Source organism: Zootoca vivipara, chromosome 1 (assembly GCF_963506605.1).
Source record: "Zootoca vivipara chromosome 1, rZooViv1.1, whole genome shotgun sequence".
In the NCBI taxonomy this organism is placed as follows: domain Eukaryota; kingdom Metazoa; phylum Chordata; class Lepidosauria; order Squamata; family Lacertidae; genus Zootoca; species Zootoca vivipara.
The window spans coordinates 115732134-115875892 of record NC_083276.1 but is presented as its reverse complement, the minus strand read 5'-3'; the positions used below and the strand labels follow the sequence as shown (position 1 = coordinate 115875892).

At 44.2% G+C, this 143759-nt stretch overlaps 4 protein-coding genes across 13 annotated transcripts in view; 1 reads left to right on the top strand and 3 right to left on the bottom strand.

Moving 5' to 3' along the window:
- Positions 1 to 11687, top strand: part of SCRN3 (secernin 3) — a 15036-nt gene extending 3349 nt beyond the window's left edge. For 2 of the 3 annotated variants that reach the window (XM_035135063.2, XM_035135086.2), the window contains exons 4-8: positions 782 to 981; positions 2361 to 2573; positions 6147 to 6309; positions 7459 to 7639; positions 9442 to 11687. In XM_035135063.2, the coding sequence (XP_034990954.2) occupies positions 782 to 981; positions 2361 to 2573; positions 6147 to 6309; positions 7459 to 7639; positions 9442 to 9597 (913 nt within the window). In that variant the 3' untranslated portion in view covers positions 9598 to 11687. The remainder of the gene's footprint in view (positions 1 to 781; positions 982 to 2360; positions 2574 to 6146; positions 6310 to 7458; positions 7640 to 9441) is intronic. The other variant, XM_035135070.2, reaches the window with a different exon arrangement.
- On the bottom strand, positions 11094 to 49965 carry GPR155 (G protein-coupled receptor 155). Of its 5 annotated transcripts, none has more exons than XM_035135019.2 (16): positions 49750 to 49962; positions 44019 to 44526; positions 32998 to 33397; positions 32080 to 32245; positions 28831 to 28986; positions 27486 to 27569; positions 26140 to 26260; positions 25162 to 25246; positions 24978 to 25068; positions 23309 to 23522; positions 22878 to 22985; positions 20027 to 20160; positions 18804 to 18899; positions 18144 to 18208; positions 16865 to 16999; positions 11094 to 12912 (listed from the first exon to the last, which is right to left on the bottom strand). In XM_035135019.2, the coding sequence occupies exons 2-16, from the start codon at positions 44488 to 44490 to the stop codon at positions 12672 to 12674; spliced, it is 2568 nt and encodes an 855-aa protein (XP_034990910.2). In that variant the 5' UTR covers positions 44491 to 44526; positions 49750 to 49962; the 3' UTR covers positions 11094 to 12671. The 5 variants fall into 5 exon arrangements, with proteins under 5 accessions (XP_034990910.2, XP_060137012.1, XP_034990917.2 ...); XM_060281029.1 differs by lacking the exon at positions 49750 to 49962 and adding an exon at positions 49392 to 49634; XM_035135026.2 differs by lacking the exon at positions 49750 to 49962 and adding an exon at positions 48823 to 48943.
- A 4438-nt stretch (positions 49966 to 54403) lies between these two features.
- WIPF1 (WAS/WASL interacting protein family member 1) lies at positions 54404 to 111878 on the bottom strand. Of its 3 annotated transcripts, XM_060281008.1 has the most exons (9): positions 111604 to 111878; positions 104691 to 110475; positions 72724 to 72811; positions 69260 to 69389; positions 67716 to 67880; positions 64373 to 65140; positions 61058 to 61279; positions 58418 to 58531; positions 54404 to 57385 (listed from the first exon to the last, which is right to left on the bottom strand). In XM_060281008.1, exons 3-9 carry the CDS (start codon positions 72772 to 72774, stop codon positions 57330 to 57332), a joined length of 1506 nt encoding a protein of 501 aa, XP_060136991.1. In that variant the 5' UTR covers positions 72775 to 72811; positions 104691 to 110475; positions 111604 to 111878; the 3' UTR covers positions 54404 to 57329. The 3 variants fall into 3 exon arrangements, with proteins under 3 accessions (XP_060136991.1, XP_034990871.1, XP_034990897.1); XM_035134980.2 differs by lacking the exon at positions 104691 to 110475; XM_035135006.2 differs by lacking the exons at positions 104691 to 110475; positions 111604 to 111878 and adding an exon at positions 91066 to 92101.
- A 9852-nt stretch (positions 111879 to 121730) lies between these two features.
- On the bottom strand, positions 121731 to 136687 carry CHRNA1 (cholinergic receptor nicotinic alpha 1 subunit). 2 transcript variants are annotated; one of them, XM_060281000.1, is made up of 9 exons: positions 136468 to 136687; positions 134457 to 134536; positions 133374 to 133418; positions 132489 to 132598; positions 131214 to 131409; positions 129197 to 129434; positions 127570 to 127793; positions 124578 to 124817; positions 121731 to 122902 (listed from the first exon to the last, which is right to left on the bottom strand). In XM_060281000.1, exons 1-9 carry the CDS (start codon positions 136508 to 136510, stop codon positions 122771 to 122773), a joined length of 1308 nt encoding a protein of 435 aa, XP_060136983.1. In that variant the 5' UTR covers positions 136511 to 136687; the 3' UTR covers positions 121731 to 122770. The 2 variants fall into 2 exon arrangements, with proteins under 2 accessions (XP_060136983.1, XP_034990859.1); XM_035134968.2 differs by having other exon boundaries at positions 134391 to 134536; positions 136468 to 136685.
- Between the last annotated feature and the right edge of the window lie 7072 nt (positions 136688 to 143759).

Sequence of the window (143759 nt, the reverse complement as noted above, 5' to 3'; positions counted from 1 at the left end):
GCTAGGTCTTATTCTGTTGCTAGACGGGAAAACAAATGTGTTACCCGATCATGGAACAGATTCTTTTTGCTTAGTGTAGATACTATGAAGACTACTAGCTTCTTAGAAAGACACCCTGCTGATATCAATAAGCAATAGAAAAATATTGCTGGAGAAATCCTGCTTAATATTAAAATTAGTAAGACAGACATATAATTTTTGGTGATCTAATCATATGTGTTGGCATCTATGTAGTAGCAGCATAACACCCTGTTTTGTGATGCTGCTCTCTGGAAGTAGGCCCCTCATTCTAAGTGTTTATTTACATACCTCTCCCCTCAACGGAGGACCCATAGTCTAACTAGCTGTATATCTGTCACCATTGGTTTTCATTCTGCCAGTCTAGTCAGTCACAACTTATGGCTGAGTGTAAGAAACATCTGCTTTGATGCAACAGTAACTCGATAACACCCTGCAGAAAAGCAGTCAGGACTGAGCTGCCTCACTTGCTTTCCTAACCTGTTCTAAACCATCTTTTTATGCTTAGGCTTTTTGGGGGGTATGGAGTGGCATACATACTAGGTGGCATATATTTATGGGCAATAACAGTTCTGTGGGTGCTAGCAGGCTCTTTGTGGGAATAAGTCTTTTCATCATCACATTGGCACCCACTGTAATAAGCCTTATCCAGGACATGCGATACATGTGCAACTTTCTAACTCGCTGAGGAAATGTGCAATAATATGCAAATTCAGCATTTATAAGAATTTCCCCAAAAGGTAACACTTCCGTATGGTTTTAGGCTTGGACTGGAAAGAGCTAATACCGCAGAAAAAGCTGTTGGTGTCATTGTCGACTTGCTGGACAAGTATGGTCAAGGTGGAAACTGTATGGAGAGTCATATGGCATTTACATACCATAATAGTTTTCTGATAGCAGACAGAAAGGAAGCTTGGATACTGGAAACCTCTGGAAAGTATTGGGCTGCAGAGAAAGTAGACGGTATGGACAATCATCTTCACTTAATTAAATTATTCTCAGATTATAAGTGTATATAACCTGTTTGTGCTCCTTGAACATAGAAAAAATTGGTGATAAAAGTGGTATAACGGGTGCTAGTGTGTTTCCATAGAAAGGCAGCTTAGTTCCTCATTCAAATGAAGTTGTTTCGCTCACATATGATGCAGTCATATGTCGTCCCCTTCTCCTAGTGCCCTCAATATTTCCCAACATCAGGGTCTTTTCCAAGGAGTCTTCTCTTCTCATGAGGTGGCCAAAGTATTGGAGCCTCAGCTTCACGGTCTGTCCTTCCAGTGAGCACTCAGGGCTGATTTCCTTCAGAATGGATAGGTTTATACATCTATAGCAGGGGTGGCCAACTTCCAAGAGACTGCGATCTACTCACAGAGTTAAAAACTGGCAGTGATCTCCCCCCCTTTTTGGGGGGTTCAGGTCAAAGTTGTTGTGCTTCTTTAGGGAAGAGGAAAGCAACATTGAACTTTTTTTAGGAAGGAAAGCCCTGTTTTTGGTGGTTCAGGTCATTTTTAGGGGTTAAGGGCAAAGATGTTGAGCTTTTTTAGGGGAGCCAAAGCTTTTTAGCTTCTTTGGGGGGAGCCACTGATCTACCGGTGATCTACCACAGACGTCCAGTGATCTACCGGTAGATCACAATCTACCTGTTGGGCATGCCTGATCTATAGCAAACTATTGCTAAAGAGCCAGCACAAAAACAATACTACAGCACCATCGACAACTCCTTATAACATTAACCACTAAAGGCCACAATAAAAAAGATGGGTATTTAGGCCTGTTTTGAAACTAACTAGGGATGAGCCTAGCCTGATCCCACATGAAACTGAACCCCATATTTGCAGAGCCAACACTAGGGAAGGGAGATAAATTCGATTCAGTTCGCATTCAAAGCAAAATCAAATTTGCACTTTCTGAAACTCTGTGAGAACTTAAACATAGCCATCCCATGAAATTTCTATTTATTCAAATTTTACCATTCAGTTCTCCAACCAAACAATGGAGACAAAATGCATATATTAAGAGAATGTGTGTTGTAAAGGTGAAGGGACCCCTGACCATTAGGTCCAGTCACGGACGACTCTGGGGTTGCGGTGCTCAAATAACCACGAGAGCTGGGGGATGAGGGGCAGGGACAACTGTTTCCTATGAGCATGTTATTGACCCTAAACCCAAATGCCTACCAGTTTGGGGAGGCCTTTTGGGTCATACTATGGGGCCTCTTGGGTAATAAGGTTAACAGTACAATCCTATGCATGAAAAAAGTCCCACTATACTTCAGCAGGCCTCACTCCCTAGTACGTAGGTTTATTATTGCAGTCTAAGACACTGTTTTTCACACTTTTCAACAGAAGGAGTGAGGAATATTTCCAATCAGCTATCAATAACAACCAAGATTGAGCGTGAGCATCCGGAAATAAAGAATTATGCTATAAGCAAAGGCTGGTGGGATGGAAAAAAAGAATTTGATTTTGCTGCTACCTATTCATATGTGAATACTGCCAGGATGACTACTACCAGAGGCAGATACTGTGAAGGCTATAAACTGCTGAAGAAACATGAAGGTACCTTTGTTGAGTCATGAGTGACTTTAAATGCTTATAGAGAACAGATTAAAACATATCCTTGTAATAAAGCACATCATTTGATGATGGAGATGCTTAATTTTATGAGATTTCAGATGAACAGGTCTTCATAATACTAGATCTGTTAACTTCTTTTTACTTGAAGTGAAAGGAGAAAAAACACATTTCAAGGCTTTTATTTTACAAGGAATATTTTTTCTGTTTTTCTGCGCTAAAGGCACTTAAGACGTTAACTTTTTTTAGATTGAGGTTGCAGTTTTAAGTCCAGTTTGTAACAGTAGGTCCATCACCCACAATATCTGTCTAGATCAGTTCTTCTTTTTCTCCTTAGTATTATTACTATTATTTTATTTTATATACTGCTTATGTGCCAAAAATGGCTTATAAGCAGTTTACAACTATAAAATAAATTATTAAATAAATACATAACTAAAATACACAAAAATTCTATCAGGCATTACAATATCCCTAATTAACACATACAATAGAACAAGCCAGTTTTATTGTATGATGATTAAAAACAGTAAGATCAGAAATCATTTCAGGGGAATGCTTCCCTAAACAGCCAGAAGCACCTCATCCATATCCTGAGGCATCAATAGCTGGGACGCATTGGACGTCTCACTAGAGACTATCTTAGCAGCAGCAGCAGCAGCAGCAGCAACAGCAGCAAAATCAGTGTGAAAATGAATTATTTTGTCCTCAAAGTGCCTAGCAAGCAGCAGGCCTTTTGATAGCTCAAATGCACCATTGGCTGGAGCAAGTAGTATCAATCTTATCACCACTCAGAAGAGCTCTGCTGGGTGGCTACTTGAGGACATGATGGAAGCAGTAATCTGGGCCTTTTCCACTGCCAGAATCAGTATGCGATAGTTAGGGTTGTGCATTCTGACCAGTTTTCACACCGAGTCTTTGTGTCGGCTTCATTGCTTAGAGCTCTGAAGAGAACCAAGGAACTCAAGGAGACCTGGAGTATCAGACAGAGCACTCTGGGGCATTAGCCCTTCTCACCTTGATGTTCCACAGTGGGGCAATGGCCTCAACAGAATCACCAACGTTTGACCTTTATGGTCTCTCCTTCTCTCTCTCGCCAGAAGATGTTTGTGATCCAAGAACCACATGGAATATTTACAGTGATTCTACTAGGATAGAATAGCATTTGCACCATCTCGCCACGTACCCACAAAGAACAGGGTAAAAAAGTTTGTCGGTTTGAACAGGATTCTGTAGTTGGCTTCTTGGCTCAGCCAAGGCCCATACAACAGCTGAGCAATTTAGGCAATACTTTCCCCTAGCTCAGGGGCAGGGAACTCATCTTTTCAAGAATGGATCATCTCATGCTTTGAGGACTCTAGCTTCTGAAAAATGAATATAATAATACAGGGTTCTAGAAGAGCACATTTCAACATCCCCTGACTTTTGTGATCCTTATAACAGCCATCACTTGGTATTGTTTGCTTATTACACGTGTATCAAAATTTCATGTATAGTCATGTGTTGAAAAAATAATAACGTAAGCCCAAATAAAATTGCACTCCTCTGTTTCAATATTCATTCTGCTGAGCCCTGCCGCCCCCAATTGCAGCAGTTATTCTGTGCTTCCTAGTGGATTACTTGAAGCTATAATACCCCTGTGATCATGCAAATCCTACAATCATTTGGGGAATTGTAGGTTCTGAATACTGAACATGTTTAATACCTGTCTAATGTGATGGCCTTGTTGAGGTTCTATCAATGCCTTCATTCTAAATCCCCATTTTTCAGATACTTACCTCAGCCATTTTTAAGTCACACCAGGTGTTCAAGTTATCAGTCTGCAGTTTAAGCTGTTTCTTTTTTACAAACCTTGAATGAATCATTATTGTAACACACTAGTCTCTTAAAATTTTCAATACTTTCAGGTGGTTTTTTTTATTAAAAAAAAGATTTTCCAAAATTGGTGCAGAGGATTTATTTTTAATATTGAGATTGTTATTGTAAAATAGCCACTGGGTATTCCGAACTACCAGGTGGGCAACGATGGAAATCTAAAGTGGAAAAGTATTTTTATGTAAATAGCATAAAACAGAGATAGATACATTCATACAGATCAAAGAGGCTGGTAGCCAAGTATTTGGCTGCTTATTTCTAGTGAATAGATAAATTCCAGCCTTTCTCACCTTTTCAATGCTTGGCCATGTGTAGCTCTCCTCTAGCCCAATTTTCTCTCTCTGTTTTCATTCGCCTGTTAGACTTGTCCTCCCTCTTTCCATCAAAACCTTTTATTCTTCTGGAGCAGTGTTTCTCAACCAGTGTGCCTCCAGATGTTTTGGGACTACAACTCCCATCATCCCTAGCTAGCAAGACCAGTGGTCAGGAATGATGGGAGTTGTAGTCCCAAAACATCTGGAGGCACACTGGTTGAGAAACACTGTTCTGGAGCACTCCTTTCCCCAATCTTACTTTCTAATGCTCCTGCTTATTCTGCCCCATTTCTCCTGGGACAGCAGCCAGAAGACCTTCTGACTTTTGACTTCTGGTAAGCAGCTAATCCAAACATTGCTAGAGACCTCATTGAAATACAACCCTTGCAATACAGATAATAGAAACTTCATGGTTTTGAGAGTTAACAGTAAGTACCCTGAAAGAGAAGAGCATGGATGGATCTCTTCCCACACACTTCACTCCCTGCCAAAAGAGATGTGCAAGCTCCTTTTCCGCTCAGTACTTCTTCATGCTTTATTGCTATTATCTTTAAAATGCATTGTATCTAATTTTCTATTTTAAACACACTGCTTCACATCTGTGTGCTTAATTCCAACTAGAATTTGAATTTGGTTATTATTATTTTTAAAAATATTCAACGTAGCACCATGCAACTTGTTCAATCAGCAAAAGGATTTCTTCTTGTACAGTGGAATGTTCTTCCTCTCTCCTCCCTAAACCTGTTGTGGGGTTTCTCCCAACTCTTGGGAGCAGATTTGGGGACAGCAGGGAGAGGAGAGAGAGGAAGTCCTGTTGCACTAGTTCTAACCCTTGCACTAGCTTAATTGTTTAATTGGTTATCACCTTACATTTCTATCCTTCACCAGAGCACTGAGAAAAGTTTTTCACATTTAGGGAAACTTTGTTTCCTTGCAGAGTGGTAGTTCCCCAACAAATTTAGTATGGTTCTCTTCATTTTTATTTGCAAACCCCATTTAAACTATTCACTGCTGCAGATATGATAGCCATTCATGTCTTATTTTGTCAGCTTTTGAGAGGCTGATTTTCCACTAATGGAAACAGGATGCTAGGCATACAGAAGGGCGCTTAATGTAGAAAGAACTGATTTCTCTCTGGAACATTTCTGGAAAATCTTGTGAGGCTTGAAACTGGATGACTATTTAATTTTTTGTACCCATGGGAGAGAATTTTTTGGGACACTGTAATGGTGGAGCCCTCTTTGATTCTGCCATTCATGTTTCACTTAGTTTGAAACAGACATGCATGTGGTTTTCGAATTGGTGCTATTAAGTAAACTACAGTATGCTAAATATGCATTTGAAACGAATGATGTTTTGTCTTGCATAGGCACAGTAACAGCTGAGACAATGATGGCAATCCTTCGGGATAAAGAGAGCGGCATTAATATGGAAGGAGGCTTTATGACCACTGGAAGCATGGTTTCCATACTTCCTCAGGAAACAAGCCTCCCTTGCATTCATTTCTTCACAGGAACTCCAGACCCTGACAGGTGACTCATAACAATTTATCATAAAGACTAAATTCCTAGCCCTGTTAACTCTCCTTTGAGCAACGTACTCATGATCGACCTTTAACAATGTTAAACATAAAGTTCCAAATTTCATTGAAGTCCAAAATGTAATCCATAATGGATGAAACTATTTCACAGAGAGACAGGACCGAGAAGAGCCATAAAAAACCCAAGCACAAAAGAACGGCTGGAGATTAAGGCCTTGTTTTGTCATAACACTAAGCCAAACCATGGCTTAGTAAGAATGGGCAAGCGTACAGGTACCCAAGGAGAAAATTGTGGCCATTTCCCTCCTCTATTCAGAGCTGGTTTGGTTTAATATTGCATGCAAAAACAGCCCCCAGACAAACCACAAAGGGTAAGCCAAGAACAAACTTTGGTTACAGCTCGTTGCTTGTTGGGAGACAAACTATGACCCTGGGTTCACGTGTAACACGATACCATAGTTTAGCTCTGGGTAATGCAGCAGTTGCAGTAGGACCAGAGGAGTAGCGAAGCAGCCACAATTTTCTCCCTGGGTACCCATATTCTTGCTCATTCTTACCAAGCCATACCTTGGGCTTAAGTGTTACATGTGAACTGTCATATTTATTATTTAGTCAAATTGCATCCCACCCTTCTTCCTGAAGAAGCTGAATGCATTTTGAAATATGTAAGACTTCAGCAATTAGGAAACATGAAATATTTCCCTTGAGAAAAGGTTGCCTTGAAACATGCTAGAATCTCCATTCTTTGTTCTAGGCCAGGCATCCCCAAACTGCGGCCCTCCAGATGTTTTGGCCTACAACTCCCATGATCCCTAGCTAACAGGACCAGTGGTCAGGGATGATGGGAATTGTAGTGCAAAACATCTGGAGGGCCGAAGTTTGGGGATGCCTGTTCTAGGCACTGCAACCATTAGTGGACAGTGCCTCCTGTCTGATTTTAATAGAAATACTCCTGAGTACATCTGATTAAAACCAGTAGCTTGAGGAACTCCCACTTGTAGACTGTGTGGAGTAAACAGGTAAGATATTGTAATGGCTGTGTGCTAGGAAATAGTTTAACCTTAACGTCAGTGGTGGAAAGCAGCATTCATTGTGCATTTGCTAATTTTCTTTTCACTTGGTGTTTCAATTTATTCTCTAGGTCTGTCTTTAAACCTTTCATTTTTGTGCCAAATATTACGCAGTTGCTAAAAACCAGCTCCCCAGTGTTTGGTCCCGATGATCCAGTTAAAAAGCAACCACGATTTCAGACAAAGCCAGACAGAAGACATGAACTCTACAGAAAACATGAAAGTGCAGCTCTAGTGATGGAGTCTTCTAAGGTGTGTTAATTTAAGTTAAATCTCTGGGGGTATGAGGGGTGTGGACTTTAAAATAAAAAAAATCAGTGTAAGGATTTATGTAAGCTGTTCCATTGCAATAATGCTGGTGTAATTTAATACTTCAGTCTCCGGATGGAGAGAGACTGCTCTGTCATCTAACCTTTCAGTCACAGGGCCAAAACATAGTTCTTGAAAGGTCAAGAGGATATTAGCATATGCTACTTGATCTTGTTTCCTATGCTCAAGCAAAGCCAGCTAAACTCAAATACTCTGTGAAAGTGTGCTCCCAGGGATGGAGGGAGGGAAGAGAGTCTTGATGCTTGCCAGGTCATCCCACTATCTTTATATGGTAGGTTGTGGGTGGACGATGCAGCTGTGTGACTTACACCAGTCTTGCAACAAAATAACAGTCGTACCTCAGTTCTGGAACACCCCAGAACTCATACTTTTCAGTTCCTGAACAATCGAAAATCGGAAGTGAGTGTTCTGGTTTTCTAATGTTCTTTTGGAAGTCAAATGTCCGGCGGGGCTTCCACAGCTTCTGATTGGCTGCAGGAGCTTCCTGCAGCAAATCAGAAGCCGTGCTTTGGAAGTCGAACATTTCGGAATTCGAACAGACTTCTGGAACGGATTCTGTTTGACTTCCAAGGTACGACTGTACACTGTTTTATTGCAGATAAAAGTGGAACTAAAAATTTTCCCCCATCAGGGATGGGGAATCTTTTCCACTTAGCAGGCCAAATCTTTATCTGTTTCCTCTCCTGCAGGCTAACTTGACAGGTAGGTGGGACAATCACCTGATGTCATTATGGGGTCAGATGATGGGCAGGTGAGTTGTCCCTCCAACCTGCCAGTCCCTTGTGCAGTACTTCCCTACAGCCAACTTGGGAAATGCTACTTTTAAACAGGCTGTCCACAAGCTAATAGGCCCATGAGCTAATAGGCAGTGGGAGCACAACTTGCTTCACTGGCGTGAAGTGCTTTGTACTGAAACTGCCACTAACACAGGAAGGAGAGAGCTCCATTTTGGCAGCTGTTTCAATGCAAACCACTTCAAGGTTATCAGAGCAAGATGCACGGAGTGGTGGGAGATCACTTTAACCCCCCAATTATTCCTTTGTAGCTATGTCGGCACCCAATGCAACAGATGACATCAGGTATGGGTCAGGTGGGTGAGGTTTGTGAGGAACAGCATTGTGGGCCAAATTGGGAGCCCTGCCAGGCCAAATTTGGCCCGTAAGTCAGAGCTGCCTATTTTGCAGCAACTAGAAGTTATGTAGACAGTCTTGAGTCTAGCAGCTGTCTTATACCAAGCGCAGTTGCGCCCCGTAATTTTGAACCCATCAGTTAAAAAACAAACTGGAAGAGAAGCAGGGAGGAAATTAACCTGCTTGAACTCCTACAACAGCAGATTATAATATCCTAGGGAAAGAGATTAGTTTAGGGGGTAGGGAGCAAGAAATGTGTGCTCGAAGGCTAATAAAATTCCCCTCCCCCCCCAAAGAAGCAGCAATAAAGCACTTAGCTGCCCACCCTTAACCTAGTCCTTTAACTCTAACATAGTGGGGAAAACAAGAAAGTTATTCCCTATGATTTCCAGACAGCAATAGGCTGCTTCCTAGTCTGCTGGAAGCCTGTGAACAGAAGCAGCACTTCAGTTAGGGAATGTACTGCTACATTTTGTGTAGGTCCTCACCAGATATGGGTAGACTGATAAGAACCTCTTAATGGTGGATGAAATAACTTTTAGAAGAGTTCATATGTCCAAGCATTACATTGTTAGTTTATTTATTTTTAAATAGGAAAAGGGGGACATGATATTGGAACGGATCCGAAAGTTGGAGAAAGAGAAGATTAAGGAAATGGAGCATATTCTACAGAACAGAGGCCTTGATGTTGATCAAGCAGTTAATCTTTTCTCAAACTGCACAGAAGATGAAATCCAGGCATATGCGTAAGATAATACTGGCAGTTAGGTTTCTGGGTAATTTGTTTTACTTCTCAAAGTGGTTTTGTTTTTTGCACATCCCCAGCTCTAGCCAAATAGCATATTATAATATGGATATAGTCAGAATAGAAAGCAAGGGAATTTTGAATTAGGTTTCAGGAGTGTAACTGACCAACCTCCAAATACTGGCCTTTAATGATGGAGATATTTCCTCTTCATATATTCTGCACTGAAACTGGTGTGCATTTCTCCCCATCATAGCACTATCACCACCTTCTGCCCAGGCTGGTAGGGTTGTGAATATGGGGTGGGACGTCTGCCAGAATTTTCTTCCATCCCCCATTGGACTGCTTTACTATAAGAATACATGCACTGTGAAATTTCAAGGGGGCAGCAAGTGTAAAACTTCCCAGCTGAACCAATGCAGTTGTGATTTCTCAGTATTTAAATGCGGAAGGGCCTATTCTAGCATGGCTTTCTTCTCTTAACTCAGGGTAATGTGAAAAATACTAGTTTCACTTTATAGTGTGATATTACATTAATATATTGACCCTCAAGATGCTTTCTAGTGCAGTCTGCTTACTTGAAATTAGAAGTCCTGCCACTTCAAGTAGGAGACTTTAAAAAGAAACACCCCAGAATGTAATTGTGGATGGTTAATTTATAAAATTGACTTGCTAGGGAAGAACAAGTCCTACAAAAGTTAACTGCACTGAGTCCCATTGAAAACAACAAGCTTTAGTAATGGTGACTAAAGTTTCATTGCTTTTGTTAGATCTTTGCTATGGCTGAAATTTGGCTGTGGTGGATACAGATTTTAAGTGCCCTTATGTAGCCACGTGTGTTGAACTTAGGCTAAGAATAATGGTAGAATCCTAAATGAACCAACAGAAAATTATGAAATAAATTCTTAGTTATTTCAGGTGAAGGCCACTAAGGTTCTGTAAATGAGGATTGTTTTAGACACCCTCACTTGAACGAGGGGCCAGTTTACTGTTTCTATAAGATGACTGGGCGTATAAGACGACCCCCAACTTTTCCAGTTAAAATACAGAGTTTGGGATACACTCGCCGTATAAGAAATACGACCCGGCGTATAAGACGACCCCCGACTCTTGAGAAGATTTTCCTGGGTTAAAAAGTAGTCTTATGCGCAGGAATATACAGTACGCAATACAGCTAAAATTATGCAACATAAATTCAAAATAATGGAAAGATGCTACTTTTTCAGTTTATATATACAGGAAATGGCACTGCTATGTTAAAACACAAATGCTTCTACTGCCAAAAAATAAATTGCAAATTCTGTGTAGAGAACCAAGAGTGCTCTGTAATTGGTTGGGTTTTAATGTTTTGCTTTGGTTCACCTTTGTGAGAAAACTCCCCCTCCTCTGGAAATAACTACTGGGTGAGTGTGCAAAATAGCAAGTACATAATTATGTTGGACTTAATTCTGTAGGCAGCAACTTTATTCAACTTTGAAAAGGAATGTACAGAAGACCAAGGTTAAACATCTGGATTTATTGAGAAACTGGAGTACAGAATGCAGAAATGCCAACTACTTCCAAAACACATTTTTCCATAATTCCTCCCAAACTAGACAAAAGCATGATTGGCCACAGAAATGTAATGCATTCCTGTCGTTTCAACTGCAGATCAGATTAAAACCACACTTTATAACAAACACAGTTTTCTACATTGTGGAAGATAGTGTTTCTTCTGTAACATATACAAACAGGCCTGTCAGTTCATGTGTAAGGTTGACATAAAATAGATTACATGTTTGACAGCAACAGGAAGTGGTTTATTCGTACATTTCGCATGCACATTCATGCAGTTGTGGCTACTGAAATGATGACTAAGCTGCTAGCCCCAACTCCCTATTATCGGAGGCTAATGGCCACAAGTCCAAGAATACTCTTTCAATCCATACCTCTATAAAAATAAAGCACACACACCACTCATCTGGCAAAAAAGGGTTAGGCAACATAACAGATCTCATGACTGTAGGTGAAGAAACAAAAGTCACACGGCAAATTGTTCCTTCCAGTGAATTAAGTTATTATAAAATGGTCGATAAAATGACCACTCTGGTATATACTTAAAAAAACAAAGGGCATCATTTAAAATACAGTGTTCCTTTATGTAGACAAGAAAGAACAACCATAAAAAATAGAGAAACTGTAATGAGAGGGTTTATTGGCATTTAAGAGAGCATCACCCATTAAGGGGCCTTGTGAAGACGAGAGTGTCCTTCAAATCAAAACTTATTTAAGTTGCATATTGAAAGTAGTACCCAAATCTAATTCAAGTATTTGGTCTTTATAGGCTATTGGTCTAATTTAGAAGTGCAAAGTAACCACAACCTCACAGACATCAGAATCTGTTTATTACTTTAAGGTTTGTAAAAAAACAAATGGCTCAATGTTCAGAAGTTATAAGCCAACCTCTCATTTCAGAGCAATTTATGAGGCTAGAAAAACAAATCATGCTTAGGCTGCAAGTGCTGCACAGAGGCTGCTTTAAAATCCCACTGATTTCAATTGAATTTGAGCAGCTTGATGGTACACAGGATTGCAGTCTACTTTTTCATTCTTTAAAATGATTGGCTTGTTCACCCAAGAACTGCTAATGGCAAAAATCTGCTTATTTCCCAATTCTAATCCTCAGACACCACAACAATCTTCACAGTCTCATTATGTCAGCACAAATAGAGGATTTTATGTTCAAAAGGGAGTAACAGACTGGCCAAAATGTGTTGAATAACTATCCCTTGCTGTTTGCCAGTGCATCACAATTCAAAAACAGAATTAACTGGAGAAACATCACACTTTCCTCAAGTACAGACTTTTGCAGAGTACTGTTTGCACAGACAAGGAAACTATTCATAGTTCAAAAATCAAAAATATTTTAAATAATTCCCTGAAATGACTCATTAGTCAGTATTCAACACATGAGACGCTACGTAAATTATCTTTGGGTAGGACACAAACAGAACCATATTGTCACTTAAGAGAACATCACAGAAGAGCGTGAGAACTAGGGGCCAGGAAAGAGTTGGGGCAACTCTTTTTTTGGCTAGCTTCAAAGTGCATCCTCATTTCCATGGCTTTCTACTGCCACACATCTCCTAGGCACAAAGCGATAGTACAACTGCTCGTCCCGGAACTCAAATTCATCGGCAATGTGCTGGATGATGCCTCCTTTCACCAGTCTTTCTCCATACACCACAGCTCCCCCACGGTCTAAGGCAAGGCCAACTTCCATGAGCCAGTTCACCAGGTCACAGCCACAGAAGACCCCGGCCACAGTCTTTGTGCCACACCTGTATGTCAAAGGAAGGATTCACCCACATGCTCTGTAAATCTCGTACCACCACTGTTTGATGGGTGAAGACAAAGGGGGGAAAATAGGGGGAAAGACAGCATGACAGTTAAAAGAATGTTAAAAAGGAGGTCATGTGTATAGTAAAGCATGGTGGTGGTTGTTGTTTTTGCAAACCTGGATTACCTTTTTTCTAAGTCACAATCAACATGCATGCACAAGTCATTTGAAGCCAGCATATGCATAAAATAACACTATGTGGGTTAGTATAGCATGAACTACCACTGGTTCAACATTCATAGTGATACCAACTAAGATCTCCACTCAATGTCCAAAAAAAAAGGACAAAAAGAGTAGGGGAAATCCCATCTATCTCCACATTTCAATCAGTCCGAATGCTACCGGTACCTAGTTCACACAATATGCAGCAGAAGTGGCAGTAAACCTGTTCTTGGACTGTACCCTTTCAGACTGCAGGGGGAGGGTTGTGTGCCTGCATTTAAAAAATGGAGAACAAGCTGTCAGAGAGGAGCATTCAAAGTTGCCTTAGACCAAGTCAGGGTCCATCTAGGCCATGACTGTGGACACTGATTCTCCAGGGTTTCCCCACCCTACCTGGAGATGCTGGGGACTGAACGTGGGAAATATAATTATGCTATCTTTACATGCTAGCAATGTATTTCTTTTTTTAAATAATTGTTTCCATTTGATTGTGTATTTTTGATGTGTGTTTTTTTATTGCTTATGACTTTTGTTAGGTTTGTAATTGTGTAAATCTTGCCACATTGTAAGGCGGCATGCAAATAAGATGATGACAATGATGATGATGATTCACACAGGCGATCAATCCCCCCCCTTACAGTCAGAAGGAGGAACCATTCAGGGACTGTTTTGCCACCTTTCAAACATTCACTAGCAACAACATCTGGAGCAGCATTCTCTTCCGACTGAGAGCCATTTAAACTTGATGGCCCCTAAGTCAAGGTTACCAAATCAGCAGGAGTCCATTGAAAAGCCCTCTAGCTTAGTTGCTGGTGCAGTTGCGCACACCACTTGCCTGCAATATGCATCTGTCTGGCAGGGTGATGCCAATCCTGCACACACAACTGCGGTAATTCATACAGCAAGGAGCTTTGAAACAGGTGAAGTGCTCCCTTGGGGGACTGTACGGCGACTTGGCTGCCTTTTAATGCAGTTATGTAACTTGCTTTTCAAACTTAAATTGAGAATTCTCTATTACTGTATAAGAACAGTAATTGAACTTTTTAAATTCCCCTAAATTGTCGTGAATATGCAAGATACTGAGAACGACATTTGGAAGGGGGGGGGAGATCAAGTTCTACAGTGGTACCTCGACTTACGAACGAGTTGACAACCGAATTTTTAGACTTACGAATGGGGGTAATGGCCGCGCACTTACGAATGTCTCGACATCCAGAAAAAACCGCGGCAGTTTTAGATAGGGTTGCTTCGACTTACGATTTTTTTCGTTTCCAATGCATTGCTATGGGAAATCGCGTTTCCAATGGTGTTTTTCGACTTACAAATTTTTCAACTTACGAAGGTGCCTTTGGAACGGATTAAATTCGTAAGTCGAGGCACCACTGTATTTCCAATAACACAGTGAGAGAAAAACTACCCACGGTTGACTTGTGATAGTGAATGTTTCTGCTTATCTTGTAAGGAAGCATGTGTTAGAGAGTTAGAGTAAGCCAAGATGACCAACTACACAAGGCAGCAAACCAACGTAAAGAAGGAACCCCTCAGCATTTTTATTAAAACGAAGAGCAAAATTTAATTTGGATTAGTGAAGTGAAGCAGAGCCAACACACAAAAGTATGGAAGAAGAAGAAACAGAAGAGGGCTGATGCAGGACATTCAACTGAGGAGAGAGAGAGAAAACATTAGAAGAAAAACACATACATGAGAAAGGATCGAGAGAATGCACATATTTCATTACGGTATGGGAATAAGGGCACTCTACAAATGTACATACTCAAAACAAAACAAAAATAGCATTTCGTTTCAGAACTTAAAAAATAAAATAAAATTCAGCAGAATTGTCTTAAGTTGTTCACTCAAGCCATCTTAGGCATTCCCAAGTACTGTTCTAAAATTCCTTTTCAGTATATATACCTCTTATCCCAAAAGACAAAACTTTTTTGGAAATATGTAATCCTGAACAGGAAACCTTACTGTTGATATCTGAAAACACAGTGACAAACACAGCTTTCATTTGGGACAGGGGTGGGAAACTTTCTTTCAGGCCAAGGGCTCCAACACCCTGATGAAAAGCTGTCATGGGGGCTGCATTCTCATAGTGGGCAAGGCCACATAAGATATAATCATACACCCCTAACACCACCCACACACCCACCCACACAGCTATTGCCCCATGGACACAAGATCCTATTTTCTCCAACACCCTTTCTCAGTCCTGACTGTGCAGGTGTGCATTCTTAAGAAATGTAAATTCCTTTCTGCTGAGATACCCCCCAGGCCCCTCTACTTTGGTTTCCTTGCAGCTGATCTTGCAGAGTTAGAAGCCACAATTACACACTTTGGGACACATCCAAGTCCCCTTCCGCTAATTTGCTGCTTCTTGAATGAATCCCCACTCGACCTGGGACTTAAGGTACATAATAGGTTTGCTTTCTAAAGTGATTAAAAAATACACCACCAAGTCTTCCAAGAGTAGCATCAGTAAGAACTCCATCTGATGGGAGTTTTAGGCCCAACATTTCTTGGTTTCGTGCACTACTACGTGGAAGACAACAGGTTAGAAAACAGTAGCTTCTTCCACCGATACTTTTGAGCTCTTGCCATTAAATGTTTGTAGTTCAAATGTTTTAAATAGACTTTCTAATGGTTGCAGCTTCTCTATTGATTGCACAAAATGGAAAGGGTTTGGATTGTTTGCAGTTGCCTGCTTGAAATCAAAAGGTTTGGAAAAGCTGATTCAACAGTTAAAAACACTGACTAGGCGACAAATGGAAAACGACCTTGTAGAAATAGGACATGCCTTTATAACATACATATCAGAAACCGATTCCAACATGCAACCTCTGCCAATGCATGCCAAACTGTGGTGGGATATATCTGGCTGAACTCTTTACTTTGTTCTCAGGAGGGGAGGGGTTATATTTATTATATGGGGATTTTGGGGGGGGTTATACTGGAAAATTAAATAAAAACATTTATTAAAATGTATTTTAAGGAGATGTAAATTGTTTTTGATCAGCATGTAAAATGATTGGCTATAATTTGAGCCTACTAGCATGATCTACTATATATTTTGGAAAGAAGTTTGTTCTCTAGAAATATAGACGATCTTTTAAGATATCATAAGCAAATGTTGTATGATGGTTCCTGAGACGAAGGAGCAGATTCTTGTCCAGGTTTCAGGATACAAAAGGATGCCATTTTGAATCAAGAAGACGCACCAAACCTTTCAAGACAGCACTCACTTTAATCACTCATTTAAAACAGTGTTTCCCAACCAGTGTGCCTCCAGATGTTTTGGGACTACAACTCCCATCATTCCTGACCACTGGTCTTGCTAGCTAGGGATGATGGGAGTTGTAGTCCCAAAACATCTGGAGGCACACTGGTTGGGAAACACCGATTTAAAAACTGCACTGAATTTTTGGTTCCTTAGAATCCCTCAGCAATGCCAGCCACTTTCTACTAGTCTTACACTATGTTAATTCAGAAAAAATAATCGTGAAAATGATTTCCTGTCATTTTGGTTTAAGACCAAGCATACCTTAGTCCAGGAATTAGAAAACAAAACACAAGTCTAGAGGCTTTCACATGCATATTTAGTGTTATTTGGAAGAGTCTCCAGCACAAAACACTCAGAGATTAGGACATCAGAACTGATTGCAAAGTGTACCCATCGTCCAAGTATAGAAATAGTTTGAATAAGTCTTTACATTGATATACAGCCCCACCTTCTGTCTTGGACAATGCTCCTTACGCACATCTCTTTGTGGTAATTAACAAATTGTTGGCACGTCATTCGGATTTCCTCAGGTACACTGGATTCCCTGCGCTCGGCTGTCCTGTTACCCCAGAGGAATTCAAACCTGGAGAGAGAAAAAGTCAATCTAAAACAAATCCACTGAAATACTACAGCAAATAAAAAGAAATACCAAATAGGAACGCCTTATTATAAATATTTACGTACATTATCTTTCTATTATGTACAGATGAGTTATCACATCAGGTCTTTCAAAAAAAAATAGTTTCAAGGGAGAAGCAGTATGGTAATTTTTGTTTTGTTTGTGCATGGAATAGAAAACGGGATGAACAGGTGTGAATTTCTGCTCCTGAATTCAAGTACAGTCGTACCTCGGAAGTCAAACGTCTTGCGAGACGCACATTTTGGCTCCTGAACACCACGAAACCGGAAGTGAGTGTTCCAGTTTGCGAGTGTTATTTGGAACCTGAACATCCGCCACGACTTCTGATTGGCTGCAGGAGCTTCCTGCAGCCAATCGGAAGCCATGCCTTTGTTCCCGAACATTTTGGAAGTCAAACAGATTTCTGGAACAGATTCCGTTTTACTTCCAATGTATGATTGTACCCTTTGGGCTGATTTATACATACTTGTTCATCATTTGGGGACTATAGCTTGGATCCTAAGCTGCTCTGTTCGTGTAAGGAGGACAGCAGCAATTTGTAAACTCCACCCCTGCCCATCGTATTAATATCTTCTACCATCCTCAAGGCCCCCCCCCCCAAAAAAAATCCCATAGAGCGGATTCACAGGAGTAGAGGGCCACACAGAGAATGAGTTGAAGAGAAAGCCCCATTCCATGTACAGTGGTACCTCGACTTACGAACGACTCGACAACCGAATTTTTCGACTAACAAATGGGGGTAATGGCTGCGCGCTTACGAATGTCTCGACATCCGAAAGGAAACCGTGGCGGTTTTAGATAGGGATTTTTCGACTTATGAATTTTTCCGTTTCCAATGCATTCCTATGGAAAATCGTGTTTCCAATGGCATTTTTCGACTTACGAATTTTTCGACCTACGGAGGTGCCTTCGTAACAGATTAAATTTGTAAGTTGAGGCACCACTGTATGTGAATGTTGCTTTGTGAATGGTACAAAAGTTAAGAGGTGCACGGAGGAGGAGAAGGCAGAAATAACATTAGTTGGAGGTTAAATCTGAAAGACAGTTGGCATTATTAACACATTCATATACTTATTTGGAAAATTACCTCCGTTTGAATGGAAGAATAATAAGATGTTTGTCTAAACCAAAAATTCCAAAAGAAATGAATCCCTGAAAAAGAAAGGATTGTTATTATTTTGAAAAAGAAACATTGATAAGTAGACCATTAAAACCAAAGGAATTTGAAGGTATCACAAGACACTTTGTGGCTTTTATTTTACTTCAGGCTATACGCACACAGGCTATACACAAGTGTGTATGCGGTAACAGCAGCAGGAATTGCAATAAGTGCTAGTACAAATACCTAAGTTACAAGTTAATGACTACTTCAATAATGTGCAGTGATTGAAATCTACAAGCCTTGATGACAGTCACCTGATAATGCTGAAACATCCATCCATCCTCTGTCTTGGTGACAGATGCTAATCTGTCTATTGGAAATGAGTATTTTCCCCTCCCTTTAAAAACTGGTACAGCAGCCAAGAACCCGGTGCAACTTGTCAGAGCACATTGACAAAGTGAGTGCTTTCAACATAATTTTCATCAAGTTTATAATAAGCAAAGGAACAAAGAGGGGGCCCTCCCCCACCCTTCCTGGCAAACTCTTTTATCCCAGTCTTCTTATGCATGCTAACTGGGTTCAGTAAGATGTTGTCTCAATCAAGTGAACATAATATCAGAGATGTGATGTCAGAGTCAGTATTACCTGACCAAAATTAAATACAGCGCAAAAGAATTGTAGTTCCACATAGAGTCTTCCAGGTTCTTGGTTGAACAACCACCACAAACAGCTGGATAAATTCTGGGGGAAGACAAGAAGGACAAATATTTTTATAGCTTCACATTTGTGTGTGTGTGAATTTTCTTATTTTTATTGCCATCCACTTTAGGGCTTGCAACGAGGTGGAATGTACATCTGTTTAACAAAATGCTTTCCCAATGGAAAGCTCCTAGTCATTTGTCTCTGTACTAATATAGTAAAGCCATGGGTTGTATGTATTCAAAGTAGCGCTAAGGGGGAACTGTCCCATCAGCACAATGAATTGTCTCTGCGCAAGAGAATGTCCCCCCCCCATGCACCCTCTTAATCTGGAGCAGATTTGGATATGGTGGGGCACATAGGGGGAGCCCCACTGTCCAAGCACAACTCATTCAACTTACACAACTATTTGATCGAGTACCATGCCCCAAGAATTTAAAAAAATGTTCATTTCACTAAATACACAGCTGATGGAACAACCAGCCCATCTCTTTATCACTCCAATGCTACCTGTTGTTATACCAACAGTTGAAAGCATGATAGGAAAGCATGACTACAGGTGTGGTAGCCTGTTTCGGAGGTAGACAACAGGGTGTCCTTCAGAGGTTGTTAGACTCAACTCCCATTGGTCCCAGTCAGCAAAATCAATCAATGGTTAGGGACAATGTAGCCCAGAACATCTGAAAGGTGCCATGCTGGCGACTCTCTTGTGCAATACCTCTTCATTACACCTCAACAGATGGCTTATCGCTATTTAATGCAGGTCACTTCAGACATCATTCCATGAAAGGGGATTTATGCAATGTTCTTATATTAACACAACTAAGAAGGAGTAGATAGGAAACTGACTATACCACATCAGACCATTGGTCCACCTACTGTGAACTCTAACGCTGTGCATTGCTGAGGACCTCTAGAATTTCGATGCAAAGGCAAGTCACCTGCTTTACATGATTGTTGTGAGGATAAGATTGGGGGTGGAGGAGAATGATGCACTGAGCTCTTCAGAGGAAAGGTGGGATATAAATGCAGCAAATAAAAAATGCTGCATAAGTTATAATGGCATTGATAGCTCCCCTCCCTGTGCTGACTTCCCTAAACATTGGTGTGAATCAATGAACTAAAAACAGTTATCAGAAGAGGGAGAAAGAAAGAAAAAAGCAATTTACAGCAAAGAGGCCCACAATGAGAAGCAAGCACAGCAGCACATGTCTAGCCAACTGCTTGTCTCCAGTTTGCAGAAGCTGCTCTTCCTGGACCAAGGCACAGCTCTGAGAACTGCATGGACTTAAACACCGATTCGCTGAAAAACATTAAAGTGCGACATATGTTAGGTTTTTCATTGAACTGTTTTGCTCAATTGATATGTAAATACTGCATTGATTCCTTGCAGTATTCCCCCCCCACTAGAGAACATGAATCAGAAAAAGAAACTAGGTCCTTTCATTTCATTGCATTCCCCACCCATTATCGCCGCTGCCATTTGCTTGTGAAGGAATATATATGCTGCTTGCTTCAAGGACTTGAGTTTTGACCCAGAGAACAGCTACCCTATTTGTGTGATCTCACAAAGAAACACTTTACTACCCCAGCTCAAAGCTCAGGGGCAGTTACCACTTGAAAAGCTTAAAACAGCATAGCACTAAAGCGATTCTCTAGAACAGGCTTTTAATCCAACATTAAATTTCCTGGCCAGGTGTGGGGAGAAGAGAAACGAGAAAGGAAATACTGGGACTAAAATACCGACCCACGATGCTTTCTACATGGCGTAGCCTTACCAAGCTGAATATCAGCATGCTGGCATTTTCTTTCTTCAGCCCTACGTCAAATTCCATAGTGTAACATAACGTACAGTGGAACCTCTACTCACGTACGGAATCCGTTCTGGAGGTCTGTTCGTGAGTCGATCCAGGTCGCTGGTAGAAGCGCCATTCTGCGCGAGAGCATTCGGCAGCAGCGCCGTTCTGCGCATGTGCAGAAGGCAGAAGCCGCTTCTGTGCATGCGCGAATCGCGGCAAACCCGGCATTACTTCCGGGTTTGCCACAGTCGCAAGTCAAATTGTTCACAAGTAGGGGTGGTGGTAAGTTGAAGTTCTACTGTATTAGAATTTAGGGTGGGATTTGATGAAGTTGTATGCAGTGGGGCTCCCCCACAATCTGCTCTGGAGGGTTGTGCGAAACCCCTGAACAGGTTTACAGGGCACACGGGGGATAGGAGGCAGGAAAGTTTCACTGCACAAGTGACAAGGCTTCCCCCCCCCCCCGCAGGAACCCTGTTCCAGCACCATTGCTATTATAAGAGAACAAGGAAGGCGTTCATGGCGAGTTATGGCATCTCTTTTTCTAGAAAAATAGCACCAGCAAGTGGACCTCGTTTCTCATATGAATTCCACTTCTAAAGCTGAATTCGGCATATTTATAGAAAGCGTCAAAAGTTCTTGACCGCAAAAATCATTCCTGCCACCAGATGGCAGCAAGAGGTCAACAAATTCCCATACAGGGGACTTGCTGCAGTTGAACCCTGAATCCCTTTCTGCTGCCAATCTTAGCAGCAATAGTCCCTGCTAACATAGGCGAGTAGTTCAAGAGGCCTAGGCTCCTTTCCTCTTCCTTACTTGTTAACCAATGACACACACATCTCTCCAGTCAAGTCGTTCGCTGTGCCAAAGATTATGCTGCCCTTCTCAACAAACAGGTGAAATCGCACTTATTCCTGCTACTGCTTCATTTGTTGTGTGATCCTCTATAGACCCACAAAGAACGTAGGGAGTTGCTGTCCCCAAACATCCATCTATCCATCCCATATAAAGCCTCTTAGAATATTCTCTGAAGATTGTGGGAGATGGTGCAGAATTTTTTTTAAAAATGGCAAAAAGGTAAAGGACCCCTGGATGGTTAAGTCCAGTCAAAGGCAACTATGGGGTTGCAGCACTCATCTCACTTTCAGGCTGAGGGAGCCGGCATTTGTCCAGACAGCTTTCCAGGTCTTGTGGCCAGCATGACAAAACTGCTTCTGGTGCAATGGGACACCGTGACGGAAACCAGAGTGCACAGAAACGCCATTTACCTTCCCGCCACAGCAATACCTATTTATCTACTTGCCCTGGCGTGGTTTAGAACTGCTAGGTTGGCAGGAGCTGGGACAGAGCAACAGGATCTCACCCCGTTGTGGGGATTCGAACCGCCGACCTTCTGATCGGCAAGCCCAAGAGGCTCTGTGGTTTAGACCACAGCACCACCCATGTCCCTATATGCAGTGCCTGTATACTCACATGCAGAAAGTGCAAATGGATTAGTGGGATGATGCCTTGCTTTTCCAGCTGTCTCAAAAGCAAGCTACAGTTCCTCCCTGCCCCCATTCTAACCCTCACCCAAATTGTAACAGGAGGCAGTGAATGGCTTCCTGCACCCCTACTGTCAAAAGTCACTTTTGGGCTGATTTGTTTTTTCACTCACTGGAAATTAAGCTTGCTATCAGTTTGGCCAGTTATCATCAAATAATTTCCCGAGACCCGTGTGGCAGTACATGAATACAAAGTAGTGTCGTATGTAAACTTCGGGATGCACGCGCGGCAAACCCGGAAGTATATTTTACCAGGTTACGCCATGCGCGCATGCACAGAAGAGGAAGTTGCGTAAACCTCGGAATCTGACCGGACCTCCGGAACGGATCCCGTCCGCAACTGGAGGTACCACTGTACGCACATGATGCTCTGAAGAAAAAAAACACACAACAAGCAAACTCAACCTTAAGAGCTCCCCTTATGTATTAACTGTGCAGCTGGAAGTCCACGCATAGAAAAGGGCAACGGCCACTGACCCTCTCTGCCCTTCCTGTGCACAGACCCCCCCTTCACGGGACTGATATGTGAAAAGGTTTGTTACTTGAAATGTGGGTGATGTACTCTCGTCCCTGCACATGCAGGCCTCTTAATGAAAACATGTGCAATTTCACATGCTTCCGTTTAAAAATTTTGTAAACAGGCTTGAATGACACAGGATACTACAGTTGTGCTTCACCTGTCTCAATCGATGTAGTGCAGTTATCGCGGGCACTGCTACTACTGGATCCTGGCTCTCCTTCAGAACAGCATAACCTTCTATTCGGCTTTTGGCACTCACAGCACCCTAGAGGGAAAATGGCAGATTAGAAAGGTGTCTACTTTTCTAGAGGGTATTGTGACAGCAATACAAGGTTATGCTCTTTTAAATGGGCGTGCAATGGGTTTGCAATTCTACTGCAGTAGATTGAGGCACGCATTCAGACCTCACTGCCAAGGTGAGCAGGGGATCGCAAGTAGCAATGTCTACAAGTTTAAGTGTGGAACACGCATGCCTGGGTTGAAACAAAATGGAAAATAGCTCGCCTGGCAGAGGCCTTAATATCCTCTATTGCTGTCAAAGGTAACCAGTAAGGATTTAATACTTCTTCTACTAAGGATTTATCATACCTCTTTCCATTGAAGGGTCCTCCAATGAACGAGAAGAAGTGTCTGGAGATCTACTGCACTCGTTAAATTCCCTTTCTGTTTCCTCTGTTTGACTGTGTTGGGAATCCTGGGTCAACACCTCATAGCTGGCTTCCATTCCAGATCTGTTCATACACATGAGTGATACACCCGATATCAATATGCTGATGGATACGATTACTGCTGTGATAATCATCTGCAAAAACGGGGGAGGGGGAGAGAGAGGCAGGAGTTCAGTAGGTCCCTTGTCATTTGAAAGAACCTATGCGACCTATGGACACGGGTGGCGCTGTGGTCTAAACCACTGAGCCTAGGGCTTGCCGATCGGAAGTTCGGTGGTTTGAATCCCTGCAACGGGGTGAGCTCCCATTGCTCGGCCCCAGCTCCTGCCAACCTAGCGGTTCGAAAGCACATCAAAGTGCAAGTAGATAAATAGGTACCGCTCCGGCGGGAAGGTAAACGGTGTTTCTGTGCGCTGCTCTGGTTTCGCCAGAAGCGGCTTAGTCATGCTGGCCACATGACCTGCAAAAACTGTCTGCGGACAAACGTCAGCTCCCTCGGCCAGTAAAGCGAGATGAGCGCCACAATCCCAGAGTCGTTCGCGACTGGACTTAACTGTCAGGGGTCCTTTACCTTTACGCGACCTATGTGAAATTCAGCATCACTGTGTCTCTAGAATACTGAATAAATCAAATGTTATTTGCTTATTCGAGGTTTTTAAAGTCAAAGGCTGGGAACAGATGTTTGTACTACAGTACAAGTCGCTTTTTGAGGGGGCGGGAAGGGAACCAAAAATACTCACAATAGTAACATTCTGTTTGCCACACACCTATCTCAGCTTTATTTAGAACTTCCTGCTGAAACCTGTGCCTCCTCTGGTTCATACTGTACACCAGATGTCAAGTTTAATGTCGGCTTCGCAACTTCTCAAGCAAAATAATCTGATCCTCAGTACTTTGCCAACATCCCCTTTCTCTAAACCAGCACCACACATATAATTATGTCAAGCATATAGAAATCTCGGTTGCTAAAATCTCTCCTCAGTTATTGCTTTAAAGGGATGCAGTCAATTGTACATCTTGTTTCTTGGAAGTTGTGTCCCCCCCCCCCCCCCGGGAAAAGTGAATCCAAGATTATAAAGACAGAAAGTGTATAGTAGCGGTGGGAAAGCCTAAGGATGAGGGGCTGAACAAGGCCCTCCAGGTCAGGCTTCCTCAACCTCGGCCCTCCAGATGTTTTGAGGCTACAGTTCCCATCATCCCTGACTGCTGGTCCTGCTAGCTAGGGATCATGGGAGTTGTAGGCCAAAAACACATGGCGGGCCGAGGTTGAGGAAGCCTGCTCCAGGTCTTCCAAGCAGTCACTGTGATTCTCCTCAGGCCATACATCTCTGCCCTTGTTTCAATACTGCTTGAAAAGCTACTTGCTTGCCTGGGTAGAGTTTTGTGCCGTCTGGCTGGAACGTAGCTTATTGTACAAAAAGGTAAGAACTACATCAGTTACGGCACCAACTTTTGCCTTATGGCCCTCTGTAAGGTTGCCCACAAGGCACCTGGGCTGAAAAGACATCCCTCCCCTGGAAGGCAGAATTCACAAACACTGACTATGGAAGGTCAACTATTAAAAGACAGGAGCGGAAGAACATCTATACCTGATCTTTTCCATAAAAGAATGCAGAATCAATGATGTTATCCGAGCGTTCACCAGCGATTAACAGGATTCCCACAATAACAGACGGGATGCTGCAATGAACAAAAAACCAAGATGAACCACACAGGTCATTAGCTTCTGGCTTCCTACATGTTTTCTCAGTAAAGAGCCTCTGCACAACATACCCCCAGCCAGCTATAATGATAAATCCAACAGGGATCCTTATGGCTTCTCTTCTTTTCAAAAGCAGCAGAGAGAAAGATAAGAAACCTGATAACGACAAAGTTTGAAACTCGGTTTATTTCTTTTTAAGGAAGCAGCGTTCCCCTCCCCACCCAAAGTGGGATGCCTCATCCCCTAATAACCACCGAAGGTATTAAAAAATAGGAAGCAGGAACATAGGAAGATGCCGCACACAAAGTAGACCACCTCGACAGCTCTGTTGGTAGAGCATGAGACTCTCAACCTCAGGGCCAGGGGTTCGAGCCCCACAATGGGCAAAAAATAAATAAATCCCTGCATTGCAAGGGGTTGGACTAGATGACCCTCGTGGTCCCTCCCAACTCTACAATTCTAAGATTCTATGAAAGGCAGACCAACTCTCTTTAGACAGGAGTCTTCTCATCATCTCTATCTAGAGATGCAGAGGTCAGAGCCCCAGGATGCAAAGCATGTGCTATGGCTCTTTTACTGGTCTAGCACAGACTTCTAACATATGCAACAATCCAGCTGGCTGGATAATCCAAACTAGGAAGTAAGCTAGCGACTAACAGAAACAAGATGCAATCCAGATAAATTCCCAGCTCAGCCACGGACTCAACTTAGGTGGGTTTGAGGCAAGCCACTTTCCTACTCAACATCCAATCTGCAGCATAAAAGTTAATACTGGCCCTTCCTTACAGGGATGTTGTGAATATTATGATTCTAATATGTGTGATGTAATTTGCACACTGAAAGCGCTATATGAATGCAAAGCAGGAGTGACAGGGGTGAGGCTGGACACACCAGGGGGGAAAAAAGATTGGCTCGCCTTGGAAGAAAGAAATCGTACAGACCAATATCGCAAAGGCGCTATTAATTAAGAGGGGAAATAACTTGCAAGATCACCGTAATGCACGTGGAGTTGCGTTATGGATACCCCGTATTACTGCTTTTTAGCTTACCTGTCCACAAATAAGAACTGTAAAGTGAACTGTACAGGAAGATGAACACAAGGATTTGCAGAGTGATGCTTCTCTCTTTAATAGTGAAATTCCACATCACCATTCCGACGCAGGCTACAAACTGAAAAGGTAAAAATCAGGTTTATTTTTAATTCACTTTAGGGTTGCCATGCAATGGAAGACATCTCAGAAATTAAAATTCACGTAATTAATGAACTGATTGATTAACAGGCTAATTGTAGCTTTCCCTTTGCCCTGTTACTTTGGGGTGGGAAGGGGAAGAGGTGGAGCGGTTTATTTCCCTTCCATGGCCTATAATAGAGATAGTATGACAAAAGAGCATTATTTTATTTTAGATTATACCATGCTTGTGCCGGAGAACACATAATTTTGGAAGAGGCATGCTTGCCCCCTGTTGTCAGAAGGAGTAATGCCCCTAAGACAGGGTGGGGTATCTCTCTGTTGGGTATCCCAGCAGGCCAATCTTGGCTTTCAAGGCCATTTCCCCCAAATGACATTCATCCGCCCATCAGCTGACATTACTTGCAATGGGTGCCAGGACAGGGTTTTGTCCTGCACTGGCTACATGCACTGTTTCTAGCAGACGAGCACAGAAATTTGCACATTCAGCTTGCAATATTGTGAAAGAATCAAGTTTGCACATACAGTGGCACCTTGGTTTACGAACTTAATCTGTTCCGGAAGTCTGTTCTTAAACCAAAGCGTTCTTAAACCAAGGCATGCTTTCCCATAGCAGTGGGAGACTCAGCTTACAAATGGAACACACTCAACAGGAAGCGGAACATGTTCTGCTTCCAAGGCAAAGTTCACAAACCAAAACACCTACTTCCGGGTTTGCAGAGTTCTTAATCCAAGTTGTTCATAAACTAAGCTGTTCTTAAAGCAACGTAATGTAATGCTTGGTTGGGGCAAGGGGAATTTCCCCAACCCCTCCTTTTCATTGCAGGTGCCTCTGAAAGATTTCCCCAAGTTTTTCTCCCCAGAGTCTCCTATTCTACCCAACTCTCAGGGAAAACTTTTGTTGGGGTACGCAGAAAGCTGCAGTGGAGAATTCTCCATGCAGAAGCAAGTGAATGTATCGATTTATCTATCATCATTTATATTCTTCCATCATGAACACAAAGCAACATGCACCGGATTTTCAGGTTATCTCATATGAATACATTACATTAGCCAGGCCTACTTGGTTTCACTAAGATGGCTGTCAGTGGCACACACCTTCAGAGCTTCAGCAGAAAACAAAACACCTCCTACTTATTACTACTTTCAAAACCATCACTTTTACAAGAAATGTTCCAGATGTTTATAGTGTACATTATACTGACCTGAGCAATGAGTAAGTTAGTTGTAAGCATATGAGGAAGCTGCTTGTATTTTTTACTTAGAAGAATAACACCAAGGGACCAGATCTGAAATACAGGTAAGAGATTCAAATTTCAGTTTCCTTACAAAGAATGCATGCATGTGTTTGGTCAAAACCTGTGCCTTGTGAGGGTCAGCATTCCGATTTTTACAAGCGAGTTAATTATCAAGCCCCTTAAAAATGTTCCGTTTGCTTAACAGGCAGAAACCACCACCAACTCCCGACATGCTTAGCAACCCGGTCTTGTCCAATCAAGAGATCAAGATTTTCGTTTTCGTTTCAAGCACAGAAGACTTCAGTCTGAAATATCAAATACCCCGAAAACAAGGATTCTGTAGATAGAGCTAGGTGTTATGCAGTTTCAATGCAGCTTTTGCAGCCTTTACCAAAGGTGCCATGGGCTTTGAAGACACTCGAACTCAGGACGCAAAGAAGAAACGTGGTAAGAGGAAGGCACGCTAGGCAAATCCACACTGCGATCAACTCCCGCCCGGAAACCAATGTCCCCACTGTGGAAGGACTCGTGGATCCAGAATTGGCCTCCACAGTCACTTATGGACTCATTGTTGAAACTGCGTTCATGGAAGACACTCTTACTCGGCTACGAGTGATCGCCAAAGAAGAAGACCCCCTTCCCCCACACGGAAATATTCATGTAGTTTTCACCCACAGGGTATAAACACATGGGCTGTATTCAACGTAACACCAAGGAGATTCCTCTTTTGAGCAAGCAGAAATTCTTGCACTGGCAGACCTGTCTCTCCCCACTGCAGGATACTCTGTAGAGTTCTCCTGACCCTCCTGAGCAAGACTTGGGGAGAGCACAGGGGGAAGTCTAGCAGGAATCCTTGGCACTAGCTTCTGCTGGCACAAGTTAGTTGGACAGAGGCCACCCCACCCCCCCAAATACAGACATATATATGAAAATGTAATTTGTGAAACAGTCCTCAGTCTGGAACAGCAGAACACAAGAAGTGCTTGGTGTCTTATTCACAAAACCGGAACATCCATAGATATGCCTGTAAATAGGGCTGCCTGTAAAAAAATCACCCCATCAATTTCAAGACTGTTTGCCATTATCACAAGCTTGTTAACGTTACAGGTAACAAGAAGGGTTACAATTTCACATACCCCAAATTGTCAGCTTCTATTAACCTGCAAGTCTTCCAGCAACTGGCTATGGTAGAAACTGAAAACCCAACACCGTGCATGTTTACACTGTGTCAGGCTTACATGTTTGCACATGCAGGCTTACGTGCTTCATTTCCCACCCACCCCCTTTCACAATTCAAAAATGTAAAACTCACCAAAGAGACAAGACTGACGATACTAATATCAAAGCTAACAGTTTGGATTGCAGACGCCAGTCTAGTGGGATCCATAGATGGGATGGTCAACAGCCAGGCAGAAACATACATGATGGGAGCAGAGACAAAAGTGCTGATCACCATACCAGAAGTTATCTGCAATCAGAAATTAAGGTGACAACAAGAACATATGACTTCAACTGCAGATCAGGAGAAGAATATAAATGGGTGAAAACGCAACTTTAATGATGTGTGAGCTTCGTGGATCAACATGATCTGATGTGATTTATAAAAGGAAAGTATTTAGCAAGTAAAAGCCTGCAACACCATTTAATAACTAATAATCAAAATCTTAGTAATATCAAATTTGTACTAAAGGTTTCCAAGGGAAATATGCCATATTAAAATACACAGCTTAGTACAAGAACCATAAAACAAACAATATACAGTGGAACTTCTGTTTTTGAGCATCTCAGAAGCCGAACAATTCGGAAGCTGAACACCCGGAAGTACAGCCATACCTCATGATACGTCCGCTTCATGTTGCGTCTTTTCAGGTTACAGACGCGCCAAACCCAGAAGTCCTGGAACGGGTTACTTCCGGGTTCGGCGTGTCCGTAACCTGTGCGTATGCGCAGAAGTGCTAAATTGCGCTTTGCGCATGCGCAGAAGCGCCACATTGCATCGCGCGCATGCGGAGATGTGGCGCTTCATGTTGCGGCCTTTTCATCTTGCGAACAGACCGCCGGAATGGATCCTGTTCGCAACATGACGTACCACTGTAACTGCTTCCAGTTTTGAACGCGCCTCGGAAGTCGAACGGCTTCCGGGGTGCGTTTTTCATCTTTCCCCCATTGACTTTGCAGCCAGTCCACTGATCCTCGGTTTTGGAAGGTTTCGGAAGTTAAACGGTCTTCTGGAACGGATTACGTTCAGAAACAGAGGTTCCACTGTACAAAACATCAAGGAAGGAGAAATTTAGACAACCCAGCCATAACCTCTTGCTTCAACCAAATCCAATGCAATCCATAATGCATAATCCAAAAATGGGTTAAAGATGAAAAGGTTGACAACCACCAGTACCCCTTATTGTCAAAAAAATACCCCACACCTTTACCTTTGCAAAAAGGTAAAACAGTAAAATCGAGAAAAATTCACAACCGTGCTTTAAAATGTACAAGAGTTAAAATACTAAAACAGATTAAAATTATCTCAACTTGTTAAGCTTCTGTGTAAGCTTTTCTAAGCAAGGATGTTTTTAGCAGGTGCCGAAAAGAGTCCAATGAAGGCGCCTGACTTGATCTCAATGGGCAGGGAGTTCCAAAGGGCAGGTGCTGCCACACTGAATGGTGGAGTTCTTACAAATGCAGAACGGGGATTAGGAGGCACCTGTATTAGTGCAAATTCCCACTGATCGAAGCGGCCGAGTGGGCACATGTGGGGAAAGGAAATCTCACAGATAAACTGGTCCAAAGTTGCTAAGGGCTTTATATGCCAATAGTAACACCCTGAACGTATTTTTAAGGTGTTTCAAACCGTTTATATTGATAATTTCAATATTTCATGTTTTACTACAATCAAGTGGTATTTAAAGTTTGTTAAATAAATAATAATAAAACCGAACCAGTTAAGCGACCCTTGAACATCTGCAATAAGCCTCAAGAAGTAGAAATAACCAGTAATGTTTCATTATTATGAACAATACAGATTACTGTGTATGCGAGCCAAAATCTGACACATAACTAAATGTTCTTAGGCACAGTGAAATCAATAGGCACAAGTGTATTTAGCACTGTTATTAATTGTGACCCTTAATCTCTGAGCATGGTTAAGAAGCCAGGAATGCTTGCATAAGAAAAAACTGTTGGGAGTAACTGGACACGAGAAGGTGTTAATTTTCTTCATGAGCATAAACCACCCCATGAATGAGCTAATTGCGGGTGCAGAGTCAGCCAAGCCAGTTGCCATGTTAACAGCCCAGTGCCCTGACTCTGTGATTAATACATATCAGCTCAGCACTGTGTCTCTGTGAGTCAGTTAGCTGGTTGTCACTTGTCCAATGCTATGTCTTGAATTTCTGAACTTATATAGAGCAACTGAGATACAGATGTTTACAGATACACGCAAGTACAAAGCAGAAGCCTAGAGGCTGTATCTATATCTATATCCCTATCTATATCTAATAATAATAATAATAATAATAATAATAATAATAATAATAATAATAATATATTATTTACCCCGCCCATCTGGCTGGGCCTCCCCAGCCACTCTGGGCGGCTTCCAGCAGAAATATCGAAATACAATAATTTATTAAACATTAAAAGCTTCCCTAAACAGGGCTGCCTTCAGATGTCCTCTAAAAGTCTGGTAGTTGTTTTTCTCTTTGACATCTGGTGGGAGGGCGTTCCACAGGGCGGGTGCCACTACCGAGAAGGCCCTCTGCCTCGTTCCCTGTAACTTGGCTTCTCGCAGCGAGGGAACCGCCAGAAGGCCCTCGGCACTGGACCTCAGTGTCCGGGCAGAACGATGGAGGTGGAGACGCTCCTTCAGGTATACTGGACCGAGGCCGTTTAGGGCTTTAAAGGTCAGCACCAACACTTTGAATTATGCTCGGAAACGTACTGGGAGCCAATGTAGGTCTTTCAAGACCGGTGTTATGTGGTCTTGGCGGCTGCTCCCCGTCACCAGTCTAGCTGCCGCATTCTGGATTAATTGTAGTTTCCGGGTCACCTTCAAAGGTAGCCCCACGTAGAGCGCATTGCAGTAGTCCAAGCGAGAGATAACTAGAGCATGCACCCCTCTGGCGAGACAGTCTGCAGGCAGGTAGGGTCTCAGCCTGCGTACCAGATGGAGCTGATAAGCAGCTGCCCTGGATACAGAATTAACCTGCCCGCCTCCATGGACAGCTGTGAGTCCAAAATGACTCCCAGGCTGCGCACCTGGTCCTTCAGGGGCACAGTTACCCCATTCAGGACCAGGGAGTCCTCCACACCTGCCCGCCTCCTGTGCCCCACAAACAGTACTTCTGTCTTGTCAGGATTCAACCTCAATCTACATCCAGAACGGTTTTACTGAGCCTTATCTTCTGCAACAGTAACCTATCTAAACCTTTCTCAGCTTCTGTGTGGTGGCTGGCACTGGGAGCAACCACCACTGTGTGGATATCTCACCTGAGATTCCCAACAAAATCAATTTTTAGGTCTGCCCTAAGTTTACATTTGTTCACTAATTGTTCAGGAGACATACAATTTCGACTTCCATGTTGAACTGAGTTGCAAATATAGCTACACCAGGAGCTGATGGAAAGACGCCATACAGAAATGCATAGTTTGATAAACTGGTGTGGTTGACCGTGCTGTCGCTCTTGTCGAACAGTTCCACCATTTCCCTGCATAGAAGCGGCATCAACAGCCTACAACAAAGAAGGGGGAAAGGAAACACAAATTACCCAGCGCCAATCTTAATTCTTTTCTAACCTCAAAATGCAGCCGTAAGGAATACTGGAATGGAACAGCAGGAAAGGACAAAGAGATCTTTTGAACACACTACTCGCCACAATTCAATGCAAAGTTTTTAAACACCCTTAACACCCATTGAGACTTAAAAAGTGTCATGCTGGAGGAATTCCGCTTTAAATTTTGCCTGTGTGTTTTAAGTAGCTATGCTTGTGAAAATATTAGTTAATCAGATGATTCATCAGCTGCAGCTTTAGCTTAAGATGTAGATCTTGAGTCACCTACAGAGTGATCCCCTTAATTACAGTTTACGGATGCTTGATGAATTAAATCAAGCCACTTCCTCCTTTTCCTTTACAACCTTCACTAGCACCTCCACTGCTCCAGAAGGTTGGCCAAGAAATCACTCTCTCCACCTTTCCTTCCACCTTTCCTTCCTTTGATCCCTCTCTACTGGATCAAAAGCTCTCTCTGTGGATGGAAGGAATCTTTTCTTTAGCAGAAGGCAAAGTATAGATACAACCCAATGGGTACAAGAATTGTCCCCCAAACAGCCTAATATGTACTCCCAAAATGCTAACAGTTAACAGGAAAAAACAAATGTTGCGAGACCATTCCTGCACCAATTTCATACCGCTTCTATCTTATGAGAGAAGCTATGAACCCAATACCGAAAGTAATAGAAACATTGAAAGGGAATCAAACTTACAGTTTAGCTGTGATGAGAAGAATCAGTGCAACAAAAGTACCCTTCGTCAGCTTCTTTATTTGGCCCACCATTGTGAGGCCCAGATAAAAAAGTGCCGAGCCGGAAAATGAGCTGCCAAGTCCATCAAAGAAGTTTTCCAAATATTCGGGAATTTTTTGCTTAAGAATGAAGTTTGAGCCAATTCCTATGAAGACCATGAATACAATTGGGTTCTGCAGCACTCGAAGAAGCCCAAGTCCCACAATCTTGATTTTGCTGTGAGAGAGGTTGTGATTGTCTCGCGATTTCTGGATTTCACAGAAGATAAATCCTAAGGGATTTAGCATCATAAGAGATATTGGTGCAACTAGGTAAATGTACTGGAGATACTCTGGATATGTGGTTTGATATAAAGCTTCAACTACAAGAGAGAGATATGGAAAAAAGAGTTACTGACAATGATTTTAATGGAAATGTTTACACCCACACACATCACTCTATTCTCAAATATATGCAGTTTTTGAAAGTCACATGGGCAGAGATCCAAAGATTTTCACCCACAATCTACTGTTCATGCAGGAGAGCTCTCTTAGGCAAGCAAGCAATCATATTATACGTGTGTTGTGTGTGTGTGTGTGTGTGTGTGTGTGTGTGTGAGAGAGAGAGAGAGAGAGAGAGAGAGAGAGAGAGAGAGAGAGAGAGAGAGAGAGAGAGAGAGAAAGAAAGAAAGAAAGAAAGAAAGAAAGAAAATGAAGTGGGTGGTTTTATCTCACACAGCAACTTCAAAAAGTCATTTCGACTGCGCGATTAAAGAAATCAGTTGACTAAAATTGACACAATTAACCAACTGAGTCAAATGTGCATTAGTAAAATAGTTCTGAAACAAAAGAAACACAGAATTTATTTTTAGGTGCAGGAAAAAAAGTGTCGACAACATTGAATGGCTTAAAATCTTTCCATGCTAGATTGCTCTTCAGGCAAACTGATGCACTCTCTTTGCTCAGATCCTGAAGATTGTATGCAACTAAGCCTAGTGTTAGAAATCCCCCAGGCACCAGGCGAGTTTTGCGACTGGTGTGGGTCTAATTCTGACCACATGGAGCTCTCTAGATGCAGATGCCAGGTTGGCAAGTGCCATCTCTATCTGGCTGGCCCCTCCAGCTTTCTGAAGCAGGCAAGCAGAAGAGCCCATTGATTGCATTTCTATCCCTTCCTTTTCTACATAATTCACACACACACACCTGGCTTGATTAATCCATACAACAACCCTGTGAGGTAGGTAGAGAGGCCGCTGTGCCTGGCCCAAGGTCGCCCAGTGAGCTCCATGGTTTAGAGGGGATTTGAACTCTTGATCTCCCAGGTCCGAGTCCAACAGTCTAACAACTGCACTACCCTGGCTTCCTAGAGTACTTCTGCTTATGGGGCAGCTATATGAATTAAGCAGGTGAATAAATACGGGGAAAGCAAAATGTCACTTAAGAGAAGGATCTGAAATATTTGCCTTGAAGCTTGAATTTGTTTTATTCTGGATTATATTAATGTGTTGTAAACCACTTTGAGATTTTTCCCCCTTTATAATAATAATAACAACCACTTTCATTGGGGGGGGGTGCCTAGACATTCCGTTATGGCGACCATAACTCTGGTTTAAGGGGGCCATTTGTCAATTTGCTTATACAGTGTGAGTCCTTTAGAGCAGTGTTCCTCAACCTTGGGCCTCCAGCTGTTTTGGGACTACAACTCCCATCACCCCCAGCCACTGGTCCTGCTAGCTCAGGATGATGGGAGTTGTAGTCCCAAAACAGCTGGAGGCCCAAGGTTGAGGAACACTGCTTTAGAGTTCCACGGGGCCTCTTTTAAAAGACTCACCCTGCCCCATTTTTCAGCGACTCCCCGATCCTCTGGTGAGCTCTAATAAGAGTCCCGGAGAGAAAGGGTTGCAGTCGCGGGGGCCATTTTGGAGAACAGCGTTACCTCAGCGAAGTGAAGCTTCGAGTCCGGTGGTGGTGAGCGGCAGATTCTTCTAAATTTTTGATTTGGAAAAACCCGTGAGTAAAGTTTGAATATATAATATTGGACTGTAATTCGGTAACGGGAGCAAGGGGAAAAGAACGGAAGTCACCTTCTCCCACTGATTGATGCAAGAAGCAGTGCAATTGAAATGATGACCAGTCTCAGCGAAAAGCAGCTTATTATATGAACTCCTTCAGAGACTAAATGTAAAGAATTACCTCCGGTGGCAGGGTGAAGGAGAGAGACTTATTTTAAAGTTGATATTCCCTGCACCTTAGGAAAAGGAGAGCTTCTCCCTGCCCTGAAATCGGCAGCCCGGAGAGGACGGTAAGCTGACTGTGAAGATGGATGTCAATAAGGATTTGATACTTAAAAACCTTTTGATTGAATGTTTGAAACAATTTTAAAATCGAAGTTAGATACTACGGACAATATACAGTTTCCAGTTTGGATTTGCAATAATATATCTCTTTTGTAAACACCCCCTGGCTCTCAAGCCTCGCGCCATTCTCAGCAAGCTGGAACAATGGCAACAAAAGACTGCACATCTGCGTTCAAGGACAGAGTGATAAAACTCTTATGGGAACTTAGAATAGAAACGTACAAGACTCAGCAACAATTGTTGGAAATAAATCAAGATCTACAGGAGCTCAGAGAACGGGACTTACCAGAGGAAAAGGAGCAAGATTTGCAAAAAGAGGACTTGGTTAAAGAAGGAACACAAGAATTACAGGAAAAGGTTTCAACCGAAAAAAAGGCACAAGACGACGAGTGGCGGTATGAACTGAGCGATGGGAAAAAGGAAAACTTAAAGAACAAAGATGGATCACAGGAGTCAATAATGCAAGAGCTACAGGAGAGACAGAACACCCATGAGAAAAATGGCCAGCAAAGAAGAAAAGAAGACTCGGGATGGGGAGACAGAGGGGGTTGGTTTTTGAAACAGGTTAAAAAGGGGGTGGGTTGAAGGAAGATTGAATATCATTTTTGAGGACAGATAAAAAGGACTGACAACTGGACTGACGACTTTGGAACTTACTGGACTGGAAGGGAAAGGCCATGATCGGGGCGGGGAGGGGGAAAATTATGATTTTTAATCTGTGCAAATAAGAATAATAAAGAGAAGCTTTGGAGGATAAAAATAGGCAGGTCAAAAATAAAAGTAATGAGCAGATTTGTTTATGAAAAAGATTTAGAAAGATCAAGCTAGTTTGATTAAAGAGGATTTAAAAAGTGGGACAGTTTTTTATAATATAAGGTTAATTTTTTCTTGTAGAAATAGAATGGGAATAAGAATAAGAATACTGTTAACTAAGAATTGAAAATGGAAATCGGGATAGGGGGGAGGTTGGGGAAGTCATTTTTCTTTCATTTTTCCTTTTTTTTCCTTTTTTTTTGTCTTGCTTTTTTCAATTTGGAAATTGGCTGGATGGATGCCCTCCTCTTCGTTCCCTCTCTTGGAGTCTCCTGGTGGCAGGGGGGGATTCTGGGGGGGGAGGGAGGGGTGGGGGAGAAACCCAGCCATAAAAGGAAACACTGCCGGCTGCCTGCCTTTCGGGGGTCCCTCTGGTGGGAGAAGAGGGCCCTGGGAGGGTGGGTGGAAGCCAGTGGTAAACATGCAATGTTGTATCTTTTGTTTTTGTTTTTGTTTTGTAAAAAATCAATAAAATATAATTTAAAAAATAAAATAAAAGACTCACCCTGCATATCCGACTAAGTCCTACTCAGAGTGTTGGAAGGGACTACAAAGGTCATCCAGTCCAACCCCCTGCAATATCTTTTGCCCAACGTGGGGCTTGAAACCATGACCCTAAGTTTAGAGAGTCTACTACCTTTGGATACCGCCCCCTGTATTTTGATAAACAATCCAGCACTCCCATTAGGTCTGCCCTCATTCCATTGTTGAAACCGCATTCACATTGTGCTACACTCAGGATAACAACAACAACAACAACAACAACAATTTATTATTTATACCCTGCCCATCTGGCTGGGTTTCCCCAGCCACTCTGGGCGGCTCCCAACATAATATTAAAAACATGATAAAACATCAAATATTAAAAGCTTCCCTAAGCAGGGCTGCCTTCAGATGTCTTCTCAAAGTCAGATAGTTGCTTATTTCCTTGACATCTGATGGGAGGGTGTTCCACAGGACAGGCGCCACTACTGAGAAGGCCCTGTGCCTGGTTCCCTGTAACCTCATTTCTCGCAGTGAGAGAACCACTGGAAGGCCCTTGGCGCTGGACCTTAGCGTCCGGGCTGAACGATGGGGGTGGAGACGCTGCTTCAGGTATACTGGGGCCGAGACTGTTTAGGGCTTTAAAGGTCAGCACCAACACTTTGAATTGTGCTTGGAAACTTACTGGGAGCCAATGTAGGTCTTTCAGGACCGGTGTTATACGGTCTTGGCAGCCGGTACCAGTCACCAGTCTAGCTGCCACATTCTGGATTAGTTGCAGTTTCCGGGTCACCTTCAAAGGTAGCCCCATATAGAGCGCATTGCAATAGTCCAAGCGGGAATAAAATACCAAGCGTTGGACTGTATCCCTCCCATCTCCATGAACAAATGGTCACAATCTAATAGAATGCTTTCCGGTGCAAAATGCATTACCAGCATAGGCTTCCGCCTCCAGCATGTGTAAACGCCGTCTTTCAAATTTAGGTCCATACAAATCTGGGTCCATACAAATCAATGAGGCCCTGATCATTAAACCAGACGTCTGAAGCTACTACTTAAAGCTTCAAGGAGAAGGCCACTTGGCTTCTGTCCACCACATCTTCTTTATGCACTCATCTGTACATTCAAGAGTACTACCGGACTGTAAAGAGATTGGCAACTGAAAGTCCTAGAAATTTTGCTGCCTTAGCTAACTATTCACAACCCTGTTTAATCTACGGGCAGAGTTCAAGCGTTTGCTGCTGGCATATTAACCTGTGACTCTGTTGTACGTCCTTATCTGCAGGGATTATGTGGCGGCAATAAAATATCCCAGGCAGTTATGCTGGTGACATTAAGCGCTTGCAGGAAAGAGCAGATGCTTTGCAGAACGCCTGTTAAAACGCTACTGGTGCTATTCCAAAACACGGTTAACTGCAAAACAACAGAAGAAGAAGTAATATAAAAGACAGTATGAAGCACACACCAAAGTCTGTGAGAGGAAATGTGCCCTAGGGAGTCCAGTTACACAGCATGGAGTTTGGTGATAGGCTGTGGTATCAGCTGCTATTCAAACACACAAAGAGAAGTGGCAAAGCTTCACCTTGAACCAGTTGAGAGTAAGGGAAGTCTTGGGCTAAATAAATATAGCACTGCATATAGCCTGGCTCTTTAATTTGCCACCTTAGAAGCACAGGAGGTGAGGAAAAAGGGGCATCTATGGTAAAGAACATGCTAGCAAGCCACATTATGGCATGAAGATGACAAGTGTCAGCCCAGAAACCGAAAGCATTGACAGAAAGCAAAATGCACCCCCCTCTAGCCAAAACCCAAATAACATTTTTTATGGCAGGGGTCCACAGACTACGGCCCGCGGGCCAGATGCGTCCCAATTGGCCTCCCAATCCGGCCCGCGACGACCCCTGCTGCCCGCTCTTGTGGCGCGCTGCGCGGCGGCGCTATTCCAGATCTGAAAAAAACTGCCGAAAAACGTTTCTGCGCATGCGTATGGGCCTCTCCCGACCCAGAAGAGGTCATTTCCGGTGCACTTCCGGGTTGGGGGAGGTGCACTTCCGGGTCGGGGAGGCCCATACGCATGCGCACAAACAATTTTCGGTGATTTTTTTCGGCCTGGAAGCGCGCCAGCAAATGGGTGTGCACATGCGCACTGGCGCGCACTCCCCCGCCCTCTGGCCCGTCGCGCAATCGGCACGGCGGGCACCGGCCCAAAGTAAGTCTGGGGACCCCTGTTTTATGGTGTCACTGAACTGCAACCAAACACTCAATGTAGCTCGCAAAATATTTAAAGTAAACAATGCAAACATATTAAAACTGTACTTGGAGTGTGTGTGTGTCCAAAACTCCTCAAAGGAACAACAGATCCGCAGCATGCCTCCCTAAGCAGGAAGTAATTTACGTACACAAATGTGACACCACCACAGAGAAGGCTGTAACATAAACGCCAAGGCCACTCCCTTGAGCTGCCACTGTTTTATATGAGAGAGGGCATTTCTATAGGAGAGTCCTACAGAGACATAGAGCCTAGGGCTTGCCGATCAGAAGGTTGGCGGTTCGAATCCCCGCGACGGGGTGAGCTCCCGTTGCTCAGTCCCAGCTCCTGCCAACCTAGCAGTTCAAAAGCACGTCAAAGTGCGAGTAGATAAATAGGTACTGCTGCAAGTGGAAAGGTAAACGGTGTTTTCGTGTGCTGCTCTGGTTCTTTGTCATGCTGGCCACATGACCTGGAAGCTGTACGCCGGCTCCCTTGGCCAATAACGCGAGATGAGCGCCGCATCCCCAGCGTCGGTCACGACTGGACCTAATGGTCAGGGGTCCCTTTACCTATACTGTAGAGATATAAAGATTGTGCCTGAAAACAATTCTGGCAGTCCACGAAGCTTTTCTAGCTATCACAACAGCTCAGCATTCCTCTTTGCAAACATAGGGAGAGAAGCCCAGGTGCTCCCCTATTTGGTAGAAGAAATCCAGGAAATTAAGCCAAAGGGATTCAAACTGCACTTATCTTTGCAGCAACAGGTTTCATATCTTACAAGTCGTCTACATATTCTCAAACCTGACACAAACAACTTCACTGGGGATTTTTGGAGAAGAGGTCAGACCCTATATGCAAAAAAAAAAAAAAAAAAAACCCTCATATGTCTTGAAAAAACTCCCAGCTGCATTGGATTTCTAAAATGCTCAAAACTCCATTTTCCCTCAGAAAGTCACATGTTCCATTTTGTTTACAATTTCTCCGCTCAGCATAATTGGAATTACTCATGGTATGTGGTGCTTAAAGCATACCTAACTAATGTTTAACTATGTCCTGTTAAGTACCTTTTAATGATGGGAGTCAAAAACCACCAGGATTCGCAGAGCCAATATTTTCCTGCCACATTGCGCCATTCAGGGACTCTGAGCTTACCTCTCCCAGCTGAGAAGCATGATCTCTTCAAACAGATTAGCTGTTATATGCTCTTAAATCCGGGTGGGGAAGAGAGAGAACGTAACCTTAAGACAGGGGTCCCCAAACTAAGGCCCGGGGGCCGGATGCGGTCCAATCGCCTTCTATATCCAGCCCGCGGACAGTCCGGGAATCAGCATGTTTTCACATGTTTAAAATGTGTCCTTTTATTTAAAACTAGTGTAATTCAGCCCGTTCAATAAACGGGCGCTAGAACATCCCGGGGTTCAGACCTGTCCTTGCTGTCGGCAGCAGGGGGACAGGAATGAAGGAGGAGAAAGCAGCCCTTTCTCCTCCTTCGTTCCTCTCCCCCTGCCGCCGACAAGAAGGAGACTCCCGGGGTGCGGAGAAGCGCTTGCACAGCGCTTCTTCGAACCCCTCCACCTGTCCTTGCTGGACGCACACACACACGCCCCCCCCGCCAATGCTTAGTGCAGCCGGGAGCGGCGGTTGGCAGCCGCAGCGAAACAGTAGGTGGGAGGGTGGGGAGAGCGTGCGCGTGTGCGTCCAGTCTCTGCGTCCAATCCCTGTGTCCCTGGGGCACGTGCACAGTAGCGCAAACCCAGGGACACAGGGAATACTGGACGCAGAGACACTTGCATATTATTATATAGGATGCATCTCTGGGTTATTTGTGGGGTCTGCCTGGTGTTTTTATACGAGTAGAATGTGTCCTTTTATTTAAAATGCATCTCTGGGTTATTTGCAGGGCATAGGAATTCATTCATTTCCCCCCCCAAAATATAGTCCGGCCCCCCACAAGGTCTGAGGGACAGTGGACCGGCCCCCTGCTGAAAAAGTTTGCTGACCCCTGCCTTAAGAGAACCGGTCCTAAAACATTTCTCCCCCCCTGCATGGACCACTTGAAAACTGCAGAGGGATATTAGTAGACCACTGAATGAGCTACTTTTCTTCTTCAGCACTGCCTTTGTCAAAACCAGCACCATGTTATGAGAGTCACAGGCGGGCCTCGTTCTCAGTTGCCAGAGAAAATAAGTGGAGAGCCACACAGATTCTTGAGTGTTCCATCAGTGCTCCAGAGATTACCAGAGTGATCACCAGAGTGGAGCATGTGGATCACTATGTGATGGTCTGTCTCAGAACACAGAGGAACTGTGCTGTTGGCATTTGTCAGTTTCGAGAAACAACGGATTGCACTTCCAGGAGTTAAGGCAAACTGCTGCATCAGCAGCATCGAAGTGACCTCCCTGGGGTACAAGCCTGGGCAGTGAGTAGGGTGGTCTTGGGCTGGCTAGATGACAAGGCCTTGCTAATGTGGTCCAAAGGAAAGCAGAGCAATGTGTTCGGCACCATTGTGGCTTTAGGAGTTGCCGGGAGGAGCCAACCAACCGTCTTAGGAGCTCTATTTTGGATTTGTGTAGGGTTTCCTCCTTAGCCTTTTCTTGTCCCGAAGATATTCCACAAGGCAGCGGAATACCAGCCATCTAAATCAGGATAGTCTTAGCAAGATTGGTCAATGTTAAGAAGAAAACTCAGTAGTCTCTTCTGAAGTGTATGCAACACACACACACACACACACACACACACACTGAACTAAACTAAACTAAACTAAACTCAAGGCTGTAGACTACAATTCTGCACACATGCAGAAATGCCACTGCATACAGAATTCTATTGAACTCTGCTTTTTAAGTATAAAGCTTCAATCGCATTAAAAAAAAATCACTCTCTCTCCCCATCACTAGCAGATGCAGGAACAAATTAGGCATACTGACTTCATACTGATTTCTAAAATTCCCTATCATTCTGTCTCACTGATGACCACTCCGCTGAAGTGATTTAATCACATTCACTTAAACTTAAGCACTAATGGCAACTAATCCAACTAGCTGAAGGGGAAAACAAACAAACAAAATCCAAAAAAGAAAAAAGAAAAAAAGAATGACTTGGAATGAACTTCAAGCTTCTTTGATCAAAACAGTCAAGGCTCCACACATCCTGGGTCAATCCACTTTGCAAGCTTTGTTTTTGTTCTGTTTTCTAAAAGTAGAACACAGCTGGTAAGATCTGGGCACAAGCAGAAACATTCACCTGCTCACCAAGACAAAAGCCTCTCAACCTACAGTTCTATAGGCAGGCATGCTGCCAAAATTGCATCGAAGTCAAAAGGGATCGATCAATTTAACTGTGTCAAGGCCATTCACAAAAAGCAGTCATCATCTGAACAGGCCCCAAGACAGAAAGGCGCCTCTTTCTGCTGGATCAAGTGAATATTGCCAACAACGCTAAAAGCCCAATCCTGAGTTATCCCCTAACAAGTGTTTTCAGTGAGGCACAATGACTTCTCCAACAGTATACAGCACCATAGGAGCATGCATGAGTTGTATCCAAAGGTGCGCAGGAATTTTTGCTGACGGAAAGTTGCTGTACACCTTGTTCTAGAATACAGTGGTACCTCGGTTTAAGTACACAATTGGTTCCGGAAGTCTGTACTTAACCTGAAGCGAACTTTCCCATTGAAAGTAATGGAAAGTGGATTAATCCATTGCAGACGGGTCCGCGGAGTACTTAAACTGAAGTGTACTTAACCTGAAGCGAACTTTCCCATTGAAAGTAATGGAAAGTGGATTAATCCGTTCCAGACGGGTCCGCGGAGTACTTAAACTGAAAGTACTCAAACCAAAGTGTACTTAAACCGAGGTATGACTGTATTGCACAACAAAAATGAAACTAAATCCCAATATATTAATCCACTTGTACAGCAAGTTGTACAGGCTGGGCAACTTCTTGCCCAACCAAAAGCATGAGAACAGTTATAGGACCTTCCTATTATATCACCAGATAAGCCTTTGTGTACACATTTGCAGAACAGTGCCAATGGCCACTTCCCTCGCTTGTGGTTTTTTCTTTTTCTTTTTTGCCGGGGGGGGGGGGCATCCAACCAATTCTCTGCGACAGGGAGCCAAACATTCTCAATCTTTGTGTGTGAAGACCTTAGACGTAAGTAAGCAAGCATCACAGCTAGTTAAAGTAACTGCTGCGTACAAAATAATTGCCTGAACTAAATTACTAAAGAGTGATCCTGGATACAGACTCTAAAAGAAAGAACTCTTCCCATTTTAGCCACGTTAACATAGATTTGGATGGAACACCGCTTGTGGAAGAGGACAGACGGCAGTTTCAGCTTCCCTTCTTTCTGCAGACCACTCTGCCACCTAAAAACAGAGGGTCCTCTGGAATGGCGTGGGGGGAAAAAATCACCAAAAACTACTTCTCCTTCTGTTAGCTGAAGCTTCCAGAGAATGCAAACTCTTTCCATGAATGGAGGGGGTTCTCCTAGTCATTCCCACTGGGAATGTTTAGTCTGTCTACCTACCCATGGACCATTATTGCCATTCACCCCAGAAAATCAACACAAGAACTGGAAAAATAAGAAGTATTCAACTGGATCAATTTTTTTGGTGGCAAAGAAATGAAAAAGTTATAGGGCTGCCAAGAACACCTTACATTGAAAACATGCCTTCTCACTGAACAATTCTGAGTGAAACTGACAGACAACAACAACAACTATTTGGGTAGGTTGCACACATTTCAGCCTTCAGAAACCCCCAATGAAATTTAAAAACAACAACACTGCAGAACATGTCTTTGCTTATTAGAGTGGCTGGGGTAACCCAACCAGACGGGTGGAGTATAAATAATGAAATTATTATTATTATTATTATTATTATTATTATTATTATTATTTCATCAGTTCTGCTTCATGTGACTCATAGTGCAGCAGAATGTGCTTTTTCTCAAATTCAAATGCACAAATTGGCAGCTGTAACAACAGTCTGTTGTTACACTGTGTACATTAATTCAAACAAGTCACTATGCATTCCTAGGGCACAAAGCGTTATGAAACAATCTCATTACAAACAAGTTATACGTAAATTTGTTTCTTACCTATAGGATAGCCCAGTGCAAAGTCATTGCTCTGAGTAGCAAAAATAGGAAACAGTCCAGCTCTGCTAAACCGCCTTTCAGGAGTAGCTATCAAGAGTGTTAAAATGCAGACCAAGGAGAACACTGATGCTTTGGCAACCAGGATGCTGTATAAGAAGGACCAATTCACATTGGAAAAATTCAGTAGAACCATGTTTTTGAACAATAAAGCTGGGAGTGCAAAGCAGGAGACAAAGTTTCCGAGTCCTTTGGCCTGAGTTGATGTGATTATGTTAACTCTTCCAGCTATATATCCACAAAGGATTATTCCAAAGCATTGTAACAAGGCTGGGAAAAGCTTGCTTATTGACATAGAAGGAGAATTGCTGGTGAAGTTCAGCTGGTACCCAAATCTGCCTGAAAGCAGATTGGACATATTGGCTGAAGAAGAGGGGTTCTTTGTGCTGACATACGTGTAAATATCCATATTCATTCAGCGCTTCTGAAAACGTAGCATGTGGATTCTGATCTGTAAAACAAGGAAGGCAGCGTCCGTTATTGTATTGCAGTGAGATTGAGAAAGCCCCTCACATTGCAGTAAAATGGAACGAAAACAGGAACCCTAAAAGGGAACTGGAAGTAGGCGTCAAGGTCAATAGGGAGCCGAAATAAATATTATTCCATTGAAAGAAAAGATAAGATAGCACACCTAAAGAACTGTTATCCTTAAGATAACACAACTTCTCCATAAGAAAAGAAATGTTTGTCTAGATTTTATTTATGTTAAAATACCAAAACATGATTTTCAGAAGTTTATTTTTTCTTCTGTTTTCCTATAATCAAACTATTTCAGCAAGTTTTATGATTTCAATCATTTCAATCAGGTCACCGAAGCATGCCATATTGAAGAATCAAAATTGGGGGGGGGGGGGAAGGATTCTGGGCTGCATCAGTAGCGGAAGCCATAATACAATAATTTGTCATGCAATCAGTGTAGAGACAAGACCGTTTATCACATCATAAAGGGAACATTGTACATGTTCAGCCACACATGCATCTCCAGGGCAAACAAGAAGATGCCCTGGTCATCCAGTTCCAATGGAGTCGCGGTATCAGCAAGATCTTCCCTCACAGAAAACGCATGAAACTTGCCATTCCCATGATGCACCTGGCTAGCTAGCTGCTATTATAAGCTGCTGCAGATGGGCAAATTGTGCTTCTCTCAGCCTAACTGCCATGTCACTGTTGTATGGGCAGTTCATTTATTATACAGTGGCATGCTGGTGATCCAGAGGAGCAAAATAATATCACACAAGCCACAGAATGTTGCGAGTCAGGATTACCCTCAAAGATAAAAAGGGTGGAGAGAGCGAAGTGGCCTGCTTGAGCCCCACATGTCTGGGTGGCACCAAGAACAGGAATCTTCTTGTTAGGGTGTTAGGATGCTGTGCAACTTTTGATTTTGATTTTGTTATTTACAGGTCACCATTGCCAATACAGGTGGTAGAATGCCTATGAGTTAGAAGGCAAAACATAGCCCGCTCAAATTAAGATAGTGGTGTCTATATATTTAGGACACTCCTTGCATACATACATAAAGTTGTACATAATAAACAAACAAACAAACAAACAAACAAACAGCTCGGCAAAGGCCAAGCATGCCGAGTGGATTCTAGGAGCCATGGAATGTTAGAATGTTGGACGACAGCATTCATGGGTCTAGCCAGGATTTTTGTTAGGGAGGGGGCAGGACTTTTGTTGGGCAGGGCAGAATTGACATGATTGCTCAGTTAGTTAAGTATTTCTATTGTTTTACTTAATCGGGGGGGGGGGGGGCAACTGCCCTCCTTTAGCTAAACCATGTCAGCATTATAGGCTGGAATCCTGAAGAACAACATTCTTCTTAAGAGGTATGGCTGTACCCCAAAATGTTGTAGCTGGTTCAGCTTGTATTCCCTATACAGTATAGGCCAGGCATAGGCAACCTTGGCTCTCCAGATGTTTTGGAACTACAACTCTCATGATCCCTAGCTAACAGGGCCAGTGGTCAGGGATCATGGGAGTTGTAGTTCCAAAACATCTGGAGAGCCAAGGTTGCCTATGCCTGGTATAGGCGAATACAGTCGTACCTTGGTTTTCAAACAGCTTAGCTCTCGAATGTTTTGGCTCCTGAAGGCCGCAAACCCGGAAGTGACTGTTCTGGTTTGCGAACTATTTTTGGAAGCCGAATGTCCAACAGGGCTTCCGATTGGCTGCAGGAGCTTCCTGCAGCCAATCAGAAGCCGATTGGCTGCAGGAGCTTCCTGCAGCCAATCAGAAGCCGCGCTTTGGTTTCTGTATTTTTTGGAAGTCAAACCGACTTCCAGAATGGATTCCGTTCGACTTCAATGGTACGACTATACTCAGGAATATGCAGATCAACTGCGCTTTGGAAGGATTCATGATTATGGGCAAAGCAGAGATTCTTGTGTAAACTGTAGGTACAGCACCAAAAATCTGTCTGTATTTAGTTTCCATTGTGAATAAAAAGCTGTGGTTTTATATGCATACTCACAAATAGTAATATATTGGGGGGTGGGGCTGATTGTTACAGAAAGGTGATCATTCCAGTCTCATTCACATTTAAGATGTCTGTTAGGCCTTAATTTGGGTAACTTTGGGCAAGTATCAAACTGAAACAAGATGCCCTAAAGTGTTATCGTAAGACAAGTGTACGAAATGTCAAAGAGGACAACGTTTCTACAACAAAAGAATCTTTGTAGATTATCTACAAAGCATAACAATCATAAAAATATTATTCTCCCCAGATGGCAACAACCATCTTTAGACCCCTGGCTTGTATACTAATAGCACAGTCAAATGTTACGGAAGTCACACCTTTCACATAAAATTGTGTATTATCATATGAATTAAGTTCTCAGAAAGGCTCCTAACATTTGCACCCTAGATGTGAAGGGTCAACATTAATCTCTTATACAAATAGGAGGCCTGAGTAAACATCAGGTTTCCTTACTAATTCTGTTGACAAAGCAAAGGTCTGACCTGTCCATTTTCATTCATTATGCCCTTATGAATCTAAGGTCCCAGTCGTCACTTAAGTCTTGCCAAAGGACAGGTGTGACAGTAGACTGCTGCCAAGTTCTCCTACTGAATCTTCTTTCCTCCATGGTGGGGCAAGCCTCTCAAAGTCATGTTTTGTCCAAGAGACTGCTGGCCACCAAGGTCAAATACAGTATATCAAGAATGCTACTGTAGATGGCAACCTATCTTTTTTCTTTCATTGTGGTGTCATCTTTTTAGCAGGAGTGAGGAAGACAGCTTTTAACCTTCGCCCAACAGCAGCCAGGGACCAAACCGCACAGCATTACGTAACTTCACCCCACCCCACCCCGGTTACCTTTTCTAGCAGTAAGGTAAAGGTACCCCTGACCATTAGGTCCAGTCGCGGACGACTCTGGTATCTCGCTCTATAGGACGAGGGAGCTGACGTTTGTCCGCAGTTTTTCCAGGTCATGTTGCCAGCATGACTAAGCCGCTTCTGGCGAACCAGAGCAGCGCACGGAAACGCCGTTTACCTTCCCGCCGGAGTGGTACCTATTTATTTACTTGCACTTGATGTGCTTTCGAACTGCTAGGTGGGCAGGAGCTGGGACCGAACAACGGGAGCTCACCCCATCGTGGGGATTCGAACCGCCGACCTTCTGACTGGCAAGCCCTGGGCTCTGTGGTTTAGACCACAGCGAAAATAGGACCACAATAAGTCATCAGTGCCAAAAGGCCTAGTTGGTCAGACTACGACCAAATTCACATCTTCAATGGCCATTAAAAAGAGAGTGTTCGGTCAGTCACACTCTCATAGAATATTCTGCTTTACAAACCTAGCACAAGGATGATGACGATGACGATAATAATAATAATAATAATAATACTGGATGGAAATTCCTGTTTCTGCTTTGCCACTTGAGAACATAGGCTGAACTGAACTGGGCTGACAAAAACAACCATCCTAGAGATTTGCCAGTTCTATGCACTGTATTCAAACAGTGCCAATGGACCAGATGGTGATATGCTGTGATATTCACAAACAGCCCTGTTTATGATCAAGCATGCAAGTCTCACTGAAATCATGCCATATTAATAAATAATCATGCCATATTAATAAATAATAAAAAATAAAAACACCACCTAAATACCTGGAGTATAATATCAAAACCCTATAAATATTATTTGTAGGGCTGCTGCCCATAGCTGCCAAGTTATCCCTTTTTTTAAGGGATTTTCCCTTATGCTGAATAGGCTTCCTCGCGAGAAAAGGGAAAACTTGGCAGCTATGCTGCTGCCTAGTTAAGAAAGAATGGTTGATTGATTATATGAACTTTAATTGGCTGCCCAATTAAATCCAGATATGTAAACAAAAGAGGGTTCTAAAGAAATATATGCTTGCTTCATTTTTAGATGACACACACATGTACCACTTCAAGCATATTGCCTCACATATAGGAAGGAATGCTTGTCAAGGTTGTACATTGTTATATATGGTTTACGTAGCATCGAAAGCAGTCAAACATTTTAAAGTCCAAGACACTACCCTAAGACCAAGTAACTGCAACTTGGAAGAAGAACATAACAAAATATTTTACTGCACGTGAACACCAGTTATGACTAAATGCTGCAGTTACACCCCCAAAGTGGTGGAAAATACCTACTCAACCCACAAAAAAATAAATCTGCTGATTTAAATAGGAACAGGATGCACCTAACTTTCTGCCGACTTTAAGAAAACTCATGATTCCCCTCATCTGTAAAAGGGGGAACTGATATTCACCATGACCTTATGGAACCAGATACCCAGCTGTTCTCTTCTTGAAGAAGAAAAAGGAACACCTCTTCGGTTGGTTTCAAGTGGTGCAGATAGGGCGATTTAAAGGGAAACCACACAAATGCTTTGTAAATTGCCCCCCCCCCCCCGACTTCGCTTATCCGGTTTGCAACGCGCGAAAAGGCGGGCCGAGATGCAAACCGCAGCAAGGCTGCGATTACTGTATACTTGATTTAAAGGGAAAGGGGTCGCCGCCGCCGCCGCCGCCAATCCGCCCGCGGCAAACGGCGTCGGAAGCGCCTTGAACCCACCCCGAAAGACGCGCCGCAACCAATGGGATCCTGTTTACGAGCGAGAGCGATTTGCTGGTGGAGAGTTTGAGCTGACGCGGCGGCCCTCGCGCGCCGGCAGACAAACCCGAAGGGGAGAGAACCTTAAAAGCAGACGCAACACGCGTTTTCAACCACATGGCAACCTTAACCAGAGGGCAGGAGTCGCCCCCACAACTGCACCGACACCAATAAAAGCCGTACACAGACACGGGGTACCCAGAAACCCCGTAAATGCAAAGTCACCTGGCAAATGCAAAGTCATACAGTCCCAAGCCTTCGCGCGCTGGCCCTTTCGGGGGTGGCTTCACTTTGGGGCGGCCCCGCTGGGTCCTATTATGATTATTATGGTCCTACGTGTTTGCAGGGGGCTCTGCTTCCAGCCTCCTCCTCCCCTAGCGCGCGCTCTCTCTCTCTGTCTCCCATTTGCCCTCACAGTTGTAGCTGCCGTCCAAGGTGAACCTGGCGCGGCGCGTGGAGAGGCGAGCGGGGTTTTCCCGCTGCTGCTGCTGCTGCTGTTTGGGAGTGGAGGCGCGGGCGAGCAGCGGGGGTTATGGAAGCAAGAAAGGAAGGAAGGAAGGGGGTCCCCCTTTCCCTCGTTTACCTGCCCTCGCCCTACGGCGGCTGAAGCAACAACGGCAGGCAAAGCAAGGCGGGCATCTCCGGCCCTCGGCGCAGCTGTCGCCTCCTGGGCGCCCGGAGCAGCGCGCGTGGGACGGAGCAGGCGGCGCGCGAGCTCGGCGCAGAGGCGGGCTTGCCCTTCCCAAACCCGCCCCGCCGCGTTCGAGGCGCAAAAGGCTGCTTTTAAGATGGCGCCGGCAGCCGAGGCAGCAGTAGCAGCCACAGCTGTGTTTTTTTTGTTGAAACAAAATAAAATAAAAATTCATTCCAGTAGCACCTTAGAGACCAACTAAGTTTGTCATTGGTATGAGCTTTCGTGTGCATGTGGTTTTTTTGTTTTTGTTTTTTTGTTGCCAGGACTTGCAGCTGCAGTAAAAGCAAACCAGAGGCCTTGGAGATTCGTGTCGCGCAGCAGCCGCCTGCCCGCCTCCAGGGCACCTGGCGTCGCCAGCGCCCTCTTCTCACAAGACCTCTCTGGTTTAGCGGCCCAAAGGAAGGTGTTTTTCTCGGAGGGGAAAAAGTCCCGTTTTCTTTAGGTAACCCGCTTCTTGGGTAACGCCCGCAACCTCACGACAGCCCAGGGTTGTCGGAATGGTGGGGAGGAGGGGAGAAGCATATGTGCGCCACCCCCCAGCTCCTTCGAAGAAAAAGGCCTAGAAATATAATAAGTAAATAAAAGCACATGGACCAACTAAGTTTTTATTTTGGTATGAGCTTTCGTGTGCATGCACACTTATCTGATGAAGTGTGCATGCACACGAAAGCACATACCAAAATAAAAATTTAGTTGGTCTTTAAGGTGCTACTGAAGGAATTTTTTTATTTTGTTTCGACTCAGACCAACAAGGCTACCTACCTGTAACTAAAAGCACATGGCTTCCCTCCACTCACAAAGGATCCTGGGACCTGTAGTTTTTAGGTCTCTGGGAATTGTAGCTTTGTGAGGGGTCAGCGACTAGATTCTTGGTGTGAGCTGAGATCAGTGGTTCCCAACTTTTTGGGGGGCCACGCCCCACCCAAGCATCTCTAAAATCCTGATGCCTCCCCCCCCCATATAATTCTTATTATTCAAAAAGTCAACTCCTATTCACGCGGAGGAAGCCTAAAAGGCCCTTTACTGTTAATACTGTAATTCTCGAACTGCCCCTCTTAAAAATCAAATTGGCCCCCTGTGGGGTGTGTGCCTCACATCGGGAACCACAGCCTTAAATTAAATGAGCCAACAGCCTGTGTTCACCAGAAACCCCAAAATTTATGGGCCATGAGTCTTAAATCTTCACCCCTATTTTCAATGCTTTTTTTCTGGAGGTACTCAAGGTAGCTCTACTGGCACCTTTTTAAAATTAATATAATATAATATATAATACAATATAATACATAAGAAAAGCGCTGGTTAAAAGTGACAGTAGCAACCTCATGGTGCGTACCAACACCTTTGTCTGGAAGAAAAGCACTATTATTTTTATTTGGGGTGCCCTTTTAAGAATTCACATTCTTCTGCTAAACCGCTAGGATATTAGCTTTTTAGCATTTAGAAACGAAAAAGCTTTATAGGCAGAAGCACACAGGATGAAGGAAGTGGCAGCATCTGTCCACCACAGCATCCCATTGTGGATGGAAGGGAGATGGGCAGAGAACATCCCTCTCCCAACCAGATTGCTGCTACTAGTTAAGAAACAGGGTTGGGGGCCTTCCGACCCCTTGCTTACCATTCTCTGTCATCTGCAGATCCAATGTGGCAGCCCTTGTGTGGCGGGGTGAGAGGTGAGGAAAATCCCCCAGTTCTCCAGATCCGACTCTGGCCCTCATTCACCCTGCATACCATAGCCTGCATGATAAGCTATCTGTAGGCAAATGACTTTCTGTAAAATGCATTATGCAAAGCGCAACAAGGTTTGTTTGGTTTTTTTTTTTTTTTTAAAAAGCAAGGCGCTAATATTCTGATAGGTATTAGGAAGGCTGCTGTATGTGTGACATTAACAGAGATAAACTACTTAAATAAGGATCTGGGCAAAAATTGAGAGGAAGAGAGACTGAACAGGGCATTACATATGGAGGCGGTCGGTGGTTTCTGCAGTTGAATACCTGCATTTGGGTAGAATAAGGCAGTCTCCTCAGATTTAGTTAAATTCAATCTAGATTTAATTGAAATCATCCAGTAAATTTAATTTATTGTATTTTTAACCATGGGTGGATCCATTTGGCGTTGACAGCTCAATATCTAAACTGTCTTGGGTCTCTCTCTATCCTGCGGGTTTATATACAGTACATAGGCAAGTTGGTGATTTTGATGTCGTGGTTTGGATAAAAAGTGCCCTCTAGTGCTGTGCTGTCAACTTACAACTTTATTTACCCAAGTAAAGATTCAAGAGACATGCCAAGTTCGTCATGGCGGGAAGCCTCATATTCATCTTTAAACTCTGTGTATGATCTAAACCCCCTTTTATTTAAAAAAACACTGTTATTCATAATGCAGAAGAAATCCCTCCACAGGAGCTGACGGGAATTGTAGGATTCATCTACATGTATCTACAGGGACCATGATATACAGGATTTTGAGTAGGCCAGCCTACATGTTTAATTACAATCTACATGGCTGGCAGGCAACAGCAGTTTTGTCATTCACTTTAGTGCCGAGGTGCAATCAAGAGGAATTTCAGCATATTTAAGACCCCATTGAAAATAGTATTTGGACATTGCTAATATTTTTTTGAGATTGCACCTTTGCAGGATCAGTGTAAAATGATTCCAATGAAGAAGAGTCATCAGATCACGTTGAGTTAATTCTAAACACACACTCAGACACAGAACAAATACAGTTCCATCTGACAAATCAGTTGCTCCAATTTTATTTTTATTTTTGCTTTGGACAGACACGAGTTTATTTGTTACCTGGTTTCTCACAATTTGAGTCACAGTGATAACATATTTTAAGATATGCATGTTAATAACACAAAGCAAAGTCAAATAAAAAAAACAATCTTATTTACATTATGGGCATTGTTTTACTCTAATACACCTGTGCAATCTCATATATATAAAAAGTGGTGAGTATGTATTATATCAGAGGTTTCCAAACTTTTCATGTTGGTGACAACACTTTTTAGGCAGGCATCATTTCACAACACAGTAATTCAGTTTTACTAGTAAACAAGAGGTTAAATTAAAGAACCCCTTTCCAGCCCTGGGAGGAGCATGGGGAGCGTTTAGAAAGCTCTGTATTATATAATGGAACTTGCTCTGTAAGTTCACGATCCATTTGGTTCATTCTCTCACATATAAAAACATCCGTAGGGTTTAAAACTTTTGCTCATTTTAAGACCTCGGTCTTAAACTTAGACTTAAATTTATTTGGAAGTTACTTTGATCTATGTAACTTGCCTCAATATACATACCAAAAAAGAGTATTTTAACAAGTTTTACTGAAATCCAGAATATTTCTATACAGTGGGCTTCAGGGTTAGATGTTAAGACAACCAAGGGGAAAAGTGATGTGGCTCAAAGACTATACCATATATAAAGTACTATTTTATATTTGAAATTCTGGGGGCTGTGGGAACATGATCTAATTTTTGTTGTTGTTTTAAAAAAAGCAGTCATTTGGATATTTTAAAAGTGGCTTTTAAGTAGCAGTAAGGCACCACTGGGAAGAATATTTTGCTTTCTCTGTTTGATCATTGTACATAGTCAAATAAATATTTACTCTAAAATATCTATAATAAAACGATATGCTAAACTTCAAAATGCTGCTTCTATCAATGTATCTGGTGAAAGAAAAAGAAATATGCTTTACACCAAACAAGTCCTATTATTGTTTTTCCTTTGAAGTATTTCCAGACAATACTTAACAAATAAACACACCAAGGAAGATTCCTATTGGAGAGAAAGTGCTAAAATGTTATCCTCTGAGGAAGTGGGAAGCTCCAGGTTTTGCTTCTCTCTCTAAAAGGCCACGTTGCGTTCTAAATGCCAATGCTTTGGTTAGAATTTCAGATAATATTGCACGGGAATTAATTTGCCAGTGGTACAGACAATTGGCAGGATCAAATGAAATCACACCACAGAGTTTCTAAATACCATAATCCTGAGAGTTGTTTGTAAAATCACCAGGTTTTAACCACTGCATGCTTATTCCTTCATATGTCTGCCCTCTTGACACCTCGCTTTTCATTACATGGCTGTTCCTTGCTGTCCAGCTTTTTCATTGCAAAGATCCAGACTGACTAGCTGAAGAACACAGCTCCAGAACTTCACTCACTCAATGAATAATCCATTGGCAGCAACAAGGAGTAAATAATGCAATGTCAGCGCATTGGACTGATCTGTCAGTTTGCTTGTCTAGCATTACTACCTCCCTGGGTTCTATTGCCAGGATAGGAAGCAGCTGGGCCCCCTAACATCCACCCCTCCTGGACAATGGTCAGGAATGATTGGAGCTGCAGCCACAAACTGGAGGGCCACAAACACCATCTCCACTCTATTGCATAAGCAAATTTCTAACTTGAGCGATCAGTTGAAAGCACTATCGTCAATTTTTTCTCTGCCATCTTTAATCAACATATTCAAAGAGGGAATTTGCTCTTAATCAGCTTACACAAAATGTACAGCTTCCAGAGCATTTTTTTTAAAAAAATTAAAAAATCCCCACTGTAAAACTTTGTACTTCATTTGTTCTTCAGAAGGCTAAAGTGTTCCATTCCAGGAACAAAAATGTATGTAATAATTTAACATTTTACATCCTGCTTTTTTTTAAAAAAAATAAACACACAGAGAAATACTAATTGAGCTGAAACTGGAACTGTTAATTAATACTGCATATATGTAAAGGATTGTTAAGTGCATAGGAAAAGAGTTTGCTGAAAAATCCATTATTGTAGACTATGCTTGATCCCAAAAGGTATTGTAAGATGTTGCTGTGCTCATGGCTGAAAAAGGTCCTTCCAAGTTTGCAACGAGACCTGTGTGGGTGGAATCTTTGGGTCCCTGAAATATATTCAACTGCAAGGATTCCTTCACAAGAGTGGGCTCATGAAATGCACCTCAACATAAGACCTAAAGCTACCCAATAACTTTTTTTTCCATTTAATGAAAAAGAGTCATAAAAAAAGCTTTTACATACATATTTCTGTACACACATTGAAAATGCAAAGCAATGTTTCTCCATCCTAAAGCTCCAGCCTGCTTTATTTATCATCAATGGGAATGCACATAGTCTAAAGTAGTGGCTTCCTTTCTTCCCACAGATCACTTGATAATTGCTATGGGTCTTGGCAGACCTCTTGATTATTATTATTATTTGCCTGTTGTAGCCATTGTAACGAGCAATTACAATTGCAGTGTGAGCTTTAGTTGTATTTTTATGGCTTGTTTTATTTCTTATACTGTACTTTACTATTACAACCATTTGAATTCCATTAAATTCAAATTGTAAGTGTTCTTCACAGACATGCCACAGACCACCTGAATGAAGTTCATGGACCACCACAGTTTCGGAACCTCTGGTCTAAAGCAAAGTGCAACCTTGGCTGCACCATTGTGAATATTTCTGAGTTCCTTTTCAAATCTTCCCCAAAGATCTAAGTATACTTTTCATGTGCATCTCTAAGGAAATCTTGCTCCAACTGTCCCACCACAACTTAACTTTGGATATTATTATACAGTACTATAATACAAATCTTCCATCTTCCCACTTTTTCATTCATGACATCACCAGAAAAGTCATCCTTTTGTCTCCAATTTGCATAGTAATGTGTACAAGAGAGCCATCTTCAGAGCTTCCATAAATAGTCATTCCACTCTCAATCATGTTCCAATTAAGGACCACATTTCTCTCATGTGTGTAAAGATGAATCAGTTGTGAAAGAGTAAACACACTTATCAACTGTCAGAATGACAAGAAAATTCCTGCGAAAAGTAATGAAATTTTGCAACAAAACCATAACTTTAAAATGCTGTCCAGCTGTTTTGCACCTCGTGGAAAGAAAAGAGCTTGTAACAGGTCAATCAAATGTCTCCTGCTGACACTTTCTGCTTGCAGCTGGATGCTTGATTAACAGCTGCCACATCAAAGGAGAGGGGAGTGTCTTCAGCACACAGGAGCCAAATAAAATCTTTTCATAGCTAAGAACAGTTTCAATGGTACCATGAAAGAAATGGAAGCTCAGGGCAGAGGTGTTAGCCAAAAGCCACAGAAAGAGTCTTATTAGCATCTATTGTTGCTTATGTACACTAACTTTGAATATTTGCCTTGCATAGTTCAAAGGAGAGAGCTTTACAACGATTCATTTTGCAGAACCACCGATTCAGAAACCACGGGGCTAAAACTCACCCCAGAGGAAAAGCCCAACAGCATAACTGTTAGCAAAAGAAGAACTTAACTTCCAAGATGACAATGACACCTTGAATCTTGTTGTTTTGTAGCACCTGCAAGCCCCCAATACTTTTTTCTTCTTCTTCCAAAATATGAAACTCCACCAATCCAGCTGTTTGGCTAGAAGACACCGCAATTTCCAATGCTGAAAAGTCCACCTGCAAGATCTTAGCTCTTTTGCTTTTTTAAAAAATAAAGAAAATGGAGATCTCTGGGCACACTGTCCCTGCCTCTGGGACGGCAGGGAGGACCTGTGTACACAGTATTTGGTTGTAGACACCTCCCTCCCTCCAGCTAGATTTACATGCTTGGAAGCCTGCTTCCGTGTACGTACCACACCCTGAATTGCGGCATAGGCATTTTCGGTGGATTTGTTAAAAGTTGCTACTGATGCTATGGCAAACATAGAGCAACATTCTTTTGGTCTCTGAAGGGCTACAATTCATTAAAGGTGTAGCTGATTGCCTGAGAGAGAGTAAGAATGTTCACACACACAATGAATCCCAACTCTTTCCAGAGACGGAATGTATTAAAAGTTGTGCCATGTAGTTCTTTTCCCCTACCTCTAATCGTCAAACTAATTTGATCAATTTGATCAGTAATCTCAGACAAGACTGCAAATTGGGGGGAAAGGAAGTGCTACGAATCATATTTATCATGGAAAGAAATATGGAAGGTTGTCAAGGAAGCTATGTTTCAGGTTAATGTAACAGAGACTTGAATTTTGTAAAATGTTATTGTCCCGCACTACAAGACAAGCTAAAAGTCTTGGCTCTTTTTGATGGTACTGGAAAGACTTCGACCGAGCTCCAAAATGTGATCTATACAGTCCCCACTATGCCTTGCAAGACAGTTTTCAAGGTAAAACAAAAACAATAATAATATACCACTCCTCCAATACTAAGCACCTTATTGGAACCAAGTCTCCATTAATTTCAAAGTAACTTAAAATTCCCAAAAATGGGGATTTGGATTACTGTTCACAAAATCTTTGATTTGTAGAACCAAGGTGGAAATCGGCAGGAACAACCTGAGCAGGATTCTGACAGCTTGATCTGAAAATGATAACGAGAGTGGGATCCCCCCCCCCCAAAAAAAGTGCGGCATGAAAGGAAGCCTTTTGACAAGACTGCTGGGTTCAAGGGAAGTTTCAGAAAAGCAGTCACATCCCCAAAGAGGTCAGAAGCCCCACTTCACCTTGGAATAGGTGGAAGTGGTGGAGCACCTCTTTCCCTACGACTGGATCCACCTAAAAGGAAAAAGAAAAGAGATTTCACCTTATTTTTTATTCACTGAAGCTTATGCTCCAGATATTCAATTAAAACATCCCCGTTCAATTTTTTAAAACACTTCTGCTATTCATTGAACTAATATTGGATGGATGGATATGAACAATACAAAAATATTTTATGTCATAATTACATGTAGCTATTACAAATGTGTGGCTAGCTAGCCTACAACATTGTTCATATATACATGTGGGAGAGTTGTTTATTTCAAACTGATAATAGTATGGCACCCGTATCATTGCTCAAAGATGTAGGCATTCATTTTTAAAAGACACATTGCTCGTCAAATAGGTTTTGAAGGGTTTTCAAGCACCGAAAAAACTTGCAAAAGCAGGGGGGGGGAAATGGTAAAAAAGAGAGAACACCTGCACGACAATATTTTTTGGGGGGCGGTACTGTTTTCAAGTCTAAGAAAATCCACTATCTACTCCACCTAAATTTAATGAAAAATGTAAATTGCACATGGCCTGGCTCACACCACATGCTAAGCCACATGGCTTAGCAAGTCCATGCAAACTGGTGGGCTCCTGGAGAGGAGGAGCTCGCAGCCATTTTGGCCCTCCCCAGTCCTTTATGCTATCATGCTAAGATAAACCGTGGTTTGACTTAGCGTATTATCCAAACTGGGACTCATGTTTAAGGTTTCCTCTCACCACCACAAGCTAGTACAGATTTGGGATGGGGAGATGTTTTCAGAGGGAAAACTGGCTAAAGTTGTCCCGTTTCCCCTTCTGTTTATGGAAGCTTCTTCTAGATCAGAGAGCCTTCCATGGGTGGAATGACACAACTAAATACAGTCCAAAGCCATTAAATGCAGGGTCTAGAAGTACCCCTCTGTGATCACTTGTGCAATTTAGGTGTGTCATTTAATAACATTAGCAATCTTTCACATGTACGTAGTGATTTCTGAGTGTTCAAAGCACTTTTTATATAACCTCCGTGATCGCTCACCAAAAGCTCTGCTACCAAGCACCTCATGAAAGAATACTTACTTCTGTTGTCATTCCTTGCTAGCTTACTGGGGTAGCTTTTGTTCATTGGCACATATGGCTCTGGAGGTGGCAGGTCAGACATAGGATGGAAGGAAAATCTGCTCTCCCACTCATCTGGAGAAAACACAACAACAACAGGCTTTGTAGAACTCTCTGCAATGTCACATCATACATAAGGCAACTGCCAAAACCTGGGCATCGAGGCTCAGGGTTGAATCCAGCACACCTTAGCTGCGCACCTGTGTTTTCAGGGGAGTCTAATCCCAACCAGCACGGGGTTGAATCTCTATTTCCTGATCTGCGCCTTTTGACTGACCAGGAACACTTCTGTCTTGCTGGGATTAAGTTTTAATTTCATTCAATCTGTTACCGACACCAGACACTGAAATAGCACTGAAAAAAGCTTCCTCAGATTTAGATGGAAATGAGAGAGGGTGTCATACATATACTGGTGTCACTGAACCCCCAAATTCAGGACAACCTTTCTTAAAAGAGCGGTGGGGGTGGGGAGGGACAGGACAGAACCTTGAGGGACACTACAGGCCAACAGCCAAGCATTGAACCTGAGTCCACCACAATCACCACATTTTGAGCTTGCTCTCTAAGTAGGACCAGAGCCACTGTAAAGCAGGCCTGCAAATCTCATCCCAGTGCAGTGGCCCTGAAAGATACAGGCCTTTTCTGCAGTGGCTCCTCATTTGTGGAATGCTCTCTGCAGGGAGGTTTGCCTGGTGCCTTCATTATACATTTTTTGGTGCTAGGTGAAAATCCCCCTCTTCAACAAGACCTTTGGTTGACCCAATGCTCTTTTGAAATGCATTATTGGGATGTTTTTGTTTTTGTTTTGATTTTGTATTTTGTGTTATTATATTGCAATTTTATCCTGTGAACTGTTCTTAGACCTGCGGGTATAGGGTGGTAAACCACTGAGCCTAGGGCTTGCTGATCAGAAGGTCGGCGGTTCGAATCCCTGTGACGGGGTGAGCTCCCGTTGCTTGGTCCCAGCTCCTGCCAACCTAGCAGTTCGAAAGCACGTCAAAATGCAAGTAGATAAATAGGAACCACTACAGCGGGAAGGTAAACGGCGTTTCCATGTGCTGCTCTGGTTTGCCAGAAGCGGCTTTGTCATGCTGGCCACATGACCTGGAAGCTATACGCCGGCTCCCTCGGCCAATAATGCGAGATGAGCGCGCAACCCCAGATTCGGTCACGACTGGACCTAATGGTCAGGGGTCCCTTTACCTTTACCTTAATAATACACCAAATGAAAAGATAGGGGGGGAAAGCATTACTAACTAAAAGTGCTCATCTGCATTAACGTAAGAAGGACACACACACATTCTACCCCACCGAAGTAAAAGATGGAGTTCTTCAGGGGCCTCTGATTTGATTTGTGCTACCTCATACAAATCCCGCTTCACTTCTGACAAGCCAAAAATCTGTCCAAGACATCCCACTTGACCTCAGGATTCATCCAAATCTGATGCACACCCCTAGTATCATTCTACAATACCTGGGACCCAAACAATGTTCTTGCAGTGTTGGTGTTATTAAAATGTCATCGCTCGCAAGCGTGTGGAAGGGCTCCTTAAAATCCTTGCAGTTAACTAAGTCCTCTTCAAAAGGTAGTTACTTCAGTAAAAACAGCATTACAAATGGTCTATGATTTTTTTAACTAGCACAGGAACCGGTTTGCTCCATTTTAAGAATTTGTAGCCTGAGGGGGAAAAAATTAAGGACTACCTCAATTTTGGTAGCAAATTATAAAACATTTGCACTGAAGCATTAAACAGTTGTTGAGCTCCTCCCACCCCACCCCTGGCAAGAACATCCCAAAAAGTTGCTGAGCTTGTTTCTGGGAGATCATGGACATTTCCTTTAAAATGTAAAAATCTTGGGAGGTTGTATAGTTACAATGGAATGGACTCGGTGGTGGGGTTCCCCTCTTTTCTTCTTATTTATGTCTGATTATTACTTTGTCAAAATATAATAATAATAATAATAATAATAATAATAATAATAATAATTTAAAAAATGTAAAAATCCTCCCAAAGAGAGGACATGGGGGGCAGGCTTCTGCTAGGGGGAGGCATAACCTCAGTTACTTAAGTATTTTTAATGCTTTTTGAGGATTTGGGGGGGGGATCTGCTCCCCTGCCGCCCCCCGCCTACGCCCATGCCCACAATATTACAGTGTTTTTGCAGTTAATTCCTGGTAAATTAGGTAACTCCACTTTTTCTAAGTTTTTGAAAATAACTAGAAATGTAGGGGTTGGAAGAAGTTATTCTTTTCTGGGGATTCCACCAAATGTAAAAAGCGCGGCACTTGCTGCTAACAACTTCATGGTGAGTGCCTGCACCTCTTTTTCTTACCAAAAAAAAAAAAGCACTGCGAAAAAGCCTATCAAGAGGGCAGAAGAGCATGTACAGCAGTGGAGAGCTGTCTCCCACGTGACTAGAAGGAGTCTTTCCCTCTCTGAAGGAAACTCTGGGTTCCACCCACAGAGAGGAAAACCCTCCCCATGCACAACTGTACACGCAAGGATTCTTGCAGATGTTCTACTTAATTCACGGAAGTTGTTGGGCGCACGCATTCCCGCTCCGCACATTGGGACTGCAGGGCGATTGCCACACACATACCATCGCATGAAGAATCCTGGAAGCCATTTCGCATGGCGGATGAAGGTGGCGGTGGTGGGGGAGGCGCTCCAGAAGCAGGCCTGTCAGGAGGAAGTGGAGGAGGAAGTGGTCCGCCTCTGTGTTTATCAAGCCCGCCTCTGGAAGGAAGCTGCGGGGTAGCTGGCAATGCCCGTGAAGTGCTACCGTTTCTGCTTATTGGCGGGGGAGGTGGAGGAAGGGGTCCTGGATATAAAAGAACAAATTAATAATAATAATAATAATAATAATAATAATAATAATAATAATATATTTATACCCTTCCCATCTGCCTGGGTTTCCCCAGCCACTCTGGGCTGCTCCCAACAGAACATTAAAAATGCGATAAAACATCAAACATTAAAAAACTTCCCTAAACAGGGCTGCCTTCAGATGTCTTCTCAAAGTCAGATAGTTCTTTATCTCTTTGACATCTGGTGGGAGGGTGTTCTACAGGGCAGGTGCCACTACCGAGAAGGCCCTCTGCCTGGTTCCCTGTGACCTTACTTCTCGCAATGAGGGAACCGCCAGAGGGCCCTCAGATCTGGACCTCAATGTGAGGGCTGAACGATGGGGGTGGAGATGCTCCTTCAGGTATACTGGAAGTAATCAGCAGCGGCATTTTTTTCTTCAAATTTTGAAATAGGGCCCTTTGCGCCCCCCCCCCTTTGTTTTGAAAGGTACGACTCATACCATGGAACATCTCATACCAGAGACATACTCGAGAACATCCTACACAGAAGGAACAGTTTATCTGTAAGCAGAGAGAAGGGGATCTGCTGTCTTTCTGTATTAGCTTTCTAACTTCTCGCTTGAAGCAAAGAGTATCTTAACAGCATTTGGGAAGATCCGTGGAAAATTATTTGCACTGGATCTCTCCAGAGCCAGCAAATTCTCTACAGAGTGTACCACTTGGATGATTCCTCCACAAAAAAATGTTATTACAGTTAAGATCTATTTAAGAAAGAATTGTGCTTGGGCAGAAACACACCCGCAGTTAACGGGTTCGTGCCAAGGTAAAACTTCCCACACTTGATCTCAAATTTTAAAAAAGAAAACTATAGAGGAGTTCTGGCCTACAACTGCATTTTACTAACAATTAAATCTGTGTTATTTTCCCCTTCCATACATATATGCATATGGATATTTCATGTACACACAAAAGCTATTTTTTCATGCCACATCTGTTTTGGAATGAAAAAGTGCCCCATTCAGGTCATCAGCTTCCTATATGCAATGTGCTAGAATAAATGGTAATGTAACATATCTGAATCCACTACAAGAAATTTATACCCCACCCATCTGGCTGGGTTTTCCCCGCCTTTCTGGGTGGCTCCCAACAGAATATTAAAAACACGATAAAAGATCTAACATTTAAAACTTCCCTAAACAGGGCTGCTTTCAGATGTCTTCTAAAAGTCAGATAGTTGTTTATTTCCTTAACATCTGATGGGATGGCGTTCCACAGGGCAGGTGCCACTACCAAGAAGGCCCTTAACTACCTTGTCTCTTATGCAACCCACCAGATCACTTTGATCCTGTGGAGAAGTCCTCCTGATTGACCCAAAGTTATTTCATATTTGTTTTATTTCTATGCAAACTAGGCTTTTAGTGTAGTGGCATCAGTGATTTGGGAAACTGTTCTGATTGAAGTCAGAAAGGCACCTGCCATTCTGATATTTCATCACCTGCTGAAAACATTTTGGTTTCACCAAGTGCTTTTTAGAGAATTAATTTCATTCAGTGTTGCTTATTTGTTCAGCATATGGAACCATGGTGGATGGTACTGAAAGCTGCCGAGAGTTCCAGGAAAGATCCAGGAGGCCATCTTGGCTGCAAGTCCTGGCAGACCTGTTTTCTGCCTTGCAGGTCTTTTCTTACCTGGCCTGGGAGGGCTCTGACTGACTCCAGCTACAAAAACTGAGGTTGCTGAAAAGACTCTTGGGCTGAAGTGATTTTTTGGGGTGGGTGGGTGGGGGAATCTATTGCTGTTGTTGGGTTTGTTTGGTTTTTTGGTATCTTTGCTATAGACCTGCTTGTGATTTATGTGAGAATTGTTCAGTTAGGCTGTATATTTTTAAAGGTTTTATTTATTGTTCGTGACTACTTTTGTTATGTTGTAGTTTTTTGTTTTTGTTTTTCATGCTGTAAGCTGCCTTGAGCATGAACTGTGGAAAGGCAGCATATAAATAAAATTATGTATGTACTTGACCCTGATGCTGGGAAAGATGGAGGGCACAAGGAGAAGGGGACGACAGAGGACGAGATGGTTGGATAGTGTTCTTGAAGCTACCAACGTGAGTGACGAAACTGCGGGAGGCAGTGGAAGACAGGAGTGCCTGGCGTGCTCTGGTCCATGGGTTCACGAAGAGTCGGACACGACTAAACAACAACAACTGGATATTGTTCCCCCTGTCTATCCTTCAGCATAAGTCATCCAAGCAGGGCAACTGGAGCCACTGAGTTTAAATTTGGCTTTTTCTGAGGCAGCTTAACTGTTGCCTCCTTGAGGCTAAGAATTAAATACCTCCAAGATTCAGACACCCAATCCTGATCTTGCAGATCTCAGTAGGCTTCAGTGTTCCGAGATGGTGACAGGGCTAGGCGATATCTGTTTTTTAGCATTGTGATATATCACCAACTAAACATTGCGATATACTGATATATCACGATGTCTGAAATAAGGATGAAGCTGGCTGGCTTCACGGGTTTTCCTGCATCGTGATTTTTGCCGACGCCTGCTCTTGTGATTTGTTGCCCTCTGCAGGAAGCAGGGGAGAGCTGAGTCAACAGAGTTAACGGGTTGCAGGAATCAAGAGAAGCATTGGCTGGCTTCATGGCTCCCCCCACACTGTGATTTTTGCATAGCACACACACACACATCATAATTCACGACATATGGCCAGGTCAAAAATTATGAAACCAATATCATGATATGGACTTCAAACTGGTTTTGGACAATATATTGATATACCTCAATATATAGCCCTAGTTGGTGGCCCTCATTACTCGTGGGAGCACATTCCATAGTTTAACTACGTACTGCGTGAAAAAATACTTTTAAAAATGTTCAGTCTGCTCTGAATCTTCCGCCATTCTGCTTCACAGAATGCCCCCTGCATTCTAACATTATGCAAAGGGAAGAAAACCTCTCTCTAGCTAACACAACACACAAAATTTCATACACCGCCATGCTAAATTTTAGACACTGCTATTACGTCCCCCTCTCACTTCACCCCAATGTTTGCATGATGTATTATGGCATCCGCGTTGTCGTTGGGAGAATGCAAGGAGCCTCACCTGATCTGCTGGGCGGGTCTCTGACAGGAGGTGGCGGCCTCTCGCCTGGTGGCGGAGGGAGAGGTCCAGAGCGACAGGAACCAGGCAGGCTCGGCGGAGAAGGAGATGCTAGCGATATATTCCTCTGAGGAAGCCGCGGCATCTCATCATTTCCGCCGGACGTCGGTGGAACCAGAGGCGGGCCTGGCCTGCTTGGAGGTGGTGGAGGAGGGACCTGAGATCCAAAGGATGGCCGAGGCGTGGAAGGAACCGGAGGCCTGTTGTTTTGAGGTGGAGGAGGCGGTGGCAAGGAAGCTTCCCGGTTGAGAGGTGGCCTACTTCCTGCTGGGGGTGGCGGCGGTGGAGGCTTGTCTTCTGTCGGCCTGCCTGGGGCCGGAGGAAGAGGAGGCCTGTTTGCGAAAGGAGAAGGAAGACTCCCTTGCGACGACTGGCGGAGGGACCCTCCGAATCTGTTTCCTGGGAAAGGCGGAGGTGTGAGGCCTAAGCTGACTTGCCTGCTGGCTCCCGGCACAGGAGGGGGTCCTCGATTGTACAGCGTTGATGGGACAGGTCTTGGAGTATTTGGCACGGGAGGAGCACCCATATCGGCCCTGGAACCAGGGTCAGGTCTCGGTGGAGGCATTCGGCTCCTCTGTGGCTCCGGAACGGCAGTTCTTTGCCCAGAAGAAGGACCTGCAAACCTTCCTGCACCACCTGGGAGTGAAAAGGGCTTTGCAGATGTTGCTTTTCCTCCCGGTGGGAACACTGGAGCCCTGCTTCCTGGAGAATCTGAGAATGCAAAGAAAGCAGTTTGTCATACGGAACCGAAACCACACGGAAAAGGAATTTTTTTTTAGCCCCCCACGTATATGCAAACGTTTACTGCGACGTGAACGCTAGCACCCAAGGAAGGCTGAAGGACTATAGAGCTCTTCAAAAAATAAAAAGTCCAACAGAGGATGGAGTGTGCAAAGCATGCTCCATTTTCTTCATGCTCTTCAGTAAGCGATGGATCCTCTATGGTATATTCCCTACTTGACTGACGGCCCTGCAAAAAACAGCTCTGGCTCAATGCAATTTATATTTGGGGTGGCAGAAGGAATTTCTCTTCTGTCCGGTGACTTGCATTTGTCTAGAAGAGGCAGTCTCACAGAAAAACTCGGGCTCGTTAAGTGCCGTGAGATTAAGAGGAGAGCCATAAATAGCCTGTGACACAACAGATAATACCAGCTCTGTTGTATCAAACACAGGCTGAAAGACCTCCTTATGCACTTTTAACAGCACCACTACATCCAAGCCTTATGGGAGACTCCTGCAATCAGGAAAGGACAAGTCTGACCTGCCTCGGCCACTCCAGCTTATTCTCTGACCCATAAATGCAACCATGAATCAAGGAAACTTTATTTCACAGTGCAGAGTGCATACTGTTATTCCTTTTGGAAGCCTCTCTGCTCTGTAAGGTGACCTATTGTACATTTTTGCCGGCATCGTTTTGCAATTTGAATCTAATTGTAAGCCATCCTGGGGAAACTCTCTTTCCCCCATGAGGGTGGTATAGCAATGTTTTAAATAAATATAATAGAAATATTGCTACGCTAGATAAACCACCCGTACAAACAGACAAAATGGATGTATTTGATGCCAGTACAGTACTGCCAAACACATATTCTCCCTCTCTGTCACAGACATGGGTTAATAGCATGTTGCCGATAATACATAATATTCATAATCTATGCAAGTCAGTCTATACTGGAGAAGCAATTGGTCTAGTGGCTTACGTAATACTGAGGGAAGCAGAGTTTAAACCTCTGCTCGGTCATGCAACTTACTAGGTCAGGCACAGGCAAACTCCGGCCCTTCAGATGTTTGGGACTACAATTCCCACCATCCCTAGCTAACAGGACCAGCGGTCAGGGATGATGGGAATTGTAGTCCCAAACATCTGGAGGGCCAGAGTTTGCCTATGCCTGTACTAGGTGCATGGGCGTAGCCGGGGGGGAGGGAGGGGCAGCTGTCCCCCCATTAAGTAAATAAATAAAAGCACTTAACTAACTGACCAGTCACGTTGCATAAGGCTCAGTTCTGCCCCCCCCCCCACAAAAATATTGTCCCGCCAACAAAAATCCTGGCTACGCCCAGGACTGGGTGACCCCAAATGTTTTGGGGAGGGGGGATTATTGGGTTGTTTTTGTTTTTATTATGTACAGTATTTTGTGTTTTTCTATTGTGATTTTATCTTGTGAACTGCCCTGAGAGCTGTGGGTATAGGGTGGTAAAGGGACCCCTGACCGTTAGGTCCAGTCACGGACGACTCTGGGATTTCGGCGCTCATCTTGCTTTATTGGCTGAGGGAGCCGGCGTACAGCTTCCAGGTCATGTGGCCAGCATGACAAAGCCGCTTCTGGCGAACCAGAGCAGCACACAGAAACGCCATTTACCTCCCCGCTGTAGCAGTACCTATTTATCTACTTGCACTTTGACGTGCTTTCGAACTGCTAGGTTGGCAGGAGCAGGGACTGAGTGATGGGAGCTCACCCCGTCGCGGGGATTCGAACTGCCGACCTTCTGATCGGCAAGCCCTAGGCTCTGTGGTTTAGACCACAGTGCTACCCGCGTCCCTATAGGGTGGTATACCAATTTAATTAATAATAGTAAATCAGCCGAATCTACCTTCCCAGAATTGCTATGAGATTAAAATAAGGTGCCCTCACATCTAAACCCCCGAGCTGCACGAAGCAAGGGAAAGATGCAAATGTGATGAATAATAAAAACAGGCTAGAGCTGTAGGAGGGAGGGGGACACAAAGAGGCATTTGCCTGTGATACAGCTTTCAAGGTAGGGAGACAGACCATCGAGTAGGCGAGGTGAAAAAGAAGATCTGTTTGTGGGTCTTGGCATAAACGGCAGGTGCTCTGCAGCTTACTTGGCTGCTGGGTTCACGCTGGAAAGTGATGCTGCACGAAATTTCCATACTTATTTGGAGGGAAGGGGAGAGAAGAATGGAAAAGGTGGCAGACCGCAACGGGTGGAAAAGGGGGTTCAGGGGCAGTGAAGAGTGCCTGGATTTCAGGTGAGAAATGGTTCTATGCATCATGTAACAAGCAGCACTCATTCCTGCGCAGGCATGATCAAATGAAACCTCCATTCTGGGACGCTTGGCACCAAGAAAGCCAGTCAGTCAATAGCTCTGCTGTTCCAGTGTGTGTGTGTGTGTGTGTGTGTGTGTGTGTGAGAGAGAGAGAGAGAGAGAGAGAGAGAGAGAGAGAGAGAGAGAGAGAGAGAGAGAGAGAGAGGAAGCAGAGCCTTTCCTCTCTTAACGCGGGAGGTAAACAAGGATGCCAAGTGAATGTATCCCCCGGCTTACCATTATCCCTGTTTGCAGATCGGAGTTTGGGCATCCCCGCTTGGAACAGACCTCCTAAACCAGGGGGTCCTCCTCCACCATAGCTGCCGCCACTACCGCCACTACTGCCACCACCGCTGCTGCTACTGCTCGTGAAGCCACCTCCACCACCAGACCCTTTAGGTTCTGCAGAGACAGCATGGGAGGGAAGGGAGAGTATTTAAACACCATTATTATTATTATTATTATTATTATTATTATTATTAATTTACAATCAATGACCAACTGACATGCATACGAAGGGCCTGCGACTGTGCATGCGTGCACAGTGTTGGACCAGGAAGTGACCTGTAAATGGGTGGGGCACAGCGTAACAGGGCGGGGCACCCACCGACATGCGTGGCGGAGCCGGGAACGGAACCCCCATGTGAAATGGTTGACTGTACTACCCCTCCATACTACCCAATAACTTGGGGTGATTGGCAATCAAGGTTAAAACTGCAAAACAGATCCAATACCTAAAATCTAAAGCAGAATAAAGATGGTGCAGTTAAAACCTGGAATAGCAACAGAGGGTAAAAGCAGATTTAAAAGATACAAGGAACTTAAAAAAAAACACTTTGTAAAAAGTCTGGGAGAATGAAGAAAGGTCTTCACATCCTAACAGGATCTGTAGGTTATCGGTACCTGCTTTAAATAAAACAGTGACTGATCATGCCCCAAGGAGCAGCTGGGGCTGATGCGAGTTGGAGTCCCACAACATCTGGAGGGCCAGTGGTTCCCCACCCCTGGTCTAGGATAACTCAAGACCATTCAAGTTTTGGGCTGTGTACATAACAGAGTGGCACTGCACATGTGGATCACACGGACCTGGTTTTTCTGCATGCACTTTTGTGCATATATGAGTGCTTTCAATTGAACTCTGAATATTTCCCATCCACTCTACTGTGTGCTGTTGTCCACGCCCCCAAACTAGTACTTCCTCACCCACCCTGCATTCCAGAAACCTGAGGTCCATTGTGGGCATGCACACAGGTATTTATTTACCTGTACAATGTGGTCATTTTCTTAAAAACAAAAATTGAAACACATATTTTCCAATATCCCAGACTTGCAGAAAACAGCAGGGTGTTTGTATGTTTCTGGAGTGTTATGCCTGGTCCCAACAGCATCTAGCCAACAGAAGCAGACAATATTGTGATAGATGCTACCCCAGTAAAACAACTCCAGACATAACCCTGCTCACACCTTAGTACACCCATTTGAAATATTTGAATGGATTTTTCGCCCTCACATTATCCATGGATCAGAAAAACCAGGAAAGGAAGGGAAAGTGCAGACTACCACTTGGATGAGGACAATGTTGTATAGACAACGCGAGAAATATGCACACATGGGATGAACCAAATCCACTTTAAATTGCCAGGTGTATGCAGCCTATACATGCATACATTCAGAACCACAGAGGAAAACCCTATGCATTTCAGAGCTTCAATACGTCTGGCTAGTGGTGTAGAAAGCATTCTGCATGGATAACCCATTGAAAGACACACAAGTTTACTTACTTTCAAAGACTGGGGCACTCCTGTCGTTGGTAACAGCCTTCTTAAGTTTTTTCCCTTTGGTAATATCGGAGAGAAGAGCATTTCGCCCTGCTTGCTCTGATCTGTTTAAGCTAGGCTTTTCTGTATTTGCCTGCAAAGGAATGATACTAATTATGAAGTAGAACAAGGAAATAAATATGCATTTAAGTCACTATGATGCATGGTGTACGAATCGCCTTGGCGATTCAGAGCCAATAGTTACCCAACTATTTTTTTGCAAATCAGATAGATACCGTAGCTGTTTGAATACCGAATCAGACCACCAGCAGTGCCGGATTGGCTCTGCCAGTGCGTTTACACCAGGGGTCCCCAAACTAAGGCCCGGGGGCCGGATGCGGCCGAATCACCTTCTAAATCCGGCCCACGGACGGTCCGGGAATCAGCATGTTTTTACATGAGTAGAATGTGTCCTTTTATTTAAAATGCATCTCTGGGTTATTTGTGGGGCATAGGAATCTGTTCATAATTTTTTCCAAAATATAGTCCGGCCCCCCACAAGGTCTGAGGAACAGTGGACCGGCCCCCTGCTGAAAAAGTTTGCTGACCCCTGGTTTACAACATGCCAACCTCCCTCCTGGCCTGTCCCCTCTCTCTTCCTCCTCAGTACGCAACAGCCACCCACCTGTCAGGAAGGTAGCAGAGCAGCTCTGCCCCACCCCAACATTTATGGTGTTCACAATATCATATGGTGGGCATATGTTATATAGTTTAAATACAAAATGTCTATACAGGGCAGAAGATACAAAACCAATTGTTTGCAACATTATAGTTTTTTGTACTTCTTTCCACGTGGATGACTCCTTAAATGTTTGTGCAATGACCTTTCCCAACATGTCCCCTCCCCCTTAATTGACAGTTGTATGTCAGTCTGGTTCAGGAAGAAAGGTAGGGCATGATTATTAATCATTATTTTTTTAAGAAAAGAAAAGCAGTCATTTTCCTTCAGACACAGCATCCCTCCAGACCCAGTTGTGTTTCATTTTAATACTAACAGGAAGTGGCCTTATACAGAGCCACACCAGTCGGTACAGCATGGAAGGGACTCCAAGGGTCAACAAGTCCACCCCCACTCTCAATCTCAGGGTTGTGGGTTCGAGTCCCACATTGGGTAAAATATTCCTGCATTGCAGGGGGTTGGACTAGATGGCCCTCATGGTCCCTTCCAACTCTACAATGCTATGATTCATCTACTCTGATTGGCAGCTGCTCTCTAGGGCAACGAGATCCTAGGGACTGAAAGCAGATACTGTACGACTGAGCCACAAACCTTTCCCAAACATGGAGGCTGTTCTGCATACCATTGCTGATTCTGTGACAATTAGCTGGGACAGTCACTGTTGGACTTTACTACCCCAGCATAATGTTTGAGAATGGCTCTGGCCCAATGTCAGCACCTGGCAAAGGTGCAGCAAATGCCAAGGCGAAGGCGTGCAGTGGGACTGATGCCACTTTTCACCACCCCTTTCCCTTTGTCCCTCAGTGTTATTGGGCTGGCAGGCAGATGCTTCGAGGAGAGGCTGTGGCTGCCCACTCTCTTTATTCCCTTAGGATGCCTCCAGGTCCCTGAGCAATGCGAGTCTGATGTGCCAAAGAAAGAAAGAAAAGAGGATGCCCAACCCAGCTGCTCACCGCCACCACCTGAGATGTTTAATGTGGGGCACACCAGGGCGATGAAGGGAGCACCTCACGCAGCGTTCCCTTATGGTGTTTCCAGAACAGGCCACGTTGTCTCCCTGCAACAGGTGAGGAAGCCATAGGAACGACATAGTTGAACCTGTGCTTGGCTGCCATCCTATCCAAGTATGTTAAAAGGGAGAAATCACACGTTTCTTAGAAACAGGGGAGAGATGTGTGCCCACTTTCCTCACCTCCGTTATGCCTGTGTGGCACAGATGCTATTAAACATGTCTGCTGAAGCCCTTCATTGATGTTACGCTGCCTTTTCTGCAGTAAAAACACAAAGGCCCAGTTCGTACATAACACTAAGCCAAACCATAGCTTAGTGAGAGCAAGCAAATAGGTGGGTGATGAAAGAGAAGGTTGTGGTTTGGTTTGCATTACTTCCGAACCCAGGCTCATGGTTTTGTCTTCCCCAGACAAACTGCAAGCTGTAAGTCATGGAACAAATGTCAGCTACTACTTGTGGTTTGCCCAGCATAGCATAAACCATGGGCTCAGCCACAATGCTAAGCCAAACCATAGCTTCACTTACAGAAGCAAGGGGACCAAAGGAGGAACAGAGTAGCCACAACCTGTCTCCAACAAATTGTTTTGCACTAAACCATGGTTTAGCCAACCATTATGTATGAAACAGGTCAGTGTCTGAAGGGGGGTACCCGGGGTACCCCTAAACTTGTGTTAAGAACCAAGAGCCTGGGATTAACTGGATCTTTCAGACATACATCTGTGGATGCAAAGTGTATAGCAGCCCTGAATGTCCGCTTTGTTTTTTTTTTAAAAAAGCTTGTTCATAATTAAGTCAGTATTTAAGTCAGTAAAGAAGAGACACTTTAAGTTTGCTATCTTAGAAACAGACACACAGTTCATTTGCACAAACAGAGTCATTTTCCAAATAGAGGCTAACACTTCCAATAGCCAAACACAGGATTCCATGGGTTTATTTTGAAGGGAATAAAACAGTTTCTTATAATGCTTTTTATTAAAATCGCTTAAAGAATTCTGATCAAAGAGCCATTCCAATTTTACAGGCTCCATATTTAAAATCTGCCATGATTGCTATAAAGTTTTGAATTATCTTTTGTTAGCAGAAGCACACACATATTTTTTTTAAAAAAAGTTCAATAGAAAAAGAAAATATTTTGTATGAGCAACATGAAACAGCTTAAATTTCTCCAGATGTTCCAGAAGTTGACTCACGCCGCTTCAGAATTCCACTAAATAAGCATGTTTTCCCCAAGTGTAAAATCACGTGCAACATTCCTGCACTAGATCCCTACTCCTTTTCCTAAATGTTGTACACATCATAATAACTCCTGTGGATGCAGATTACAAGTAAGGAGTCAACCCATTAAAAATATTTTTAAAAATCAGTTCAATTCTCATTCGGGTTCATCAGTTTTTAGTTTTATGGTTTATAGTTCAGGTTCAGTCACCAAGGACGACTGAGGATTAGAACCCTGGGTCTCCTGAGTCTTAAGTCCAACTCTCTAACCCAGGCATCCCCAAACTTCGGCCCTCCAGATGTTTTGGACTACAATTCCCATCTTCCCTGACCACTGGTACTGCTAGCTAGGGATCATGGCAGTTGTAGGCCAAAACATCTGGAGGGCCGCAGTTTGGGGGTGCCTGCTCTAACCAGTACACCGCACTGGCTAAGACCTTGGCTTTGTTTTCATTGATCCATACAATAGATAGTGGTTGTTTATCACCATAAAAAAATTGTAAATAAAAAAGTTGAGACTTACCACAGCAAGTGTTGGGGGAGGGGGAGGAGCTGGAGGAGGGGGAACAGGCATGGTTTAAACCTAAAATGTTCTTCTATCACTGTGAAACCTGTCAAGGGAAAAAAAAACACCATTTTGTAACTTCTCAGAAATGCTCTACTGAGGGGCAGTCCCCTCCTTACACATCAGTAAATGTAGATAACGACAAATCTGAACCGCAACAACTGAAATAACAAAAACCTCAAAGAGTATTAAGCAACAGACACACCACCCTCTCGGGTGGTACATAGCTTTTCAAGAAAAGGCCCTTCCAAATAATTTAAATTATGATGCTATTATAGCTTTGGATCTCAGTAGAATGACTGAAAATCTGATATTTTGTCAAATCAAGCAAGTAGGGCGATAAGGAACGAGACGGAAGAACTTAAATAGAGAATGGAGATTCTTCATCTCAGGGTCGTGGGTTTGAGCCCCACATTGGACAAAAGCTTTCTGTATTGCAGGGGGTTGGAATAGATGACCTTAGGGGGGTCTTTCACAACTCTTATATTTCTATGATTCTGTCTCTCAGCCAAATGTATGCACCTGACAGTGTTGTCAGGAGACTAAAATTCGTGGAGAAGACCGCTGTGTATACCACCCTGAGTTCCTAAGAAGATGAGTGGGATAGAAAATGAATAAATTAATGAATAAACAAATGGGGGCTAAACAAAAAATAGGGGGGGGGGGTTATTGGTACTTAGCCTGCCAGAAGAATGGCAGAAAGTGAGGAAAGAACATTTGTGGAGAAAGTCACATCTTTTATTCAAAATATACAAGCAACCTCAGAAGCAGAAAGCCAGGAAGAATAAAGAAAACATGCTCTTGGTAATAGCAACTATGATCGCTCATAACTTTGGGGTGTGGCAGGGGAGGAGAAATTCAGTTCGGGGGGGGGGGGACTCAAATACCAATGTGTTTTTGCACTCAATTATTTTGGAAGGGTGGTACTGGAAACAACTGAATCACTTCTTCCCTGCTCTAACTAAAGATTTTGTGCTTCCTATACTGCTCCACCCCCACTCTGTGTCCAGAGGAATTTTAAGATCCCAAAATTTACTTCTCTTTAAGTAAATGCTTAAGAAGTTTTTTTTAGAGGTGGGGAGAGAACACAACATCACCTGTGGTCCCTTCCAGCTAATATAATTTCATATTATCTGTCCCAATAGCTTTGCCATCCATTCTCCCTCACTCTCACAATTACAGAAACACTTTAAAGATTGACTGCTACAACAATAGAAGAAGAAGAAAAAACCTGCTTGCAGGATTTAAAAACACTTTTTTAAACTACAGCTTCCAAAGGTTAATGACAATAATAATCTAAAAATATATACTTAAGTCACGTAACCATCGGCCGGATTTCCGAACACGGCAGAGTTGTACACGTTGCAATGCTCATCACTGCACCAAAACAGATACTATTCTCCCTGTGAGCATTTTACGCCTAAAGATCAGAATCTGTAGCACATTAAACTAAAATTCATTCAACTTCCTGTTAAAAAATGGTCAACAGGAAAATTAAGTTCTCACAGCAAACCACAATCATCCTGTTCAACAGCTTCTTCTTTTTCCACAGCTGCAGTGGCCTGTGGAGTTCTGTGTGATACAGCCAACCAGTTATTGCCTTAAAAATAAATTTTAAAAAACCTTAGCTATATTAGTTCTTTTCTCAGGCTTAACCATTTCAGTCAGAACGATAAGAGAACGATTTAATTGACAGAAGCAAATCGGGGTTAGGATTTTTGTGTGAATTTTTAGCAAGGCTGAACTTGATACAGAATGAAGTACCCACCAAATAGATTAACAAACAAACAAACAAATAATAATAATAATTTATTACTTATACCCCGCCCATCTGGCCGGGCCTCTCCAGCCACTCTGGGAGGCTTCCAACAGGATATTAAAAACACAATAAAACTTCAAACATTAAAAACTTCCCTAAACAGGGCTGCCTTCAGATGTCTTCTAAAAGTCAGATAGTTGTTTATTTCCTTGACCTCTGAAGGGAAGGTGTTCCACAGGGCGGGTGCCACAACCAAGAAGGCCCTCTGCCTGGTTCTCTGTGACCTCACTTCTCGCAGGGATGAAACCACCAGAAGGCCCTCAGAGCTGGACCTCAGTGTCCGGGCAGAATGATGGGGGTGGAGATGCTCCTTCAGGTATATTGTTTAAGGAAACATTTCGGGAGGGGGGAAAGTATTTTAAAGCTAAGGATGTATTGCCTCACCTCTAGGTTTTCAGAGATAAGTTTTCATGAAATAGGTATTATGATTATGACAAGAAAATTAGGCAGGCTCAAATCTCACCATAATCAGTAGATTGCTCTGATTTTTAAAAAATGGAGGATTCCCATATGGGACAGCTGTATATTCCTGCATTGCTGGGGGCTGGACTAGATGACACTCAGGGTCCCTTTCCTTCTCTACAATTTTATGAATGTTACAAGGGCCTTTGATGTTAAAAACTATGAGCCTGTGCTGAGTAAAGAGCTTAGAGGTGAGGCGGGGAATCTGTGACCCTCAGATGTTGCCGGTCAACAATTCCCATCATCCTTGACCATTAATTATTATACTTTCCTTGAAGGAAAAAGTATGATTAATTAATAAAGGGGAAGGCCTGCTTTCTTTTATGCTTCCCTCATACTTAATAATTTAAAAACATTTCAAAAACCTCAACTCCTAAATTATTAACATGCTTGTTAATCCCCTTGTGTTATATGCCAGTCGCTCTTTCACGTGGCAGCCTTGTAGACTTAAGACGACAGCATGTACCTAATCAGCCATTTTAAAGCAGCCATTCTAGAGACCCTTAAAATGTAGATGGACTGCAGTAGCAGACAGCTCTCAGAGGTTTTTTTACTCATTTCCTGCATGATTAATCTCCAAGCAGAGAAAAAGAGGAAGACTAAATGGCAGCTTTTAGGATTAACAAAAACAAAAAACCCATAAGGCTGATAGAACTTAGCGGGGGGGGGGGCGGTTAAGTCAAAAGTTTAAGAGTGGGCATTTTCCTGCCCAGTGTTTCTGCTCCCTAGCACTAAAAAAGCACTAAAAAGACTAGTTAAGTTGCTCTGTGTATATGCATGTACATACAGAGGAAAGGGGTCACGTGTTGATCAGATTCATCAACTCAAGTGTAGTAATGAAGAAGGAAGCCTGCGTCTATAAGCTATCCGTTCATAAGTTCATAAGCTATCCGTTCATAAGCTATCCGTTCATAAGTTCATAAAGTTCATAAGACTTTATACAGAATATAGTAGTTTATTGAAGACTGGAGGAGAGACCCTCTTTAAGAACATTAGGGGGGTGGGCAGAGAAAGGACTAGACCAGGCATCCCCAAACTGCGGCCCTCCAGATGTTTTGGCCTATAACTCCCATGATCCCTAGCTAACAGGACCAGTGGTCGGGGAAGATGGGAATTCTAGTCCAAAACATCTGGAGGGCCGAAGTTTGGGGATGCCTGGACTAGACCATGTGAAAAATGAACATGAATTTTAGCTGCGGTTCATTCGTTTTCAGCTTTGTGCTCTTGTTATAAAAAAGGTGCACCTAGGTTTAAGGTGCTATTTAGCTCCTAGCTTTATCTCTGTTTCTAACACTGCTGAAGTCTGCTCTAAATATGAGCTGCCTAAAAGCCATTTGTTCAAAGCACACTTAAAACATGTTCTACCCGCCTGCATCCAAAAGATTTAAGGTGCCATTTAGCTCCTAGCTTTCATATCTCAGTTTCTAACACTGGTTCCACTGTCTAATAGCTCTTACTGTCACAAATCAATCAATCAATAAACTTTATTTGCATAGCCAACAGCCATAGCAACAGAATACACGCAATATAGACTTAAAAACAACATGGGTAAAAGGATCATATGACTATGATTATCGTTTAAAAGGTAACCCTTAGTCTCATTGCACCCTCGATGAATCTGGCGACTTTTGTTGTTCTCAGGTCATTTTGATCTGATAGAAGAAAGAGCAACGTGGCCTCAGTTGGGCGGCCTGGGAAAGTTAGAAGTAGGGGTGTAATGAGATCGAGCCGCAAGTCTTTGTAGAGAGGGCATGACAGAAGGATGTGAGCCACTGTTTCTGTGTTGACGATTCCACAGGGACAGAGTCGTTTTCCCGCTGGAATCTTGTGATATCTGCCCTCGAGTACGGCGGAGGGCAGCACATCCAATCTGGCTAGTGTAAAAGCACGTCTGAATTTTGAGATGGTTAATTTATACAGATAGCGTGACAGGGGTTCCAGCTGGGAGGGGGGAAAGAAGGCAAACCAAGGGCAGGATTTCTTTATGACGGCAAGGTTGTTCTGCTCAAGGTCCTTTAGGCGCTGTCCAATTAGCCTTTTTGCATTGGTATGGCCCATCATAAGGAGCTGTTGTGGATGGAGTCCGCAGGAAAGGAGTTTTTGGTGCACTAGTTTGGATCACACACTTTTATGAGAGTCCTGTAGCACTAGAGGCAGTAGGCCGGGCGGATTTAAATTTAAGCGGAGCCAGTAATTCAGTGTTCTTTGCCAGGATCAGGTTTCTTCCTGATGATAAGTTGGAATCTGCTTTCTTGTTATGTTTTCTCCTTTCACTACAGTGGTGCCTTGACTTACGAATTTTATCCGTTCCGAAGGCACCTTCGTAAGTCGAAAAATTCATAAGTCGAAAAAAGCCACTGGAAACGTGATTTCCCCCAATTACATTGGAAACGGAAAAATTTGTAAGTCTAAGCAACCCTATCTAAAAAGTTGCAAGTCAAAAAATCCCTATCTAAAACCGCCGCGTTTTTTTCCGGATGTCGAGACATTCGTAAGCGTGCGGCCATTACCCCCATTCGTAAGTCGAAAAATTCGGTTGTCGAGTCGTTTGTAAGTCGAGGTACCACTGTATTATGTTTTCTGGTAGTTCCTTGACATTTTTCTCCCATGCTAGTTTCTGTAGGCGAACTTTCCTAACACAACAGTTTGCTTTCATAGAGGGCAAATTCCTTGCTACCTTTGGCCATGATTCTCACGACACCCTCCTCAAGAACAATTGGCTGGCTTGGATTTGCCATTGCACTGTGAACAGCTCCCTTCAGCTCCAGCCAGCACGGCCCAAAGGCAAAGGAGGATGGGAGTTGTAGTCCAGCCACACATATGGTCCCCATCTTTGGCCTGCGAGGCCACTTTCCAGCTCTCGCATGCCTGTGCAAATAGTGAGCTCGACAAGTCTACTGAAGTTTAACGCAGTGAAAAATTGGCATTTGTCGGACTGTTAAAGGATGAGTCGGCACATGCCGAGTGCTAGTAAACAACATAACTACCCATTTGCATGCACAATTAAAAGCTCCAGCAGATATGATGGCAGGGCAATAGCCTTAAAAGCAGATCCTGTTCTTTATTGCTCTCAGGAGTACACTTTGCTCTTCTGCAAGACTGGCTCTTGCTGCTTAAACAGGTGAACCAAAACAGTCCAACTATCTCCCCAGATACATTCCAATGGAGACCTCATATTGAGGACATCGGCTGAAATAGAAGTAACTACATCATGTGCACTGTGAATATACTTCTGTAGATCTAAGGGTACAACAATGGCCCCAGTCATCATCATCATTAATTAATTAATTAGCCACCTGATTAATCTGACTGGGTTACCACAGCCACTATGGGTGGCTTCCAAACAAATTAAAACACAGTAAGACACCAAATATTTAAAAAACTTCCCTATACAGAGCTGTCTTCAGATGTCTTCTAAAAGTCAGATAGTTGTTTATTTCCTTGACATCTGATGGGAGGGCGTTCCACAGCCTCTACTGAGAAGGCCTGCTGACTGGTTCCCTGTAGCCTCACTTTTCACAGAGAGGGAACTGCCCTTGGAGCTGGATCTCAATGTCCGGGCTGAACAATGGGGGTGAAGATGGTCCCCCCCCAAATTGCGTCATTCGCACACTGCACAAGCACCAGTTTTCCATGTATCCTATATAATAATGTCCAAGTTGTCCCTGCGTCCAAGCTGTCCCGTGTGTCCCTGGGTCACTGCGCATGTCCCCCAGGGACACAGGGATTGGACAGCAGAGACACACGCGCTCTCCCCCCCCCTGCCTCCTCCAACCGCCGCTCTCCAGACAGTGCCTCACTGCACTTGCGTTAAAGCGTGAGGAGGAGGAGGCTGCTTCCCCCCCTACACTCCCCCTCGGCGCCGGCTGAGGGAGGCAGGGCGCGTTGGGGAAGCGAGGGTGGAGGAGGTGAATGGGGGGAGGTTTGTGCCTGTGTGTGAGAGGGAGAGGGCACTGGAGGGAGGCGCTCACGCCCCTTTATCTCTACCGCCTTTCCCCTGGGCTGAGGGCTCAGGCGGCCGTTGCTGCCGCCGCCGCCGCCGCTGCACCTCTTTGTGGGGGCGGAGCCCCGCCGGGCGCCTCTTTTTAGTTCCTTCGCTCCGTGACGGGGAAGCGGCGCCGCGGCCCCGGCTTCTCCTATAGCCGAGCGCCGGGGTTGCGATCTGGCCTTGCCGCTGCTGCTGCCGAGACGCGCTCTGTACCGGGAGCTGAGCCAGTTTCCTCAGGTGGCTTACCGTATGCCAGTGTAGGAGTCTGGTTTGCTGTCGGCGGTGGTGGCTGCCGCAGAGTGCCTGCCCCTCTACACTGAGTGCCTGCCCCGTCGTGGGGCCGCCGCACACCAGGACGAGGCTGCCACCTCCTCCTCGCCCTCTTCCTGGGGCCGCTTCTCCCCGTGCTCCGGCTCTGACACCAGGCCGGGCCTGCCCAGCAGCGCGCCCCACAGAGTGTAGCTGCTGCCGGGGCCACTTCCCTCAGCCTGCTGCGCTGGCTGCTCTTTGGGCGGCGGCGGCAGCAAGAGTAGCACCTCCACCTGGGCCTGCCCCATCGCCGCCGCCACCAAGAGGCCGCCCACATATGTTCTAGCGCCCGTTTTTAACGGGCTGAAATGACACTAGTATTGTATATAGATGCATGGCAAAAGGACCTGTTAAAAAAACCCCATCACTGCATATGTCAAAAAGAGGTACGTTAAAAATGGTGAAAGAGTCGTGCTACAAAGGATCTAGACCAGGGGCAGCAAACTTTTTCAGCAGGGGGCCGGTCCACTGTCCCTCAGACCATGTGGGGGGCCGGACTATATATATTTTTGGGGGGGGGATTAACGAATTCCTATGCCCCACAAATAACCCAGAGATGCGTTTTAAATAAAAGCACACATTCTACTCATGTAAAAACACACTGATTCCTGGACTGTCCGTGGGCCGGATTGAGAAGGCGATTGGGCTGGATCCGGCCCCCGGGGCCTTAGTTTGCCTACCCATGATCTAGACCTGCAACTGCTGCTGTTCTGATCTTTGCGTGTGCACACACAGAAAGAGTCAGATTTTCTGCAGTCTTTCCACCTCTCTCTGTGAAAGCACAAGAGGGCAATTATTTGATGACTTATGACAAATCAAATGCACTGTAGAATCATAGAACTGTAGAGACACCAAGGGTCATCTAGTCCAACCCCCTGCAATGCAGAAATCTCAAGAAGATCATACATGACAGACAGCCATCCAACCTCTGTTTAGAAACCTCCAAGGAAGGAGAGCCCACAGCCTCCCAAGGGAGATGGTTCCACTGTCCAACAGCTCTTACTGTCAAAAAGTTCTTCCCTGATGTTCAGCCGCAATCTCCTTTCTTGTAATATGGATCCATTGGTTTGGGGCCTACCCTCTGGAGCAGGAGAAAACAAGTTTGTTCCATCTTCCATGTGACAGCCCTTTCGATATTTTAAAATGACTATCATATCTCTTCTCAGTCTTCTCTTTACTAGGCTAAATATACCCAATTCCCTCAACTGTTCCTCATAAGGCTTGGTTTCAGATCCTTGATAATCTTGATTGCCATCCTCTACAGTACACATTTTAGCTTGTCAATATCTTTAAATTGTGGTGCCCAGAACTGGACACAGTACTCCAAGTAAGGCCTGACCAAGGCAGAATACAGTGGGACTATTACTTCCCTTGACCCAGACACTAAACTTCTATTGATGTACGCTAGAATAGCATTTGCTTCTTCTTTTTTTGCTGCTACACCATTCTTGCATGTTAAGCTTGTTAAGACTCCTAGATCCTTTTCACATGTACTACTGACAATCCAGATGTTCCCCACCTTATATTTGTGCAGCTGGTTCTTGCAGTGAAGAAGCTTACATTTGTGCCTACTGAAATTCATTTTGTTCATTTGGGCACAGTTCTGCAATCTGTTAAGGTCAACTTGAGTACCGATTCTGTCTTCTGCAGCAATGGCTCCCCCTCCCAAATTGGCATGATCTGCAAATTTGGCTAGCTTCCCCACAATACCTTCATACAAGTTGTTCATAAAGATGTTGAATACCAGTGGACCCAAGGCAGAATCCTGCGGCCTCCAACTTGTCCCCTTTTTTCCAGGATGACAAAGAACCATTAGTGAGCACTCTAGCTGCAAATCCACCTAACAGTTACCTCATCCAGTATACACTTTACCAGCTTCTCTACAAGAATATCATTGGGGACTTCATCAAAAGCCTTATGGAAATCAAGATATACTACATCCACAGCATTCCCCTGATCCACCAGGCTTGTAATTTTTATCAAAAAAGACATATGATTCATCTGGCAGTAAAAAGGGAGCAAATAGAAATGGCAGTTTCAGAGCCTTTGCCCAGCATGGCATGTTTCAAGTATGGTACCGAAATCCTGGGCACAGCTCCTTGTCCTCCTCTTCAAAATGCAACGGGGAGGCAGCCAGATGAGAGAGGCAGGTGCTTAAAGCTCCTGAATAGCTTGTACAGTCATTAATGACCACCTGATCCTAAGGAAACTGACTCAATGATTTCATCAGGACCTTCCTCCAAGGTGCTTCAGTTTGGAGGGCTTCATATTCCATGGTTTTACAAACTAAAAAAACTTGTCTGGAATCCCATTTGGATAGGAAGTGCTGACGGGAGCAAGGGCTAAGTGCTCCCTCCCTCTGTTGTGATTTGATGCCCTCCTGGCATCAGCAAAAGTGGTGCCTGGGCTGACCCTGAAATACAGACTTTTGGCTGGAAAAAAAGTATACAGAGAGCCATACGAGTTTTCCAGACGGCGTAGACTAGCGCCTTCAGGGAGAAAGCCGCCCTCTTTATAATTTGTCCCATGTGTTACATTCACCACCAGAACATTTAACAACATGGTATGGCAACTACATTTTGGATAAATATTACAGTTTCAGGAATTCGGCTAAATTTACATGATTTTTCCCCCTTAAGTGTTCGAGAGAGAGAAATCACCTGTATGATGAATCTGCTTTGACCAGTTAAGGGAGATTTTTTTTAATGTGAAGCTGTATCCTCAGCTAACCTTCCAGCTGTTGCAGTCTATTGGCTGGAGGGAGATCATGCAAGCTTCAGCATTCAAGCTTGTGTGCAACACAGACAAAGGGACAGAGAGGAGCTGAGTTTTGACTTTAGCATATCTTCATGGGAATTTGTAAATAAGGGGGCAGGGGGGAAGTGAGGGAATAAGCAACATACCTTTTACAGTATCTCTCTTTTTTAAAGGATAACACTATAAGTCCCAGCCCCCCACCATGTGGATTCAAAAACTAAGGCAATAAATGCCAATGAAAGATAACTTTTAAAGACATATTTAACTTTGAAAGTTAAGTTTTTAACTTTTAAAGTAAAAAAAAATTGCATTGGGTTTTTTTTTAAAGTCAAATACAGTCGTACCTTGGATCCCGAACAACTTGCAAGTCAAATGTTTTCACTTCTGAATGCCAGAAACCTGGAAGTGAGTGTTCCAGTTTGAGAACATTCTCTGGAACCCAAACGACCAATGGGGCTTCCGACTGGCTGCAGGAGCTTCCTGCAACCAATCGGAAGCTGCACTTTGGTTTTCGAACATTTTGGAAGTCCTATCTGCTGCACAAGGGGGATAATTTTTGTCAGGCTTGCAGAAGTGGAGTGAAGGGGTAAACATGACCTCCCTATGATCCTGATGAAAAATTCTCCCCTCTCCATTGCCTTGCGCCTAGCATTATACTTATAAAATCTCCGTATGCGGTTGTTAACCCCACGATTAACATAGTGCCTACTTCAGCCCTTAAAGGTCACCAGGTAGTAAGCAAGCGCGTCCCCACCCACAAACCACACCAATCTGAATACATAACCAACTAAGAACTTACCGTGTTTCCCCTTTTTTAAGACACCGTCTTATTACTTTTTTTTCTCAAAAAACCACAGGGTGGCTTATTTTTGGTGGGATGTCTTACTCGTATTTTTATTATGAGTCTGAGGGAAGGGAGGTGTGCGTCCCTGGCCCAGCCCTCTCTCCCCAGCCCTGGGATGTTCGCAAAGGGCTGCTCTCTCTCTCCTCTGATGTGGGGACTCACTTAATAGCAATCTGCTACACTGGAGCTTCTTAAATCTAAACCAGTATAATGGAATCTATCTGTGTGATACAGTCCTAGCAGTAGCCTATAGTAAAGCAAATAAGGATCTCTACTAGCCAGCTGCCCAAGACTTAAGTTCCAACAATGTAACACTTTGTAGTGCTAAAATAAAAAAAATCCTTCAGTAGCACCTTAAAGACCAACTAAGTTTTATTTTGGTATGAGTCTTTAAGGTGCTACTGAAGGAATTTTTTTATTTTACTTCGACCCAGACCAACACGGCTACCTACCTGTAACCAGAACTTTGTAGTGCTATCACTGATAGCAAAGAAGCTACCTGCTGAGAACAAAGAAGCCAGCTAAACAGCAATTAAGATTGCTGACTTGGTAAATGGTAGCAATTAAGAAGCAATTGAGCTAGCAAGGTAAAATTTTGTGGGTAAAGGAAGCTAGGACCGGCAGTTTAACTTTTGTGCTCACAAACAGCAAGAAGGAAAAAGTCCTTAATTTTTTTAAAAAAGTCCCCAAGGCAAGGACTGCGATCCAGACTACTTACAAATCCTTAAAGGGGCAGCTCCACAGACAAGCAAGCATAAGGTAGAAAGGAAGGCTGCAAGGAGACAACAATCAGACACAGGAGACTGCCGTCAAGAGGAAATCAACAGGCAACTCATGGGTGGACGCATAGAATGGAAGGGAAAGGTGGAGGGAAGCGAGAGGTGGGTTCTGTGTGTGTGAGAGAGAGAGAGAGAGAGAGAGAGAGAGACACAGACGCGCACACGGAGATCTCTCCCTTAAAGGGAAAACAGCCTTTGCATTCAATCGCTCCTCTCCCGTCAAGAGGAAATCAACAGGCAACTCATGGGTGGACGCATAGAATGGAAGGGAAAGGTGGAGGGAAGCGAGAGGTGGGTTCTGTGTGTGTGAGAGAGAGAGAGACAGAGAGACAGAGAGACAGAGGACACAGACGCGCACACGGAGATCTCTCCCTTAAAGGGAAAACAGCCTTTGCATTCAATCGCCCCTCTCCCGTCAAGAGGAAATCAACAGGCAACTCAGGGGTGGGCGCATAGAATGGAAGGGAAAGGTGGGGGGAAGCGAGAGGTGGGTGCTCTCTCTCTCTCTGTGTGTGTGTGTGTGAGAGAGAGAGAGAGAGAGAGAGAGAGACGCAGGGGGCGGGGGGAGAGAGAGAGACAGACGCGCTCACGGAGGTCACGAGGCTTCGGCAGCCAGCAGCTACGGCTCTTCAGTGCATTTTTACAAGCTTTTAAAGGAAATACGTGTCTGTGGAGCGACAGCAAAATGGAGATATTTTTAAGGGGGGGTTGGCTGGCGGGAGGGGGGTTATTGCTACTGGGTGAAGGGTCTATCAGTATGTCTTATTTTCGGGGTATGGCTTGTATCGCGCAATTGCTTAGAAATCCTGCTATGGCTTATATAATGACTACGTCTTAAAAAAGGGGAAACACGGTATTACACTTGCATATGTGCTCTGCAGATGCCAACTTATTGGATTCCCAAAGATCCTTCACGTTTTCTCAGCAGTCGGGGGTTTAACAGAAGCAAATTTGCCTTTGGGCTTTGAATGACGCCTGTCATGTGCCACTGTGGTGCTTTGAGGGCCTAACTACATCAAATCATGCTGATTATGGTAAGACAAGATATATATTTTTAAAGTAATCCTACGTGAGGAGAATGCTCCCCCTGCCAATTTCCACTAGGACCACAGCACACAGGTAGAGGATGTCTAACTCCTCCCTCCCTCATCATGACACAACGAGATCCCTCCCCCACCAATCGCTAACTGCAGTACCATGCACTGGGGAGAAGTGTTTCCACTGAGTTTGTGGCCGTGGAAGGAAGGGTCAAACCACTCCTTCCTGGTGAGCAAACTTTTTGAGTTCTCCAGAACTCTCCCTTTTGCTTAACATTTATCCTGAAGATGAGTTCTGGAGGACTCAAAACACTACTCAGTCCATCCCCCACCCACCCACCCACGTTTTAGGTGGTCCAAAGAAAGATACTGTGGCTTTTGAATTTCATCTCATGGAACAAATACACGATCTCTGGCTAGGCACTGAAATATTTCAGATTGTTCTCCTGTTCTCACCATATGTGCCTCTATTCTAGTTCCAGCTCAGGGATAAAAAAAAGGTGAGTCTCATCAATCAGCAGGGTTTTTGGGGTGGGTAGAGGGGAGACACCGGTTTAGTACCTTGCAAAGTAAGCAGAAATGTTTTAATAAAAGCAATTGAACTTGCTTCCTGTTTGGCTTAAACACCTGCGGAAACCACAAAGTGCAGTATGAAAAGGCCTCTTCTCCTCCCTGTTAACTTTTACATTTTATTTCAATGCTGCCAGTAGGGATAAATATTTTGGCTGCACCAGACAAGAATGAATTTGTTTTAAGCTTACTTACTTTTCTATCTAGTTTCTGCCATTAATAAATGGAAAACTGCATTTGCAGAGATTGAGGGCCGGGGCGGGAGGGAATCTTCCTTGCCAGAATAAAACTGGAATCCCAGAACTTGAAGCCTCCTGCCCATACATCTGTGCATGATTTATATATTCTGTTTCAGATCCTACTTCATCCGAATCAGTCGCCCCCAACCTGGTGTCCTTCAGATGTCTTGCCATATAACCTCCACCTGGCTGCGACTGAGTGGCATTCTAGTCCAAAACACCTGGAACACACGAGGTTCGGGGAGGTCTGGACAGTAACCCTAAAACAGATGGTAAAAATAAGTAGTTTCTGTTTCGTGCATGTTTAGGGTTAGGAATACAGTACCCACTCAAAAGAGTATTAGTCAACTGACATTTCCGAACTGCTTCGAACTTTGGAGGTGAAAGAAACCTTACAAAACATTTACTTAGGAAATATAACAAAGCAAACAAAATTTCCCTGGCTAGCAACCTAGTGGAGAAAACAAACAGGCAATGCATATGCACATGCACAAACGCAGCCGAAATTGGGCCAAGCATTTAAAGATATTTCTCAATTGCCTGACCCCATACAGAAGCTTCTTTTCTGTTACGTGCAGCATTCGAAAGTCACCAGGTGCCAGGTGCATTTTTGTACCTGGCTTTTGGCCACTTGCGACCTAGTGAAGATACCCAGGTGGCAGGATGGTGCCTGACATCTCCACCATCTGGAGGTGCCATGCCTGGAGATCATTGGGTGTTGACTGTTTTCACACTGTGGCAACATGCCCTGTAGAATTCTATCTGTGATATATTATCTGCACAATCAGAATGAATTTCAGGAACCCAAAAGTGGTATTGAAAAATACGACTTTTGAGCCGTCTGGCTGGAATCCTGGCTTATATAGCTGAGTTTCTAACACTGGTTACATGGTAGACTGCCCCTGCAGCTGGACGTTCCATCCCTAGGAATGTGCTTTAAAACCTACAGTATTTCTAAACAGGGGCCTTTGCCACAGCTTCTGGGGAGCGAATTCCAAAAATAAAAAATAAAAAATGCATGCTGTACCTCTTGCAACTGCTGCAGAACACAGGAGAATCTGAGCAGGAAGAAGTACAGTGCAGAAGAAAGGTTCTGGCCTGAAAGCAGAAGGCAGATGGGCTGTCATGTATCGATACCCTAGCTAAGTCCTAGCTTGGAATAGGCGTGTGTTGGCGGCATGTCCCAATACCCAATACCACATTATTTTACCAAGCAGCCAATGTCCTCCCTGCGAGGTTGGTTAGGCTGGCAAATAACAACGAGCTCAAGGTCACGCTTTTGGCTTCATGGCTGACTAAATTCAATACACCACAAGCTAGGACTTTCGAACTGCTAAGTGGCCTGTGATCAACTGCCTTAGATGGAAGCATGAGAACCATCAAACCGCTGGTGAGGCTTCTCAAGCCAGCGTTGGAAAATCAACTTACCCCCCCCCAAACACACAGAAACGCTTCCATTGACATTCAAGGGCATGGCTGCCTCAGCCTCCACCGCAACTTAGATTCATTTCCATATCTGTTCTCTCTTTCTATTGAGCCTGAACTAGGGCTGGGCGATATAATTATTGCTATAATTATTTATGTATTTATTTATTTATTCCCTGCCCATCTGGGTGGCTCCCAACAGAAAATTAAAACATGATACAACATCAAACATTAAAAACTGTAGTTGTTTATTTCCTTGACATCTGATGGGAGGGCATTCCACAGGGTGGGCACTACTACCGAGAAGGCCCTCTGCCTGGTTCCCTGCAACCTCACTTCTCGCAGTGAGGGAACTGCCAGAAGGTCCTTGGAGCTGGACCTCGGTGTCCGGGCTGAAATATGGGGGTGGAGATGTTCCTTCAGATATTTTTCAAAAATCGTGATCTATCACCAGCTAAACATTGCAATATACCAATATATCATGATGTCTGAAACAAGGATGGAGCTATCTAGTGCTATTGGCTGGCTTCGCAGTATTCCCTCCATTGTGATTCTTATTATGAAACTGATATCACGGTATGGACTTCAAACTGGATTTGGACAATATATTGATATATCGCCCAGTCCTAGCCTGAACCATTCCTTCATTCTTCCATGTTTACGTAGTTGCATAGTCTTTTCTTGCTCTTCTTCCTGCTGCTCTAATTTTAATCTGGAAAATTAATTCCCCCCTCAGCCTTCTTTTTCACTGGTTTACGCAGTTACCACGTTTATACAATCCCCTTATTGTGTCCCCCACCTCCCCTCTTTGCCTCTGCCACAATGCTCTCTGACTCTTCCCACTTCCTCTGCTCTAACTTTTCTCAGTTTTTCTCATCAAGCAGTGTTATCCGTTTATAAAGCACAGGCTATCATTTGCTGCTCTGCTTTTGCATGCTTCGATGGTGGTGCGTTCAAAAAAAGATTTTCCACTCATTTTACAGGTCCCCAAAGAAGTGTTACCGGTGTGAAAGAAAATAAGGAACCTGAAGCAAAGTGTACAATGGAAGCCAACGATTTTGTACACTGACACACATAGCCTTGCAACACACAGCGGCTGTTGGGTTTTTTTACAGCGTGCTTTTTGTGCACAGAGGTTTGCAAATCTTCACGCAATAATTGCACTTAAAGCAGAAGCTGCTATCTGTGTTGTCCCCAGTCACTGCGGCTTCCAACAAATTTGAACACAGTGAGACATCAAACATCAGAAACTTCCTTATAGATGTCCTCTAAAAGTCAGATACTGTAGTTGTTTATTTCCTTGACATCTGACGGGAGGGCGTTCCACAGGGTGACCCCGCCTGTATATATATTGGTACACAGAAGTGGCTGCTGCTTCCTTTTTTGCCTACTTCATTCCTAGACAAGTGAAACAGGGGAAGAGGAAGTGGCGCAGCCCTGCAGCATGTGTGGACTTGCCCCAGTAGCTCTCTGGGCTCAGCGAGAATGGCAAAGAAAAAGCGATTTATAGGCATTGCATATGTGATATAAACATAGTGCCACCAGATGGTGCTGTGGAGTCCCGTTTTCTCTCTCTACCTGTTTTCCCTGTTTAAATTTACATGTTTAACTGAAACGCTTCTTTGATATGTCTAGATCCAGCCTTTGTTTACCCATATAGGCAGTAAGTGCTTGAGAAGTGCAACAGAGCAAACGTAAACGTTCCCGGCAGACGAACAGCGCGGGACAGGGACAACACCCCCAAAAGGCACCTGCGCCCTGCAAATTATAACACAAAGTCTCCTTCCCCCACAGAAACTTAGCTGTATAGATGTATAATTTAGGAAGCCTGAATAGTTGGGGTAGTTATGAACATTCTGTGCTGCCGCTTCAGCCAATGAGTGTCGCAGGCTTCACCACCAGAAGAACAATACGCTAAAGAAGTTTGTGCTCTTCACTATAAATAGCATTATTGCATAGATCTAGCAGTATTTATGTGAATCCAATCATACAAAGGTAAAGGTAAAGGTCCCCTAAATGGTTAAGACCAGTCAAAGGCAACTGTTGGGGTTGCGGCGCTCATCTCGCTTTCAGGCCAAGAGAGCCAGCATTTGTCCACAGACAGCTTTCTGGGTCATGTGGCCAGCTTTACTAAACCACTTCTGGTGCAACGGGACACCGTGACAGAAGCCAGAGTGCACCGAAACACCATTTACCTTCCCGCCGCAGCAATACCTATTTATCTACTTGCACTGGCGTGCTTTCAAACTGCTAGGTTGGCAGGAGCTGGGACAGAGCAATGGGAACTCACTCCATCGCAGGGATTTGAACCGCCAACCCAGGCATGTCTCATTACAGCAGGAAATGCTGATTATTTTGTTACGTATGCCTATAACTATTTAAAAAAAACACAGGTTATGGATTTTCCCCATTGTGGTGACAAGGACATTTTCTTTTTAGAAGGAGGGGGTAGAAAAACACTAATCAACCTCTGCATTGTCAAGAATCAGCATATTATAAAACATTCTGAACCAAAATATTATTTTGCACCGTTAGGGACAGACCACAGGACAATGGGAGTCATTGATCCAGTTTTTTGGTTGGTGCTCTTTCTCCCATGTCCTTTCTGGGTCTCAAAGTGGGACATGCATTTCCCCTCCCCCAACCATGTTGTCCTCCCAACTACCCGGTGAGGCAATTTTTGGCTGAGAGTGTATTTAAACTTGGGTGCCCCCTCCCCTGCCCAGTCGTAGTCTGACCACTACCCTGAATTTTCAGAAGAATATGCAAGTTATTCACAGAGAAGGACAGAGGCCACAGAACCAACTGGACTTGTTTTTGGACTTGTTTTTCCACCAAACACAACCCTCACCTCCTCCCCAGCCGTCCGCTGGAAGACTGCAATTGAAACTGATGGAAGTTTCAAAAACAGCTTGTGATACGGCCTGGGGAGGAAGGAGGTCCAGAGGAGGGGGGAAATAATACCCGTATCTGATCCTACCAGTTAGGCCCCTTATACCAAGCCCAGCAACTCTCTGGATGGATGTTGGGAAGATTTTCTTCTTACTCTTGGAGCAAAAAAAGGGTTTAAGTGAGAGACGTTTCAGACAAAGACAAAGAAGAAAGCAAAATTAGATCGATGCTCTGGGACTGAAGAAGCAGAGGGGGCACACTCTGGCTTCTGCCACTGGCCAGAGCACCAAGGAGCCCTGAGAGTCTTAATCTCAGAGTCATGGGTTCAAGTCCCACATTGGGCGAAAGAGTTCTGCATTGCAGGGGGTTGGTTTAGATGACCCTTGTGGTCCCTTCCAACTCTACAAATTCTACGATTTTTGTCTGCACCCAAGGAAGAACACCATGACAGAGGGGAGACCAACCTGGCTCCATTCACCGGCCCCTGGAGGAGCTGCAAATGCTTGCTTTCCTCCTCTTCGCTCATTTTGCACTGCATCTAATTATACCGCAAGCTCACAAGCAGGCCCTTGTGCTCTCTTTTAATATACGTGCAGGGCTTAGAAAATTTTTAGGCACTGTAAGTACTGAAATCAGTAATAGCATTTCAGAGCTAGCAAACTCCACTAAAGGAGCAGCTACATCTGCAGCACAATGCTAGGCATGCTTACACAAAAGCACATGTAATTAAATTCCCACTAAATTCAAGGGGCCTTACTCCTAAGGGAGGTGCGATTGGACAATAGCTGTGCATAGGATTGCAGCCTTAGTCTTTTGCATTAGCCAATTACAATAACAGTTCAAAGTTCTCCCCACTCCAGTTGTGTGTGTGTGTGTGTGTGTCTAGCACAACAAAACATGCTTTCATTACCGAAATATTAAAATCCTTATCTTCCCACAGACAGCTAATTTCACCAGCACACACACATATACAAACTGAACCACCAACCTGAATATTAATTCTTCCCTGTTATAGGCATCTTTTGGACAAACTTGTAAGTCAGAAGCCTAGCGCTGTCCCAGAGAAAGTCTCATGCTACAATCTTCCTACCCCAACCACGACAACCTTAAACACACACACACACATAACACTCCTATTCGAAAAGAATAAAAACTTGCTGCAAAAAGAAAAACACAGACCTGCACTGTCTTCAACAGTAGGAGAGCTGTCACGTCTGAAGCTCACCTCAGCTTTCAACTGAGTTTCCTGTCACAAAGCCACGTGACACCACACTTCCCCACACTGCCTCTCGCTAAAAAAAAAAAAAAAAAAACTTGCTCCATCTACTTTGTTTCGACTCGGAGAATATTTATACCTCACATTATTATGCATCCCATTTGTTTGCATAATTCTGCTATCTTTCGTTTGTTCTGCTCAGAGCGCTCTAAAAGTTAAAAGGGTAAACACAAGGAGACAATTAGAAGTGTTACAGGAATGGCCCTCTGGTCAGTTCAGGGCCATATTAAAGCTTGCACTGTGTGCATGCAATGAAATCTTTTGTGGTGCCACACTGCTGACTCATTTAAACCATGCTCTGTCTGTGGCCTGCTGCTGGCAGAGGGGACAGGACCACACAAATGTGAATGAGCACACACACACACACACACAAAATTTCATTCCTCCCATTAACTCCATCCTGTCGCAGAAGCTTTTCTGCAGCAGAATATTTCTCTCTCTCCCTTTCACTAGAACAGTGTTTCCCAAACTTGGGTCTCCAGCTGCTTTGGGACCACAACTCCCATCATCCCTAGCCAGCAAGACCAATGGCCAGGGATGATGGGAATTGCAGTCCGAAAAACACCTGCAGACCCAAGTTTGAGAAACAATTGCACTAAAAAGTTAAAAATTGCTTATAGGTAGGAATGTAGCTACCGGGTCACTGTATTGCGATCAGGGAACACGGACTGTGGTGTGAGCCACAGGAAGTTTTGAAAGAAACTCATGCAATAGGAAGAATCAGCAAAGGTTTCAAAACAGGGTCACCTTCTGCGGAAAAAAAAGCCTTCACTTTGGCTTATTGAGCACAAAAGTCCAACCCAGCCTCAATTATTTAAAAAAGCAGAAAGCGCTATAGGTAGGGGTGAAGTCCAATTTACCAGTTGCTGGAAACCACAGCGGGTGGCGCTGTGGGATGGGGGGGCGCTGTGGTCTAAACCACTGAGCCTAGGGCTTGCCGATCAGAAGGTTGGCGGTTCAAATCCCCGCAACGGGGTGAGCTCTTGTTGTTCAGTCCCAGCTCCTGCCCACTTAGCAGTTCGAAAGCACGTCAGAGTGCAAGTAGATAAATAGATACAACTGCGGCGGGAAGGTAAACAGCATTTCCGTGCGCTGCTCTGGCTCGCCAGCAGTGGCTTAGTCATGTTGGCCACATGACCTGGAAGCTGTACGCTGGCTCCCTTGGCCTATAGAGCGAGATGAGTGCCGCAACCCCCGAGTCATCCACGACTGGACCTAACAGTCAGGGGTACCTTTACCTTTACAAAGGGGGAGAGTGCTTTTTTGCTCAGGTTCTGTTTTTAGGTTTTCCATAGGCATCTGGTTGGCCAGTGTGAGAAAAAGATGCTGGACTTGATGGGTCACTGGCCTGATTCAACAGGGTTTTTATTAATTTTGAAACAGAAGCAATAAGAGTCTCTTTTATACAAACACAACTAAGCTTCTCCTTTGACTAATTCATGCAGACACAACTCCGTTAATGCCATCTTGGCAAACTTGAGTTTGGAAGACACCCCCCCACCCCACCTAGAACAGGCTGGAGGAAAAGTACCAAAATCTCATGGAAGATTACCCCTGGAGATGCAGCAGAGTTGGTAAAAGGAAAGTTAGCAGACAGTGATGCAAACTGCAAGTAAAAACCACAGGAAGTAGCATGGGAGGTGGCATTTAAGCAGAATTTGTAATGCAGAGGCCCTATAGCCATTTAACGATGGGCCAAAGGAGGAAGGTGGCACTGCTAGATTTGCATTTACAACCTCATCTCTATTCACATGCAAAACTGCACCCAGAACTAAGCAGTTTTATTCATTCCGCAAAGTACTGAGCAGCCACTGTCTCAGGCGCCTCCTGTACTGAAATATTGCATTGATATGTGTGGCAGTACTGCCATCCTACGGGGCTGAAAAGAGAGAAAAGGTGGTTTGTCCACCCCAGCCTTCGTCGACCTGGTGTGCTGCAGCTGCTTTGCACTACAACTCCCATCAGCCTCACCTAGATGGGAGTCAGAGTCCAAAAACAGCTGCAGCACAGCAAGTTGGCAAAGGCTGGTCTGTTTGTTCTGGCACAAGTGCCTAGCCAGCACACAAACACACCAACTCTGGCTTCCCAGTTATTTAAAAAGGTGGGGTCTGCTCTGTCTTGAGACAGTGTTTCCCAAACTTGGGCCTCCAGCTGTTTTATGGACTACAATTCCCAGCATCACTAACCCCTGGTCCTGCTAGCTAGGGATCATGGGAGTTGTAGTCCAGCAACAGCTGGAGACCCAAGTCTGTGTTACAAGGAGGCTTCCTCTTTTAATTAAACCAGGTCTGGGGAAACTGTGGCCCTGCAGATGTTGCTAGCCTACAACTTGCTCATAAATACAAAGAAAACAAAGGAGCTTGTGGTGGACTTTAGGAGACAGAAGAACAAGGTCCAGCCACTTTTGATTGACGAAATTTGTGTGGAGAGGTGTATTTTTTGAGAATTTAAAGGAAAAAACATCTTCCACAAAAGCTGCTGCTTGCCTTCTATCACTGTGCCATACAGAGCGTGCTCACGTATGGTTTATGTGTGTGGTACGGAAGCTGTACTTCCCAGGACAGAGCAGGGCTGTGCAGAATTATTAAAACAGCAGAGAGCATTATTGGCTGCTCACTCTCCACCTTAGAACAAATCTACACCACCAGGTGCCATAGAAAAGCACTAGACATATCAAGAGATCCAACGCACCCTGGTCACCATTTCTTTGAGCTCCTGCCATCGGGACGGAGATATAGAACAATGCAGGCAAGAACGAGCCGTCTCAGGAACCGTTTCTTCTCTAGAGCGATTTTGGCCTTAAATGGAAAGCCTGGACTTTGAAGTCATCTTATTTTACTTGTTATTTTGTATTATATTTACTGTTTTTAATTAGGTTTTGTAATTTTGGATTATGCGGAATGCTTTATCTGAGTGGATGTAGCAACCGAGTAATTTCGTTGTTCCCGCAAGGGGACAGTGACAATAAAGATGACAATAAAGACAATCTCTGAACCTTGGCCATTAAAATGTTGAGTCTATTGTCCTTAGGTACAGTAATGAAGACTACTAGATATACTGCCAGCCCTGGCTTGAGCTTTATATCAGGGGCTGCCTTATATTGAACCAGGCCTATGGTCTACCGTGTCCAGTATTCCACATACATACCCTGAACTATAGCAAAATATCCTTTCAGCCAGAAGTGCTGGCGAACTAATGAAATATGAGATTTTAGCCATGCAAACCATGCGTGCTGGATCACAATTTCACCCATAAACCATGTCAGGTGGCTACTTCTTCCTGAAGCCCCCATTTGCGTATGCAGTTTAAACCTCACTGGAAAGTTGCACCTAAAAGCTGAAAATGGAAGTGCTGGTTATTTATATTGGAAGCTTTTATTTTATTTTATTTATTTGCACACACAGTTGAAGCGATCTCTCAGTCAGCAGTATATATATATATATATGGTAGACCCCCTGAGTACGAAAGAACTTGAAGGGAAGTTGAAGAGTTCAGGAAGTGACTTGATGTTTGCTCATGAGACACTGTTCCCATTGTCTTTAAAACCAATCTTAATTTTGAAATACTTGAGAGGGAAAATGCTAGCATGATCTGCTGACAGTAGCAGGCCTCTCTCCAGCCACATTCACACCACACATTGAAAGCTCTATGACACCACTTTAAACAGCCATGGCTTCCACCCCAAGAATTATTGGCTGCGGGTGCTGTTGAGACCCCTATTCCCGGCACAGAGCTACAATTCCCAGACTTCCCTGTTAAACCACTCCAGGAATTGCTCTGTGAAAGGAACGAGAGATGAATAGGTTCTATCTTCAGATGTTAAACAAAAAGGGTGAGTCACCTGCGCTGTTCTCCACTCTCAACTTTCTGCCTGACATCCAGAGCTGCTATGGGAAGAGGCGGCAACGGTGGAGGCTCCCTGTCCCTACGAAGAGCATAGAGGTGGCTGGCGCCAACTGCCTTTCATTCTTCCCATCCCAGAACTGGTTCCCTCAACAGCCATTCTCCCCTTGCTGCATCTGAGGGAGAGGGAAGACAGGAAACCCTACTCCACCCAGTCAGCTCAGAGCAGTTACACATTTCGGCAGGTCCTCCACCTGAAAAAGGTGTGCTCAGGTACAGCTAGGCATCCCAAGGCAGGGATGGCTAATCTATGACCCCTTTGGAGCTTGTTGGACTCCAACTCACATCAGCTCCAGACAGCATGCTGTCTGAAGCCGAGTGGAGTTGAGGGCAACAACCTCTGGAGGGCCACAGGTTGCCCATTCCTGATCTAAGGTCAGGGGCCACTTGAGGTAGGCTGATGCAGCCGCCTCCCACTTCCGGAGGCTCAGATTAGTTTCCACTTTGGTGCTAAATTTGGTCCTCATACCTGCTGGGTAGGGACGCGGGTGGTGCTGTGGGTTAAACCACAGAGCCTAGGGCTTGCCGATCAGAAGGTTGGCGGTTCGATTCCCTGTGACGGGGTGAGCTCCTGTTGCTCGGTCCCAGCTCCTGCCAACCTAGCAGTTTGAAAGCACGTCAAAGTGCAAGTAGATAAATAGGAACCGCTACAGCAGGAACATAAATGGCGTTTCCGTGTGCTGCTCTGGTTCGCCAGAAGCGGCTTTGTCATGCTGGCCACATGACCTGCTCCCTCGGCCAATAACGCGAGATGAGCGTTGCAACCCCAGAGTCGGTCACGGCTGGACCTAATGGTCAGGGGTCCCTTTACCTTTTTACCTTCTGGGTGCACAGAGCACACAGGTAGGGCTAAATTGGGGTGGTTCAAATCTTCCACCTGGTTCCTTGAAATGGGTCTGGGAACTCCGATCTCTCCCACCCAGCCCTAATACAGATCCCTAGTGCTTATTTGCTACTTGATGCTGTCCATCACCCACATTTTGGCAATGGTGAACAGAGTTTACATCTCTCCTGCATGGAGTATGAAACCAGTAGAATACGTTAAGAAGGTGTGAGCTACAGCAGTGAAGGAAAAGGTAGTGCTTTTTTCTTGGGGGATTGAAGGATACAAAGTACCAGCACCTTAAAAAACAATAATGGTAAAAGTGTGACAGTGTAACAACTTCATGGTGGGTACTGGCACCTTTTTTTCTAAGAAAGAAAAGCACTGAATTCACAGGAGGTGGATTAAGAACATCATAACTTCTAAAAGGGCATGAAAGCTGAAATAGGAGAATTTTACGTTGGGACAAAGCAAGTTTGGCATATCTTGATCTATAGTCTGAAGGCTTCAAAAGGAAACTTTGTTGAAACCTGGAAAACTTCTCTCTCTGTGTGTGTAGAAATCTAACTTTCTGGTCGCCAGTGCCATGTGATTATTTGAAACTTTGTGAAGCAGTTGCTTTAGGTATGCATTAAATACTCACACCAACGGGAGACTTTGTCCTATATCTCACATGCTCTAGTTCACCCCAATAACTAACACCTACTGTTCGCTAATTTGCAGCAACCTAAGGTGCTGATAATTAACAAAGGGAAATAGAAACAGCAGCTGCAGGAGTCATGGGGGAGAGCAGTGGCAAACCATGCCACATTTTGCGATGCAACATAGCATGTCAATTGTACCGCAAAAGTATATTGCTTTGGAATAAGAAAGAGAAAAAAGTAATGGGAATAGAAGAGGGAAGCAAACAAAAGGACCCCTGACCGTTAGGTCCAGTCACGGACGACTCTGGGGTTCCGACGCTCATCTCACTTTATTGGCCAAGGGAGCCGACCGACAGCTTCCAGGTCATGTGGCCAGCATGATAAAGCCGCTTCTGGCGAACCAGAGCAGCACACAGAAACGCCATTTACCTTCCCGCCGGAGCGGTACCTATTTATCTACTTGCACTTTGACGTGCTTTTGAACTGCTAGGTTGGCAGGAGCAGGGACCAAGCAACAGGAGCTCACCCCGTTGCGGGGATTCGAACCTCCGACCTTCTGATCGGCAAGCCCTAGGCTCTGTGGTTTATCCCACAGTGCCACCCGCGTCCCTTATAGTGCATAAAGTTACATCAAGCTATATAATTATGGACCTTAAGAAGGGGCAGCCCTCCCCATTTTGTAGCCTGAGGCAAAACAGGAAGGTGCTGCCAGCACCAGATTTAAGGTGGGGCACTGAGACAATCCATAATTGATCCATTTGGGTGTGCCAAATTTTGACCTTGCACAGGGTGGCTTATTACGAAAGATTACCAAAGTCCACTCATGAACTGCTAAAGCCTCCCTTAACTGGCTTGTGTGGCGTTACCCACAAAGCGTTGGCGATGGCTGGGTCTGGCAAGACATTCGTGTTGACACATTAAATGATTTTGTAAAACTGCAACTCAAACTATATGCCTTTTCTTCCTGTGTGTGTGTAGCAATTACTATTTCCGTGGTGTTTCTTCCTGTCCCAATAAGGCAGAGCGGAACCGGAAGCAGAGGTGAAGCGTGTTGCATACTTTAACCACGTTATATAAAACATGATCGTTAGATATCTAAGAAGTCCCGCAGCACATGCACACTGACAGTTAGGATGGCTGGAATTTCAATCAGCACAGAGGAATGAGTTCCTGAAACTGGGCCAAGATTACAGGAAAGGATGCCAGATGGCTGCCTCCTATTATATCAAACGAAGCAGCATTAGGACATTTGAAATCTGCAGCAGGACGTTGTGTGGAATATTGTAGCTCTCTGCTCCCCAGCCAGTAAATATCCAAGTATTTGGATTTGAAAATAAGCAGTGGAGTTAACACAGGACACTGAACCATCTGGTTATGTTTGGGCAGTGGAAATTCTTGTGCATGAATTATTATTCTAAGCTGCCTCAAGACCTGTTTTCCAGAGCGTTTGGAATAAGCCTGCAGTACCACTCAGACACGCAAGTTAATAAAGTGCGATGCTGGTATTTCTCACACTGTCTTCTCAAAAGGCTTCAGAGCACATATCTAAAACACCATCACCCCTTTCCATCCCCCAACAGTGATAACACTGTGAACTGTAGCAGCAGGCATTTTAAGGTGGTTTCTGTTTCTATGCTATTACCGATAGAACTGGATTGGTCTGCAACTCTTCCAGACGTGGCAAGGGCCTAACGCGAAACTCACGATTAAAGCCTTGGTGTATTTAATGCAGGAAGATTGGCAATTAGCAACGAGTTTAGCAAACACGCTGCCTCGATAACTGCTCTCTGGCTCTGGCATTCTCTGCCTTTGAAGGTTTGCCAAAGTAGAGGCTGATCCACCTCCCAGAGGAAATGCAAGGTCTTTTTAATTCAATAAGCATGGGCTTGCTTTAATGGCACATGTATGCAAGAGTATCTTAGATCCTTCCAAAATCCCATCGATTGTGGATAATAAACTTGCTGTCAGTCCTGACCTTTCAAGAACAGGGGCAAGACCATAAATGCAAACTATACGCATCAAAGAAAAGCAATCCCTCCTCTTCACGTGGCGTTGGGTCATAGAGATGCTTATAACAGACTGATACAAAAGGGTTCTGGGAATCTGCACTGATTCTATTTAGAGACCTGCTGTTGTTGCAGAAGGGCTCATGTGACTCTGCCCAATAATAAGTGAGGCTTGACGCTGCCAGCATTGTACACAGGAGGAAGACAATTGCTGAGGGACTCTTACTGCCTTTGCACCGCTCTTATGGTATACAGTCAAACCTCGGTTGTCGAACATAATCTGTTCTGGAGGGCTGTTCAACTTCCAAACGTTTGACAACCGAAAGCGGAATGTGGAAGCCTCAATAAAATAGGGAAACTCAAAACGGGAGCCATGTAGCACGTTCGGCTTCTGAAAATCGTTCAAAAACCGGAGCAGTTACTTCTGGATTTTCGGTGTTCGGTAGCCAAAACGTTTGAAAATGGAGCCATTTGAGAACCGAGGTTTGACTGTACCCCCTAATCTGCATGCTATCTCCAGTGAACAGAACCCCAAACCTAGGAGTCTGCCTTTGGGACATGCTTGTTAAGAAAGGAGGGTGTTTGTGCATGGAAAGCTAGTTCAGACCCTAGTCCGAGACAACCAGGCCATTGCCCAGCTAATAAATCGCGTTGTACACTAACAAAAGAACATTTATATATATAAAAATGTAGGCATTGCATGCGCAGAGGTCACAGCCTTTCTCCGTAACCGCTGAACTGTAATGTAACAAATTTGGCCACAACGTTCCATGCCCACCAGGGAGGGATCTGGCGTAATTCCCCCCCCCCAAAGCAAACCTTTCATACCTAAAATAATGATTAAACACACAAAAAAGTGGCGCCCAAATTAGACGTCACCAGCAGAAGGTCTGAAGACTCCAGCAGCATCCAACAGAAAGGCAGATCGCGTGCTGTCACCAGCAGAATCTCTGAAGGGCGGCGCCAAATAATGACATCATCAACCGAGCAACTGAAACCACCAAGACGGCCATTACCAGACAACCCAGAGTCAGGCCGGGGCCAAGGAATGGAAATACAGGGCGGAGGCCTCAGCTCACATTTAAATACTAGCCCAAGCCAAGGCCGACAGACTAGGCCTAGGCCTGGCAGCATTAGGCAGTCGTTCATCATTTCCCCTAACACGCACTTGGGGGCACGGCGAGGGGTTTTTGCTTTTTAAATTAGCGGGCGTTGTGTCACATGCGAGGCTCTGGCGGCCATTTCAAGTAAGGGCAGTCGTGCCCCTTTTAACCTAGGCTTTATACTATGACTGATTGCAAGGCTCTGTGTCTTAAAAAAAATCATGCACTTTCTCTCCCCAGTTTAAGTCCTCGGATATTTTCAGTGGCCAATCCCCCCCCCCCCCGATTTAAATGACAACCCCAACTAGAGAAATAAAACATCGCAAACAGCATTAAAAAAAACCCAGCACCACATCCTACATTCAAAACATTTGCTCCAAAATTAGAAAATCCAAATCACAAAACCCACCACAAAACACACAACAACACTCAAATCATACAATACCCACCAAAATAAATTTCAACGCCAAAAATAAAATTAAACAGTAATAACTTCTGCTTCTCATGTTCTTATTTAAAAAAAAATATTAATCCAGATAAGATGCATACGCAGGGGCCAATGTATGGAGATACAGCAGGGAGGGGATAACACTCCCCGGGGACAACAGAGGGCTCAGACAAAAGTAAATACTGGGAAACAGAACCCAGAAACTGACAGTTCCTTCTCCAAGGGTGGGAGCCAATGTAGGAAGATACCAGGGGGGCAACACTCCCCAGGGACAACAGAGGGCTCAGACAAAAGTGCATGCTGGGAAATAGTACCCAGAAGCTGACAGTTCCTTCTCCAAGGGTGGGGGCCCAAGTATGGAAATACAGGGGGGAGGGGATAACACTCCCCGGGGACAACAGAGGGCTTAGACAAAAGTGCATGCTGGGAAACAGAACCCAGAAGCTGACAGTTCCTTCTCCAAGGGTGGGGGCCAAGGTATGGAGATACATAGGGGAGGAGCCAACACTCCCTGGGGACAACAGAGAGAAGGGTATCCCATCGAAACACATGGATGAGCCGAGGGGGTGGAGGGAGGAGGGGTGGGATACATAGGTGCCAACTCCCAGATTGAAAAATCTGGGATCGGCAGCGGCGTGGCACCGGAAGTCGCGCTGTGGCCATTTTGGAACTGGGCAGAGTGACACCGGAAGTTGCTTCTACGCATGCTCTGCCCATTTCCAAAATGGCCGCCGTGCCAGAAATCGCTTCTGCACATGTCCAGAGACTCCAGACATGCGCAGAAGGAGCCTCCCCGGGCCGGTAAGAATCCGGGGGATTTACAGGTTTTTTAAAAAATCTGGGCTGCCAGTGGGAAACGGCTGGAAAAACGGGGGTTTCCCGGGGAATACGGGAGACTTGGCAGCTATGGTGGGATATGTCATGGATCGGGACAGGGTGGGGGGAATCACAGTGATGACCCACAGCAATGTGTGGCCGGGCCAACTAGTTTCAAATAAAAATCAACACTTTTGGAACCACAGGAGCAACAAAAAAAGACAAAAACAAGAACCTCAACCGCTCAAAGTGTATGCCTAAATTTTAATCACAGGAGAGGAACTTGTCGGTTAGTGAGAACTTCCCATTTTAGAAGCCACATAACTGCAGCTCAGAGTTTGCAGTTTTCTTTTCTCATGGGAGTTAAAAGGAAAGATCAGCTGAATTTAGAGATGATGGAAGCTAAAAAAGAAAAAGTATGGCTGAAGCACTAGAGGTTGCTCAGATTTTCTTAGGTCTCCTAGTTCGCGAATTTGTGGGGACAGCTATGTTTTCTTCCCACAGTGACTAAGAATTGTGCAATTGAGGAGCAGAGGGGATTTCCACGGAAAAATCAACTTTGCATAAAACTATCAGCAAGCCATGTTTTGTAACCAGCTGTTTTCATTCTCCTTTATGTTTAACTGACATGAGTTTTTTAAACTGTTACCCGCGCCCCCCCCCGCCCCCGTTTATACCCTGATTGAGAACAGAACAGCAACTCTGAGGTTTTTAAACTAAAGTAAATCAGAAAGAAAGCTGAGAGCAAGTCTGAGCCACTTTTAAAACAACCGGAACTAAATTTAGAAAACAGTGCTCTCATTTTATGAGTAAATTTTACTTTGGAAGTACACTCCCCCAAAATCAGCTCGGGGTGGGAATGACAGGAGATTCCAAAAAACAGCACACATTTGGAGGAGAGGGGAGAGCATTCTGTTAGGCAGGCAGAAAAATGCTTGCACTGAGGAATGATTGTAATTGCGTGGCACTGAATTCCACCCATAGTAAATTGGGCTATTTCAAATAAAATCAAAGCTAGCTACAATATGTGGGCATTACCTGGAAAATTTAGATCTATTTTTTAAAAAGCAAATTCGCATGGATGGTTTCCCTTAATAGACTGATAAAGGGTGAATTCAGAAGTAATGTCAAGCCATAGTTTGGTTTGGAGCCTCAGAACCACACACCCCCTTCCCTCTTTAAAGCATAAGGTGCTTTCCCTTGGTGCAAAATGGATAAACAGGAAGCCTTGGCTTTGCATTATGTCCAAACCAGGGATCATGCATGGTCTGTTGCTCCCTAACAAGCCATGATCACTGGTCAACAACAACCATGGATTGTTAGGTTGCCTGAATTGCTGGCACTGGAAGCCAACAAGCCATGATCCCTAGTTTGGACAGAACACAAAGCCAAGTTTCTCCCTTCAGCCTCCCTGGTTTGTTTATGCTGCTTACACCAAGGAGGGAACAATTGGAAAGTGAGCACTGATATGCTGCTGCTCCTTCTTGTCAACCACAATGAGCCAGAAAATCTGGCTGATTGGGGTGTGAGAACGCAGTCACTATAACTATGGCCTGTCGATAAGGTTTTACCATTTTGAGGGCAAATGCAAACCGTGGTTGCCAGTTCAGATGCAACAGAAACCTACAGAAGGGAAGGATTTAGAACCAATGAGAGGAAGAAGACCCTTAGACTCCTGCATGCAACACAAAATCATGGTTTACTGTTACATCTGAACTGAGCTTTGGGATACTGGAAAAGCACAATACAGTACTCCTATTAGGAGAATTATGGGAGTTGAAGTCCCCAAAACCATGGGGAACACCATGATGGCTACCCTTGTTGTAGGCAGTACTAGGTCAATAACAACTGGGGAGTCTCTCGATCAACCTTGTGGGTGTTTTAAACCAGGAAACATGAACAAATGCAATCAACAGCCTTCAAAGTGTGTATTGCATATTTTTATCTCCAAGATGTAGCCTGGATTAGTGCCCTTGTGCAATTCCGTATCATTGGTGTGGCCTCAAGGGGAATATTTGGGGTAAACTGCTCTCCCCCCTTTTTTTCTTGCAATACACAAGTAGTCTGGCATGGTATCCAGGCTCATCTTCCATGCCAAGTTAACCAGACAATTGGGCCTTATGCAATGCACACAGCTGTCAGTGAGCATCATTTACGCATACAACCCTCCCTACAGTCTATCACTACAATGTGTTTTCTGATGCTTGCAGCAGTTGTGGCTTTCATTGTTCCACCCGATCTCTAGGATTTAAAGGATTGTGCTGCTTCCTGCTCACAACAACTGTTTTATGCTGTTCTCTTAGGCCTGCTTATCTTAATAGTGCCCATAGGGGTGTGTGTGTGTGTGAACCTGTCTTAACTGCATTATATTTTTTTAAGCCACCATGGAAACTTGGTTGAAGGGGCAGGGTAAAAATATACAAAAGAAATTACAACAACTTCTGTCCGCTTTCTGATTTTAACTCTTCATATCAGCTTGTATAAAAATAAAAGTAACCTTCAACGTAGTAGGATGAGGATAAAATCACGTCAAGTTTGAGAACCTTGGGTCCTTCTTATGAAACACAAGTAGATTCTACAGCTGCTAGAAATTAGCAGATGATTTTGCCTGAGTTCCAAGTTAGTTGTCTAATAAATCCTTTAAAAAAACACACAAACGGAACTGCATTTCAGAATCCAAAAAACCAAGCAACTAAATTTTAAAAAGGGCAACACTAAACTGCACCACAAGGTCAGTTTCCTGCTTTCCTAGCACTGTTTTTCCTTCATGGAAGATATTCACAACATTTCCTGGAATGGTATGGACCAGGCATCCCCAAACTTCGGCCCTCCAGATGTTTTGGACTACAATTCCCATCTTCCCCAACCACTGGTCCTGCTAGCTAGGGATCATGGGAGTTGTAGGCCAAAACATCTGGAGGGCCGCAGTTTGGGGATGCCTGGTATGGACCATGCTAGTCCTACTCAGAGTAGAGCTACTGAAGTTAACACACATGACTAACTTAGGCTCATTAATTTCAATGGGTATACTCTGAGTAGGACTTTCTTAGCTGAATACAACCCTGAATCTGGAATTTGAACCCCAGGGCAGGTCCTACCCTTATGCCGTGAGGCAACAGAAAGATCTCAGGTAGAAGATGGAGTTCCCTTATATTGAAATCAAATTCACCTTGGGAAAGAATTGGGAAAGACTTGCTACAGAAACTGCCAAATACAAAACACACACATTAAAATGGGCAGTATTATCCAATGTAACAGATACAACCTGATTACAATGCCCATCTCTATATTGGCGTGATGTTCTCCAAAGGCCAGTTCTAGAGATTTCTTCAAAGGTGAGATCCAGTGATGTGCATCTTCAGTGAAATGATCTCCTGCTCATCCTGCAGCCCCCTCCCAAATCTGGGATACACTCAGAGCATATTTGGGGAGGCACAGGGGCATAGCTGTCAAGTTTTCCCTTTTTTCGCGAGGAAGCCTATTCAGCATAAGGGAATTTCCCTTTTAAAAAGGGGGGAACATGACAGCTATGCACAGGGGACTGCAGGGGGGGAGGAGGGGGGAGAGGAAGATCTGCGTGCACAATATTGGATGTCATCCTTAGTCTCCACTTCTTACCCAACATACGTGAAGCCATTTTCCCCCTCACTTCAATTAAAAGGGTGACCATAGGTGAAGCAGAGTCATCATGATTCTTCACACACACACACACACACACACACACACACACACACACACACACCACCGCCCAAGCAAGAGTCCAACACACTTTAAAAACGTCTTACCAGACACCAGCTCCTTCCTTCATCAATGCCCTCTTCGAAGGAGATTGCTTGACTCCACTGCAAGGCAGAGCAGGAATCCAGAGAGCTCCCATGAAGTCAGTGAGAAGCAATTTCTGAAAAACTTCTGTGTGGTTTCCTCTAAGGGAACTATAGCCCATTAGCTTCCTTATAAGCATTGAAAGTTCCTTACTAAGGCAGCTTCCTGTTTGCAATCCTGTTTGCTTTTAATGCATCTCTTCAGCGGCTAAAGTTCTAAAACTTTTACAGAGGTTTCCATTATTTAATTGTCCAACCCCACAGCACAAGGCCGCTGTGATCCAAACACTTATTTCATTGTGTAATTTCCTGGAAGAAGCACCCTGACATAAAGTTGTGAGCACTATTCTCCCAGTCCCATTCAGAAACCAAACAATATCTTGTTGATTCCTTGCTGCACAGTCGGTAAACCCCTTGTGCCACATCCAGCACAATGCATACCAATGTCGCAGCCATACATAAGAGGCTGACTTCATGAGCGGCAGCATCAGAAACACAGCCTGCTATCCTTCTTTAGTAGTATTCCGTGCCAATAACTCCAAGGGCCTGGGAAGATGTCATGCTAACCATATTTTAAGTGGCGATAAAGAGACCAGAAGCAGGCTGCATGCTCGCCATCGACCTGAACCATGGCGGAGAATTACGTCGGTTATCTGCGTTAATGCAAACATATCTAATGCGAACCAGGATTCCCTATAAAGGAACAGAGAAGAAGTACAGTAGATTCAAGAACTATAGTAGCTTGCCTCCCTTCAGCCAGTCACTACTTTTGGGTGGGATTCAGTCACATATTGGTGAATTTCAGGTTGCATACTTAAAGCTGCTTTGGAACTCTTGTGCAGCAAACTCACTGTCCCTCACCACTTTTCGCAGTAAGGAAAGTGATGGGGAATTGCACTGGGAAGAGTAGGATAACCTTTGTGTGTAGGATAACCTTTGAAGGAACCACTGGAACCAGCCGTGGTTATTATTCATGTAGATCAATGTACCCAATGTGGTACCCTCAGCAAACCTATGCCAACATATCTAAATTCCCCACAAACAAACTGTTCGGTAAATAGCCATTGCTGCAAATTTTGTATGAACAAATCGGGATAAATGCTCAATCCACAGGTTGCCTGGAAGCAGATTTGGTTTCAAGTCCTACGGTAGGTAAGAGGGACTCCTGGTTAGCATAAAGTGAGATCAACATCTTTGCTAATGCAATGCTTAAGGCTGGCAGAAGGGAAGTTAATGGGAATTCCATACATGGCTGAATTCCATCTATCCTCCTAAGTTCTATTAGGAGTTCTACCCAGATTTCAATGCTTTAACTATTGTCTTTTCATGTTCGTAGTTTGTGGGACACCATGGAGGGCGCAAATCATCACTCTACCATTGTACCTGATTGATAATGGCAGCACATACATTCCCTAAATAAAAACAACGAACAACCGCAACATTTATTTAAGCCTACAGGAAAACAGTTCAGTGCAACATTGCAAGACTCTTCTGTCCTTGCGAGAAAAGAAAAGAAGAACCACAAAATCTTATTGCGCCATTTCTGTGCAACAGTTATGCGTTACAGAAAAACCTTTAGCAATCCTCGTGGGGATTTAATTCTTCATTTTTTGCTCAGCACTCCAGCAAGAACCATTCCAATATTCATGGAGAAAACTTATGAAAGGAGAAATTAAACAGAGAGGAAATACTAAAGCCTGGGAAAGTAAATATTCCCATTTAAAATGCTTCATTTTTGCATGTGTGGCTAAGTCCCATTAGTTTCAGCCGGAGAGGTGACACTGCCATTAGTGTCAATAGGACTTTGGGTGGATCTGACATCTAGCATCTCATTGTGTCACACAACAAATTTAAGTCATGAGCAAGTTGTAGTTATCTCACAGTTATAAACAATTAGGCAGAATAATTTTATTGTGCTAGTAGTCAGTGCTGTCAATAAGCTCCCAATTGGAAATACCCAATTTACTTCCTACTTCCTTGAAAAGGAAACCCAGATAAGCATCAAGAAACTAGAAAAGAGAATATGAAGATAATCAAAAGTGAAATCACTCTTCTCTGCCCCAGAGCACCTTGTCACAAGCACAGTTGTTGTTGTTTTTGTGTCTATGCTATGCCTGATATATATTTGCAGTTTTCACTTTGCAAACATAGGCTGATTATCCAGATTTAGTCATACTCGGAGTAAGCCCATTGATTTCAAGAGGCCTACTCCTAGTACGAGTAAAATTGGGGGCATTGCTAACAAATGGCTCCCCTTCCCCAATACTTTCATGTTCTTTAACCATTGGTTCCAAATGCATGGGGGTGGGGAAATGATAATTGATTCCACATAAGTTTTATCACCATCTCAAAACCGATGAGATTCAATCGAACAATAAGAAATGACTAGCAAAACGACTGCTGTTGCTTACAATTCCCCAGCGACAGCATTTCTCACAGCTGCTGCAACAGAAGAACCAGCAGAAGATTGGCAGGGGAGTGGGGTGGAAAGAGAAACATATGGATTTGTAAAATAAGTTAGGGTTGCCATACATCCAGAATTTCCCGGACACAGCTGGGATTCAGCTGCCAGAAACAGTGTCTGGGCGGAAATTGCTAAAAACATCCAGGAAAATCCAGCTGTATGGCAACACATGTCACCGGTGTCGTTTTGGGTGTTCCTTAAAAATAGATCAAAAACTTTGGTTTTTTGAGATTTTGCCAAACAAAAGTTCAACATCTCTTGTGTCCAGATTTTCAGTTTTTGAAACATGGTAACCCTAAATAAGTGAATGCTTGCAGGGAATGCACAGCACTCATCTGCACAGTGTAAATGCCTACATTTGCTTCCAATACAATTCAGGCTTCTTATTTAACCTTCAGAATAGGCACCTATAGATACGCACACTGTAAAATGTGCCTCCTTAGGTGGGTCAAAGCAACAATAAATCCTTTAACTAAGATCCTGCCATGCTTCATATGATCTGCTTCAACTCTTTTGACTGTACAATTCACATTTTGCATGAAGGTAACTGCCAAACAGGCACGTAAGTTGACAAGCAACGAGGAACAGTACTTGCGGTCTCTGCCATCGGATATATTTAATCTTAGGTTGCTCAGAGTGGCAAACAAACTGTACAACTTTAAACTCAAGAGTTAAAATGATGTCAGAGGTCATATTGTCCACGCTGCTGCTGCTACAGGAAACTCACAACTATTGCATCATTATTAGATAGGGCTTGTTTGTTTTTAACTGAACTTTTTTAGTGTAATAAAATGGGTTCTTAAATGGTTTCAACATATATTCTCAAAGCGGAATTCTCAGCTGTCCCGTCCAACATGGCCAATGCTCAGGGGTGATGGGAATTGTAAGCTCAGCCAGAGACACAGGTTCCTCAGACCTGTTTAGGAAGAGTAACAAAAGAGAATTCTGTGCTATTTCCCTGCAGCTGAAAAGCAACCCCTCCTTTAGGGAAAAGAAATGGGTAGCAAACAATACGCTCCTACAGGTGAAACTCGGAAAATCAGAATATCGTCAAAAAGCGCATTTATTTCAGTAATGCAACTTAAAAGGTGAAACCAAAATATGAGATAGATGCATGACATGCAAAGCAAGATATGTCAAGCCTTTATTTGTTGTAATTGTAATTATTTGTCGTTAGGCGGGTCAATTATAAATGGAATGTAATTAATGAAATGTAGTAGCGAGGTTTATTTTTGTATTATTGTAACTATTTGTTTTATTATTGTGGAATTTCCAAAAGAAAGCATTTGTAAAAATTGAAAGGAAAATAAAAAATAATAAGTTGCATTACTGAAATAAATGCACTTTTCAACAATATTCTAATTTTCCAAGTTTCACCCGTATAAACACAAGAGTTTGCGAATCATGCAAAAATCAAGCAATTTACCCCTCAGCAACTCAATAAAGATGTAACTTAGGGTCCTGGCTTTTTTTATATAAAAAAAATCCTCATCCCTGGGTTCCCCTTGGTCAGCTCCGGTCCAAGACATTTCGCCGCCTGAGGCAAAACAAAAAATGGTGCCCCTCACTGCCTTCCCCTCAGCTGCCTGAGGTGACTGGAGAAGGCGTGGGAAAGATCCAAGGCAGTGAGGGAGAAAAAAAGGAGGACAGGGAGAAGCAGGAGACAGCAAGTTCCTTGAGGGCCTGGATCTGCTCCCCTCCCAGCTGTACTCAGCCTGCCGCCTGAGGCAACTGCCTCAACAAGGTTAATGGCTGGGCCGGGCCAGGCCTGCCCTCAGTCCCTATACCTCTGCTCTGTCCTTTCAATATTTATTCATACCACCTCTCTTCCAAGGAAAGAGATGTACCAGATGTACCCTCCAGATGTTGGACTACAAATCCCATCATCCTTAATAACCTTCAGCCATGCTGGCTGGGGCTGATGGGAGTTGGAGGACGACATCGTCTTGAGGGCACCATGTTAGCTGCCCTCCCAGGTTATGGCCAACCATAGCCATACACGCTTAGCGCTGAAGTGAAGTAAATTTACAGTCTGAACAGTCTTACGGTTTGCCATCCAAAGGGGTGGGGGATGCAGGTTACTTTAGAATATGGCCAATTCAGGCCCTGCTGCATCGTCTGAGGAGATTCCTGCTCATTCTGCTGAGTGAGGCCCAAAGGCCTGCCCTGACCATCACCACTCCAGCCAGTCACTAAAACTAGCAGCCACAAAAAGGAAGAGGGTAGAATCCAGATGGCAACTGGGAAACAGAGCAAGGGGAAGTTGCAACGCGACTTGCAAATAACCGAGCATCTCTTCCCGATTAATTGATTATTTCTCTCTCCCTTTCGCTCTATTAATTCTTCTCAAACTCTTGTCATTTCAATCTGACTCATTTCCACCGAACACAATTCTTCAGCGTTCCTGTGCTACATCATTACAGTTTTAGACATAATGCTCCTTGTCTTGAGAGCTGACGGTAAACCTTTGCACACTATTCCAGAAGCAGGACTTTGCTCCTCTCTTGAGCATTTGTAAGGATGTGGGAACCGCAACAGTCAGCTGACGGCTTGCCTACCCATTTCATTTGAGAATACTTCCCGATCTGTTTTCAAAAGCGGGTGGAGTAGGAACAGCAAAAGCGACTGGGGATCTTGTCACATAAACCACACAAAATACAGAAAACAGAGTATTTGTACTCATGCCAGGGAAGAGGAGGGAAATGTTGAACTTCAAATTTACACATAAAGGAAATTGAAAGCCGTTTAATAGCCATTTGGCTCTGATGCAGTTGCTAACATTAGCTCATGATAGGCACAGGAAGGAGGTAATAGCCAGCATCACATACTTGAGCAGAGCACTGTGGGAATTTTATAAGCGCCTCTTCTCTTCCGCCTTTCTTTTAAAACAAACAAACAAACAAAAAAACCCACCAAAATTCAAGAGATTCAAATGACTTGTACTAAACAGAGAAAGTCAGAGGCACTTCCAAGCAAATCAAGCATGAGGAAGTTGAAACCGAGACAGTGATGCTCTTTTATAGCAAGCTGGCAAAGTTGCTTGCAGAAGCCATTTCCAAGTGGTTTGCAGCTCACTCTAAGGCGCAGCTGAGGAGATATGGAAGTTTGATTTGATGCACACCTGCTTAGAATCATAGAATTGTAGACTTGCAAGGGACCCCAACGGTCATCTAATCCAGCCCCCTGAAAGGCAGGAATCCTGCCCACAGGCATCCTTGGAAGTTCTAGCTGTGGGAGGGGGGGCATTCTCTCTCACACACATTAAAACATCACTTGATATGACACCTATCAAAAGCAAATGCAGAAATCAGCTGTAGTTAAAGCACTATCAAAACCCTTTTCCAAACCAAAGCCAGGGGGTGGAGGGGCTACCAGGGTTTTTTTTTTTGCCCCAAGTAAAGTCTCCAAAGGCTCACATCATATGCAAATGTGCATTGTGTGTGTGTGTGTGTGTGTGTGTGCGCGCGCGCGCGCATGCACACACCAAGCTGTGTCTTTGCCCCAGGGGAAATAAAGGCTAGTTTCATCCCTGTCCAGACACCCATAGCTGCGGTAGGTGAAAAGAGAATAAATGGACTCTCAAGCAGACACACAAAGCAGAGATGTCAATGGAACATCAGCAGGAGCCTCTGGAGTCTCACTTTGGGCAATTAAGATTCCAGCACTGCAGGGGGTTGCACTAAATCAGTGATGGCCAAACTTGGCCCTCCAGCTGTTTTGAGACTACAGTTCCCATCATCCCTGACCACTGGTCCTGTTAGCTAGGGGTGATGGGAGATGTAGTCCCAAAACAACTGGCGAGCCAAGTTTGGCCATCACTGCACTAGATAAACCTCGTGGGTCCCTTCCGATTCTATGGCTAAAAGGGATTTGATTCCATTCCTTTAAATAAATAAATAAAAAGGCAAGGGTTAACGCGGGTTCTGGAACTGGGTCTACTTTATGAGCCACATCTGCTTACTGACGCCGCTGCCGGCGCCCGGGCGGGGGACGTCTCTAACTTAGGCAGGGAGCGGAGGAGGGAGCGGAGGAGGGAGCGGCGGCCTGTCGGTCGCCCCGCCGGAGACTTTCGACCCTCTTTTACATCCCCGCTTGCAAAAAAAGCAAACCAACCACAAACCCTGCTCTGCTAAGCGGCGACTCCTTGGCCAGATGAGCTCTGCAGCAACCCCGGCTCGCCTGGAGCAACAGGGGCGAGGACCGGGAGGTCGGCCCGGGATCTGCAGCAGAAATTTGGGGAGGGGGTTGGCAGAGGGAGAACCCCAGACTGGAGGAGCCGCCTCCCCAGCAAAAGTAACTGACCGATGCTCACATCCACACAAGTCAATACCCCCCCCCGCCCAAAACAATAATAATAATCACCGTTATTGTTAATTGTTGTTGTTTTTAAAGAAAAGTGTGAAGGATACCAACCTAAACTTCTACTCGCGCTCTCCTCTCCCCCGGAGCCATTCAGAGGTTGCCAATAGCCCAGAGCCCCTCCAAGAGAGAGAGAGGGGCGGAAAAAAGCCCCTCCCCTGCTCCAGATGTTTATGGGAAGGCAGCGGCGCGAGCGGAGGGGGAGGCAAAGAGGAGGAGGAAGAGGAAGAAGGCGGCGGCGAGACAGATCCAGAGAGCAGCCCCACCGCTCAGAAGCCGCTCCCCCCCTCCGAGATCCGTCCTCCTCCTCCTCCTCCCCGGGTAGAGCAGATGATCTGGGGGTCAACCCAGGAAAAGAGAAACGGGGGCGGGGCAGAGGGGGGAAAGGATCTGCTTTCTTCCCTCCCCCCTTGCGGAGATCTGCTCAGATCCTGTGCAAACTGCGGGCTCTTACATCCGCGGGTGGTGGCTGCCTGCTTGGGTGGGTTAACTTATTAAGGCTCGCCGTTGCGCAGGCGGGACATTTCAGCCTGGGGTGGGGGGCAAGCTATTTTTAGAGCCCTCCAGCAGGATCTCTCGTGTGTGTGTGTGTGTGTGTGTGTTTTGTACACAAAGCAGGAGGAGGAAAAAAGAAGGGGTCCTTCTGGGCTTGTCCTGTATTAGAGACCCCCATGAACCCCCTGGACACACACACACCGCCTCTTCTCCATCGCATTATGGATTGTTTACTTTTACGCATGGGTTCAACTCCCTGCACTGGTTCTCTCCCCCCCCCCCCAGTGAGCATGCGCGCGACCTGCAGGCATGCCCAGTATCCACGAGAAGCGCCCCCTGCCCGAAGCTGCTGCCCTTAGCCTGCCCTTTGCACGCAGCGCCGAGACAGGCAGATCTCTCAGTCCGGATAGCGGAGGTGCAAAGGGCAGGGCCGGCTGACCTAGAATGCAAAGAGAATTTATCCAACGGTAGTGGGAAACAAGTCCCGCCCGGTGCTGTTAGGCGTGACAGCCAAATATTTTTATTTTCCGAATGTGATTTAAACTGGCAATAGCTGTGGCTCCTCGCGCTGGGCAAGAGACTAGTTAAAACAGCAAAACCCTCTCTGATCAAATCAGCCAAGACTTTCAGATGCATTTAATGCCATAGAATCATTATTTTATTTATTGAATTTATATACCACCCTATACTCTGGGGGTTTCAGGGTGGTTCACAGAATAAATCAATATATTAAAAAAAATCATAGGATTCAGGACCGTCTTTACTCGGGGGTGCAACGCACTGTATTCTGAGGGGCGCCAAATGTATACCTATTGTTCCTCTCATTTGACGGCAGTGAAAAGCTTTGGAGCGAAAGTCCCCTCCCCCCTCTTCCATCACTCTGTTACTCTGTAGCGTCAAATATTTTTTAAATTTTAATTTATTTATTTTATCTCTATACTGCCCTATACCCAAAGGTCTCGTTTTATTTTATTTCTATACTGCCCTATAGCTCAACTACTTTGAGTTTGCCCCCCCCCAAAGCTCAACAACTCTGGCTCTTCCCCCCTCCAAAAAAAACTCAATAAAAGTTAACGGGGGGGGCCTAAACTAAATTTGGGGACACCGGGCGGATTTTTGCACCCCGGCAGCCCAAATGCTAAAGACGGCCCTGATAGGATTCAAATTCTTACTCAGCTATTTCATCCTAACAAAATGCACATTTGTTTGTCACTTTATATCAGATCTATCCAAATCGATCACTTCTGTCAATAGCGCTGGGTATTTTCCTTGGGCAGATTCCTGGTGACTATAGCAGCTGCATAGACTGGAGGAATTTAACTGGCGTGGAGATGATGCAATGCTAGGAAGTGTCACCTGCGGAGTGTTGAGTTCTCCCCAGCCAAACCACCTCGCAGCTGCTAAAGGCTCAGGATCTCTGCCAGGGGGGGAAATAAAGGGTGGCAGTGGTTTCGGACCAGCTGTTCTCTGAATCTGACAAAGGGGCTGGTCATTTCTAGGGAAAGTTTGTTCTCATTATTTCCGGTCAAGTCTTTCAGCTAGAGTTTCCTCCCAACATATCACACCCTTGTGGTCCACATTAGCTCATCTGGAAAAATTCTTGCCCATAGTTGAGTGGACATGTTGCCCAGGATGTGAATTTAAATATGTATCCATGAAGTCTATAAGCAGTTACACAGTGTACATGCTGTATCCCCCCCCCCTCCTCTGGCACTACATCTTGTGCCCCTCCATTTGTAGACTGGAATCTAGATTTTAAAGTCATTGACTTAGAAGTACATTGTATTTCTTTCAGGGCAGATGCTTTGTCCCTACGTACCCACAATATCCAAACGAGGTGCTTTGCTTTGAAATGATCCCACCAGTGTCTATTGACCTCCCAAGAGTTTATTGTCCTTGCCTTGCCTCTAATGGCCTCAATTACATCTATCTGGGGAGGGGGGGGGAGAGAACAGTGGTGCTCTGGGGACACAGATGCCACAGGCAAAGGGGCAGGCAGCAGAAAAAGAGCCCCATTAAACAGTAGGGAAGAGATGCTGTTGCCAGCTCTGCTTTCTCAAGTTGCAGGATGTGCAGAGGTGTGGAAAGGTCAATTACTTCTTCAAATGATGCCCGCAAGCATCCCATCTTGATTCACATAACAAATAGCATTAATAGGCAGGCTGTACAACTTTCCGGGTGTTTCTCCCCCACCCCTCTTCTCTTCAAACTTTGTTCTGTTTTGGTTTTTTGCTCTAAATCTTCCTTCCTTCCTTCCTTCCTTCCTTCCTTCCTTCCTTCCTTCCTTCCTTCCTTCCTTCCTTCCTTCCTTGGCTTTGGAAAGAAATCCATCTTGTGCCATTGTACAAGTTCTTAGGGTAGGGCTTGCTTACTGCTGTCTCAGGCTGAATGTCACAAAACAGGACATTGCATAGCAGGGAAGTTTCAGGCACATTGTGGCGCAAACATTTAGTTGCGGTGCACTGGGACCCAGGTCTCTAAACCATGCTCCAGGCCAGATGTGGGGAACCTTTGGCCCTCCAGATGTTGCTGGATTGTCAGGCCCAGCAGGGCTGGTCAGGGATAATGGGAATTAGGATTCAGCAACATGTGGCGAGTCAAAGGTTCCCCACACTGTTTGTAGGCCTTGACTTTGTGAGAATAGGAAGTGGTGATGATCACCCACTTAGCAGCTTTAGTTATTCTAAATTGGAAAACAGCCACCACTAAGTGTTGGAATTAAACCTTATGTGCAGTACAGTACATGGGGGGTATTGGCTTTATAGAGGGCTAGAAATTGCCTTTCAGTGCAGCTACTGTACAGTATGAGCAAGATCCTTTGACTTCCTATGCTATATTGTTTCCAACACTCTGCTGGTATCTTGAGACCATGTGTAATTTTTGCATCAACAAGGTTGTGCGGTATACTTGGTGACTAGACACACACACACACACACACACACACAGAGAGAGAGAGAGAGAGAGAGAGAGAGAGAGAGAGAGAGAGAGAGAGAGAGAGAGAGGAGTTAGTTAGTTAGTTTGAGGACCGCGTTTTAGAGAACCAAAACAAAGGAAGACAAGACATCTGTACCTTTGCTGACTTTTAAAATGCGGGATTTTGGCAAGTGTACTTGTCCTTCAAGGCTGAGAATAGCGGCACCTTTTGCACAACACATAAGTTACATACAGGTAATAAACAACTTCTTTGTTGAAGATCTGAATTAGATGGGCTAGTCGTTTGACTCAAAGTACAACAGATTCATGTTTGCATACTCAGAAGCCCTGCATTATATTGCTCAACATTTAAAGGGCAGCTGAGCCAAATATGGGGCAACTGAATAGTCCTGCTTTTGTTTTTTAATGGTTTGGGATAGTCTGATGCATACACAGAGATTTTTTAAAAATAAAATAAAATAAAGACCACCCAGTAAAATTTGCAACCATGTTTTGATGTGGTAAAAGAGTAACTGCTGAAAAATGCAACTTTTGCAAGCCACCAGCAAGGTAAACAAACCCTATTGGTGATGAAATTCATCATTACGCAAGATTGCTTTGCTGTGATATTCCACCATGAAAGATGTGGTGTTGATGTTGCTTTTCGTAACGAGGCACAAGCCTTGGATGGATTTCTAGCACTGCAGAGAGCTGAGCTGATGGATGCAGTGGAAAGAAATACCCAACACTGTTATCCTAAGCCCTGTCTTTTTGCCTTTGCTTCTTCCTGCAACTTCTTCTTGCAAATGTGGAAACAGGAACTGCTTAGTCAGCATGAGACTCATAATGCCTCTGGAAGAGAGGAAACCACAGCAAAGAGGACAAATATACACTTAAAGTGAACAGAACAGTGGAGCAGTTTGAAAATCCAGCCCTAACGACAGAGTGAGCACAACAGGAAATGTTTTAAAACTGTGGATCCAGCACTTTGTGACTTGATGAAGCCAGAAGTGCTAAGGCGGAATTGACGTTTGCAAGGGTTCGATTTCTGAGCAGCAAATGCCAGGAAGCCGAGACAGAATTTGTTTTGCTGTGGTTCACTTCCAGGCAGAAATTAAAATAGAATTTCTGTTTCTGTGGCATTCAGTTTCTTAAAAAGTTGAAATGAAAATGTCCAATTAACATTTCCGCACTGTGGGTGTAAGTCCCACTGAAGTTAGGGGGGCCTTACAGTGGTACCTTGGTTCTCAAACACCTTGGTACTCAAACAACTTGGAACCCAAACACTGCAAACCAGGAAGAAAGTGTTCCAGTTTGCGAACTTTTTTCGGAAGCTGAACATGCTCTGTTTTGAGTGTTACACTTTTGTTTTGAGTGCCATACTTCCATTTTGAGTGTTATGCTGACAATTTGAATGTTATGCTTCCGATTTGAGTTGCGCACCTCCGCTTTGAGTGTTAACGCTGTCTGTTTTTGCTATTTATTTTGCGTTTTTGTTTTTGCGGCTCTTTTTTTGTGACTGTGTGGAACCCAGTTCAGCTACTGATTGATTGATTGATTGATTGTGTTACTGCAGTACAATGTTTATTGTTTTCATCTTATGGATCAATGGTCTCGTTAGATAGTAAAATTCACTATGTGGAATACCGCAGACTACTTACTGCGGCTAGACTGAATGTCCTTGATTCGGCGGTTTTGAGGGGAAGATTTGGAGGAGTCCCATACGGTCAGAGAATGTGTGTCAGAGAAGCGTTCCTTGGTTTTGGAACGCTTTGGTTTTGGGATGGACTTCCGGAATGGGTTAAGTTTGAGAACCAAGGTACCACTGTACTTCCAAGTGAACATGTATGGCAGTGTTTCTCAACCAGTGTGCCTCCAGATGTTTTGGGACTACAACTCCCATCATTCCTGACCACTGGTCTTGCTAGCTAGGGATGATGGGAGTTGTAGTCCCAAAACATCTGGAGGCACACTGGTTGAGAAACACTGATGTATGGGATCAGAGTTTAAATGCTTCAATCCCAATTACATTTGCTTGGGAAGAAACACTTCTTCTTTTTACATTTTGACATGAACGAGTTTAATACTACGTACACATTACCAGCTTAAAATGCAGTGGGCTCATTTTCATTTGCAGGTCACTGTGCACAACGGTAGAATTGGATATGTTTTCTTGTCTCCTGCTGTCTGTCCAAACTGGAGGGGGAAAGAGGCAGGGGGGTGTTCTTATATGGATATGTTTTCCAATTGGATCAAAGCTGGTTTGCGGGGAATTGCATTAAAATGCAGCGTTTCTCAAGAAACTACAGGATAGATGTGGATTGCAGCTAACATTGTGTGTCCAAGCCTTTAGACACCAGTGCTGGGAAAATTAACATGTTTAACTAGAGAAAAGTCATTACTGACATTTATTACAGATATGGACTTCTTGTGTGAAAGAGAAAATAACAACAGCAGCAGCAGCAGCAGCAACAACAACTTATTTATTTATACCCCGCCCATCTGGCTGGGTTTCCCCAGCCACTCTGGGTGGCTTCCAACAAAATATTAAAATACAATAATTAATCAAATATTAAAAGCTTCCCTAAACAGATGTCATCTAAAAGTCAGATCGTTGTTTATTTATTTGACATCTGAACTGGCAATATCTGGGTTTGAAGATGGAAAAATGATTGACTTATAGAAAATAGAACAGCTGGTTGTTAATGAGTGAATACTACAATTAGCTACAGGACAGAGAATCTGAAATCTTTTAAAATCTTTTTTCTTTGTCTTGTCTTTTCTTCCTCTTTTCCCTTTTCCCTTCTCTCCTCCTCCATTCATTTTTAAGTTAGATTTCAGAAGCATTTCTTTATTTCAGTGTATTATAAAAATATACTTTGTATTGGGTACTTATCTTTGGATAAGTATCAATAAATATAGATTTTCTTTAAATAAAGGAGTGGTGTGAGTGCACTGGGCGTAGAATAAATGGCAGTCTTCACACAGCCTAAGAATAGGATGCAAATGATTTGAGATCTTCTTTCTCAGAAAGTCTGAAATCCTATGTTCTCTTAGAAATCCCACTGAACTCAGCAAATCTCACTTCTTAGTAAACATAACACAGGACTGAACTGCACACATGCACTGGAAGAAAGCAATCCAAAGTCCCCGTCCAATGCAAATTATTCGCCTCCCTTGATTGTCAAAGATCAAGATTGCAACCCAGAAACCACAGACACTGTCCAAATCAGTTGAGGCTCTCCATGTTGTCAGGATCTGTGGATGGTAGCCAGCCGGAGGCTAGTGTCCCATATGATAATAATGAACTCATTCTCTGAGCGTGGATCCTTATTTAGCAAAAATGAACTATCCAACAACACAAGAGGGAAGTATCATCAGACTTGGGGGAAATCCCAAGGTTTACAGAAGTAGATTTTTTTAAAGGGGAAAAAAACCTCTAAGGCAGTGAGGGTTGATGAATAAGGGTGAATGGGGTTCTCTCCCACCAACCTTAGTCAGTTGTTAGCCAGCCCCCATCTGCGTGCCTTCTCACTTACACCAGAGATAGCGCTATCTGTCAGATTCCTCCTCCTTAATCTGTGACATGTAGAACTCAGCAGGGAGGAAGAGGCATAGCTGCTAAGTTCTCCCTTTTTTTAAGGGAAATTCCCTTATGCTGAATAGGCTTCCTCGCGAGAAAAGGGAAAACTTGGCAGCTATGGGAAGAGGATGGGGACAACTAGAATCAGTTGGCTCCGGCTTTCAGCTCTGGCGCCACCTACTGTTGGGCTCCCTGCTTTCCACCCTACTCCTAATGGGCGTCAGCCACCAGTGCTCTAAGAGGGAGAGGACCCAGCAAACCCCCCCAATGAGGACTTTTCAGTGGCCAGGGAATGGTGATTGCTGGAGTGAGCAGGGGTGAGTGGAATAGGATGAGGGAGGAGGGCTGTAACTGAGTGCTCTGAAAGAAGGCATGTCTGCCTGGCTCCCTGAACAGGAACACTGTATATTGCAGTGCTTTGTTGAAGGTCCCACTTGTGCAAATATATTTCTCAGGCGCTTCATACCTTGCTTACTTACAGTTTGGACTTACAGTTTGGACTTACAGTTTGGACTGGAGAGCCTTTGTCCCTGCTCACCGCAGCATGCAATCTTTCCTGAAGCATCAGACACCTCTGGGCATTGATGAAGGTGGACATTTCTTTTGTACTGAGAGCTTCCTTGAGCAAAGCACACACAAAACAGAAACCATTTTTATGCCAGTTTTTTTTTCCTGGTAGGAATGAGAGTATAGGTGGGGGAAGATGCTATTTGAAAAATGCGGCTCTGATTCTCTGCCATGACTTTTTAAGGACATGTGTCAGTGGCTCTTTGCAACAGCTAAAGGGAACACTTGTGTTCCAAAATGGGCAATAAAGTTTTGACAAAGGGGAGTTATTTTTTAAAAGGCCCTGATGTTGACATAGGAAAGGCCGAACAGCAGTGCGAACAAATAAATGTTGTTGTTTGTTGTTTAGTCATTTAGTCGTGTCCGACTCTTCGTGACCCCATGGACCATAGCACGCCAGGCACTCCTGTCTTCCACTGCCTCCCGTAGTTTGGTCAAACTCATGTTCGTAGCTTCGAGAACACTGTCCAACCATCTTGTCCTCTGTCGTCCCCTTCTCCTAGTGCCCTCAATCTTTCCCAACATCAGGGTCTTTTCCAAGGATTCTTCTCTTCTCATGAGGTGGCCAAAGTATTGGAGCCTCAGCTTCACGATCTGTCCTTCCAGGGAGCACTCAGGGCTGATTTCCTTAAGAATGGATAGGTTTGATCTTCTAGCAGTCCATGGGACTCTCAAGAGTCTCCTCCAGCACCATAATTCAAAAGCATCAATTCTTCGGCGATCAGCCTTCTTTATGGTCCAGCTCTCACTTCCATACATCACTACTGGGAAAACCATAGCTTTAACTATACGGACCTTTGTCGGCAAGTTGATGTCTCTGCTTTTTAAGATGCTGTCTAGGTTTGTCATTGCTTTTCTCCCAAGAAGCAGGCGTCTTTTAATTTCGTGACTGCTGTCACCATCTGCAGTGATCAAGGAGCCCAAGAAAGTAAAATCTCTCACTGCCTCCATTTCTTCCCCTTCTATTTGCCAGGAGGTGATGGGACCAGTGGCCATGATCTTGGTTTTTTTGATGTTGAGCTTCAGACCATATTTTGCGCTCTCCTCTTTCACCCTCATTAAAAGGTTCTTTAATTCCTCCTCACTTTCTGCCATCAAGGTTGTGTCATCTGCATATCTGAGGTTGTTGATATTTCTTCCGGCAATCTTAATTCCTGCTTGGGATTCATCTAGTCCAGCCTTTCGCATGATGAATTCTGCATATAAGTTAAATAAGCAGGGAGACAATATACAACCTTGTCGTACTCCTTTCCCAATTTTGAACCAATCAGTTGTTCCATATCCAGGAAAGGCCGAACAGCAGTGTGAACAAATAAATACATATCTGAATTTATTTGGAAGTTTCTATCCTGTAGCATGGCAGAACTGTGTTCACAGGCTGCATATAAATCTTATTATCTTCCATGGTAACTTAAACCATAAAATAGAGGGGGCGAGGAATATATAAACTGAAGGCATGAACCCAATTTTGGTTCTGACAAGTTTTCCCAGCTGGATAAATCGGTCTTTAACACAAGTGTCCACATGCTAGGGTTTTAGTCTTGTTTGGAATGCAGGGGCGAAACTGGGCTATATTTCACCCAGGTCAAAGACCCGGTTTGGCGCGCACGCACCCACACCCACACCCACACACCCATTTGTGTACACACAAATGTGTACACACACAGAGGCCAGGAGTCTCAATTGCGCTCCTCTGGAGGCTTCATCCGGAACAAAAAACACACAACATGGCTAGACCCCCATCCCCAATAGCTATGGCACTACAAAATGAATATTGTGGTGGGGGCGGGGTTGTGTGTGAGGTCAGCTAGGCTAAAAGATAGTGGCTAGCCTGAGGTCACCCAGCTGGGATTTGAATCTGAATCTGAATCTGAAAAGTGTAGCTAAACAGCTCTCTTTCTTTGTCAATTAGTTCAAAACCTTGTTCTGGAATAGGAGTCGGCTAACTTTTCATCATGCCACTGATTTTACTGCTCCCATCATTATAGAAAGTCTGTGTTAAAAGCCAGGGGGACACATACAGTACACCTGCAGAAATACTGTATTTCCACCACAGGAGGGAGCCTGTGACTCACAAATTCGACTGCAACCGGCATTTGCTTGAAGCGGGGGAGGGGGGGTGAACATTTTTTTTTGGTTGGGTAAAAATTAAAATCTGAAACATTTAAATTCTTATTTTATACAGTGCCCTAAACTGGGTGCTTGCATGCTCTCAACACACATTCTCCAAAATTCTAGTGAGAGCAACCACTAGTCAGAGGGGCAAGTCCCATAGAATTCAATGGTACTTACCATAGAATTCAATGGTGCTGACTTCTGAATAGACCCATGTAGGATTGCACAGGATGTAACAGTTTTGCCTGTGTGGCTTTTTAGGGCATGCATGTGAAATTGCTACATTTAGAATTGCAGTCAACTGGCCTGCTTATGTCATATCCGAGCGTGTGTACAGGAGACCATCTAAGTACTCCTTTGCCTGCTAGCTTTATCCCTGACTGTGAGAATAATGCTAAGAGGATCAAGCAAACTGTTAGTATTGCTGGCAACTGAAAAAATAAATCCTAAAGCAGAACTGAGATCTGGGTGGTGGTTTTTTAAAAGAAAGAAAGAAAAGAAAACGAAGTATATTACAGAAGCACATTTAATTAAAAGTAAGTGCTCAGAAGGGGCTTCTGAATATTTCTGAGTAAACATGGTTTTGATAGGCCTGTAAGCAAAAATCACAGATGAGGAAAGAGAGTAGAAAACAGCTTGGATGACTGTGACTATTTTCTCTTCTTCTGCCCGGGCCACTTGCAGCAGAGTGTTGGAGATTCAGATCACAGATGGGCTCAGTCAAGTTTCTCTGACAGAGCCATTTGGAACATATCTATTTATTCAAAAAAGCAGTAAGGAATGGGAAGTGAGAAGATTGTGGGTTGATGACTTGATGAAGACATGATTGCCAATGGGCTGGAGACATGGCTTGGGATGGTGTTGAGTATTTGCACCCTTGATTGCCAGTGATTAGGGACGACCAATGCGGTAGGCATTGAGATGAATCATTGGTGTACACAGCATCAAGGCTGTTTTTCTTAAATACCCGAAACAGACCAACGTCCTAGGCTCCTTGACCTGGCGATTTGAACAATAAGAGCTTCTGACCAAGCTGCTTAGATGTGACAGAAGCCATGCCGGTTGACATTAAAGACACCAGTTATATATCAATCCAGAGCTTTTAGCAGAATCACGCTTTCTGGAGCCTGAAATTGGCGGTTCGAAAGATGTTATCCAGTCATCCCCAAACTGCGGTCCTCCAGATGTTTTGGCCTACAACTCCCATGATCCCTAGCTAACAGGACCAGTGGTCAAGGATGATGGGAATTGTAGTCCAAAACATCTGGAGGGCCGAAGTTTGGGGATGCCTGATGTTATCCCTCCATTTAGCCCCGTTTAGGCAGAGACAGAGTAACAACACATTAAAGATATAGGCTTGGATTTTAAGATAAGCGAAGTTAAGGAAGTTTCTGGAAGGAAAGGCTAAGGCTCTCTCTTACTGGCTGCAGCTCCCTACCCTACAAGCTTTTTTGAAAGGTTGGAAGGCTCTGCTGAGGGGATGGAAGAATTTCTTAAGTGAGCACATCTTAGGGTCTAAATCAAGCTCTCCCACTTGGTTTTCGCTTTTCAGCCTTGCTGATGTAACTCGATGAGGCGACCGGCAAAGACAGCCAGTGTTCCAATGATGCAAACTAACATGAAGATGCCAAGCAGAAGGTGATCCACCACCATGGCAACAAACTTCCATTCTTCGGCAGCCTGAAGATGGGGAAAAACAAAACAGAAAACAAGACAGGAGGCAGTTAGAATGATATCGGGCCTAGTCATTGTTTGCACTAGGGAATTGGCACGTTGAGGCATTTATGCATCCCTCTCTTGGAGGACAAAAAAATATTATTCTGTATGTTCTCCGTCGCAGGAACAAACTTCAGCATGTAATGCATTCTAGTCAAAAACATGCCCTTGCATCATTGTGTGAATGACCTGAAACAGAGGAGTTTGACTATCAAAAATGTATGTGTGTGATTTGGTGCCATTTTAGTGCACATGACAGAGTATATGCTGCCCCCTGGCTGGAGTTTGATGTACCGTGAATTATTTCGATGAGTCGTTTTGTTAGGCCTTGGGTCGCAAGAGGGAGCCAAATACCATAAAGCAGCGTTTGTCCAAATTGAGGCTGAGTGGAAAAGGAGAAGAAACAACAAAAGAGACCAGTGACAGCTAAGTTTAAGACAGGGATCAACAAACTTTTTCAGTCCACTATACCTCAGACCTTGTGGGGGGCTGGACTATATTTTGGAGGAAAATAATAATGAACGAATTCCTATGCCCCACAAATAACCCAGAGATGCATTTTAAATAAAAGCACACATTCTACTCCTGTAAAAACACCAGGCAGGCCCCACAAATAACCCAGAGATGCATTTTAAATAAAAGCACACATTCTACTCATGTAAAAACATGCTGGTTCATGGACCGTCCGTGGGCCAGATTTAGAAGGCGAGTGAGCTGGATCCTGGATCCGGCCCCCGGGCCTTAGTTTGCCCACCCATGGTTTAAAACAAACTGGCTTGTGGTGGCATCAGCTTTCATGATGCCACAGGATTGATTCCTTGTTACTTTTCTAACGAAAGATGAAGACAGCTCCTGTTGGGGAAACCAGATATTCGGGAAAGGTTTCCGCCGTCAAGGAACAGCATTTTGGTTCCGTATCAGAAGCAGGTGTGTGTCATCATGGAGGCGATTCTGAGCCCAAGGACTCTGAAGCAGAAAGACAAGGGACCTCAGAGACTCCTCTATAGCAGGCCTGAGCCTTGACTTGCGCCAGGCCTCACCTTGCCAGAGATCAGTGCTTGCCTCATAAAAATAGCCAGGAGATTAATAATGTTATCCCTTAAACCAGGGCTAGGAAAACTGGGGACTTGCCAGATGTTGTTGAACTCCACCTCCCAGCTCTCTCCTCCTCAACATCAAACTGTTGCTTGCCTGAATACAGTCTATATTTCGATAACATAGGTTCACTCATTTAAAACAGATTAAATGTTAAATCTGGACTATTTTAAAAGGATACCCTCACAAACCCAAATTTGCAGGAAGTGTGCACTGATTTAGGATTTCATCTTTAATCCTGAAACCACTTTTGCTTGCCCACATGTTCTTTCTTCCCCTCTGCACTTAGGAAGCACTTAGGTTTTAGAGGGGAAAAAACCTCACATGCTGTTGATAACTCTTAGTTATCATTCTTTAACAGGTGTGTTAGAGGCATTAGAGCAGAAATGGGGAAGCTGGGGCCTGCCAGATGTTGTTGGACTACGACTCCCATCATCCCTGAGCATTGGCCAAGCTGGCAGGGGCTGATGGGAGTTGAAGTCTTACAACGTCTGGATGGCGCCACAGATTCCCATCTCCTAAAACAGAAGGAAAAGGTCCTTACATTGTTGGATTCCTGGTCTGACTTCATTGTTTCAGCAATGTATTTGATGCCCTCAATAGCACTTTTCACATCTGGGTTTTTGGTGAGCGACGACTGGAAATTGACAGCAGCTGGACTTTGCTTCCCAGAGATTTCAGAAATATCAATGTCTTCAGTAAAAATCCTTTTCTCCTGCTTGTTTCTGGAAGGCCGTTTCATGGTTGAGAAGAACATGACGTTCGGAATCGTCTCGATAAAAATCTGAAAGAAGTTAATACATATTTATTTTACAGTCAGTGTCTTTAAAAGAAAAAAAATCAGAATGAAAACAAGGGGCAAATATGTTCTCCATCTTGGTCTCAGAATAAAAAGGTTTCCTTTCTGAGGTTTGGGCTTTCTTCTGCTTGTGATGCCTGAGGCCCCAGGAAGCTGTCTGAGTTTTTCAGGTGAACAGATCTTAAGACTCATTTAAGTGAAACCACATACTGTACAGATGAATACTAACCCCAAGTAATGCACCATTATCAAATCAGCATGTGAAATTGGACTCGATCAGCTTAGGAGCCAGATGTTGTTTTTATTATTATCTTATCCGTATTGGGTGGGCCTCCACTGGCCCCAAAAGGGCTTTCCTTCTCCACTCCTTCCCCTAGCCCTGCCGAGGCCTCCAAAAAAACCACACACTGTTGCTGGATGCAGGAGTCACTAGAAACTATGCACAACCAGACTGCCTTCAACTCACACTAGTGTGACCACCTCCCCTTTACAGTGGTACCTCGCTAGACGAATGCCTCGCGGCACGAAAAAATCGCAAGACGAAAACGTTTTGCGATTTTTTGGCAGACTTGCAAGACAAAGTTTTCTATGGCCGTGCCAAGATGAAGCAGGGCGCCACGAGGAGGAGAAAGTCAGACCGAGAGCCCGCCCGCCTCGCGCTTCCGCCGCCGCCATCGCCCAGAGCCCGCCCACCTCGCACTTCTGCCGCTGCCATCGCCCAGAGTCCGCCCGCCTTGCCCGCCACGTGCTTCCGCCATCGCCCGGAGCCCACCTACCTCACGCTTCCGCCGCCGCCATCACCTGGCTTCCGCGGCAGCCGGATCCCCCCTCACTCACCTTAAGCCGCCTGCGCACGAACGGGCTGTCTGTCTGGTTGGGCGTGAGGGTCTGGCTGCTGGGGAAGGAGGGAGGGAGCCGCTCCCTGGCTCTCCTTCTGCTTCCCCCTGAAAAACTTCCGGCCATGGCGGGTGAGTCGGTGCCTTTTTTTTTGCGCTCCCCCCCATAGGAACGCATGAATTAAATTTCAATGCATTCCTATGGGAAACCGCGCTTCGCAACATGAAATTATCGCAACACGAAACGACTCGTGGAACAAATTAATTTCGTCTTGCGAGGTACCACTGTATTCATTTGTGAGCAGTGATGCTACCAGGACAGGACTATAGGGCAGACGCCACCTATTCAGCACAAGAGAGGTATAGCTTAGTTGGTTAGAACATGATGCTGATAACAAGAAGGACGCAGGTTTGATCCCCGTAATGGACAGCTGCATCGCAGGGGGTTGGAATAGATGATCCTCAGGGTCCCTTCCAACTCTATGACTCTATAAAAGCAAGGAGGCCCCCAAATTCACCAGGCCAGGCTTACTACATTTTTAAGCATGTCAAATAATACACATTCCCCCTCTAAAGACCCTGTAAGGCCATTAAGTCCAGGCTAGGCTAAATTTACCTAACTGCACTAGTGAATTCCAGAAGATAATGAAGTCTGAAATGTGGGGGAATGACTGAGTAAGTATTGCAGTCCATAAAGAAATATCAGTTTTTCTGCCTGTTTCTTTCTTTTCCTCTTTTTGGAAAACCTTCCCCAAAATCTTTAAGTTATAATGCATAAATAGGCAATGTTGTCATGCTCTAAATTAGCGGCTGTTTTCGTCCCAGTCTGCTCCCTACTTTAATGAAACACACCCAGTACTAGTATTATGGGAGAGAAAGAGAATTCTCTCTCTCTGTTCTTCCTGTATAGCATACATAATTTAATTGCTTGCCGATCAGAAGGTCGGCGGTTCAAATCCCCGCGACAAGGTGAGCTCCTGTTGCTCGGTCCCAGCTCCTGCCAACCTAGCAGTTCGAAAGCACATCAAAGTGCAAGTAGATAAATAGGTACCGCTCCAGTGGGAAGGTAAATGGCGTTTCCGTGTGCTGCTCTGGTTCGCCAGAAGCAGCTTAGTCATGCTGGCCACATGACCTGGAAGCTGTACGCCGGCTCCCTCAGCCAGTAAAGCAAGATGAGCGCCGCAACCCCAGAGTCGTCCGCGACTGGACTTAATGGTCAGGGGTCCCTTTACCTTTTAAGCTACTGATAGATCACATGTCATACCAACCCTAAAGAGGTCATTTAGTGGCTTTCTCCACTGAAAGAATGAGAGAGGATCTCTTCCCTCTTTCGCCTACCCTTTGCTCCTTAGTTGAGTTTAGCAGCTGTATAAAGCCAAGTTTAGAATATCTATCTGATCCATCTTGCTCCCTTTCCCCCTCATGGTACCTTGGAGACATAAGACAGGGCCATGGGTGAGTTAGGATTTGAACCCAGGTCCAACACTTTGTTGATCTTTATCCTATAAACCAGGGATGGCCCTTCAGATGTTGTTGGAGTGCAACTCCCATCATCCATGACCCCTGGGACCATGCTGGCTAGGGGCTTATGGGAGTTGGAGACTGGAGGGTCTCAGGTTCTCCCCATTTTTGCTATAATCAATGCCACCATGTCCGAGGCAGCAAGCCCAGCCCAGCCTTTTCTCTTAACCCTGTGTTCTGTTCTGATCTTTGCAACTGTTCCAGGGGACACATTTCTGACTATAGCTTAGGGTTGCTATACGTCTGGGATTTTCAGGACATAGCCAGTATTCAGTCCCCTTAAGCAGCGTCCCGGCGAAAATCACTGAAATGTCTGGGGAAAACCCATGTCCAGATTTTCACTTTTTGAAATATGGCAACCCAACTATAGCTTATCTCACCTTCCTCACCCACTGCGGCATAGTGTGAGTACTTGGAGATCGGTGGTGGGTATTGATCACAATGACAGTGATTATGATGGAAGCTATGACAAAGACCATGGTGAACAGCATGTATTTGCCAATCAAGGGCACTGCGCTAGAAGTGGAAGGAATCAGCTCCACAATGACCAGAAGAAACACCGTCAAAGAGAGCAGGACAGAAATGCTCAGTGTCATCTTCTCCCCTGTGACAAAGAGAACGTGAACGTGATTTTTTAAATAACAATTTTTTATTAAAAAAACTTAAACATATTAAACACTCAAACTCATTTTTAGTATTATTTTTTAATTATTTTATTTATAACTTGCAATTTTATACATTTCAGTAATTTTATAATCATTTTAACATTTCAAAACTTGACTCCTTCCCCCCTCTTTCTGCAGTTCCATATTTTTTAAAAAATTATTTTATGCATATCCAAATTAACTTAATATGCTCATTTATTCATCTACTTTAAAGACCGTATAGGCTCTTAAAAAAACCTGGAGGTTATTACAATAATAAGTATAATAAGTTATTACAATAATAAGTATGTCCTTATCTGTTTATACTCAAACTCATTTATAAGAAAATACAAAAAGACAACTGGATAGGAAAAAGAAAAAGACAAAAGAATAGAGAAAGAATAAAGAAAAAAGACCCTTTATCACATTTATGTCGTGAATGTCATATCATTTATGATATGAGGCAGATTTCCCCAGCTCTCATCTGGGTGCTTACTTACCCAGGTAGAAGGCCTTCTTGGTAGTGGCGCCCGCCCTGTGGAACGCCCTCCCATCAGATGTCAAGGAGATAAACTACTACAGTGGTACCTCTGGTTACGAACTTAATTTGTTCTGGAGGTTTGTTCTTATTCTGAAACTGTTCTTAACATGAGGCACCATTAGCGAACGCGCACTTCCTGCTGTGTGCGCACCTCTGGCGCGCGATTTCTGCTTGCATCCCGGGGCAAAGTTCGCATCTGGGAGCAACTACTTCTGGGTTAGCGCAGCTCGTAACCTGACGCGTGTGCAACCAGAAGCGTTCGTATCCAGAGGTACCACTGTATCTGACTTTTAGAAGACACCTGAAGGCAGCCCTGTTTAGGGAAGTTTTTAATGTTTGATGTTTTATCGTGTTTTTAATATTCTGTTGGGAGCCACCCAGAGTGGCTAGGGAAACCCAGTAGATGGTTGGGGTATAAATTATTAATTAATTAATTAATTAATTATTATTAAATTATTTTTCTCCAAGTCTCCCACCCTGAGAGATCCTTCCTACCGTGCCTTATTTTGCAGGGACCTCCCACCTCCAACTGTCCCCTTCCTGTGTGTGCCTATCTATCTATCTATCTATCTATCTATCTATCTATCTATCTATCTATCTATCTATCTATCTACCTGATGTGAATCAGATGGGATAAGAGACAGAGAGAGGCTTTCGCAATGGCCGATAATAGATAAAACTATTTCTCCAACGGGGAAGCCAAATTAAGGGACAAGCTACCATGTAATTTCCTAAGCCGCCATCAAAACAGATGAATCATGAAGGTCGGCCAGAAGAGGGCAGGTTCCTCCTCCTGCCTGTGAGTTGCAGCATCCCACATACCTGAATCTGTAGGCAGGTAAAACACTAATCCGGTTAGGAAAGAGAAGAGGAGGCAAGGGATGATGACATTGACGATGAAGTAGAGAGGCAACCGCTGCAACACAAAGTGATAGGTGATGTCCAGGTAAGGAGTGTCAGGGCAGCAGGCGTAGGTAACCCAGTGCTTCCAGCCTCGGTAATCTTTCATGACCCATTCTCCGCTGGGCATGAAGTTACTCAGATCTGGGCGGTCACTTTCCTGAAAGGAGGATGAATGCCATTAACATAATAACTTGACATTCAAGAAACATTCGGTTCCGTTTAAATACTGTAAAACCAGTATCTCCTTTTGTTGGTGGAGCGGCACCTATTTATCTACTTGTACTTTGACATGCTTTCGAACTGCTAGGTTGGCAGGAGCAGGGACCGAGCAACAGGAGCTCACCCCGTCGCGGGGATTCGAACCGCCGACCTTCTGATCGGCAAGCCCTAGGCCCTGTGGTTTAAACCACAGGTCAAAAGTTCACTGCTCCCACATCCAATCTCCAGAAAGACAGCCCCTTAAAAGGTTTCCAGAACCCAAACTCTGTTCTTTGTGCCTTGGTCAAATGGCACGTCATACAATCTAAGCACATTGCTTCCCCACAGAATCTTGGGGGCTGTAGCATACTCCTCTAGTGGCTATAGCTCCCAGCACCCTTAACAAACTACTGTACAACCCCTAAGCTTCTCTGTGGAAGCCATGCGCTTTGAACACATGGTGTATATAGCAGCTGGAAAAGAGGAAGACCTGCCCTTCCCAAAATCTTTCAGGTACTGTACTGTATTTCCTACTTAAGAAAAATGGAGAGACAGTTAGTTCCCATGGAAACACATCTCCAGGCTATTCACACCCTTTTGCCACATCTGTGGGCCGGCCAGGTATTTCCTCAGAGCAGGCACCCCCAAACTTCGGCCCTCCAGATGTTTTGGCCTACGATTCCCATGATCCCTAGCTAACAGGACCAGTGGTCAGGGAAGATGGGAATTGTAGTCCTAAACATCTGGAGGGCCGGAGTTTGGGGATGCCTGCCTCAGAGCATCCCACATGGTAGCCCTGCTGACAGAAACTGCATAAGAAACCTAAACAATAGGTTTAGAAGTGTTTAAAAGAACACTTGAAAAATAAAGAACCATGCAGCTCATATATCTATTTGCTCCAGAATCCCGCCCCCCCAAAATAAACTCCACACACCAAACAATATACTGCATCATGCAAATATACGAAGGGGTGTGTGTGTATGTGTGTAGGTGGGGCTTGCTATCTCTGGGAGGAGGAGGGTGATTCCTCCCTTGGAGCAGGTGAGGGTTATCTGCCTCATCAGGCCCAGGTGCTGCAATCAGCCTGCAAAGTCCAACAGGGAAGCAGAGCTGAGGGGCTGCGTCTCCTCAGCTCTGCTTCCCTGTTGATGGCCCTCAGCTTGGATGCTCTGGGATCTCTGCGGGAATTTGGACATGTGGATTGTCCCTTGACTGGAGACTTGACCTACTGACTCGTTGCCAGGTAGGCCATGGGTTTGTTTGGGGCACCGAAAGGTTAATTCTGTTGGTATTGAAGTCAGCTAGCTAAGAGAGGTATGGGGTGGACGTGTTTGGTTAGCAACCAGGGAGAGTGGCATGATGGTTTACTGAGGTAACACATATGGAGTTCTGAGGGAGTGCTCCTCTGTACGCTTGGTTGGGTGTCTCCTCGCTATATACAAGGCAGACAAAAACTCCCTGTCCTTTTCTCCTCAGGTTATGTGCTGCTTTTGTTCAGTGTTAGCAGGATTTCTTTTCTCTCTGGGCTTTGTCTGCGTTATTCAAGCAGCTTTGCCAATGAAGGCAAATGACTTTTGACACTGAGGGAAGCTTCAAAAGCCCTTCAAGCACAGGGCTGTCCCCCAAAGTAAGAACACATAGGAACTCTTTTCCAGCATAAGGGCCCCATTCCTCAAAACCAAAACATAAAGGGCTTTTGGACTCTGGTCCTTGTCTCGTATGCCCAGATGTTACCTACCGGAAAGATGGCGACCACTGTGCCATCATATGTCCACGTCCCCAACTTCATACTACAGTTCTGCTCATCAAATGGAAAGTGGGTGACTATAATTTCACAGTAGCTTTTGAAAATGGCTGGAGGAGTCCAAGTGATGTGACCTGTATAGTCTAAGAGTACTTTGGTATCCTGGACGATAGCAAAATCTCCATCTGCACTGTAAAAGGAAAGAGATGAACAGCAGTGCTGTGAATCCTATTCATTTTCACTGGCAAATGAGAGAGATAGCAGCTACCAGCAGTTTGGGGCAGGCTGAGGGTTAATTTGACAGTGGAGTTCTATACAGATATAATATGCAGTTTCCAGTGTTGAGCATGGGCTAACCTGGTCTCAACAACCAAATGCAAAACTACTACTCCATATTGTGTTTCTTGTTTGATCTGAAATAACAGCAAATACAGATGCAAATGTCTTGCATCTGCTTGAAGACATGTTAGAAAAAAACAAAACAACAGAAGTTGGAGACAGGAACTTCCTGTCTGCCCTTTCCAGTTCTTTGGCAAATTTTTCATAGCACATAGGGTTTATATTTCACTTTTTCTTCCCGAAGGAAGCCCAACATAAGAGCAATTCAACCCCCACCAACAAAACGAAACTATCAGAATAATCAGTACAACAAAGCAGGTCAGATTGATACTCATGTCGAAACAATGAACCCATTCATCTGATAAGAATTTATTCAACTACAATTGTCCACCATTTGGCCCTGTTGTGCCCATCTGATGTGCCCATACTTAAGCTTAATTTGTACAATGATGGGTGCTGCATCTCAGGGAGATGATCTTGGTCACTGATGAGCAAACCTGAATATTCTACCTCTATGACCCAAATTTCTTCATCCTCACATGCCTGTTGAATGAGGCAGTTGGAACCTAAGTCATCCCTCAAATGTGCCTGGATGACAGCTTCCGCACTTCCTGACCATTGAATATGCTGGCTGGGACTGGTGGTGCCTTGAATCCGAAAACCTCTGGAAAGTCACAAGTTCCCTAGCTTTGCCCTAGTGTTCCTCTTGCAGACCCTTATCTGCTGGCCAGTAAGTGCCCATGGCAGCCATGGGTAGCATCAGGGATGATGCAAAACAGAGCAGTTCTACTCTTGGCTAAAGTTAGTTGGAGCTACTGGGGGGAAATGCTCTCATCGCAATTACGGTACGTAGTCACATACAGCACTTGGACTCATTCGCAGCCTTGCTATGTGACTGCTGAACAATCAACATGAAAGAACCTTACTTACTTGTTGTACAAAACCAAGTCTGGACGCCAGAGTTCGCTTGAGGTGATGCGAATTTGTTTCACACCACCATAATCTTCTGGCTTCCATTTCAAGTTTACATCTTTCCATTGCTAGAAAATGAATTTAAGAGAGTTTAAAAACAAACACCCCAACAACTCTTTCCTCTAGTGTTGAATGTAAGCTTAAAACAGAGCACTTATTTTGTAGGGTGGAATAATTCTGCAACTTGTTTTGCCCTGTGTTCAAGGTAACTGGAATAATTACTTGAAACTAATATGGCCATTTCCTTTTTGAGAATGAATACCTGTATGTACCCATTATCAGCAATTCTCTGGCCACATTCACCATACATTTAAGGTGCTATGATACCACTTTAACTAGTCGTGTCTTCTCTCAAATAATTTTGGGAGCTGTTGTTTGTTAAGGGTGCCGAGAGTTTTTAAAAGATGCCTACCCCCCCCCCCCCCGGAGATAGAATCCCAAGAGTGCTGTGACAATCAATCCTTCTTCACAAGGAACTCTGGGAACTGCAGGGAGTTCTGTGAGGGAAATGTGTGTGTCTCTTAACAACACTCTCAGCACTCCTGAACTACAGCTCCCGAAATTATTTGGGGGAAGCCATGACTGGTTAATGTGGCATCATAGTGCCTTAAAATGCATGGTGTGAAAATGGTGGCCTCTATAGTTAAAATCAGTGCAGTTCTGAAAGGTTAAGTCTGCCATCTTGATTCAAAATGGAATCCAATTTCATTCCAAAATAGATGAAAACCTTTCCCCATCGTGCAAAACTGGCTTAAGACATCTTAAGAGGTGCCCAAATATATAGCGAACAGACAAGCTTGTTAAATGTACAGTAGATTAATGAAAAGGGTGGGAAAGAATTACCTGTTTTAGACGCACGTTGGTTGCTACAATCTGATTCACTTCATCCTTAAGAGAGCAAAACATTAAGATTAAGGGGCGAGATCTTGGCCAGTAAAATGTACAGTAGAACTTAAATAGCTATCTGCTACAATTCCTGACTTTTCCACCCTATTCCTTTCTCCCCACTATCAAAATGTAGATTGTAAATGCCTGCTTTGCTTTAGTCTGCATACGTGTCGTACTCTTAAAGCATGCAACTGTCCCTGAAGAATTCCAGGAGCTGTTTGTAAAGGGTGCTTGGAACTGTAGCTCTGTGACGGGAAAACTGCAGTTCCCAGAATTACAAGTATTTGCGGGAAGCCACCTGCTTTAAATGTGCTTTCATCGTACACTGATGGCGCTGTATAAGGGCACTTTATTGTGGACTCGGTGCTGCAGAAACACCCTGCAGAAATAACCTACAAGAATGTTAAATTTGGATTATATTGGGGGGTTATATTTTGATGAGGACAATGTTGAGTAGACATCATGGAAAGTTTTCAATGGTTAGCCAAGTTGTCTGTTGGTTAGACCTGCACACATTTCCGCTTGATAACTTTGGGGGCAACTTTGTTGGACAAAACCCAAAGTTACTTGAACTTAATTCTCATTGGAACAGGCCAGGTATTATTTAAGTCACATTGATATCAATGTGATTTAGCCCAGATCCAACCCTACATAAAAATACACATACACACAATCTGCTGCCCAATTAAATGGGTGCACCATTTTAGTGGGTTGAACTGTTTATAACCGACTAATCAATTAAACATTACGCCAGGCACCCCCAAACTGCGGCCCTCCAGATGTTTTGGCCTACAACTCCCATGATCCCTAACTAAGAGGACCAGTGGTCGGGGATGATGGGAATTGTAGTCCAAAAATTGGGAGGGCCGAAGTTTGGGGGTGCCTGCATTACACCCTTAAAATAATTAAAACTGCTGCTTATTGCTACTACAACTAACAATAATAATGGACTAGTTGAAATTTGTACTATACCACATTGATCAACTGGATAAGCTGTAGTCCAACGGTAACATTAACACTTTCACGGTGGTTGCTTACTGGACGAACAACTTTGTTATAATTCTTGAATAAATGCTCAACCAGACGAGTTTCATGATCGGAACCCAGGACCAGAACAACTGCAGGACAATATAGAGCAAGTCTTGTTAATTTGGTGTTGCAAAATTATTATTTCATCCTATTCCTGCAGAAGAGTCTGGAGTTTGGACAGGAAAGCATTGGTCCAGAAAGTCTGATAAAAGTTGGGCAAATCTGCTGGCAAAGCTTCGGCTTACCTTCTTTCGTAAATGAAATTGCTGGCTAAATGACTAATAGATGCATTGTGAATAGCTGAATAGCTCGGAAAAAGCTGGAAACTTCTGTACTGTTGTGTTCTAAATGGGAACATACCTTTTGCCATAAAGTAAACCTGCATTCTGAGATAGCTTTGAAGTAGGGAGAAGGAGGGGTGAGTTGAATTTTGAGGCTTTCTATCTGGGGACGTAGAGATGCCACTCTCCGGAGAAATAGGTGTTCACTGTTAGAGTTTTTAAGCTGTCCTCCTCCACCGATGCCCAATTCACTGACTATGTGACAAAATTGTAAGGTGTCATCGCTCTGTTTTTTATTGCCTGTTTTCCAAGGTTCCAAAGGCAGGTTGCTCCATGTAAACAGTGTGATAATGGGAGGGGGGTGCAGAAGTGAGCAAGGGCCGGTTGATACAACAGTTGTCCTCCTCTGGTGGCAGCAGGCCAGAGGGAAAGAGAAGGAACTGGGGAGGGGCAAGGGAAGCAGGCTGGGGGTAAAGGGGACATTTGGAGAAACAAGAGGGAAGGAGGCTTGTGTGATAGTTTTAGGCCACTAGTGATGTTGGAGGGAGAAAGTTAGAGAGAAGGAGGAGGACTTGAAGAGGGGACAGGTGGTGTGGCTGGAGTTAAAGGAGCCATTTGCAGTGATGTGGAGGAACAAGAGGAGGCACTGGGAGGAAAGAAGGGGAATATGGGTCAGAGGAAGGTTGTGTCTGTGATAATTGGTTTAAGAAAGCTTAAAGAAGTAAATCCAACTTCTTAAACCACTGTTTTGCTTTTTTTTTTTTTTTTTTGCTTTACAAATGTTGTGGAAAGTCAGTGATTTGAAGGAGATAGGGTTATGGTTGTATAAGACCAGACATAGGCAACCTTGGTTCTCCAGTTGTTTTGGAATTACAACTCCCATGATCCCTGACTACTGTTAGCTAGGGATCATGGGAGTTGTAGTTCCAAAACATCTGGAGAGCCAAGGTTGCCTATGCCTGTATAAGACATCTGTCCAATCCTATGCATGCTTACCCCATGATAAATCCCATCAAATTTAGTGAGGATTACTCACAGTTAAGTGTGCACTGGGCAGAAGCTGCAGTTTACCACAAGACCTTTGGTGGAACGTCTACAGATTTTTTTTGAATGAACTAGAATCCCGAGAAGTTTCACCATTCATAAGTTGTTAGTGCTATTTAAAATAGGGACATGGAGGATCCTATTTATGACTGCCAATGCTGCTCTTAAAGAATGCGGATGTGTGTATCTCAGAAAACAAACCATCTCCTATTTCTTCTGCAGACCGGAAAGGTCTAACATTTCAGAGGGTACGTTTAAGACCCATTAACAGTCTTTTGGCAACACATGGAGCTGTCAATCAGCTCTGCTTCCATATCAAACTTCTGTACAAATAGAGGAAAAACATTCACCATATTATATTGTACTTTAAGCTTTATTGTATTTATCTCATGTCCCCACATACATTTTAAAAACATATTTATTATTGTTTTTTGTTTGTTTCTTTACTGAAGCTTATTGTTAGTTTTACCCCTCATATTTCATTCTTTTGTGATTACAGTTTGGGGTTGGGGAAAAGATCTCCAATATATATAAAACTGTGTTCAGCTAAACCTCATCATAAAGTTGTAGGAAGAATCTTATCTTTGTAAACACATGCTCTCTCCGTCTATAAAACACACACACACACACACACACACTCATTGCAATGAGGCAGAAACCCAACCAAAATTATACTGCTGGTTGAAATGATTTACCTGGTCCAAGGAGCAGGAAGATTGGTAGACCGCGGACGTCCATCCCCTTCCCTCTCGTATATAAACACTGGGACTTCCAGAGAGTCCAAGATCTGTTACCGAGTCAAGCTTTGCCGCTTCCAACTAGGGTGTTTAGGAAATGTGACCTCAGAGTTATTGTTTCACAGCACCTGCTTATGGGGATGGCAGCTGAAAGCCGGCAGAACTGTTTGGAAATGGGAACAGGGTCTATTTTTGCCGAGCATAAGTCCCCGTGGCTCACAGTCAGGATTCTTTTTGTCTAAGTTACACATTCCATTGTCGTGTGTGTGTGTGTGTGTGTGTGTGTGTGTGTGTGTGTGTGTAGCAACTAGCAACCCAGGTTGAAGACCATTTGTACCAATCCATGGAAGAAAATGAGGCACATTCTAAAGAAACTAGACTTTGAGGCCCTAAGGCCAGCTTATCCCTATTATATTTCCATTGGTTCAGAGCTAGTACATTTTATCCCCCGGTCATTACAACATTCATCATCAGAAGCAGAACAATCACCGGCCTTTTTGGCTAAGTTCAAGGGTAGAAGCAGAGCGATCAGTTTCTTTCTCTGCAATTTTCTCCATTCCTGCTGCTAAGGTGGAGTTGCCCGAATGGGTTGCTTTTGAGAGCTTCTGTTACATAAGCTTCCTAGCAATGATTAGTTTCCCCCTCTTAAAACAACAACAGGAAAGTTGTGATAGCACAAACACTCAGTGCACTAAAGGCTTTTTCTTCTTACAGTTATATCTAGGGGTTTTGCTCTTTTGCTTTCAAAATGACATGTTTTTCACCACCATGTGTAAGCTAGCTCAGGAATTAAGCTGTTTAGGAGATTCCTTTCTTCACTGTGTCCTTCCCAGCTTAATGAACCAACAAAAGGCCTAATTTCTTTTCCCCCATCATAGACACAGACCGATATGACTACTCAAGGTTCATATGGTTTAGCATCTTTGACTAGTGGCCACTCAAACAGGTATCCATCCTCTGGAAGCTCACAAACAAGTACTCCCTCCCTACTCTTTTATTCCCTCTATCTACTAATGTGAGTTATGCCACCTTCAATTATGTTCTTAACTATCATGGCTAACAGCAGCTAAACATCTTTTCGGGAAGGAAATTAAGGATAAGGCCCAATCTACTGAATGCCCTTTTGAATGAGCCGTTTCTATACTGTGGCCCCCACAGGTGTTGTTGGACTACAACTCCCACCATCTCTCATGGCTTAGGTTGGTGGGTGTTGGAGTCTAAGTAATAAACCAAACCCCTGTGTTGCAAGCACTGAAGTCAGGGGCGTCGCAATGGGGGGGGCGATGGGGGCAGTACGCCCCAGATTCCACTCTGGGGGTGTGTGTGCCACTTGGCGCCCCCAGCCCCGCGACTCCCAAGCCGAGCCTCCAGCCTCCCGGTAAAAAGTCCGCGCCAAGCGGACTTTTTACTGGGAGGCTGGAGGCTCGGCTTGGGAGTCGTGGGGATGGGGGCACCAAGTGGCACCACCCTGCCGTACCGCATGGATTGGAGTTGCCGGGGGTTGGCGATTCCCCGCCACGTAACACGCATGTGCAGTGGGATGCTGCACATGCGTCGTTATATGGTGGAGTATCGCCGCCCCCCGCGCCTCCAAAGCTGTATGCCTCCAGCTACAAACTCCGGGTAGAAAGCCCGCCACACTGAGTGTAGTGCATGGCAATTTGCCGCCCCGGGTGTCACGGCGCCTCGCTACGCCCCTGACTGAAGTGAAACAAAAACTGGGCAACACGTGACCAAATTTCAACCGAACAGAATGTATTTACAACTAACGTAATATCTAAACTAATGGGGTCACAAAGAGTCGGACACGACTAAACGACTAAACAAACAAAAATGTCAAAAACAAGACTTGAGACTAAGCATATCTAATGTAATTCACATAAAACAAAAATCTATCAGGTCTCTGGAAATCACTGTTGATATGAATAGAACCAAATAGCAGAAAGTCATCCAATAAGAAACGAGCTGAAAAGCTTTGTATTGCAAAGTTCCAAAGTAGCTTGAACAAACTGTCAAGATATAACAAGCAAACTGCTTTGTTATATGTGAAGTGCCAACGTAGCTGAAGTAGTCAACGAACTTGTCGAGGATGTACAGTGTTTCCGGATATAATCCACTGTTTCGTGAGAACTTCTTCAGCGCAGCAGTAGAAAATAGATGTATTTCATAAACACATCTGTCATACGGATAAATATATACTTGCGGAACAGTGTTTATATACTCATGTAGTCACCGTCCAGGTGTTGGAGTCTGGCAACATCTGGAGGGCTACAGGTACTACCCCCCCATCCCCTCTATGCTCCAAGACTGGGCACTTCAGAGGGTGTAACTGGTGGTGACAGTGCTCACTGAAGGTTGCCACTATTTTAATTTCCCATTCATTTGACATGGTGCCACTCTGGGTAACTGTGGGAACTAAAAATGGCAGCACCCAGGGCTGGTGTCAGCAGAAAGTGAGTCTTGCAGACAGCAGCCCCAGGATATTGAGTGTGGATGCTGGTCACATGACCAGCATCCACATGACCAGCATCCTAACTGCTTGGGCTGCAGTTGATTCATGGATTAGACTACTCTATTAAAAAAGAACATTTAGATCAACTGAAAAGGAGTCACATTAATTAGGGACCTTTTAAAAAAAAGTTTATTTTTTATATAAACCAAGCCAATGATAGGCCACATGTTCAAAGGGGCCTCCTCCCTGCACGTGAATGATAATGGCCAAACAACACCAACACTAATAGTTATAATTTATTATTTATACCCGAACCATCTGGCTGGGTTTCCCTAGCCACTCTGGGCAGCTCCCCAACAGAATATTTAAAACACGGTAAAACATCAAACATTAAAAACTTCCCTAAACAGGGCTGCCTTCAGATGTCTTCTAAAAGTCAGGTAGTTGTTTATTTCCTTGACATCTGATGGGAGGGCGTTCCACAGGGCAGACGCCACTACCGAGAAGGCCCTCTGCCTGGTTCCCTGCAACCTCACATCTCGCAGTAAGGGAACCACCAGAAGGGCCTTGGAGCTGGACCTCAGTGTCTGGGCTGAACAATGGGGGTGGAGACGCTCTTTCAGGTATACTGGGCCGAGGCCGTTTAGGGCTTTAAAGGTCAGCACCAACACTTTGAATTGTGCTCGTAAATGTACTGGGGTAGAAAACAAGTTCCCCATTTCTTTCATGATCCGGACCTCATGAGAATCTCAAGAGCAGAGTGATTCCTCCTTCAGACAAACTACAATCGTACCTCGGGTTACGTACGCTTCAGATTATGTACTTTTTGGGTTATGTACTCGGCGGACCTGGAAGCGTTTACTTCCAGGTTCACCGTGCGCGCATGCGCAGAAGCATGCTGCACAGTTTGCACATGCGCAGAAGTGCGCTTTCGCACTCGTTCAGGTCACGTACTTTTCAGGTTACGTACCGCACCCCAGAATGAATCAGGTACGTAACCTGAGGTATCACTGCACTGTATTCTCAGCCATTATGGCCAACCCATTTAAAGCACTCTTACGCCACCTTAGCAGTTATGGATCTTTCCTTCCCCCAAAGTATCCTGGGAACTGTGGTTTGTCAAGGGTGCTGAGAGCTGTTAAGAGACCCCTCCCAGAGCTACAATTCCCCTTTCACAGACTACAGTTCCCAGGATTCTTTGGGGGAACCCACAACTGTTTAAAGTGATATTACACTACTTTGAATGTATAATGCAGATGGGGACCAGGTTTTGGGTAATCTGTTGAGTTAGGAGCCTGGAGATGGGTGGGTTGTGTGCAGCTGCCCCATGTGTTAAGCTACTGACCTCCATGTCCCATGGGGCAGTTGTACACAATTCCAGGCTCATGTCCCAGCAACACCCCCTGCCCCTAACAGCGATAACATGACCTTCTCCAAAATCATTAGGGATCAAGCTCTAATTAAAAAACAACAACAACACTTCCCTGCCTAGATGAGCTCCTTTACTCCATCTCCGTTGTGAATAACCCCAAGACAAAATCTGAATATTTGAGTATCAGATGCTGTTTCCAAATCGGCTTCAACCACTGTCCGAAGTAAGCCAATGCAAAATGGATACACTTCAAAATGCTTTAAACAATTAACAGGGAATGAAGCAGTCTTAGCATACCTTTGTTTGAAAAAGGAAGGAAAGCATTCTGAATATGCAGACAGATCGCGAAAAGGAAACCACCGTCCATTTCACCATGCTTTCGAGAGCAAGCTTTTCTGAGCAACATTTGACCAATTCTGCATAGCGTGAGAAAATGCCACACAGCTCTCTAATTATTAGGAGTTTGCACTGCATTAATCTACAATTACATTGCCCTAAACAGTAACTCAGAAGGATTTTATCATGCTTGACATCCCTCATTTATAGTCATGATTTGTTGTACCAGGTGGGGGGTAAGGGGGGGGGAGAGAGGGAGGGCGGTGTTTAGCTGAGTGCTTTGCTTGTTATAGAAATGCATAGGGATTGTAGAGCTTGGCAGAGTAGACTCTTACCTACTCATTAGCTAATTGTAAAAGAGGGCCCAGCACACGGAAGTGAGAACAATGCAGCCCAGCTCCCATTCTTGCCTCTCCCCGCAGAACTGTTTGCCAGCGAGCTCCTCGGCTTTCAATGCTGGTGGGTTCGAAAGTTCCCCATGACTGTGGGTGGCTCTCTCTAAAGCTTGATTGACAAGGCGACCCATGACTCCTGTGGGTGGTTCTGAGCTCAGTGTGGAAGAGGACTAAATATTGAACCATAAAGTTTGTTCCCTTTATATACAGGACTCACCTCCTGCTATAAAAAAAACACAAAAGTCCCTGAGGGAGGGGAACTGCCACCTCCGAACCAGAAAGAAAGAAAGAAAGAAAGAAAGAAAGAAAGAAAGAAAGAAAGAAAGAAAGAAAGAAAGAAAGAAAGAAAGAAAGAAAGAAAGAAAAGCCTGGTTTGTTTGCTAGTTGGAGTTATGGCTAGAACAAGATAGCACACACTTTGGATAAGGATCTCTGAACAGCTGCCAGCGTTGTTGAGGAATAATCATTAATTCTGACAGCTGCTCTTAAAAGTGAACAAGGCAGTCCCAACTGAAAGCAACAATCTGTTAAAGCACGAGGTTCTTCCGCCGATAGTTTCTACGGTAATTTCTAATTGGGAGAGCATAGCTAGAAAGAAGGAATCCAATTATCCTAATTGGGCCTCATTTATAATGCACTATTTACCTTCTGGAATGCCGAAACCAACAATTCAGAAGTAAAATCAGGGGTGTGTGCTAGTCTGATCTAGTGCAGTTGACCGAGCAATGGGAGCTCACCCTGTCGCGGGGATTCGAACCACCGACCTTCTGATCGGCAAGCCCTAGGCTCTGTGGTTTAACCCACAGCGCCACCTGTGTTTAAGGAAGGGTAACCCTCCCTTAAAAAGAAAGAAGGCCAAGCAGAAATTGAGGATTTCAGTTTTTGTCTCAAGAATGCAGAGAAATTTGAACTGTGTGGCATATCTGATTTTACAAATAAAGAAGGCTTTACAACTTAAGTCTACGAAAGCTGTAGGATTCTAGTGTTGCTACAGAACAATGTGGGCACCTCAACTGTTATCAAGTTACCCAGCCAAACAAAGGCTCTTGTATCTAATAAGCCAGGGACTCTCTGTGTGCAGAGGAGCCCCTTTCTTCAATAGGGACAAATGTAAGGTTGTATACTTAGGCAGGAAGAACAACCTGCACATGCATAAGATGAGGGGACACCTGAATTGCCAGTAGTGTGGGCTCCTTGATCACTGCAGATGGTGACAGCAGTCACGAAATTAAAAGATGCCTGCTTCTTGGGAGAAAAGCAATGACAAACCTAGACAGCATCTTAAAAAGCAGAGACATCACCTTGCCGACAAAGGTCCGTATAGTTAAAGCTATGGTTTTCCCAGTAGTGATGTATGGAAGTGAGAGCTGGACCATAAAGAAGGCTGATCGCCGAAGAATTGATGCTTTTGAATTATGGTGCTGGAGGAGACTCTTGAGAGTCCCATGGACTGCAAGATCAAACCTATCCATTCTTAAGGAAATCAGTCCTGAGTGCTCACTGGAAGGACAGATCGTGAAGCTGAGGCTCCAATACTTTGGCCACCTCATGAGAAGAGAAGAATCCTTGGAAAAGACCCTGATGTTGGAAAAGATTGAGGGCACTAGGAGAAGGGGACGACAGAGGACGAGATGGTTGGACAGTGTTCTCGAAGCTACGAACATGAGTTTGACCAAACTGCGGGAGGCAGTGCAAGACAGGAGTGCCTGGCGTGCTATGGTCCATGGGGTCACGAAGAGTCGGACACGACTAAACGACAACAACAACAACAATGTGTGAAAAGCATCTAGGGATCTTAACATGTCAATAGTGTGATGCAGCAGCCAAAAAGCTAATGCTATTCTACACTGCATCAACAAAAGTAGTGTCCCAATCAAAGGAAGTCACAGTCCCACTCTACTCTGCCTTGGTCAAACAACACCTGGAATACTGTGTCCAGTTCTGGTTGCCACAAGCTCTACCTCTCTTCAAATCAAAACCAGTGAAGGTCCTGTGTGAGTGCCTGGAGACGGTTGGAGGATGGTTGGTGGTTAACGGATTGAGGTTGAATCCTGACAAAACAGAAGTACTGTTTGTGGGGGACAGGAGGCGGGCAGGTGTGGAGGACTCCCTGATCCTGAATGGGGTAACTGTGCCCCTGAAGGACCAGGTGTGCAGCCTGGGATTCATTTTGGACTCACAGCTGTCCATGGAGGCGCAGGTTAATTCTGTGTCCAGGGCAGCTGTCTATCAGCTCCATCTGGTACGGAGGCTGAGACCCTACCTGCCCGCAGACTGTCTCGCCAGAGTGGTGCATGCTCTGGTTATCTCCGGCTTGGATTACTGCAATGCGCTGTATGTGGGGCTACCTTTGAAGGTGACCCGGAAACTGCAACTAATCCAGAATGCAGCAGCTAGACTGGTGATGGAGCAGCTGCTGAGACCACATAACACCAGTCCTGAGAGATCTACACTGGCTCCCAGTACATTTCTGAGCACAATTCAAAGTGTTGGTGTTGACCTTTAAAGCCCTAATCGGCCTCGGTCCTGTATACCTGAAGGAGCATCTTCACCCCCACCATTCAGCTCGGACACTGAGATCCAGCACCAAGGGGGCTTCCGGCGAGCTGCGGACATCAAAGGAAGTGCGAGATAGCCCCTCGGGGAATCTCGAGCTTAACGGAGCGCTTTGAAGTCACGCAAAGGCTCTGCGGAC

What these genes read in the sequence shown, in the direction of transcription:
- GPR155 (XM_035135019.2), bottom strand. Translation starts at nt 44,490, where the DNA reads ATGAATATGGATATTTACACGTATGTCAGCACAAAGAACCCCTCTTCT. An exon ending in TCGTCAGTCTTGTCTCTTTG is followed by an intron (nt 27,570 to 28,830) that starts GTGAGTTTTACA and finishes CCTGTATTTCAG; the next exon opens with ATCTGGTCCCTTGGTGTTAT. An exon ending in CACTACATCGATTGAGACAG is followed by an intron (nt 20,161 to 22,877) that starts GTGAAGCACAAC and finishes AATGTTTTTCAG; the next exon opens with CGAATCGGTGTTTAAGTCCA.
- WIPF1 (XM_060281008.1), bottom strand. Translation starts at nt 72,774, where the DNA reads ATGCCTGTTCCCCCTCCTCCAGCTCCTCCCCCTCCCCCAACACTTGCT. An exon ending in AGACCCGCCCAGCAGATCAG is followed by an intron (nt 61,280 to 64,372) that starts GTGAGGCTCCTT and finishes TTTTATATCCAG; the next exon opens with GACCCCTTCCTCCACCTCCC. An exon ending in AGCAAGGAATGACAACAGAA is followed by an intron (nt 57,386 to 58,417) that starts GTAAGTATTCTT and finishes TTTTCCTTTTAG; the next exon opens with GTGGATCCAGTCGTAGGGAA.
- CHRNA1 (XM_035134968.2), bottom strand. Translation starts at nt 136,510, where the DNA reads ATGGACGTCCGCGGTCTACCAATCTTCCTGCTCCTTGGACCAG. An exon ending in CCAACGTGCGTCTAAAACAG is followed by an intron (nt 132,599 to 133,373) that starts GTAATTCTTTCC and finishes TTCATTTTCTAG; the next exon opens with CAATGGAAAGATGTAAACTT. An exon ending in TGCCGCAGTGGGTGAGGAAG is followed by an intron (nt 124,818 to 127,569) that starts GTGAGATAAGCT and finishes AACTTCTTTCAG; the next exon opens with ATTTTTATCGAGACGATTCC.